At 38.0% G+C, this 109,241-nt stretch overlaps 6 protein-coding genes across 11 annotated transcripts; 4 read left to right on the top strand and 2 right to left on the bottom strand.

Moving 5' to 3' along the window:
• Positions 1-378: 378 nt before the first annotated feature.
• Positions 379-19,861, bottom strand: LOC139940671 (uncharacterized). The gene is made up of 5 exons (XM_071937034.1): positions 19,680-19,861; positions 12,623-12,716; positions 7,182-7,334; positions 6,501-6,699; positions 379-5,725 (listed from the first exon to the last, which is right to left on the bottom strand). Exons 1-5 carry the CDS (start codon positions 19,737-19,739, stop codon positions 5,140-5,142), a joined length of 1,092 nt encoding a protein of 363 aa, XP_071793135.1. The 5' UTR covers positions 19,740-19,861; the 3' UTR covers positions 379-5,139.
• A 4,442-nt stretch (positions 19,862-24,303) lies between these two features.
• Positions 24,304-33,060, top strand: LOC139941208 (serine/arginine-rich splicing factor 10-like). 2 transcript variants are annotated; one of them, XM_071937666.1, is made up of 7 exons: positions 24,304-24,340; positions 24,480-24,644; positions 26,525-27,546; positions 28,738-28,844; positions 29,127-29,313; positions 30,200-30,268; positions 30,810-33,060. In XM_071937666.1, the coding sequence occupies exons 3-7, from the start codon at positions 27,353-27,355 to the stop codon at positions 30,823-30,825; spliced, it is 573 nt and encodes a 190-aa protein (XP_071793767.1). In that variant the 5' UTR covers positions 24,304-24,340; positions 24,480-24,644; positions 26,525-27,352; the 3' UTR covers positions 30,826-33,060. The 2 variants fall into 2 exon arrangements, with proteins under 2 accessions (XP_071793767.1, XP_071793769.1); XM_071937668.1 differs by lacking the exon at positions 26,525-27,546 and adding an exon at positions 26,064-26,170 and having other exon boundaries at positions 24,320-24,340; positions 28,743-28,844.
• Positions 33,061-34,084: 1,024 nt separating this feature from the next.
• Positions 34,085-40,857, top strand: LOC139941210 (serine/arginine-rich splicing factor 10-like). Of its 2 annotated transcripts, XR_011786569.1 has the most exons (7): positions 34,085-34,216; positions 35,061-35,169; positions 36,556-36,655; positions 37,289-37,418; positions 38,316-38,390; positions 39,174-39,815; positions 39,865-40,857. XR_011786569.1 is itself a non-coding variant. In XM_071937670.1 (6 exons), exons 1-6 carry the CDS (start codon positions 34,146-34,148, stop codon positions 39,217-39,219), a joined length of 531 nt encoding a protein of 176 aa, XP_071793771.1. In that variant the 5' UTR covers positions 34,085-34,145; the 3' UTR covers positions 39,220-40,857. The 2 variants fall into 2 exon arrangements, 1 of the variants encoding a protein (XP_071793771.1); XM_071937670.1 differs by having other exon boundaries at positions 39,174-40,857.
• A 72-nt stretch (positions 40,858-40,929) lies between these two features.
• Positions 40,930-59,640, bottom strand: LOC139941204 (bromodomain-containing protein 8-like). The gene is given in 19 exon segments (XM_071937662.1): positions 40,930-42,860; positions 43,389-43,469; positions 44,347-44,593; positions 45,138-45,209; positions 45,575-45,828; positions 46,523-46,723; positions 48,658-49,323; positions 49,833-49,925; positions 50,463-50,638; positions 51,584-51,647; positions 52,238-52,310; positions 52,312-52,352; positions 52,828-52,976; positions 53,371-53,444; positions 53,961-54,164; positions 54,696-54,745; positions 55,257-55,326; positions 55,760-55,897; positions 59,554-59,640. Coding segments are annotated over 18 exon segments (2,685 nt in total). The 5' UTR covers positions 55,849-55,897; positions 59,554-59,640; the 3' UTR covers positions 40,930-42,779.
• On the top strand, positions 56,635-73,991 carry LOC139941207 (clarin-1-like). Of its 2 annotated transcripts, none has more exons than XM_071937665.1 (3): positions 56,635-57,448; positions 70,050-70,229; positions 70,569-73,991. In XM_071937665.1, the coding sequence occupies exons 1-3, from the start codon at positions 57,187-57,189 to the stop codon at positions 70,862-70,864; spliced, it is 738 nt and encodes a 245-aa protein (XP_071793766.1). In that variant the 5' UTR covers positions 56,635-57,186; the 3' UTR covers positions 70,865-73,991. The 2 variants fall into 2 exon arrangements, with proteins under 2 accessions (XP_071793766.1, XP_071793765.1); XM_071937664.1 differs by lacking the exon at positions 56,635-57,448 and adding an exon at positions 64,338-65,243.
• A 1,141-nt stretch (positions 73,992-75,132) lies between these two features.
• On the top strand, positions 75,133-108,128 carry LOC139941220 (uncharacterized). 3 transcript variants are annotated; one of them, XM_071937681.1, is made up of 30 exons: positions 75,133-75,341; positions 76,455-76,601; positions 77,751-77,909; positions 81,244-81,270; positions 81,654-81,776; positions 82,582-82,761; positions 83,244-83,414; positions 83,850-83,996; positions 84,392-84,622; positions 84,953-85,082; positions 85,627-85,836; positions 86,367-86,564; positions 87,125-87,328; positions 87,659-87,844; positions 88,459-88,633; positions 89,523-89,766; positions 90,204-90,408; positions 91,036-91,261; positions 91,435-91,621; positions 94,999-95,098; positions 96,186-96,386; positions 96,755-96,874; positions 97,341-97,490; positions 98,906-98,990; positions 99,373-99,405; positions 100,744-100,864; positions 102,973-103,107; positions 103,974-104,074; positions 105,847-106,036; positions 107,928-108,128. In XM_071937681.1, the coding sequence occupies exons 1-30, from the start codon at positions 75,255-75,257 to the stop codon at positions 108,120-108,122; spliced, it is 4,668 nt and encodes a 1,555-aa protein (XP_071793782.1). In that variant the 5' UTR covers positions 75,133-75,254; the 3' UTR covers positions 108,123-108,128. The 3 variants fall into 3 exon arrangements, with proteins under 3 accessions (XP_071793782.1, XP_071793780.1, XP_071793781.1); XM_071937679.1 differs by having other exon boundaries at positions 98,759-98,990; XM_071937680.1 differs by lacking the exon at positions 81,244-81,270 and having other exon boundaries at positions 98,759-98,990.
• The last annotated feature ends 1,113 nt before the right edge of the window (positions 108,129-109,241 follow it).

Here is a 109,241-nt window from a genome sequence, read left to right as displayed (position 1 = left end):
TCGGACAAGTAACAACCTGTCTTGACAGGTGATTGATGGGCTGGGACATGAATCCTATAGGTTTAGATCAAGGACACTTAAACATCATCCCCTTTCATTTTTTAGAGGCTAGGAGGCTGGGCTGATCAGCTTAAAGTCAATCCCTAACTGCTGGAGTATTTAACATTTTAGAAGCAAAGCTCATTTTTGTGTGTGTAATATTCAATTGATGTCGATGTAGAATATTGTGCATTTTCCCAGATGAATTGAATGGGTGGGGCAAAAAAAAAAATTTGCCCCAAAGATCATAATAATGACATTGAGTCTGTAATTAATAAACAAATAAATATAAAAACGAACAAACAAGTAGACAAATAAATAGACTCACAGAAAGGCAAATTGTCAAGTTGTTATTCTTGTATTAATGTATACTTTCTTTGGCATGACATTATACACGAAAAAATATGTGTTATATTTACAAAGTATGTACACACTAGAATCATAATTCCACCAAAAACCACTTACTAATAATTGTCAACATCTATTACTTATATCCCACCCAGTTTATAGAAGCTCAAATTTTGTGTCCCAAACAAACTCAATATGGTACGTCAGACAGCAGAAGAAACTTAACATTTCTACCCATACCACAAACCTTTTCATTCTGTTTCGAGATCAGGTTCAGAAAGGTCAGGAGAACAAGTTAACCGGAGGTCATTCTAACTCCCTTAGGACAACCCCTTAAACAAATTTACAAAAAAACAAAATATGAGCTTTCACAAAAAGGGCAGACTTCTTTTATGGCTATGCCACCATACCAATCCCAATTGGGTCTTCTTAACTCGCTCCAGTCTGGACTCCAGATTGTATAACAACATTAAGATAGCCATTATACAAACATTATTTTAAAAAACCCAACAACACTCCAATGTGGAGGTTTCTTTTGGTATGAGAACATGCATAACTCTGCTCTACTTACACCCTTATCTCATTTTTAAATTGCTAAGAAGTTGTTCTTTTTTAGTAAAAAAAACGAACACCGACAAAAATCATCGATTGTGCAGCATTAGTATCAGGTCCAAGAGACAATGAGTTCAAAACGACAAGGCTTATAAAGAGAGATAGCCATACATGTCCTCAAAAAATGCCAACAGTGCTAACGAGCTTGGAACTGTCAAAAACAACTGTTTTCTAGATACCATAAACATATTTTGTACACTTTTAAAGACTGAGAGTTAAAGAAATTGTAACCTTATCATGTGTGTGGCCAACCAGTTGGCGCATCACACACAACTCTTATATTTATATATAAAAATAGCACCACTGACCAAAACAAAAACACTGATGCATGTAACCAACAAAAACATGCAATATATAGTTCCCTCTAGAGACATCCCCAGTCTAATTCCTGTCCAATGGAATATCAACGTTAACTACACCTCATGGAACAAATCAAAGAACAGGCTTTACTATCCTTTTCCAAATTAAGCCAAGTAGTGTATTGACAAAATAATGTATGCTTACCCCAATGTCATCTTGCTTTTGCCCCAATTTTAGGAAGGTTTTCCCAGTCATCGAAACTTTTCAAAAAAAGTTAATGGTCTAAAGTTTTGACTCTAGCAGAGTCTTACTCGAAGGTAACATTTTGTAGCGTTCACAGAAAGTACTCCTTCTTTAATTTGTTACGGTACTTGGCCATTATAGAAGTTTAGGTAATACCCTTCCTTGTTCCATGAGACTGGATGCTCTGTCTGTTACATACAAACGCAAAATTTATTTTGACTGTAATAAAAAAATGATTATAGGGAACTATAAAGTATGCAAATTGTTAACCGCTGTAAACCACGAAAAGATAACAAAAATCTCCCTGCACCTTGCGGGACAACTCATCCACCTTGACGAAGGTTTCAACTCAATTGTCCAAACTTGCAAAAATCTTCCTCCAACATCCACTAATAATCAATAAGGTGTGTTTTGACACAGCGCTAATGAGTAACTTGAACTAAATATATTTGTAAATACACAAGTATTCTAAATAAACCTTAAGGTAATAAATTATATAACAACATGACAGAAAAGGAGATTGCTGGGGCATTTATAATGCAAATTTCAAAAGAACATACAAGAAATTAACTTGATCCAAAGAGATTAACGTTATCTTCGGATACCGGTGAGAGATTCGGGAAATTTTACAAAATTGCCTCTGGACTTCATGAATTAATTGAGCGTACTCTAGAAGCGTTTTCGGATAAATGTTAAAATTGAAAGACTAATGCAATCTTTACTTGTTTTCAAAATATTTAAGTAAACAGTTGTTAAGTATACATTTCTACATGTAAATTGTTCATGCATTAACATACGATTTTTCATTGCTACATTTCTCAATCACAAAAGACTGGACAAGTACAATTCAAATTCACATGAATAATGGATAGAGCCTTGATACTTCAATACCTTTTTAAACGCAAAAACTCAAAACTACAATTCTGATAATAGAATGAAAAAGTTGAGAAATGGTCTTTCTTCTAACTAAACATGCAGACAAATATACAATTAACAATTAATTAATTGGCAATAAATGTACTATTGCCCATAGGTGGGTTGATTCGCTGCATATTATGCAACAGTCAGTGTCTCTTTTAATTAAACACGTGTAGATGTAGGCACTAGATCGTTTTAAGGAAGAAAAAATCTTTAGTACAAAAAAATGTTCACTGTATGCTTTAAACACTGTACATTGCACAGTTCCTTGGATACAGTCTTAAAGCTTAACACGACGACAAAAACACTTGAAGTTACTTTTTAAAATACCATCAACCCCTAAAGTCTTTACTCAAATCCCAACAGATTAAATAAATATCTTCGTTGATGGAATCAATTTTAAGCTCTTCTTTTTGTGTCTAAATTTACTGTACTTTTTCTTGCTTTCAACGCTTACAAGTTTAAAGAATAAACTCTAAAATCCAAACCGACTTTTTCTGTAGTATCAGTATTAAGCTATAAAGGAAACTTTCGGACTAAAAACAACATAAGCCATTTGTGTTCTTTAAGAAACAAAGGCAGCACTTAGAATCAATTCTTTAAAACCACTGGCCTCGGCAATCCCAAGAAGTGAATGCCCCATATGCATTGCGATGAACCTAAGCCTAAAGCCCCCTTTCACACAACAGCAATTTAGCAAGGGTCCCTTGATAAATAATAGCATGGTTGTAAAATTCACAATATGTACCTTGAGTGAAAAGGACAACCATTTTTTTTTACCGTCCAAGTTCTCGTGCAAAATCTTGTCAATCATTGCTACATTTTATAACCATGCTAAAATTAAGCAAGGGACCCCAGTTAAATTGCTGTCATGTGAAAAGCTCTTAGTTGCACCCACAGCTATTGACATGTTGCCTTGTGTTTTTGCTCCCTGTTTTTTGCTGTGGCAAAGTTCCAACTTTACACTCTCCTCACAGAGGTGGCTGTTACCCCAGGGTAATTGCTGGGCCCAGCTACACAAGTGAGTTCAAGGCCTGCACCATTCTAAACTTACAGCTATCCATTCGTCCACATGTTTAGCAAGGACTTTTTATGTGACAGGAAGTAAGCACATTTACAAGCATAATTCCCATGCTAAGCCATGCAATACTCCTGGGTTATTTATTACTTTACGCTTTTCAATAAGCTTTCAACTGGCTTAAAATGTCCCCTGCTCCAAAATCTCAACAGGAAACTTTGGCAAGCACAGAGAAAACAGTACTGTGTTATAAAATCCAGTGAAAAACATTGAAACTGGTTACTTTTTTTCCCTCCCCCATTTTAAATCCTTGGTTTCATGCGAGGTCATTTTGGATATATATACAAAAATTGTATTAAGCTTTTTTATATCTTTGAAAAATTAAAGATGATACTCTGAGCAATAGAGTTGTACTTATGAATAAATTTGCATATGTATAAATATGCAAATCACTTTCATTGTCATGAGGGATTGCTGTCCAGCTTAACATGGTTTTTCAGTCAATTTCAAACATGAAAATGAAGAAATAAATTGTTGTAATGCTAGAAAATTCACCACAGGTAATTAAACCAGCATTCAACACAACACTTAATACAACAACAGAATTGTACACAATTTTAATTTTACTCCCAGAATCTCCAAGTACATTTGGGATAGATGTTCCTTCGATCATTCAACTTTTTTTCAGATAAAAGCCCCAGAGTAAAAACACAACAAGACCAATCTTTGAAGAAGAAAAAAAAGAATTGAGAAAATGAAATAAGTCTAAAGATAAATAATCTACAGCTGCCTCAGCTTTGCATTGCTATTTTGCTAGAAACTAAAGAAGTAAACAACATCGATAAGATGTTAAAAAAATACTGAACAAGAGTTTGAAAATGTGAAAACTTGTTCTCAGTTCAAAAAAGAACTTTGCCCCAAGGACTGCCAAAAAAAGTTAAAAAACAAGGCCATCAATCTAGGTCTCAAGCCTTTTTTTTCTCCGCACGTTATTTTTTCTTTTCACATGAGTCGAAGTGACTCATAGGATCATGCACATCTGTAGGCAAGTAACTGTTTTAACTACGTGTAGGATCTGTGGAATCACACGTGGCCATGCATCCAGTGCGTGATGTTTCCTCTTTAAGCCCCAAGTCATGTTAGGGTCAATGAGCTTAGTTTGACCTTACCTAGGGTAATGACAGAAATGCAACTATGGTTTTTTCTAGAATGGGAGGTTGTAAAGAGTTCTTTCGAGTTCCTCAAATCTGCCAAACCAAATAAATAGTATTTCCAGTGAAACAAATCCATACAAACCGGGAATAAGTGCCTGAAAAAATGCGTATCAAAAAAAAACACTGATTAAAAGCAGCTTAAAAAGTCTAAGTAGATGAACATAAATAAAGGATTCTGCCCAATAAAATGCATATTTTGAGACTTATTTTAAAGTTTTCCTTTCCCAAAACGTTTGTACAAATTAATAGTTCTCTAATCAGCTTCGCCCGTCAAACTTGAGATTTTATAACACCTTTGAGGTTAACTATAAACAAGGACACCCCACTAAAGAGAAAGATAATGGGGATTACAGCAGGGGGCGATGAGGCACCAGAATGGCAATACGATGCGTCCAATTATTCGGTAGCGGAAAACAAACATTTACAAAAAAAAACAGCAAGGCTACCTCAAGTCAGCCTTGTCACATAGTTCAGAGAACCTTTATCGTTGATTTGCAAATCCACAATCGTTGATGTTACACCATGGTCCGTCGCCGTGGTATTCCCTGAATTTTGTGCGAGTGTTGGCGTGGCCGAACCACGCCTACTACTGCCACTTTGTTCATTATATTGCCTCAAGGGACTAGCGGAGGGCGACAGGTGCCTTGAAGGACTGCCAGCCGGGGAAAAGGACTTGGGAGATCTAGATACTGCTGGTGTCATCGCTGGCGTCGAACACGGTGTAACTGTAGGTGTTGGTCTAGGTGTGGCAACAGGTGTGGCTAAGGGAGTCGGCCTAGGCGTGGCAGACGGTGTGGCTGCGGGCGTAGGCCTGGGCGTAGAGATAGGAGTTGACAGCCGAGGTGTCGGGCACGGTGACCTGACCGGTGTGGCACAAGGGGTCACCGCAGGGGTGATCGATGGGTTCAATGTCTGTGTAAGTGCCGCAGCCACGGCCTGCATTTCTCGCTCGCGAGATGATTCCATGATCAGTCTGTAGCTTGGTGGAGCCTCGCTGGAGTCCGGTGTTTCTAATCTACTCTCCCCGTCACCCCTGGATAAAAAAATACAAATAAACACTTTTAAAATTACAAAATATTGACAGGTGTTTAAAAAAACAAGTACCCAGTTCTTTCCAATCATAAAAAATGCTCAAAGGTCAAGCTGCTGCGGCTCGATCCTTAAATACTGAATCAACATTGATATGGGGCCGGCATCATTGACCAGTGTTTGTATCATCCAGGTCTTATCGGCCGTTGTGTGATTAGGGACAGGGGACTTTGGAACACAGTTCTAATAATATTGATAAAAATGCTGGTTCCAAAACAACTCGAGCAATATCAGCGCCTGAGTTCTTGCTCGTGTAAGGGCAAAGCTATGAGGACATTTAAATGAGTACTCTTGGGGGGCAATTCATGGGTGACCATGAGAATGACCAGGAGCATGGTAGCAATTGCTTCACTGAGAAACTTTGAAGTATTTGTACAGTTTCTTGTTTTTTAATGTTCTTTTTGTTTTTTAGCTCAATTCTGTCAAAGTAAAAGCTGGCCTGAAAATGAGGTAATGGTGAAGTCAAGAAATGCCAGGTTAGGCCTATACGAAAAAAAAAACATCCATGCTCAAAAGAGAGTACTAGGGCAAATTTTACAAAGAGCTTAGATTGATCGTAACTGCAAATCAACCGTAGTTGCCAAATAAGGTGTGATGTCAAAATACAAATCACTTATAAATGACAAAATACAAATCAATTATGACAATTTGTCTTGCGATGAGTTTTTTTGCCTTGAAATCAACCCTAGGTTCTAGAAAAAAAGGAATGGCCAACATACCCTGTATTTTCTATTGCAGCTTCCGTTAGTCTGTGCGTCAACGGTGGAAGGCCACCGCTGCTGCAGGAGTGACAACCCGTACTGCTCCCAAACCCAGACGTAGCTGCTTGGATATAGTAGTATGTATAGGGCGGGGGAGGCGTGTCATAGCCGACAGTCTCCCCGATTTCAGAGTACGAGGGTAGCTTACAAGGTGGCACTGTAAAGTCAACACAAAGAAATTATGTTACAACATCAAACTATAACTTTTTAAATTTTAAAACACCACAACAAATAAATGACAGGTTTCTTTAAGAGTTTGTTGGAATGAAGTTTAGCTCAACACATCTCGACAAGATATTATTTCAACTTGTAATCAACCGATTCATTTATAAAGTGGTCAACACAGTAAATTAAACATAACTCAACCCACTTCCCATTTTAAGCCAAAAAAAAAATAAAGTTTTAAGTTTTGAAGAAAAGAAAAAAGAAGAAAAGAAAAAAAATATATATCACTTGCAGCTCTGAATCTTCCCGGGACACAGAAAAAAACAAACACACAACAAAGTAATTCAATCAGAACTGGTTAAGATGCATTGTGGATTCCCCAGAAATACCCTTTGAAATGAATCCAATTGATAAATTTGCCTTGCATCACGTTACAAGAAACCCCGTCGATTTATGCGCGGACACTACTCTCACCTGGAGTGATGTTTTCAAAATTGAATCCCCTGAGAAAATCTTGGATGGAGCATGTGCGGTGGTTGGGGTGGCCCCTCATGGGGTGGAAACGCTTCCTCTGCCAGACGCAGAAGCCGATGATAAACACGATGAGAAACCATACCAGCCAAAACCCTGAAATGGAAACAAACAAACAAACATTAAGCAACTCTACTTTGTGTACTACAGGAGGAATGATGGAACTTAATGTCAGAAACAAAGCGATTAACAATTTCATAGAGAGGGACTCCATGGCCCAATTTCAAAGAGCTGCTTTTAAAGCACAAAAATAAGATATAACTTAAGCAAAACAAAAAATGCTTGTTTAACCAGAGTACATTTTCCACAGGCCTCAAATTACACAGAGACCATGGCCTCCGTTGCCCTGGTTTTGGCCTTGGCGCCCCTTCATATTTTTCCTATTGACTGAGAGTAGCCCCTCTTACCTAAATTCCTGAATATCAGTTTTGAATTCAGTTTCAAAATCGTGTATTAAAAAGATGATGCATTTTCAGAATCTGTACACATCACTGTATCTGAATACATAGACTAAAGAGACTTGTTTACGCGCAAAGAATCATTTTTGCAACCTCAGAGGAAGGAAATTCCTTCTCATCATTGAAAGATATCAAGCTCTACTGGAAAGAACTCTCGATGACAAGTCCGATGCTCAAATTTCAGAGAAATTATATTTGGGCTTGAGTTTATGTGGGTGCAAAAAAAAAGTAAAAGAAAAAAAAAAGGACATTCTAAAAACCTAATCCTGTGGCCTTGGGGATGTGTGTAATCTACTCCTGTGACAGGTCAAAGGCCATCAGATTCCCAAATGATACCACAATGCCAGAAAGTAAGTTACACACCAGGGATCAAGAGGTGACATTACAGTGGGCCGGACTACTGGGAAAAACATTCATCTGTACAAATAACACTGTGAGTCAATCCATCCATTCACCCTCTCGTTTGTAGAAACAAAAAACCCACAACGCTGAGAGCCCCGTGTTCATGGTGGTGTGTCTCTGCAGGTGCAGGTATTCCCAATAAAATCCCAACAATGGTGCATCTCATTATAAATACAAACTTAATGTACATGTAGGTTCTAAACAGCTGACCCTCTCAGATGACAAAATGTATTCTCAGAAAAATTCACCCCAATTTGCGAACAATTATGAATGCTAGATTAGGCTAATGAACACAGTCCTTGGAAACCAACAATGGAGTGAACTCATTTTACATACATGTACATGAACAGGCACTTTATTCATTGCGAGAATGAAAACAATACATAGTTACTAAGAACTGAGTTACTCTGATATTCCTTAACATCATCCTACAGAAATAATAGTGCTATTAGCTCTTGGGAATTTCTACAACAAGGTGCAACCAATTATAGGTTGCCATTCCACGTACTGTACTTGATGTATCTTACTCGATGTTTATTATACGTGCGTGCGATTATTTCACCACAAATTCATGCCTTCTAATTTGGGCTGACCACAATCCAATACTAAATGAGTGCCTGGGAATTTGTCTCAGATCCAGGGTGTGAAACAGGAAACTCAACAAAGGATCACAGGCTGTGCGACCTGTGGACCTCTATTGTACCGATCATGGAGGTAGAACTACTGATCATAATTGTCCCATCTGTAGCAAATTGAACAGGGCGGAATCTCAAGGCTCTGCAAAGAATAAGGCCGAAAAGGAATCGCTGCTTACAGAAGCAGGGAACTCTGTGCTATGTAAGCGTATTTGACTGTTTAAGCAGGGAAGTTTTGCTTTATGTAGTGCGAGCTCAACAGTTCTAGGCATTCTTCGCTTACACAGCTTGCTTGAACGGCGCCCTCATTGAGGTCAAAGGAAGACCTATCATTGGCTGAGAGTTGTCCATTGTAATTTGACCTCAGCGTGGGCAGCCAATGCAGTTTATTCTTTGGTTAATTTCTGACTTTCATAAAGGTTTGACTGCCTCTTCAAAATGACCTTTGTTTTGTTTCCCCAACTCCCAGCCTACGGCTACCTTGACCACACCCCTTCACCAACGCAAGAAACTTCAGCCTTCAACACTTCATCACAGGAAACAAGGACAAAGTCACTTGATGATGAAGTCAGGCATCTCAATTTGGGGGGGGGGGGAGGGGGAGGGTGTCGAGGATATTTCCATTAGAAGCAATAGTTCCTTATAATCCGAAGGGAAATTCGACTTAATTTGATTCTAATGTATAAGCTGAGAGGAGAAAGCTTATAATCATCGCCTTACAGTTTTTATTCTTGTACATGATACATCAACCTTGTAGTGTTCAATCTCCTTAAAATATCGATTGGTTGCGACAACCACAAGGTACAATGTACTTAAGATTACAGGGCTCGACGTTGGTTGGAAAAATGCACACATTTTGTAGCTCAAAAAGTTTACTAGACCAACAGTGTTTGCACAAGATCAGAATCAAAATGACAGGATTACTTAGAAACCTTTTTCATGTGACAGCACTGAGAGAAAATGTATCTCATTTGTCAGTTTCAAGCTCTGTTTGATGGTCATTAGAATGTAGTATACAAACTCATGGTTTATTTAAAAATCAATCTTTTCAGTTCAGAATGTAAGTGATCTTTATGATGCTGCAAAGAAGATGTAAAAACAACAAGCAGGGACTGATACTGCATACATTTTTAAAAAGTTGTATAGAAGGCCAAAAAAGGATCAGAAAGTTTAAGACTAATTGGCAGAAAAGGCAGATCATTTGAAAGCTATGTCGGCTACTAAATTTACCCAAACCTTATAGTGTTGTAGTATTGTGTCTGCCATATATATATCTCTAGATGGCTTATGAAAAACAATTTATTTAGAAAGGACTTTTTCTTGAAAACAATTCTGAATTTGAAATCCCTTCTCTTTGCTTTCAGTGTTTCAAATCATTCTATGTGAACCCTTCAACATTTTCTATTCATAATACACATAATTATGTATGCATTTACTGCAATATCCCTGTACACTAGGCAATATACAGCACACTGCTAGAAGTATTCCACAGTGAACTTGTTCATACTTGTTCATGCCGTAAGTAGGACGCACAGCGTGAATCGCATTCAAATAAAATATGAATTGCATCATCTGTTCTCGGAACCTGCCCAAGCAACGACCAAAAACAAGTTCTTGAAAGACGTACACATACTCAAGAGAGCGTTGTCGGCAGCACATGCTGTGTGAAAGTTCAAAGCCAAGATTCCAATGATAATGTTTGTCAATGTCAACTTAGCCATTTCGTCAAGCCTTTCATGGCTTAGACAAAGCTTTATAGCCCAAAAGCGTCTGGAAAGGCAGACCACATCTTGCAAAGCCATAAATTTGTAGTTGAAATTTGCAAAGGGCATCACAGCAAGAGCATGGGGCACCTTGACAATTGCTGTGGGTGCTATAGTAGGATAATTTGAAGCCTGAAATAAGTAATGTAATCACATACACATGTACATAATACGTGTAGTATAGATTATTTTTTAGATACAAGGAACACCACTCCTTCACTTTCAAGTACAAACTTTGAAGCCTGCTTTTCTGGAGCAGAACACAGTAGTCATCAATTTGGAATACAAGTTGATCGATAATACATGCACACAATACTACAGGCCTTTGTTCAATCAGATGTGCGCTTTTATATCTGGTTCAAGGCACAGTTCACTTGGACATTGACCTTAAAGCTAAAAAACATCTGGGATGGATCCTCTCCCACACTGTCAGTTTACAGCACGGCATCAAAACCTCTGCCAAGTTTGATCCTCAAATTTTCAAGTTGGATCTTGATACATCAGAATGAGACCTTGAGATTCCTGCAATTCAAGCAGGCTTTGTTTTTAGGGTCCTTGGCGTTGACAGATGAAGTTATTTTAGAAGGACTGGTTGGGGGTGAACCACTGCACAATTTATCAGGGATAATGAAATGAGTCATTACTTTAACTATTTGTCGCCTTTTTTCAACGCGAAGCCAATAGTTTAAAGACGCGAAATAAATATTTAAAAAAAAATTGCTTAGTTTGTTTCCTTATGCACGAGGGGGGGGGGGGGGCTCTGTTCTAAACCAGAGGGGGTACGCGGGTGAGTTTTAGGAATCTCATTTTTCATCAGGGCTTCCTGTTTAATCTGGTATTTTAATGATAAACTTATTGGAGCCGATAATTTGCACACCTCATTTTGAGTTTTTGACAAACTTTTTTTGTTTTCGGTAGCTTAACCTTTCAAATTAAACTTGAAACAATTCTCTTTGATTTCAATGCTCAATTGAAATGAATCCAAACAAAATTTGAATTTCAGTCATGATTTCGCAAATTCATCCCTTTGCAAAATATTTATTGTAACATCGTCGCCATTGAATAACTCAACCATACGAGGTATGATTTGGTCAGTTAATTCAACCATGAATGAAAACACCAGGTACATCAGTTGATAAATAAAACTGTCTAGATTGGAACAATAGAGGGAGGACAAAGACCCAAGGACACACCAAGAGGCAATGACCACAAGCACTCCAGCAATTACCAACTCCGAGGGCAAGTTCAAGGTTTAAGTCTTTTATCAACCAACACCATCTTGTGTTACATGTACTCCAATTCAAATCCTCGCCACCATGACTTAACTTTAAATTTGCATTCATAAATACCTCATACAGTTTTGCTATTCCTATTGGTGGAGAGCGCGTCACGTGGGTGTGTACAAACTTTTGTTTATGACCAGTAAAAAGTGTTGAAACATGGGCGTGACACGCGAGCTTGCACCTGTAATTATAAGACAGTTTCTTCATTCCTATTGGTCGAGAGCAACGGTCGGGACAGTTGTGCCACATCATGCGATATGCGCGACGCGCACAGCATTCCCTTATAAGGAGTTGTTTACAAGAGGGCGGCGGAGGGCCTTACCATTTCATAGCTGGAGGGGTGTTGTGTTGAAAGAAATCATTGAACAATTATAATTTTTGCATTTATTTTACTTTTTGACCAAAAGTGTTGATGTTTTTTGACTGAAAAGGTATTTATGAATGGGAATCAAAGTGTGTTGAATCGTTTTCAACTAGTGGTTTAAACCCGCCGAGGCCTTGTTCTTTTATAATTTACCTTGTCTTTGTCTCGCTAAAATTATCAAGAACCAGGCCTCGTTGGGATTAAACAACCTAGTTGAAAACCTCTTAACCACACTTTGATTCCCTTGTTTATAAAGCGCTTCAACACTGTTTCAAAGCGCTGTTCAGTAAATAAAAAAAATGCAGGATAAAAACATCAGCAGAAATAGCTATAGGTCAGTCTCTAGTTGGAAATCGAAATCAGTTTTCAATACTGCCAGTGGTCGATTTCACAAAGAGTAACTTGTCAAAATAAGACTAAAGTCTTAACTCTTTGTGAAATCCACCCCCGGGGGAACGCAACATGATTAATATACTTACACCAGAGTTCATAGTAATATGTGCAGCATTCTCCACTTCCACAGCAATGTCCTGTGTCACACCAATAGCCTCCTACTTGGCAAAACTCCCTTGCCTGTAAAATAAAATAAAACAATTGGAATATCAATTCACACTAAATAAAATTCATGTTGTGTCCGACTCCCAGAATACCACTGATTGTGATCAAATCTGCTTATTAGATATAACAGAGAACCAGACTACATTTGAATTGTTTATTTTGTGGAGGGCTTCCATGTTTCAAAACTCTGCCTTGCTTCTCAACTTTGTTTACCGCACCAAATTATTCATTGCTTAGAGGGATAAAACTTGTCTAATGAGGAATTAAATTAGTTGTCTTGATGGTGCATGCAGCATGACGCGCTTTATATTCCCCATGAACTAGCGTACAGAGTGTCATCGATAACTAGATGATTACTTAAGTGGAAAGATGGTTGAAAGGTCTCGTTCAACTAACGACAAGCCAGTAGGTTTAGAACTTGTGCCCAATCACACAGGCTTAGAAACTGCACTACACGATTGCTTTCCCATCTGCCTGATGATGACGTTAATGCTTGCAGAAAAAACCCGAAAGTGTCCAAACCAGGAACTTGGGACTACCTTCGTTCATTGATTGACAAGTCTGTGACAACTTAACACCTTGAGAGAATTGTTGTCAATGTTAATTCTCATCACCTTTCAATCCTACCTACCTCCATGATCCTACTTAGTTAGAATTCTTTAAGTATGCTGGTATCGCTCAGGTCAAAAAACATTTTATCAAATTTTTACCAACACAGGAAATTTCTGTCAAAAGAAATCCACCGTCATATTTCAGTGATCATTTCAAACCTAAACATACAATCCTGAGTACACAGTGCTTATAAACACATCAGTGCACTTTTGGGGGCAAAAAACAAACAGTATTCTTTATATCCCCTAACTAAGCAAAATTTCATCAAACATTTTTGGGTAAATTTTTCAACAATGCTCCCAAACGTAAGTACACTAATGGTGAAGCTGTGATACAAAGACCACAAAATTTAACAAAGATAAAGGAATCCTTTAAGATGAAAACATAAACGCAATTTGTGAGCTCACTTACAGTTTGCAAGCTGCCTAGGGGAATAAATGTCTTGAACAAATAAACACAAATGTTTGTGGGTTTGTGGTTAACCAAGACACACTTACAAATGTCAACCACAACTCTTATCTTCAAGTGGTAAATAAAAGAAATCCACAAAATTACTGATGACAAGCGACCACAACTGTCTGTGCTATCCATAACTGTTCTTTTTCAAACAGAATCTCTGTATTTCAAAATCTGAACATATTCATTTGAAAATTGTGTACTAATCATTTGAAAATTGTGTACACAAAATGGGGAAAAAAGTTTTCAAATATTTGGTGGCTGTGAACAAATTTTTATGATTTGAAATCTAAATTTTCAAGATAATAATTATGCCAGTTTTAAAAGTCATGTTTACAAACTGACACAATAAAACTACAGCTTGGGCTTGGGCTCCAGCTTAGGCCCTGTCCACCTAGTTTCAAAATATCCAATACCAAACAGCCACACTTTCAAAGTATGGTTCTGAAAAGCGCCTTTATAATGAATCATCATACACTTGTACATGTATGAACAGGTATGGTCACAGTTTTTATTCATATCCAGGGGCCACTCACAACAAGCCTTGTATTATGTAATCTGTTATTTGTCCACTGGACTTCAAGCCCTGGACAAGTCTGCAGGGTTGCAGTTAAGGCCATGGAAGCATGGCAGCTCAGCAGTTGATTATAATTAAAAGAAATTAAAATGATTTGTACTTCTTAACAAATAACAAAATATGTCCAACTGCAAGATACAGCTTATAGCCCCTTGCTGAAAACTCGAATCAGAATGATAGACCAACAAAATATTGTTTTTAAAGGGCATGATTATTTTGATCCTGAAGGCTTGTTGATCAAGTGGCCTTGGGTTGCCAGCAAGTGGTATTATATAATAACCTAAGGGTTGGTAGGTCTGGTTAAATTTCATTCTTCAGGTCTCCAGGTCTGCTTATTTATGCTACCCTGGAGGAGCTGCTTCAGATTTTGGTGACACAGAGATGCAATATTGTAGCTTATACACTTCAGTCCGTCCATGGGTTCTCTGCATACAGTGCTATGATGAAGTGAGTTTATCATTGACAAAACATATCCCGATAGATGTTTGAGATGTAGCAATACAGCAAGAAATACAGCTTTTAAAGTCAAGTATGCTTACAAGGTTTACCATGTTCAATAGTTTTATCAGGATAAACTACACTTTCTTGTGAATGTTCACTGACCTTCTTGATTGAATGAAAGATGGTTTAAAGAAGATTCCATCTCTTTGTTCTATAGATGTATTGTGATCAAACAAGTTTTAAAAATTTCCTGGAGAAATGACTTCCCTCTTAACAATTCCACATTCCCTTAACACGAGATAAATGTGCTATAAATTAGAACTTGCTTTCTTTTAATATGGGAAGACAGAAGAAGAATAAGTCCGCCTTTTCGTTTGTGTCTGAAATGTTTCAAAGTATGAGTGCGACATTTAATGTCTTAATCATTGGTGTCCGCCTATGAATATGTGTTTGTAAGAGAAAGTCGATCAACAACAAATTGATCAATAATCTAGCATGTTCTGTAAATCAAACTGTTCCTCATTGTATTTCAATTGAATTCCAATCCATGATCATCCCTGCTGAGTACTACTATCTACCTAGACCTTTCAAAAAAAACACATTCAGTTATTTATTTAACCCCCTAAAACTACAGCAAAACAGGCCAATAACAAAAAATTGGGTTAGAGCCTATCTGCAGGACCATACACTTGTCAATCCGATTTCGGCAGCTTAGCTGAATGGGACCTTCGTTATTATTGCAATCAAGCCTTTGTGTCAGCAATAACAACTGACTTGTGCTGGTTGCGACCATTGTGAGGCCAACTTCCCTGTTCCTGTTTATAATTGGACAAAGTCTTGGTCCACTTCTTCTTCTACCATACCCTGATGCCTAGTCCTATTCACAACCTGGCCCCAGTTACACAAGTCCTACCGCACTATATTAGATAGGGACACCTACAAATAAACATCAAACATGCATGAAATACACTGCATACTGTACACACAGGGCAATTGCTGGAGGCAGGCCCAGTTCTGATTGGGTAGTCAAACTCATTAGCATATCGCCCCATCAACTGGCAGCGCTGGTGCTATTTATAGCTGGCGTGAGGTCAGAGGTTGGGAAACACTACTTGTGGTTTCGCCAATCAGCTGGGCTCTTACTAATAGACAGCTGTAGCCCTTAGTAACCAACCATTAGATTGAGTGTGAGCCCAGGGAACATGGCAGGAACTGTGACACTGTGCTGGTAACTGGGGTTTAATAAATAAATCTCACAGATTTTGATCATAATATTTTATCATTTGGTTTATAAGTAAAGTGAGTGTTCAACATCGAGAAGAGGAGTTGAAAGCATTTCAGGCCATGTTTTTAAAGGAAGAAATGTCAGACTGTTTCCTTCCTCTGTTTTGGACAACAATGCGAAAGGGATGCATTCGGTTTTCCTGCTGGTCTTTAAACTTTGAATTGACCTGCATTCAGAAATGAAACCTGATAATTTCAATTTAAATGAATTCATACCACAATATGGTTGATGATCAAAAATTTACCTGCCCCAGTTTACGACTCATTAAAAAAGTACTTTCATACCGCATCTGCTTATAAAAGCTCATTTCTTTAACTAACCGTATTCAAGCACATGCCTAGATGAAATCCAACATCCACCATTTCCAATCCCTTGAAAATATAACACACCATAAATCAAGCTAGACTGTTTACAATGTTCCTGCTTTTACTACAAAGTTAAGATTTACAACTCTGTGAAGTGAAGTTGTAAACACCATGAAAGGTCCACAAAGTTGTAAACACATGAAAGGCCCACTGCCTACAAATTCCAGTCAATCTGTTTACCCCTTGTATTGCACCAGATCAGAGGCCAGTGAAATACAATGAACACTAAACTAAACAGCAATAGAAACAAATCCATGTAGGTTAGTGACCTGACCCCATCTCCCCAAAGCCAAGCCCTCCGAATCTCAAAACCTCCCTGCAGGATATCTGGAGAGCTAAACTTAGCAGTTCCCTTCCCAGATACAAGGGTCTGATGCTGTTCTAGATGCTTGTGCAGCCTACCGTTACAGTTGAGCCATAACACTGCACAAACAGTGACCTGGACAGGCTCTCACATCACACCACAACACAAACTGCCCTAGTGCACTCCAGTGTCAGAAGTGTATGCACAGAGCTTTGCTTGTGATTGTATGCTAATCACTCAGGTCAGGGCCCAAACTCATTCATATTATAACAACAAATTCAAACTGATGTAAGCAACCCGATCAGTTTGAAATCTGTGTTGTTGATGTGGAAGGTGTAAACGTGCATTTCACAGGCACCATGTGAGGGTTGTGGAATATGCTATTTACAAAATTTGATTAGGGTTTAAAAGGGCAAGGATGGTTGTTCGGAAAGATAACAAATATTATTCAGTGACCTTAACTAAATCAAACAATTGAAAGTAAGTTTGCTTGACTGTTTTGCATTAAAATCTAAGTATAAAACCCATTATTTTAGTGTTAAACTGTAATTTTGAGAGCAATGTTTGAATGTTTAAAGTAAACCCACATCTAAATTGAACTATCATCATTTTATAGATTTGTCATCGATTAAAATGACTTATTACAAGCCCTCAAAGGGATAACATCCTACATAAAGATCCTTGATCCACATTACAGTATTGATAATGAAATATAAAAGAAAAAATCTACAGATTGTATTATCAACAAATTTTTAACTAAAAAGTTTTTTATAAGAACACTGGACTCTCACTCCAAACCTAAACAAAGAAATAATCTAAACTTGAAGACAAAAGTTTCACATATTTAAAAGTTCTTTTTTCTCATCCAAGTTTTTTTCCCGATTTTCTCCTGACCTCTTGGATTGCCCAGTCTTTGAACAGAAAAAGCATCCAGCATGTTCAAATTCACACAAGGTTTAACCTCTTACTTACAACTGTCCATGCAACTATGCTGCAACCAATTCAAACTGTCAATCTTTGGCCTTGCTCATTTTGGTGACCTGAGTGGACAACATAAAAGCCTGACTAGGTGGTGATGAGTAAACAGAGGCCAGGGTTTGAATTAAGGAGATAAAGAATCAATGTTTTATCCTTCTCCAAGGTTGAATAAGAGAAAGGGTCTTCATTTACTATGTTGCAGCACGGTTGCAGCTACGTGAGCTTCCTTCAACCAAGGACAGGCAAACATTACCCTCACATCACATCAAGTCAACATTACTGCTATCACACAAAGCAATATTTTACCTGCTTACCTAATCTAAGTATGTAAGCATGTCCCATAACACACAATGTTTACAATTTTGAATTGAACAAACATTGATGAAATCAAAAGTTCACCAAAATTAATGAGTGCAAACAAATAGTTAAAGAAGGCCTAACGTTTCAACCCTAGTCTTCGAGAGAGACTCTGAGGATAGAATCAAAACATCATGCCAATAACACTATTTTGAATTTATGTATTAAATTGTGTTCTGTTTTTGTTGTTAAGGTTTGTGAATGAATTGCTATAAAACATCTCGAGAGACAACGCTGTATACTTTTGCTGTGATTCTGAAATAAGCTTGGAATTGCGAACAACAAATGAAAATGGTCCATCATGACATGATTGCACAATGAGCTGTAAGGCATCACTTTCTGTGAGATGCTTTGTCCCAAAGTTTCAGTTGTTTGTCCAGCGAGTCCACTGGACAACCAACAAATGCTGCAGAATTTATTATTACATGAACGGTAGGCCTATCACACTTTTTCTGAAATTATTATAAGAACTAACAAAGAAGTTTTCATTCAAGAAACCATTTGAACAGTGACTCATTTGAACTCTCAAGCAGACACCATTTCTTTCATTTATATTAATTAACACTGATCCCATCCAACTAAATTCTTATTTTTGCGATTAAAGTTACTACTTCTCATTAATTTTAAGTCAAGTCTCTTCTAAAGTGAAGCATGTAGATTTTAGTAGAAGTACTAGGAAAACAGAATAAAGAAATTGTCCTCCTGTCTCAAAGAAGTTTGTGATACTGAGTGAGTGGTACATTTTATTACTTCAGTACAGCTTAAGTAGTGTGTAATTTCCTCCGGGCTCCTTTTTTGAAAAACAATACTTTTTCAGATAATATTAACTTTATCTTCAATGCAATTGCAAGCGTACAGACCACAGCCATGACAGCTGCCCCCATACAAAAGTTTCACAATGCATGGCACTAAAACAATGAACAGCTCATCATTATATTATTAGTCATTCTTTGTTTCACATTGTTACTAATGAAATGTTAGCTAGGGAGGCCTATTCTTCCTCCATGGTTTATGTTGTTTAATTTTCAGCAGCAAAAAGGAAAAAACAAAAGCTAACTATCGTTTATAATATTTTAAATTTAAGTGACATCGGCCATGTCAGCAGTCCGGATGAGATTTTTTCAACTTCATGCACAACATTACCGTCAGTTGAACATGTATTAAATTTACAGGAAAAAATGCTTTGTTATCAGTTTATTCTTTCGAGGACAATCAATAGGGAACATTGCCAGCTGATCAGCTGGTGTGTTGCAATCGTCGGACATGTTCGATTTTACTCAAACTCCTTAGTGAATTTTTTTCGATCAACCGATATGAAATCATGTAGCAGACTGAAATTTGGATTGCAAGAAAAAATAACAGTTCTGTAAAATGTTATCTATGAACGGTAAACCGTTATATACTCAACAAACATTTCAGTATAACCATGAAAAACAACTGTCATCAGCTGTGTAGTCAGAGTACATGAACACGAACAATGAATTTAAATGACCAACGCAGAAGACCCCCAGCAAGGAAAAGTATTGCAACACCTCGGACCAAAATTTCCTCACTTCGCCTGTTAAAATGCAGCTGGAAAAATTAAATGAACATTAATTCTTACCTCAGATAGGCTTGGTAGATTAAATAAAGCAAGGCAGAATGTGATTCCAAGAGCGTCCATCTTAAACACATCGCAAAACACAATCCAAACTGATGCAAAGCTCGCCAGCTAGCTAGCTCTCTTCTCGACGACAAGCGACCCAGCAGTCAGGATATTTCGAAATTCAAACGCCCTCCCCTTGATTTCGCATGCAAAAGAAGAGAGGCAATCCCCGTATGATGATGATGACCTGATTTTGTTACGTTTGGACCGTACCATTTGTAAAAGTGAAGCTTGCGCTTTTTTTTACAACCTAGTTTACACAATGGAAGTAATATCGTACATTTTTTTCGCTTAAATTACATGTTAAACTCAAAGTACGTACAATAAATATCAAATTTGTAATAAATGAGAATAAACTTATTTATTTTTTACTAAACCATGTTTTGATAAACATTGACCCCCCCTACAGTCAAGTCGAGTGCTCCAAACCTTCCGATATCTGACGTCATATGTTTGTCGCAAACTCGAAACCACCTCATGAATATGTTAATTTTTGACGCTTTGTGGCCCCGTAACGTGGTTTAAAATATAAACAGCTGTATGCTGTATTGTTTGGTTCGTGGTGTGGTGGTGTGTTGTGCGTGTTGTTGCATCATACCCGTCATGTACAAAATACAGGTACACACTATCTAAAACACGTTATGTTGTGACTGATTGCTTATTACCATAATAGTTCAAGAGAGAGTTTGTAAACAACTTTTTGACCGTTATGCTGTTTGCAATGACAGCTTACTACAGGTCCTTGCTCTGTACGGTTACAGCAAGTTTCTACATGTTTGCTTCGTGAAAAGCGTTCTCGACTAGTTTGGTCATGGTTTGGTCTATGAGCAAAACCGGGAATCACCTTTTTGTTTGCAAATTTCCCAATAATTTTATTACGTTTCCTGATTTTCAGGTTTTTTTGTTTGCAAATTTCCCAATAATTTTATTACGTTTCCTGATTTTCAGGTTGCACTCTTTGTGTAATTCAATTTTTTTTTCCAAAGTTAATATTAACATGGAAATTCTGATAAATTACTAGTTCTAAAGTTTATTGATATTTAACTTCAGATCACAATCAGTCATTGCGTTGGAATGTTTTAATGTTTACCTCCATGGTCATTACAACTCACCTGTTTCTCTAAACAGATAAGTTGTAATGACCATGGAGGTAAACACTAAAAACGTACTTTCAATGGGTAGGCCTCTGCTATTTTCCTGATTTTTGTCTAGTTGCTTATTAATTTCCATTTTAATTTAATAGGCCTATTGACTATGCTGTAATATTACAGAATGTTTCAAAACATGTTTGAAGCGTGACAAACGTCCTAGTTTGGTCTATGAGCAAAATATGGGAATCACCTTTTGGGAATTGCAATATTTCCTAACTTTCAGATTGCACCCTGTGTATTTCAATTTGTATTCAATGTTTGTTTAAAGGTAATATTTAACATAATGGTTGAAAGGTAAATTCAGAACAACACTTCGGAACTATGAGATTCCGAGGTCTAAGTTCTTGCATGTCTGATGGCACAATACTGGTCACTAACGGGATTTTTACAATAAATAACTAATTCCATAATTCAAGAGTTGTCAAAGTTGAAATAAACAGCTGAACAAGTTTTGAGATGCAACCCTCACCCATCCCCTTTCCAAAGTTGGTAGTAATCAGAAGACAGCTCCAAATAAGATTTAAAGTTTTACTCGAAATGAGCTGTTACAAAGATTGCTCTATATGATACAAAAATGTGCCTGCATCCACAGGCGCATGCAGGCCCCGTATAAGATGTTAGGGCCTATACGTGAAGTCACAGGTTACAATGGTCTTTGTGCATGGAATTGGAGATTCCCATTTTTATCTCAGTCTTACGAATCATATTCAGTATCACCACAGTGCAACCCATAAACCAAGTGCCTGAGAAATGTGTTCTTAAAGGCAGTGGACACTATTGGTAATTACTCAAAATAATTATTAGCATAAAACCTTACTTGGTAACGAGTAATAGGGAGAGGTTGGTTAGTATAAAACATTGTGAGAAACGGCTCCCAAGTTTAGAATTTGAGGTCTCGAAATCAAGCATTATGAAAGCACATAACTTCGTGTGACAAGGGTGTTTTTTTTTCTTTCATAGTTATCTCGCAACTCCGACGACCAATCGAGCTCAAATTTTCACAGGTTTGTTATTTTATGCATAGGTTGAGATACAGCAAGTGAGAAGACTGGTCTTTGACAATTACCAAAAGTGTCCACTGGCTTTAAATGGAGAACACCGAGTTAGAATACATGTGTCCATTATGAGGATGACCCAGGCTAGGTCATTCCTCTTTGTTCTGACGATCTATATACAGCCTCCAACTACCAGGGCATCCAAGATAAAAAACCTTGGCAACTAATGGAACCATGGAGGTCGTATATAAAACAAAGGAAGTTCAAATGATAACTGCCATACCAAAAGTTCAAGGTGCCACACTCGTTGACGTATCGTGGATTATAGTTTATGGTTTTATATACCAATTAACTGATCGAGGGCGTGCAGGTCACCTTATTCTTATTCTTATTCTTTATTTGGCCAATAAACAATTACAAATACAAGCAGACAGTATGTCAAATAGATAATTATAAGTACATGTTCAAAAGTAAATACAAAGCAAGAAAAACAATAAGGGCACAGGAAATTATAAAACAACCCTAACCTGCAGGAGTTTGATATACAAATGATACGGTAGATAACTTTCCTTCATAATAAAAATACAACGGTGTGACCATGGAGGAAGGATATGACCTCCCTGTGTAAAGATCAGGTGCGAGTTGACAACACATTGTTTATAAATAAATAAATAAATAAATAAATAAATAATAAGGCATTTTATTTTGTAAAGCGCCTAATGCATAAAAGCCTCTAAGCGCATAAAGAGAAACAATAAAATAAACAATGAGAGAAAGATACAAGATACAAATAAGCAACATTACAAAAATGCAGCTTTAAACAGATGAGTTTTCAACAGGGACTTAAAAAACATTCTAAAGAATTAGCTTGGCGAATATGCACAGGAAGACTATTCCAAAGAAACGGTGCGGCGTAAGAAAAACGATCTGTGGCCATAAATGGAAGAAGCTGTTTAAAGATTCCCCTATAGTACCCATGTGCCATCCATATAATTATTTTGCAGTTTTATCAGAGAATTTTTTTTCTTAATACAACTTTATTTTGACTCGCCATACCTGTTTTTATTATTCTCCTTTTTTTCCTTTTTTTCTTTTTCTTTTTTTAGGCCCCCTTTACAATAATTTCTGTATAAAGGTGTACATGTGTTCACAGTCTGTTGCATGACCGTGTTGGAGATTTGCGTGTTTATTATGGATAACTCAAAAAGTAAATCTTGTGACATTCCTCATTCCTCATTTCGATGCAGGTCACATTTGGAGTAGATTAAGTGTACGTCTTTAAAAAAATACTTAATGGGAAATCCGTTATTTCATGTGCTTTCATAATGGTGATCACAGTAAATTGAATTAAATTGAATAAAATTAATGGATGCCTGTGATCAAGCGGCCTGACGCCTACAACAAATCGGGATGGAGCTCTCTTTCTTCCTACAGGATTACCAACCAAATTCCATTTGATGCATATTGCTTCGGTTACTGGTATTAAGCTGAATCACGTGGAAAGTTCTGTTTTTATATCAAGGAAGAAATTTCATGCTAAGCAAATGTGCTTAGCAGCTCATGAAATTGGGCTCTGGCTGTTTATTATACTCCCTCTATTGAAATTTCGATCCCTAATGATATGCTTTTTGTTGAACGTGGTAGAAACTGTTGGAAAAAATATGGCTTTTTCCATCATGTGGACTGTCCCGTCGCCTGTATTTACAATAATTTTCCACTCCCACGAGTCACGAGAATAGTATTCCTTCGCCTGTATGTTTCAAAATCATGTTAACGGCGGGGGATCCCCCCTTTTTTTTGGGGGGGGGGGTAAGACTTTAATGCAGATGAACACATCTCGGTGCAATGACAGCACTCGGTTTACCGTGTGAGGAAAATAATGCAAGCACTGACGTTATTTTGTATAGATCACGGTCTCTTCACTAACAATTATGAATTGCACAAATCAAGAAGTATGATTTATTATTGGTCATTGTGAAATCACCGGTGGTTGCTGTGGGGGAGTCTAACCCAGAACCTTGGTAACTTGTCGCCCATCAACGGACCAGATCTAACGTCAAGTGTGGCCCCACGCGCGCGCGAGAGAGAGTTTTTCCCCACCTAGCCTTGAGTTGTTTCTTCATGATCGTTTCAGCCTTCGAGACAGACACCACACCTACAACTTATATACCCTGTGAGGAGACAGATGATACAGAAGACTAAGTCGAAACGTCAAGCGACTTTGGTATGTTTATCATGGTACGTGAATTATCGTAAATAGAGGGCGCTGTTTAGTATTAGCAGTGATAGAGTCACAATTAATTTATCATTACATGCTGTTTGTGGAGTGGCGGGGTGGGGGGGGGGGGGGGGTCACAGGAGCTAAGACAGCTTACCAAGCAAGGTATAGCTAGCTGCATGCCAGGAGGAGGCATTAGCCAAGGGGGGCCAGCTTGGTTTGTAAAAAAAGCCAACAGCTAATTCTAATTATCTGGTTTGTAAAAATTGATATTAAAACCATCAACAGCAATACCAGTGGGTGGGGCTTAGAAGGGGGGAAATTAACAAGACGTACTGCGCGCGGTCACACACCATCACTGGTACCCAGCTATTTTGCTTTAAAATTACCACAGAAATGTAAACCAGTGATGACGTCATGATATAGCGCGCATCGTACACGCTATTTTTGGAGTAAAGTAAAAGAAAGACATATTGAGCGAAAACACAACAATGTCAAGACGTGGAAGTAGACCTCCAAATACTTCGCTTTATGTGCGAAATATTCCAGACAATGCGAGGTAGGTATATAAATGTTAATTTATAGTACATAATGAACCTGTTTTTAAATTCAATAATGACAATGATTCAGGGAAAAGTGGATACAAAACTTCGAAATTGCTTGTGTCGGAAATACACGGAACTCAGTCAATCGAATGCTTAGAGTTATATATAAGAACTAGAGGGCGCACTGGTGATGCTTCTTGCACAAACACATACGAGTTATATATAAGAACTAGAGGGCGCACGAGTGATGCTTCGTGCACAAAAGCCACAGGACCGCAAGATGTCAAGCGCGTCATTCTGTACACGCGTCGAATATGAAATACATGTTTGAGGTTTTTTTTATTGAACGCTCACGCAATGCTGTTTGTTCAACTTACAAAATGGTCGCACAAACACACGCTGTGACTGTGAGATGGCTCTTTTGTCAACTTAGAAAATGGCCGCCTGCGCGCATACCGGGGCGCGTATATAGGCCAGTGCGCCCTCTAGTTCTTATAACTCTATGATCGAATGTCGGTCACTTCGTACCCAAGTCACTTCGTACCACCATAGAGTACCATGGCTCCATGAGAAAATTGTGTCGAACTTTGACTCAAAGTGAAGAACATTAATTCACCAATAATAATAATTATTAATTAAAGGTTAGTGACGAACATTTTATTACCATGAAGTATAATCAGTGGGGGTGTCGATGTCCACATAAAAGAAAACAATGAAGGCCGGCCACTTCTGCCAGAGTCAGACAATTGTAATACGAAGTGGCTCGGGTATGAAATGACTTGGGTACGAAGTGACTTGGATACAACAATTTGGGTTATAAGTGACTTGGTTACGAAGTGACCGACATCGAGTCAATCAATGGCATAGTTACCCTCCTCCCGACGGCCGCCACGCTGGAGGGTTAATACGAGATTCCCGAGATTCTCTCGAGTGGCAAAATGACAATCTGGTCCAACACGTATAATTTCGACAGCTAGTCACCAGATTTGCCCCATTTTCACCACTTGCAAAAATCATGACCCAAATTAAAAAAAATCTAAGGTCATTGTAATGGAAGAACTTCACGAAAAGTGTGATTTTCAGGCGTAAAAACCCTGTTTGGACCAGTCCATTATGATGTGGGGAGATTTAGCGATTACCAACAACAGAGGGCGGGCGCATGTGAAGACCTTCACTGTAGTGTGCATAGTTGGAGGTCTTTACATGACGCCCTCTCCTCAGATTCCGACTCTCTTTTCATTTTCATCATAATGCCTCGTATTCATATGTTTTCATTGTGGAGAAAATATTGACACTGTAGCAGTATTCCATTGCCACCGCCACATTTTGTTCAAAATATGTAATCTGTAAAAGTAAAATAATAATGGAAGTTGACAGCTTATGCTAAAATTGTACATCCTAACAACCTTTGTATTTGATGTGTACTTCTACAGGCCAGATGACGTTCGCCAACTTTTTTCAAAGTATGGTCCCGTAACCGACGTATATGTTCCACTGGATCACTACACACGAGAGCCAAGGGGCTTTTGTTATGTACAATATCCTTACATGCATTTTCATTTTACACCACATCATGACCGGAGCGTCTAATTTAATTTTCAGGAGAAAGAATTTCTGGAGAATCCTATTACCTACAGAGAAGGGCAAATGAAATTAAATTGACATCTTGAAGAGAGGATATAGTATACCTTTGATGATTACCTAAAAAAGTAATTACCACTGTTTCCCTCAGAAGTTCTGAAAGGAAAACCTGTAAAATTGTAATTTTCTTGTTTTTGCAGCAATTCTTTCTCCCCAAAAAATTCTTGAGATGCTTGATGGTTACTGTTAATCTTATCTTGGTCTATTGTTAATATATTTTGTTGTTTCTTTTGTCTTGCTCACATACCTATAGAGCAACAAGCAAAGACAAGAACAAGGGTTCAAGTGGTCAAGTTACATGATAATCTACGCTTGCGCCAGTCTCCGTATGAATGTGTTGGCTTTATGACGCTACAGCACATTTCACAGGAATGACGTACAGCATCGCGTGATGAAATAATATGTGGAATGGGGTCAGTTGAAAGACCATTGAAAAAAATTCGGGGCAAAAATTTAACTAATTTATTTTTACTTTTTAGTTGGAAAATGTATTATTCAGGTTTTTGGGTTTAACTCAAAGATTTTGTTGAACTTAAAATCTTTGATAATCTGGTAAAGTCACAACTTTGTTCGTGCACTCCATTCCACATATTGTCGAAAAAGATCAAGATTCAAGCTCTGGGTATCAAGTTGAGATATCAAGCATCGGCTCAAGAAATCAAGAATCAAGCCAAGAAAGAATCTTTACAAGATACTTGCAAGATTGGAGCGGTTAAAGATTTTCTAGCCCCAAGAATCACACGCAAGTTCGGCATCGGATCAAGTAGCAAGCAAGTCGATTGATGTGTCGGAGGTTGTTACAAATTCACGAGATTGCCTATTGCTCAAGTCAAGAAAATCAAGCAAGACCAAAAAGAAATCTAAGATGAGCTTTCGGGCATTGAGGATTCAAGATCAAGATCAAGACCATTAGGAGTTTACAAGATTCTTGTTCCTGATACAATTAGCAGTAGGCAAGAGCGTCCAAGGTATCCGAGATGGTGAAATTTGGGGTTTAAATGTTCTCATTGGAAGAGTTGTCGCAAGAAAGTAGAAACTGAAATTTAATGAAATCCAAGAGTTGTTGGACACTCAAGACGACATGGTCATGATATCTCGCTTCCTACCAAGTCGGGCAAATTTATACAAGTTGAGTCGATGTTGGCTTTCAAGAATAGTTCAAGACGGGACCGTTCAAGACAAAGTCAAGACAAAAAAGAAATTGTTACGACCAAGCTCAAATTCATTCAAGAAATCATTCAAGTCAAGTCAAGTCAAGTCAAGCTCAAGATTGAGGTAATTGTAGTATCCTGGCGCTTTCTTTCCTCTTGTCTTTTTTGTTCCTTTTTCGGTTTTTGTTTGGAAAGCTAATACAATAATGAATAGGGTAGCCCAGTTATGTATACCATCAGCTTATCTTTACAACCTGCTATCACAATTTTACAATGACTTCAATATATCGTAGTCTTAAGTTGTTTAACATAAACAATCAGAAAATTGCATTTGAATGTCTTCTGTCGGGTTAAAGTTTCAAAAGTCAATTAAAGGGAAGGTGTAATCACTCTAAAAATTAATAGCAATAGAAACTTGTGGTTACTTTGCCTACAGCAGCTTTCAGTAGTAAAAAGCATTTTGAAGAAAAAAATCACCTCAAAGTAATGTGGTTATGTAAGAAGATAATAATTTTTATGTCCCAAAATTTGAATCTGAACAGCTTCCAAAACCAAATGCCTAAAACCCATTGATAGGTGAATTTGAGATTTCCAAAAGTAATAGTTGTGGTCAGAGGGTCTAAGTATTTACTAACAGTTTAACCAGAATTTAATCAAAATGGTTACATCAGCCAAGTTAATCTTTACCACTGAGGTTGATTGGTCTGTTCTCTTCAATTGTTCTTTCTCTTATTGTTGTTTTGAAATATTTAAGTTGCTTGCTCTGTTTTACTGCTTGTCTGACCTTCTTTAGTATGTTTTTACTGTCGTCATTTGTCGTCTTGTACCCTTTTATGATGCCTGTCTGCTTGTCAAGTCAAATTGCCTGGAAATAAGCTAATCTTGTTACGCTTTTCTACTTCACATTGGCTGTTGTAGTTTGATTTATCTGACCTTTGACCAAAATTTTACAAAATTTCAAGTATTGCAAATGCATGTGCACTTAATTGAAGGTTGCTTTCCTGACTTTTTTATTAAGTTGAGACATTTCATTTTGCATTATCTTTGTTCAATCGAAAAGAAAAGTCTACTCAAACAAATTAGTTTACAATGGAACAAGGTTTGGTGGTTGTCAACAAAATCCATTAAGCAAATTTGGATGATAGTTTTTTGTTCTTGCTTAATGCTCTGCAAGATGTATGCATGAATATGTCTCACTACCCGTCTTTGTTAAAAGCAGTTCTGTCTATTCTAAGCTGCAAAGATTTGTGTCTGGTAGTGGCCATGGTTTGTCTGTGTGTGTATATCTTGCTTTATTTCCCTTAACACAAAGTAGCACATTTGAATATGTACGTGATGCAGAGGATGCTATGTATGCCTTGGATCGTTATCGATTCCTCAACCGAGAGCTGGACATCCAGTTTGCAGAGGGAGACCGAAAAAGTAAGCTTCCTTTCAAATTTTGTTTTCTACTCTTGTGAATATTGTTAAATAATAAAAGAGAAAATAGAAGAGTTGCGTCTAAGAGTTTGTCTTAATTTATAAAATGGAAAAAGTAATGGCCTGATGTTTCAACCCTACACTGCATGATCAAAACGTCAGGCCATTAACTATTTTTTGCATTTATACCATATGTCCACAGTCCTTTGCAACTAATTCTATTTTCTCAACCTTAAAAATGGTAACTGAACTAAAACAACAATTTGTTTTTCCATTTTTTTCTAGCACCAAACCAAATGAGGGGAAGGGATATGAGGCGTGGTGGTCGCCGTCGCTCCCGTAGCCGTAGTCCTTACGATCGACGTTCACGCAGTCGTAGTCCGTATAATAGACGGCGATCAAGAAGTCGAAGTCCGTACCGTAGCCGACGATCCTTCAGTAGGAGTCACTCTCGTAGTCGCACCCCGGAAAAGTAAGTAAACTAAAACAAGTGAAAATACCGTTTGATTCAGCCTTAACTTACAGACTAGGCAGTTTGGACAGCGTGTGGCCTAAAATCCGGTTCATACTTCCTGCGAATGCGATCCAAATATCAATGTCGCATGGCTGTTTTTGCAGCCAATGTTTTGAAGGAGTTGCTGCAACTAATTATTGGTTGCGAATTTGTGACGACAAAATTTGTATCGCATTCACAGAAAGTGTGAACCGGGCCTTTTTCCTCCAAATCCTCCTCTCCTTTGTCACTCCACACCAACATGATTGTATCTACAATCTGGATAAGGTTGGTTTCCCCGACCCTCTTGATGAACATTATTTAGGAATACTGGCCCAAGTCCTCCTGAATTCTACCCTTTGGAAATTTGGCAGGACAGAAGGATTTGCGACTGCTAAGCCCCTTTCATACTTCCTACAAATGCTAAGAAAATTTTGTTGTCACATGGCTGTTTTCAAAGAAGTTGAACACAGCTCAACTGTTGCGTCAAAATTTGTGTCGCATTCGCAGAAAGTGTGAACCAGGCTTTGGTTAAATGATGTGCACTATTAGGCAAACTAGAAATGATGGTTATCACCAAACTAGGATTGATGGTTTTCACCAGGGCCCAATTTAATAAAGCCTGTAAGCACAATAACTTGCTAAGCACAGGAAAATCCTGCAGTGCTTGGCAAAAACAGATTACCAGCCAACATTCCGTTGAGTTTCAATTGTTGTTTTCACTGAAATTTAACCACCGAATTTGATGAAATCTTTATAATAATTGTTATAAAGTTGTATGGATTGGAATTAGTTTGCACTTCTAAAAAACGATGATTTACTTAAAGTTAAATGGTGTCTTTTTGATTTTTAAAAATTTCTCAAGGAGGAGGAAGAGACGCTCTTACACTAGGTCCCATTCTCGATCCCGTTCTCGTTCACGATCACGATCCAGGTTAGTCAGAATAAAAGTCTTTGTTTTAAATAACAGTCATGATATTTTTCCTACTTTAGTATGATTTCCTGAAAAATCTGAAGAAAAAACCCCTGATTAATATGGTCTGTAAAGTCTATTTAACTCTACACCATTTGAACAAGTAGGTCGGCCTTTGTACTTTAATGACTACCCTACTTTTTTTCCTAAGGACCAAATATCATGCATGAAAGAAACCTTAACAGGTTTGCCCATAACTTTTTTGCGACTTGCCAGCAGGACCAGTTAGCTTGACATTTCAGTGGTCTGTTAATTTTTTTACTGGTCCATATTTTCTGTGGAATAGTTGTGACGTGTGTGTAGCGTTGAATGCAGTTTGGTTGAGTGTATGGGTCCTATCTATGGTATTATATTTCTATAGAGGTTGACCAACTCGACAAGAGTGTCTTGCACCAAGACTAGCATGTGTAACCAACATTGTCCAATGGTCGATTGCAACTTTTGAGAATTTGTTGTCTTATTTTAGCAATTTTAACTAACCCTTGACTTTTTTATGTTACAGAAGCAGAACCCGCTGAGCTATTCATGGACTTTCCTGAGAGTGAATGCATTTCTCAACAAAAACCACGTTTGTAAAAATATAACCAAGATGCTGTTGTTTGCTTAATTATTGAAGCGGATTTGTGTTCACCCTTGTTTTTTGTTGTTGTATTTTTAAGTTAAAAACCTTGCATTGCAGATTCATACTGAACAGAAAATTGCAGCTATGTTTAATTTTTGTTAATCCTTTTAGAGTTTTAAATAAGACAAAATTATCTACCTGCAACTTTTGCTTTTCAGGCAATCAGCTGTGTTCCTTATTTTCTTTTCAAGACAGTGCCATAGAAAATTGAAAAACACTTAACAAACGAAAAGTGTGATCGGTCATTTCCTCTTTTTTTGCGATGAGAAAGTTGAATGTCTGGAGTAAGTATCTGGTGAAATACAATCCAACCCCGGTTCATACTTCCTGCAAACGTGATACAAATGTTGACATCACAAATTTGCAACGAATAATTCGCAGGGGTTGAAGTCTGCTCAACTCACTTGTTGTGAATATCGCTGCGAAAGGAGAGTTGTGACGTCAAATTCGCTTCGCATTCGCATGAAGTATGAACCTGTCTTAGAGTATAAAACGCAAAGTTGTTGACTTTGAGCTTGATGGCCACAACATGTTTTTATATTTGCAAATCAGAACAGAAATAAGTTAGGTGATGCTAGGTAGATCCCAATTTGCTTTAGTGTATTTTTTTGTCTAAACATATATAATGTTGATGTTTTTTTATACTGTAGTGTGCATATCATTGTTTCTGTTTTGTGCGGTTAGAGTTTTTGTTTTCACATGTTCAGTTTGTCAGTGATAAAGTACTTTGAGGTTTGTTGATGCCTAATAATTCCTGGGCCCGATTTCACAATGAGCTAAGAATGATCTTCACTGCAAATAGTCGTACATGTGTGTAGTTGCTAGGTGAAGTGTGATTTCACAATACAAATCACTATGGTATTAATTGTCATGCGATTAATTGTATTGCTTTGTGAAATCGGCCCCTGGTGAATTGGTTGGAGTGAAGGGTTTGAATCAGGGTATTGTTGCTATGGAAGAGTCGAGCTTTGAAAGTGTTCCCTAGAAATAATATTCTACAGATTAGTATCATAACGTAGGTACAATATCTATGTTTGGTTCCCTTGTTTAACATACATGTAATCGGAAAACTTAAAAAGCCCTACACCAAAACACCAGCCTATTTTTGTCACGTTTTTGTATTTATTCTAATTCAAACCTTGATACATTTGTGATACATTATTGTGTTCATTAAAACAATATTTAAACCAGGGGCGTTTTCAAACTTCGGCTTGGGCTCCATCTCCAGCTTAGGCTCTGCACGCTGCGCACGCTGCGCACGCAGTGGAGCGCTGTACGAACCCAGTCTATACATTTGCAGGGTGTATCAGGCATGCAACTTTTCCTCAGATCAGCAGATTTCCTCTTTTTTATTCTCAGTTTTACCATTCAAAACTGAAGAATACTAAGCAAAATCATTGAAATTTTGTGAGTTCCTCCTGTTTGGTGAAGTAACAGTTGCATGCCTGGTGTATTTTGCCCGCGATGTTGGTTCGAACAGCCAGAGCCCAAGCCGTGGTTTGAGGAATGCCCCAGTAGAGTTCCAGAAGATATACATGAGTATGGTACCAAAACAATAAACTCATACCATATTGGTTTTGGATAACCTTGGAGCAATGTGCCATACATACAATCACAACACTGCTGCTATAAAGAAGAAGCCTGGGCTGGTAGTGTGGAATTCCCATTTATTTGAGGTGTGACTATAGGAGTAGTAAATTTTACTAGGCGTCCAGGCTTAATAAAGAGGTTCTGCTTATGAAGAGCAATCTTAAGTTCCAAATATCATTTTCTACACTGTTTTTTTGTTTTGCTGCCCTCTTATATAAGGTTCATGTTATACATTATTACTTGTAAGGTAATTGGGCTAGTCATTGCGACCTTTTTGTAACGGGAGTCAACTGTAATTTACATAAGAAACCACAATGGATGTTGTACATTAAACTCTACATTGGCTTTTAGAAAACTTTCAGAGTTTAAAAAAAAATCATTTAAGTTTTCATAGCTGGATACATGGTTTTGATAAGGGAAAAGACACAACTGTTTTGAGAGATGTCGCTTGGGTTCTGTAAAGAGAAAGTTAAATTAAAATGTTGAGCTTGGTACTCATTGAACATACACTAAATAAACATTGTTGTGTGAATGAATATTATTTTTGTTGTGTGAATGTATATTATTTTGTGATTAAATCTCTCTTGTTATTAAAGGAACACGTTGCCTTGGATCGGACGAGTTGGTATATAAAAAGCGTTTGTAACCCTTTTTTATAAAATGCATATGGTTTGAAAGATGTTTTAAAAGTAGAATACAATGATCCACGCAAGTTTGCCTCGAAATTGCGTGGTTTTCCTTTTACTGTGCGAACTAACACGGTCGGCCATTTATGGCAATTTGACTCCCATAAATGGTCGACCGTGTTAGTCGACGAGGTAAAAGGAAAACCGTACAATTTCGAGGCATGTTTGTGTGGATCATTGTATTCTACTTTTACAACATCTTTCTACCCATATGCATTTAATAAAAAACGGTTACAAACGCTTTTCAAAGACCAACTCGACCAATCCAAGGCAACGTGTTCCTTTAAATCATTTCTCATCCCAATGGTAATTCTTTTGGGCAATGTTTAGGGTTTAGGTTCTTTGGGGGCGGGGGGGGGGGGGGGGGTTAGGTAATAATAAAAACTCCAGGGCACAAACTTCAACGCGCTATTCTATTCTTTCAAATGAAAACTGGGGAATACAATTGTATGGTTCTATTTAGTAAATAAATCATTATGCTAATCATACCAGAAATAGGCTACCAATGTTCATGTGTATATTATTTTTTGACTGGCATCCTGATCATTTTTTTTTTGCTCTTTATTAAAGCAGAACATGTGTATGGTTCTGCCTGGTAGAGTCTCAACCTAGCGGAAACCATAAATAATTTTTGTTTGAGAGGAAGAAACACTCACTTTTTTGACAATATTTACTCTTTTTCAGCGAATGGAAGAGTCAAAGAAGGGTGGGGGTGACTTTGAATATGTCTTATCTTACTAATAAGATAAGAAATAAACACGTTCTTTGGAGGAGAGGATAATATAAATTAATTGTTTATAATTGGTTTTTACATTTTTAGCTGTACCCTCGGGCGTGTTTTTCTTTGTTTGCGCCCTCAAGCGGCAGATTACAGTTAGAGTATAGCGCGCTTCAACTTTTCGAGAGAGCCCTGTGTTTGTAACTAAAGTTGTGCATCAAAATGTCTCGCAGGCGACTCAGTAGAGCTCCGAATTCTTCACTTTTCGTACGGAATGTTCACCCAGATACCAGGTACGTCACTAAGGGGCATTAAAGATGCAAAGTGCATTTAATTTGGTTTTAATTACATTTTTTTGTGGCCGAAGTCAGATATATGTCGGAAATGGACGGAATAAGGTTAGAGCAGCTGCCACAGTGTTGTCCATGACCATGCCATGTCGTCACTGACACTTGTCAGTGTTTTTGAATTCGGTATGAAAAAAATAGGCCTATGGAAATTTGGAAACATTATTTACTGCATGTGCCTGGGTGAATAAGGTCAGGTCAGGTGCTTGCACAGTTTCTTTTTTGTTAAGTGGGCCAATATTTTATACAATGTGTAAAAAACAATAAAAACAATCCCTTGTTTGTTCGTCTGCTTGTGACTTTTTTGTGTTGTTTCCTTTTTTTTCTGTTCGGTGTTGTGTCTTTTGACTCGTTTTTTGTTTTTCTTGCTTGTTGTTTATGTCTCAAAACTGTCACGTAACTTCGTCAGATTAGATAAGATAGGCCGTTCAAGAACCACCTGAGCTTTTTTATTGTCCTATTTTTACTCCTAGTCCTAATCTTATTTATGTCAAAAAAGCCAACCTGAGTTGAGAGGAGAATTTCAAGCCTGCAGAACGTCGTCGAAGCACAATGGAGGGCGTTGTCTGCAAACAAACCCGATCTGTCAAAAATGGGAAGAAAAACTAAACGTGAAGTTGGCATTGCATGTAGCTTCACAAAGTGCATGTTCAATGGCTGAGCTGAGCATCGCAGGTTATCGCGCGACATCATCTTTATATATTTATAATTACATGGCAGATCAAGCTGGGCAGCCTGACTTCTCAGGACACTTCGCCTTTAATTTGTTATTATTTTGTTTTCTTCATAGGGAAGATGATCTGCGTAAGATCTTTGGAAAATATGGAGAGATCTCTGATGTGTACATTCCTCTGGACTACTACACTAAAGAGCCTCGAGGATTCTCCTACATTCAATATCCTTTAAAGACCTGGTTGAACAAAAACGTCAAGTCGTGAACTTGCTGAATTTAATTTAAAATGTTTTCAATCTACAAGGAAGTCGAGTCATATATAAACAGAGTTTAATTGTGTAAATACCCTTATCACGCGCTTTTCTGAAAGATTCGCGAAAGGCTCTGTTATGTAATCTAATCACTCATGTTACGTCATAGTTGGGAGCTCCAATTTGTTTAGCCACTTTGGTGCAGCGTGGAGGTACACCCATAAGCATGACACCAAAGCATTGTCATTTTGACACGCGCTGTCACCGGCAGAAGTGTTTCAAGTTTTTCCAAACCTTGAGGCATGGGCCTGATTTTTTAATTGATAATTACCAAAAATTCAGAAGTGTGCACATTTCAAAATTACATAATGGTTAAAATAGCATTTCCATTAAAAACATTCCGCTCAAGTAGCTGTTTAAACACATTCAACTGTTTTTTAAAAATATTTAAAGGAACATTACAGAACTAGTGAGAAAAAACTTGTCTAACGTCACAGATTTACATATAACTTACATGGTCTAATGATAATGATAGTAGAAAACATCCTTTGAAATATTTCTGTCTGAAATTTCATATTTGATGAGGAATAAATAAGACTAATTTCCGTTTGGAGTTTATCGCTCAGTGAGCATTTTATTCACTTTTCTTTTGAGGCGATATCATGCCAAATGTTCAATCGGTTGTCACTATTTTCTCCTAACCCAGATGGCCGATCGATCTCAAACTTCTACAGGTGAGTTGGTGCTGATACTGCCAGCAATTGTTTTGTTAGCAAAAACCAATTCGTTAATGTTCCATCTAAATGACGATGTCTCTTTCAAAGAAGTTGGGGTTTGATTTTTTTTTGTAAATGCATTTTTTTACCTTGACATGACTCCCTATACACATCTTCATTCACAATGTGAATGAAATAAAGATGTATGTAATATTATTTACCTGTTGAAGTTTCAGCCTCATTAGTTGTCAAGATTTTGGAAATCATAGAGCAAAGTTTTTAGGAGTCGCATAAATCTGTTGTACATGCTAAAATAATTGTTCTCTAACTGAGACCCAAAATTATTTTTGTGACATTGTTTTACTCATTCTCAAAAACTACACATTTCAGCAAGTGATATTTTAAGGGAAGCTTTCTATAATCATCGTTATTGTCAAATTTTGTAAGTTTAATCTTGTAAGTAATTTTGTGGACATTGTGTTTTGTGTCTAACAAAAAATACCCAAACCCTTTCTTCTTTTTTAGAAGTTCTATTCTTAAGTGCACAGACTGTATTGTATGCAACACAGTTTCTTGGTTGTTTGTCCATGGGAGTGTTTGTCTTTCTGTACCTCATTTGCTTTCTTAACTCTCGGTATCACATATGAAGATGAACGAGACGCAGAAGATGCTCTGTATTATTCAGACGGAGTGAGACTGCTTGGACGAGAACTTGAGGTCAAGTACTCCGAGGGAGACAGAAAAAGTAAGTTTGAACATCTACTGTGGGATGAGCTGAGCTGGGCCCAATTTCATGGAGCTGCTTATTGCAGAAAAAACTGCTTAAAATTTCCCTGCTTAGCAACAGGCTTGGGTGTCTAGTGAAACTTACTACTCGACTAGTCCCGCCTCAAATACCCCAGCTTCGATAGTAAAAAAAATAAAAACTTTGGTTTTAGCATAATTTTGTCTTCTTTTTTGGGTGCTTAAGCTGCTCTGTGAAATTGAGACAAGGTGTAGAAGTGATTTCATTGATTTTCTTAGGGTTCCAATGCAATAATTGTATAGTGCAAAGAACCTTGACCTTATTTCCCTGGTCTTTGCCATTAAAGCTTTTGAGAGTTTTGTATAAATGCTTCGAAAGATATTTTTCACCCACCATCGGAAGAATAAAAAATCTCTATGGATTATTCCCAAAATCCTCTCCGTTGTAGTAGAATATAAAGCAAGACAAGTAGATACACACATGGTGTTACCGCAAACCAAATATATATTGATACCTCAATAATAATAATAACTATAATGAATTTGTTTTTTATAGCCGGAATTACTATGAAGTCCTCATCATGTAATGCCTCAAGTCCCAGATTAATGCATCTTATTAATTTTGTTTGTACAGCTCCAGACCAACTTAGGAGGCAGGCATACAGAGGGCGTGATAGAGGTCGGCGCCGTTCAAGAAGTAGGAGTCCTTACCGACGTCATTCAGCTAGGAGCAGGAGTAGATCTAGAAGTTGCTCACCGCAAATGTAAGCCGTCATGGTTCTTCATCAATTTTAAATTAAGCGAAATTTGATTTATACTTTGGTTCATTCATCCCATGATCAGGGCTCAATTTCATAGAGCTGCTAAGCAGTAGCACAAAAATTTCCTTAGCATGAAATTTTTGCCTTGATAAAAACAGAATTAAAAACCAAATTTCCATTTGTTGCATATTGTCTGTTACTGGTATTCAGCTGTTTTTTTGCTCATTCTGAAAATCACGTGGAAACTTGGTTGGTAATCCTGTTTTAATCAAGGCAAAAATTTCATTCTAAGCAAATTTTTGTGCTTTACAGCAGCTCTATGAAATTGGGCCCTGGTGCTGGTGAATGAATCACCTTAGCTCTCTGTCCTGCCATCGGACCTTAGGGCGACACTAACTCCAGCCCTAAGCTTTGACGATTTCAGTTCCGTAACCATAGATGTTATGACCCATTGAACCCATCTTAAGTTTGGTGAAAGTTTAATCCTAATCTAAGACGGATGCCCAGATATGATGATGTAACACAGAGTGTTTTTGCACGCCATATGACTTGGTTGCAAAATCAACGTTTGACCTTGTTGCTCAAGCACAATGATTTGTTCTTTTGAAATCATAGTTAAAAACCCATTTGTGTACTTCACCCAGTTAATTGTTTATAATCTGCTTGTTTATTTCCTTTTCTCTGCATTTTTTGTATTACTTGTGCAGCAGAGTATATTCATACAGACAGTTGCTTTAAACGTAGTTAACACAAACATGATCAAACACATTGTTTGAATTATCTTTTCTGTTTCACACTATAAACGTCTGTTATTATTAAGATCATTCCTTTTGTCTGAGAAGATAATTTGAATTTGGATTAATAATGTATTAAGTAATATCCAATTTGTTTTATTTATAGCCATAACAGACGACATCACTCCAGGAGTCGTCCAACACGAAGCAAAAGCCGTTCACGTAGTAGTTCTCCAGATAGGTAGGTTGCACTTTTTGTTTTGGAAAACATTTTCATAAACCCATACTATCCTCTGGAACCTTTCAAACGTTGATGGAACTTGCTTACTAAAAGGTTACCATTAGCTGAGAGTTGTGCACTGCGCATATCACATGTGTTTCTCTGTCATTTGTCATCAAAGATGGCAGTCAATGACGTCATGTGCAATCTGCCGATTACAAAGTTGAGCTTTTTTCTAATATGCATTGTTTTTCGGATAACAAATTTGTATTTGTATACTGCATTCTTTCATGGCAATATTTTGTATAAACTGTATGTGTGTTTGTATGTATGCATGTTTATGTGGATGTTTTTTCCCCTTGGGGGATATCTAAACTTTTCTTGGATTGTTTATTTTGTGTATTTTTATGTAAACATTTGGCTTTCTTAGATTGTTTATATATTTTAATAATGTAGTTAGTGGCATTAGACTTTTAAAGGTTTCTGAGTCAAAGATATTTAGTTGAATTGTTCAATTCAGGCTTGTGCCATTGCTCATTGTCCTCCCTGTTTTGTTATGTTATTCATGTATTTTGTTTTGTTCTTTTTGTTAGGTTGGTCTAGATTTTGCTTGTCTCTTGTAGAATGTAGACATTTTGTGAACGTGTCATTCTAGTTTTATTTGCCGACAATGTATTGTGTTTTTAACCAAAATAAAAAAATAAAGAAACAAATAAATAAATAAATAACTTACTAAATTATGCCAAGTAAATAATAATAATATCATATTTTTATGCTCCATTTTTGGTTTTCTTTCCATCTCAGCCGTCGTCGATCCCGCAGTAGGTCTAGGAGTCAAACACGGCGCTGAACACGTCAAGTCATTCAGAGGAAAAACATAAGGTAATACCGGCGACACGAGGAACCCCCGATTAACTTAGACACTTTTCACAACTTTCTTAAACGAGAACAAAAAAGGGAATCGGATTCCAAGTAGAAACCAAGATGCTATTTTGTAGGGAATTAGTTTTTAGTCTTGGATTGACGAACTCTTGTGCTCCGGTTAGTCGTATTGACTCTTCAAGATTACAAGACTGAGTGAGGATTTTTTAAACCTTAATGAGATGCGATGCTTGGCCTTTGAGGATCTCGTCACTTCATTCGGAAGGCAGGAACTTGACTTTGTCTTCATTTATCTTGACACTCAAGTTGGTTTTGTTTTAGTTAACCAGCGTCTTTAATCATGCATACAGAAGTTGCTTCAAAAAGAAGCATTGTGAAGGAGAGCTGATGATCTTAAGGACGTCTTGTACCAGTAGCTTCCACTGCCATTGGACTTTGACTTTGTCTTCAATTATCTTGACACTTAAAAGTGGAAGTCACTTTTGCCTACTTCACATTTTTCAAACACCACTGTCTGCGTGGATTGGTTATGTTTTAGTTAACCAGTGGTTTAACTCATGTTAGGCGTTACTCATGTTAAGCTGAACTCATGTTAGACTTAACTCATGTTTAGGCTTTACTCATGTTAGGCTTAACTCATGTGTGGCATGCATACAGCAGTTGCTTGAAACAGAAACACTGTGAAGGAGAGCTGATGATCTTAAGGACGTCTTGTACCAATAGCTTCCACTGGCAACATACTTTGTCTTCACTTTTCTTCAATTATCTTGACACTCCAAAATGGAAGTCACTTTGGCCTACATCAAGTTTTTCAAACACCACTGCCTGCAAGGATTGGCTATGTTTATGTTTAAGCAGCGACTTAACTCGTGTTAGGCATGCATACTGAAGTTGCTTCAAGCAATGTAAAGGAGAGGTGAAGATCTTAAGGACGTCTTGTACCAGTAGCTTCCATTCCCAAGGGATGTTTTAGGAATTTGATGTGTATTGGGAATCTATGGATGTTTTGAAGGAATTTCTACCAGTATGCAATGATGTGACAACTGAAACTGTGTCCCGTAGAATTCTTCTGTCGCTCTGGGATGTCTCACATCATGCAGATTCAACCAAACTGCAGAACTCTGTTTATCGTCCATTACGTTCAGGAATGATAAAATTTTGTTGCAGTGACTAGATTAATCTTAAAGCTTTCACTTTTATAAAGTGCAAAAAATAATTTATGGCTCAGCCGTTCAACCCAAGCGGAGTCTTTTTGCAGGCGACACAAAGGCAAAAGTTTTATATTGTGTTAGTTTGATTTAATTTTTTGTTTATTGACCGTCGTCATAGGAAATGTTGGCTTCCAGAATTGTTAATCCACATGTTCTTATTTTTTATTTTATAGTGTTTAAATATTGCATTTGTATTTTGTTTGCAGTCATGACATGTAGATAAATTATTTGTAATTTAAAGTGTTTAATGTTTTCAGATTGTAGAATGTTGGCTTTTTTGTTAGGGATTCCTTGGTAGTTTTTTGCAAAAAAACTAAAATCTTTCAGAGTTAACAAACTTTACTCACAACATGTTGGACAATAAATAACTAAGTTGGATTGATACAAAAATAAAAGCTAACATCGAAAACATGTTTTTTCCCTTCTTCAATTGCATATTTATTTAATATTATTGTTTTAATGTTTATTTTGTAAGCACAATACACAAATGGAACTTGGATATACAATTCAAAAGGGTTGTTAAAAAAAAAAAAAAAATCCAACAGCTATTTTTTTAAATTCAGAAGTATGAGTGCATGCGCGGAATGTCCCAAGCCTTCTGGAAATAAAAACCCATAACACATCAGTTAGACTAGAGCAGATGTAGCAGACATAGTTTTAGAGGGTGATTCATAAATACCTCACACTTTCGCTATTCCTATTGGTGGAGATCGCGTCACGTGGGTGTGTATAAACCTTTGTTTATGACCAGTAAAAAGTGCTGAAACATGGGCGTGACATGCGAGCTTGCACCTGTGCTTATAAGACAGTTTCTTCATTCCTATTGGTCAAGAGCAACGGCCGGGACAGTAGTGCCACATCACGCAATACGCGCGACGCGCACAGCATTCCCTTATAAGGAGTTGTTTACCCGAGGGCCTTACCATTTCATAGTTGGAGGGGGTGTACTGTTGTGTTGAAAGAAATCATTGAACAATTATAATTTGTGCATTTATTTTAATTTTTGACCAAAAAGTGTTGATGTTTTTTGACCGAAAAGGTATTTATGAATGGGAATCAAAGTGTGTTGAATTGGTTTTCATACCCTCCCTTTAATAGGCCATATGGGGCCCCAATGAACATTGTCTTCGCACAATGGATTATCAAAGGCAAGGCAACACCAGTAACCATCATGGCGCACTGATATTGAAGCAATGCGGTAAACAACTATAAAATCTGCCATATTTACCTGACTTAAGTAGCGATAACAGATTTCTCACACAAACATATACATAACGGTTCAACCATGATTTCTTTCTCCACTTGATTGTGCGACAGGTCAAAATGAGACGAGAATAAAAAAAAAATTTGATCCCTCTCATGCAAAAAAAAATAAAATAGTACTATTAACATTACATGGTACTCTGTGGTAACATGACGAAGATGGCGGAAGTGTGATACAGGCTCAAAGGGAAGATACACTATTGGTAATTATCAAAGACCAGTTTTTTTTTTTTTTTTTTTAATTTTTTTTGTATGCAAGTTGCCTGACACACAAGGCCTGAAGGCCACTTCAAGGTGTGGGCTACAACTATTTTTTTCCAGAGGCCACTGCCACCTACTCCTAGGGCTGAAACAGGGTTACCCCTTTCACAGTCCATACGAATGTAGGCTTGGGTATCTTCAATTCAAAGCCTAGCCGGTAGAGCAGAAAGCACTACCTCCCCAACTGGTGTATCTCAACATATATGCATAAAATAACAAACCGGTAAAAATTTGAGCACAAAAGGTCATCGGAGTTGTGAGAAAATGATGAAAGAAAAAACACCCTTGTTAGACGAATTTGTGTGCTTTCAGATAGAAATAAAAGACTTCTAGCTAGAAGTCTTTTTTATATTTTAGTGAGAAATTACCTCTTTTTCAAAAACTACGTTACTTCAGAGGGAGTCGTTTCCCACAATGTTTTATACTATCAACAGCTCTCCAATGCTAGTTACCAAGTCAGTTTTTAAGTTAATATTTGTTTTGAGTAATTACCAAATGTGTACCTTCCCTTTAAACATTGTTTGATCTGTTACATAAAAACAAACTGATCATATATTCTTCAGTCATTAACAACGATTCAACAATTCTGCTTTCTCCACATTCCACATTTCTCCATGTATTCTTTCACATGAAAGAAACTATCAGTATTCAAGATATACATCAATTAATCCAAAGGCTTACTTATGGCATTTCTAAAACTGTTGTCGTTGGGTTAATGCCCTTGTCACAAATCGTTGTGATCTGATCCCGAATTTAAGATAGTTCTTGGCCAAAATTCCCATAGAGTTCCTCTTTAATTCTCATCGGATCTTGTGCGTCTCTTCTTCCCTGACGTATCTGTGTCGGTGGAACTTCGACGTGAACGGTCCTCTTCCTGTAAACAGAGAATCAAAGAATGGCTGTCATTTTGTCATATTTAAAAAGACCCTTGCAGTAAAAAAAGAAGCTGAATTATGGTCTCTAATGTTCAAAAGCTAGTTAATTCGATAAAAAGGCCATTAAAATTCAAAAACCCCAAGATAAAAGTGCAAATGACCCAGAATTTCATAAAACGACAAATGTGTCAAACTACTGTCCCTAACCAGATCAGAAAAACATTGCACAGCGATAATGCGTTAAAATGGTTGAAAAACAAGGACAGCAAAACAAGCTATTTATCTGTTGATAAGATTAACCAGGGATAAAATTGTAACGGTTAATAAGTCATTTGATAGTAGACAACTGGTCAGAATTTCTTGGTTACTTTTTATGAGGAAGCCAACCACAATAATGAATTCCTGAAATTAAGGCTGAGCTTTTCCAGCCCGGCAGTGACAGATGGAATTTGAAGTGTAAATGATTCATATTGATGCTTGTCTTTTGATATTTTGTAGTCGGGTTTGATTTTGAAAAGATGACTTACCACCTGTCCCTGCTTGCCTCTACCCCGCAGCATTTTGGTAGAGTCCGGTTGTTGTACAAGTGCCTGCGTTGACACAAACTCCTGTTTGGATAAAGAAATATAAGAATAGTCATTTTCCCTCAGGTCAAGTTAAGTCAAGTCACAAGTCAGTGAAATTGGCAACTCGAGTCTGACTCGAGTTAAAGCCATTATACACTTTCGGAACAGAAACAAAAAAAAAGTTCACAGATTTACAAATAACTTACAGGGTTTACAGAAGGTAATGGTAAAAGACTTCTCTTGAAATATTATTCCATGAAATGCTTTACTTTTTGAGAATTCATTATAACAATTGTCAATTCTCAACATCGAGAATTACGGATTTATGTAAACACATGTCATGACACGGCGGAACATGCGGAAACAAGGGTGGGTTTTCCCGTTATTTTCTCCCGACTCCAATGACCGATTGAGCCTAAATTTTCCCAGGTATGTTATTTTATATAGAAGTTGTGATACACAAAGTGTGGGCCTTTGGACAATACTGTTTACCGAAAGTGTCCAATGGCTTTAAGTCAACACCATAGTTTCTCTGTCACGCTGAGTCATGACATCATAATTCTTACAGGTGTTGGGTGAGATGGAAGATGCACAGGTAGGAATGGGGATTGTGGATATTAAAGAATCTGTCTTCGGTTAGATCAAGGGGGAGGGTATGTGTGGGGGAAGTATGGTAGTATGCATGGAGGGGGGGAGGCAGGGTTCGAAAGCAGGTTGGTTACCTGTTACGTCTGTTCAAATTTAACTGCAGCTTTAAGTATGATGTACGATGTTGCGTTGTTCATAATTTTAAATGTGGAATTAATTGTCAAATTTTGTAGACTCTGATGGTTTGTATGAAGATAAGTACGGAAATTGGAAGGTAGTATGCGTGGAGGGGTGGGGCTAGTTGTGAAAATGAGAGGTATTAACACGTTACCTCTATCTGTTTCTCGACGTCACTCTGCATAATGGTAGCGATGTGATGGACATGCTGATCGATATTATTATACATGATGGCATTCTGAAACATCAGCATCATATCCCGGTGGAATTGATCGATCGTTCGGATGCAACCGCTTTCGATATTCTTCTTGATGGTCATCAGATTGATCGGTCTTAGGACGATGCTCTTATATCCTGGAGCGATGTCGTCAGTCACTGGATGGAGGAATATGTTGGCATACCTGGACGAGGAGAATATATTTATTTGATATAATAATTGTTGCAGGGATAAAGAGGCATTGGTGGTCAGTGGTAGAATTCTCGCCTGCCACACAGGAGACCGGGTTCAATTCCCAGCTGATGCAATACTTTCTGCATCTTGAACACCCAGCAGGGTGGATAAGTGCGCATTACAAGTCTGTGTTATTATTGGAAAAGAGTTAAGCCTGGTTTTTACTGATGTGTGAAAAGCACTGTATTTGTGGCATTTCGTGGCCAATTGGGTCTAGTTCACTGGACCCAAGCCCTGGTGTTGTCAGCAGCAGAGTGTTTTAACCAATCACAAGTCTGGAAATACCTCATTGAGTTGGTAATGGTTCTCACTGCATGCACCACACACCGGCATGCTGCGATACTGGATGATGTTGCAGTGAGTTGCACATGAAGTAAAAGTTTGAAGACCTTACTCACTGTTTTTCTTTATTTCATCTTTTTATCCTCAAATTGAATGTGTATCTCGGATGAGTGAACCTTGGTTTACGACGGGTGAAACAACTTTATACTTACTTGTGGCTTGCAACAGCTCTCCAAACCAGCATGATCGCTTTGCGCCAAATCTTATAAGCGTGATCCTCCTCACTGTACAAAGAAAGTCAAGACAAAATCGGTTTTTACTTTAAAGATGATAGTTCGAGGCCAGTTCATATACCATCGGGCCAGTAAAATATTGACCGGACAAGCTCGGTGGTCTTGTGTTTTACAACTGACTAATAACAATAATACCTCATTGTGTAGTGTCTCTGTGGAAAATGTTGACTACTAATCAAATATGTCTTTCAGTTCTGTTGAGAATCAAAGTAGCATGACTTGTTTCTCTGAATGCTATTTAAACTCGTTTTGAATCTGGCCTTGTAAAATAAATTCTGATCCAGTAAAGACTCCACATTTGAGTCCTGCGTTGTACAAAAAGTACCCAAACTGTTACAGCGGTAACCAAAACTGACCTGTGTGAGACAGATGCAGGGCTGTTGGGTAGTGACTCCAGGAAGTATGGAGATTGCAGGGTACCAGCCGAGGCAGACAGATCGTCACTCTCCGAGGGTTTGTCCATCCCATCGGACTCCTCACCCTCGCTGTGCGTGTCGTCCTTGGAATCTTCGCTGATCAGAGACGCAATGGCGCTAGCTGCTCCATCCTTACCGGCTGTTCTCCTGCCAGTGGGTGGAGTATCCGTGTGACTGAACTCATCCTCCTCCCCCTGATTATGGAATGGTGATGATAGAATTAGAGAAGTGCATCCAACAGGTTTAGAGACTTGACAACATTCAAGAATCCATTCACAAGAAACTCATTGTCTGATCTGTCATTGTAGTTTGCATGGAATAACACAATAACATAACCACCCAAACCCATCAAAATCCAAGTGCACGTTAATTTGATTTTGTTGGACTGAGGACTGCACTAGTAATCTGATCATGCTTTCTAGGAATCAGGCTTACCACCACAGTCAGAGTCCAACATTTTGGATGTCGAGTTACTGAATGGTGTTGGACTGAAGACTGCACTAGTAAACTAATCATGCTTTAAGTACATGTCATCAGGTATACTGCTACATTCAGAGTCCAAGTTAGGTGTTGAGTTATGAATGGTATTTGACCAAGGACTGTACTAGTTAACTGATCATGCTTTACATGTGATCAGGTCTACCACCATAATCAGGCTATATTCAGAGTCCAACAGTTAAGGTGTTTAGTTATGAATGGTGTTGGACCGAGAACTGCAATAGTAAACTGATTATGCTTTACATGCGATCAGGTATACATGTACCGCAAAAATCAGAATCCAACAGTAATGGTGTCGAGTTCATAATGATTGGTGTTGGACTGAGGACTGCACTAGTAAACAGACCATGCTTTACAGGCCAGCCTATTTCCCGATGATGGTATATTTACCGTAGGTGCTTGAATCCTTCTTGCACTCTTACGCTGACTATTAGGAGGTCTTCCTCTCGTTGCTTTCTTCTTGACCTTAATCTCTGTGTCGTCTCGAGACGATGTATCATCCGGAGAGGACGGGTCTGTGTGACGGAAGTCCTCTTTATCGATAACTCCTCTTGAATGAACTGCTGCCGTCAAATCGAGGTTGTTATCAGCCTTGAGAGTAGCAAGAGAAAACAAATTGTGATTAATTTGATTTCTTTTTATTCATGCTGATGAAGGCAAATCTGTTCTACAGGAATGCAACTTTTCAGCTGATCTACTGATTTCCATTTTTTCCTTTCATTTCAAAGAAGTGCCATAGAAAACTAAAAAAAAAAATGTACAAAAGTTAAGTGTCATCAGCCATTCTCCCTTTTTTTCAATTAGAAAGTTGCATGTTTTAGGGCGAGTGTAGAGTGAAATTTATTTGAATTGGATGTGATTGAACTTTTAACAGAACTGAAGAGAACTGTAAGCAAAATAACCTGCAGAAAAAACCCTGACTGGGTTAATTTTTGGGTCGAACAAAGAAAAATAGAGCGAGGTTTGAACCTGTGACCTCCCAATTAACATGTCAGCACTCTACCAACTGAGCTATGTGACTATGATCTCCTCCAAGGAGAAACAAACATAAGGGCTTAATGCCTCAGTTGGTTGAGCACCGTCATTTTAACCCAGAGGTCATGTGTTCAAATAACACGCCAGTGAATTTTTCTTTGTTCAACCAAAAATAAAAATAAAACATGAATGAAACACTGATTTCCAAGCGCCAAAGAAATAATAATGAAACATCATCTGAAAGTAAAAAGTAAAAGTTAAGACGAATGATAGATAAACTATTCCAGCCAATTTTGATAAACCATGTGATGATCTACACAACAGGTGTGTAGGTGATGGAGTCAGTTGCAAGAAGAGGTCTACCGACAAATATAAATGAATGATGGTTTATTGGCAAAATGGATGGCTGAAGAAATGGGTTATTGTTGTTGACTAGTATTAATTGTTATTAAAGCAAAAATGAGAATTGGAAATAAAAATTACTAATCATTAGTTTGCTTTTGGGACCAGGGAGAAGACGAGTTTAGTATTAGGGTGTTGAGGAAAGGCCACACAAGCCGCTTGTGTTAGGGCTGAAATCTGAACATCGTTGGACAACTCTAGGTGATTGAGGTTGGGGATTAACTTCTATGGGGCACACTGTGTAGACTGGGCCAACCATTTTTTGTATTCTTTAATTATGAGCCAGTGTCTCAACTGTGGCTGTGGCTGTCAGCCTTAGGCTTTTTTTGAGAAATGAGCAAGTTCGAGTGCGGTAGTCAGCTAAAGGTTGACTATTCTGACTCAACTCAGGCTTGGGGACCATTGGTTGACTACTGTGGTCGACCATTTGGAACCAGCCTCAGGACCATGGTTCCTTCTGTGGTCCCGATAGCCTGTTCCTTGCTAATAATGTGTAAAGCGCAGCAGGGAACCAGTGATACTAAAGCGAAAAGGCAGAATGCAATGGAGTGTTGAATATCACGGTACCGATGGTTGACTAGACTTCCAAATGAGTAATTCTAGTGAGTGCATCGTCTGATGTGGGCACTCGAACTTGCTCTTGGCGGGCTTGCCCCAGTCAGAACCCTAGTTTCAAACTACAGGAGAGTTTGAAACAAAGAGGGAGCATCAGATCATTGATGAGCTGTTAATCTTTGTATAAAAAAGAGGTGGGGACCCGACAGGAGGCTTGATAAAAAGTACCCGATTACCCGGTGGTTAATTTGAACAGACAAAAACGTGACAAATTAATGAGATTAATTGAACATTCATTTGCCAGCAATCCCATGGTAATAATTAAACATAGAAGAAGTCGTATCCCTTGTAATCATTGACTGCTTAGCATTGGTTTGTTAAAAATTTCTTGAAAAACTACATCTTGCAGGAAACTCCTTGTCAGACTTCTGAATGGAAAACAAGAGGATACACTGTCTTGTAGAATGTCACTCAAAATACTTTCTTTGAGACTTTCATTTCTAACCCATTAATTAAACAGGTGTTTTGATGAACAAAATAACAACAGGTGCAATGTGCAAATAGCAAGAGCTGATACTCAACAAATGCTGTACCTCAACCCTTCTGGGGCTTTTCTTTGTTGGTGAGGCTTTCTTTAGTTCAGGTTTGTTCCTTTCGCTGTCAGTTTTGGGTTGATTGTTTGAGAGTTGGAGACCATTCTGTTTGGCATCAGTCGTGGTTTGATCCGGTGGTTTACAAGTCTTTGGATCGGGTGAGTGGATTTGCTGATCGGCTCCGGTCATCGTTGGCATTTCTGTGTCGGCCACATCGGGCTTTACCGATGATTTCTCATTTGGTTGATTCGTCAGGTTTGATCTGCTTAACTGGTCCATCTTCATAGTGTCGTCTAAGGATTTAGATTTCTTACGATCCTGTATTGCTCGAAGCCAACGTACGGGAGACGAACTCTGTGTAGCACCAAGCTCTTGACTCTTATAAAGAGCAGCGTCAAGCTTCTGGGTGATCAGTTTCTGTTGTTCAGGACTCAAGCTTTTCCTTCTTGGAGATCTTTGCATCGAGGAAGGAGAGGGAATATGGTCATCCGTTTCTTGAGATGCTGTGAGTTTTGATTTTGATGTCTTCACAGGACTCTTAAGGTTGGTGGCTTCTACAGAGTGCTCCTGAACTTTAGCATTACTTTGTCGAACAGCATTAGCCGCAACAGGGGCAAGTGGGCTGAGTGATATCTCATTATCAATTTCTTGATTGACACTGGCCCCCTAGTTATGCATGGAATAATCCAATCAGGAAGTTCATCAAGTGATCTATGTAGCAGGGCTGTACTGGATGGTGAACTGATTTGACAACATTTTCCTTCGCCAAAAAAAAAAACCATAACAAAAACCACAGGCATACAGCATGTGTACTTGGGTGAGAATCCAACCAACAACCCTCATATTTAGAGCAAATGATACCATGATCAAAAGCTATTTTGTTTATTGTTGTAGCCATAGCAACAGCCGCCAATTCTAAAGCAGCCTGCCAAATGCACAGCATTTAGCAACCAGTAACTTCAACTTCTGCACAATCCTCATGAAAAAGGCAAAAATAAATATGGTAAATCTAAGACATGTTATGTTCTACGGTTTGCATTTATGTGAAAGCAAACATTAGTCAAAGAAATTTGACATCCTGAAGTTAAAATAATTAGTGGATATTATGATGTCTATCTCTACTGACAGGAAAAGACAAAAAATGGACGACGGAAAAAAACAAAAACAAAGGGTACCTGAGGGTCTGTTGGTTGTTGTTCAATTACTGGATCTTCGACGTTTACCATCTCACTCTCATCGGACTTGGTTTCTTGAGGTTCTACTTTAGTCTTTGATATAATATTTCAGAATAAATTGAAGAGAAATGGGCAAAGGAATGGCAAGGAAACACAAATTGGCACACAATGTTTTTGTTTTTTAGATGGAATCCCTGTATGGATAAAGGCAGAAATGCTTTCAGAACTTGAAACAAAAAATACAGAAATGTGCTCTGTTGAAAGAAAACAATGCTTATGTTTGGTTTGTGGTAACTCCATGTGTGTATCAGGTAGATTTTGTTCTTTAGAGAACTGTCTTGCTATAAACTCTACCACCACAGAGTAGATTTTTGGAATTCAGGAGGCTTCTCAGTTCTGAAAAAAACTATCCTGCTTTTAACTACTACCTGGGCGGTAGGTAGACAATTGGCTGAGACTACTGCTGTAGCTTAGTGGATCGTTATGAACTTCACTACCGCAGAGTAAGTTCTTAATTGGTCTCAGCTTTTCGACCAGCTTGCTCTAGTCATCGTCGGGAGACTGTTACCATAGTAGGAGTTATTCTTCAAACAATTTCACATAAACAATATAAGTTTCTTTGAGACCTACCTCTTTGGATTTAAGGATTCCTTTCTCTATCTTTAAGATGAGAGGTTCTTTAACTCTTGGAACTGGGGTAGAAGTCGGTGTATCTTGGGAAGGTAGAGAACTCTCGTCAAGACTCTGGGAAGATGGAGAGTCTACTGGGTATGGACTCAGTAACTCCACCAAGTCACTTGCAGTAGCTTCAAAGTAACCGAGAAATTACAGAAAATAAATGTAGTGAAATTCCAATAACAGCTGCCAACATGCCTTTAAATATTAAAGGCAGTGGACACTATTGATAATTACTCAAAATAATTATTAGCATAAATTCTTACTTGTTGACGAGTAATGGGGAGAGGTTGATAGTATAAAACTAAGTGACATAGTTTTTGAGAAAGAAGTAATTTTCCATGAATTTGATTTCGAGACCTCAGATTTAGAATTTGAGGTCTCGAAATCAAGCATCTGAAAGCACACAACTTCGTGTGACAAAGGTGTTTTTTCTTTCGGTATTATCTCGCAACTTCAACGACCAACTGAGCTCAAACTTTCACAGTTTTGTTATTTTGCGCATATGTTGAGCTAGATACACCAAATGAGAAGACAGGTCTTTGACAATTACCAATAGTGCCCAGTGTCTTCAAGAGACTGTTGCCATTCCCCTTTGTGTAACTGTTATAGACACAATAGACTTTCTACCTTAGCTAGGGAGTCAAAACACAAAGGTAAATGTAAGGGAGTTTTATAGTTAACTGTTTTGTGCATCACCCAGAGCAGACCTCAATCCTTTGACATTAGTCTTTAATATTCCCTTTACTTGCCAAGCAGAAGCTTAAGGCCTATTCACACTATCGACTTTCAATCCGTGTCGAAACTTATCTGGAAAAGGTTCGTATTGCCTTGGTAAAATTTCAACACATATACAAACTTCTTTGTCTTCACACTAGCTTTGAGCCAAATCAGTTTGTGGGTTTTGTTGCCACAATCAATACCTATGGAAAAAATCCAGGTTGGAATTTACAATCTCTTTAGGTCTTCATCATGGAAATTGTCTGTCTGTGTTCCTTATTTCTTGATGGGGGAAAGAGTCTGAATTTGATGGGGGGGGGGGGGGGGGGAGGGCAAAGTGCGTTAAGATTATTTACCTGCAAGTAATCTTTCTGCTGCCTCATCGTTATCCGTGTCGATGGGGACATCTGCCTCAAGAATCTATAAAATTTAGAAACAAACATCTTAATGGACTGCTCTTATAATAATAATCTAGGCATTAATAAAGCTTTCTCACACAGAAAAGGTACCACAACGCTTTACAACAATATTACTAATAAAAGCAATCAACAACTAACATTACATAGGAATGAAAATGAAATGAATAGTCTAGTATTAAGCCAAATAAGTACGGAACTATTGAGTTATTATTAATATTATTTTTTTTTTCATTCACACATTTATATGTGTTGGTTAACAGTTTGAAGATGATAGACTCGTGAATAGGAAGCCAGTGAAGTTTAGTATGTCGAAGAGTAGAAATGCACCAGTGTGTTTGCGCTATGTACAGCTCCAGGCCAAGCGAGGGAGCTGCTTGAAATAGCGATGTCACATGCAAGGGATAAAATGCAAAAACCTTTGATCAGTGTGTGGTTTTAATCAATTGGTAAAGATTCTCAGAACACAATATGAGAGATAAATAAATAAATACACAAGTATTCTTATGTATAACAATAAGCTCTTTCTTTGCAAACTCTAAACAAAATTACACCCACAAGAGAAAACCTAAAACTGATGTGCCCACTACTTACAGCCAAGGCGTCTTGTTCCTGTTCTTTGGCTGCAGCGAGTGAGGTCAGAATGGCAGAGGCTGATTTATCGTGCTACTGATGTATCAGAGGGAACGGCACCAGATTCATCAGTTGTCTGCAGTTGCAGAGAAATAAAATCATGAATATTTATAAAGCGCCTAAATCAAAGGTTTGCTCAAAGGTGCTGAAGCACAGAAGAAATAAATTAGTCATTGATGGTAGGCTTCATGAAACAAGTGGGCTTTCAGAAGTGACTTGAACATGTTGAAGGATGTTGTGTCCCTGATGTGATTTGGAAGTTTTTATTCCAGAGTATGGGTCCATAGACTGAGAAGCTCCATCAGAAAAAAAGTGATGGGACTTGTTCTTAGCACTACAAAGTATGGAGCTATTTGGTCTAAGGTGTCTCCGTTTAGTACCAACTTGGAGATTTGCTATTTAGGTAGGAGACCATGGTGTCTTTCCTTTTAAAAATTTATAATAGAAAGCAGTGCTGGGCATTGACCAGAGTTTACCCTCATTAAAGATGACGTCAATAAATAATAAAATAAACAAGGAGACGAGGACTCGTGACAGGTGTTCTATCATACCTTGACTGGTGTCTGCGTTGTGTCTTCATCCACCTCGACACTATCGCCCTGTGATGTTTCAGACTGGGAACGGGATACCAGGCGAGGGGCTCTGGTTGGTGGTCGACGTTTATGAGGAGAGTGGAAGGCTAACTTGCTGGGTGGTTTGACTGCAAAGGGTACACATGTAAAGATATCATCAAAACTTGACTTATGTCACAGGTTTTCAAGGACTAATTCAGTTGTGTAAGTTTTCTTTTGTTTTGTTGTATGGTTTTACTGCGCCTTGAACACCCATCAGGGTGGATATGTATGCATTACAAGTCTTTACTACTATTATTAGTTCTTACTCAGGATTCTCCTTGTTTTTCCCCCAAATTGTTGGGTTTTCTGGACCAAAGTTTTGCCAAAATACACTGAATTGAAACAATGTCTTTGGAATGTTTTCTACGTATTCTTATCCTTTACACCGTGCAAAGCTTCAAACATCACTTATGGAAATAAGCTTTGAGATCAACAAACAAAGGTAGTAGATAACGATAACAACTCTTGTGTGATACATACCAGCAGCGGCTGCTTTAGCCAACTCAGCCGCAGCCTTCCTCGCTTCCATTGCCTCTTCGGCTGCTCTCTTCTGTCTGGAAAAATCAAACAATGAAAGGATTTAAAACACAAGGGACTTTGCAGAGACAAGGAGGAAAACTTGTGATGATAGTAGTAGGGGTAATTGATAATATCCAACTCAGATTCCTAGCTCGGGTTCCCCAAAGCTTAGTGTCAAAATCTGCGCAAGTAGAGTGAAGTTCGCTGGGCACTGCTATCGCCACCCTGAGCTTCCAGCCAGCAAGCTTGTGCTCTGGGAGCCCAAGCAAGGTCAAGCCCAAAGAGGTCGAGGTCACCCGACTGATGTAGACATACCAAGACGGGACACATGGTTTGTTGCAGCTGGGGAGATATCTACATGCATGAGGGACAGGAAGATCTGGGGACAACACTGTCGTAACATCATTGACCAAAGACACCACTTGAAATAGAAGAATTAAAATGTACCAGATTCTAGCACCTTTTAATGAACCAATTCCAGGGGTTATGAGCCAGCAGGGCATGCTGAGATCGAACACCCCTGAGAACAAGGTTGGGGTCTGGACACTTACTCCTGAATCTCATCCCACATTGACTGTAATTTATCATCGATTTGACCGCTTTGTATCTGCTCGATCTCTTTTTGAAGCTGTTGATACTGGGCCTTATCCTCTTCTAGCTTGGTCTTGAGCTCGGCGATACGTTCCTTGGTCATCTTGCGAACGATCAGATCTCCTGGAGTGTCCACTACTTCACCTCGTTCACTTCTTTTACGTCTAGATCGAGTAAATAATATAACACAACATTTATTAAGCGCTTAATACAGTTGTTTCTACGCTGCAAGGAACTGGGGGACTACGTTTGAATTATGAGACCTACTCCTTTTTACCACCATGTAAGGTGTTTTTGCGCAATATGCTGCCAATCAAACCAGGAACACCGGGCAAACCCCTTCTCTTTTCAATAAGTGCACTGGTTTCTTTAACGTGCAATACACAACACACAGGACCAACAGCTTCATGTCTCGTCCAGAAGACTAAGCATTGGTTATGTGTATTGCTTAAGGACACAGGTGTCACGACTAGGCTCGAACCCACACTCTTGCTGAAAATAGTGTTGCAACATACATCTTAATAGATAATAAGTTTTGCAAAGACAATAAAATTTATTTTTCACCCTTACACTGATGTGTAATGAGCACTGAACACCCTTTCTGCATAAATTCCCCCATCCATCTTGAAAAAATGGAACCCATAAACACAACAGCGTCAAGCTACCAAGTACATATAGAACATGAAGGACCTTACTTTGGTGTGTCCACAGTCTCAAGCAGTGCAGAGTACTGGCAAGCACAATTCTGTAAGAAAAAAACAGCAACAGAAATACAGTATGGGCAGCGAATTAAGATAATTGCTAAAACATTAACCAGTTGATGCTGGATGTCGAGTTAGCACACCAATGTTTCTCCAGATTTGATTCTCAGTTGTTCACAAAAGTTAAAGGCAGTGGACACTATTGGCAATTACTGAAAAATTATTGTTAGAATAAAAAATTACTTGGTAACAACCAATGGAGAGCTGTTGACAGAATAAAACATTGTGAGAAACGGCTCCCTCTGAAGTAATGTAGTTTTCAAAATGTAGGTCCCGAAACCAAGCATCTGAAAGCACACAACTTCGTGTGACAAGGTTTTTTTCCCCCATTATTATCTCACAATTTCGACGACCAATCGAGTTCAAATTTTCACAGGTTTGTTATTTTATGCATCTGTTGAGATACACAAAGTGAGAAGACTGGTCTTTGACAATCACCCAAGGTGTCTAAGTGTCTTTAAGCAATGGTTTTACTGTGGAGTTTTAAAAACTAACCTTCTGTGAGAACCAGTCAGAGGGTCTCGCTGGATCGCCGAATGGCTTGATAGCACGGCTCACTGATACCCTGGTCCAAAACAAACAACACCAATTTGATTTTAGTTTGTTTCATACTAAAAATAACAAAGACATTGATAAAGCGCAAAAAGAATATTCATCCAAGAGGTGCTCAGGTCACAAAAAGAAGAAAAGTTGTTACAAAATGGCATGTCATAACGTGTGTTTTCAATTTGGTATTGAAAGTATCAACAATCCAGCATGTCACTGAGTTTTGGGGAACTTCGTTCCACAAGTGAGGGAGGGGCAGGGGAAGCAACTGCTTGATCACCCAATGATCTTTATCGATTTCGGGGCAGCTGGAGATAGATCACTAGAAGAAACGGAGACCTGAGTGAGATGGCTTAATATGGATTGAAATGAGAGAATGTACTGCCATTAATTAAGGTGAGATTACCAAACGAAAACCTGCCCTTTAAAATGGTTAAAATGTTTCTGCTTACCAGTTTTGATCCCCACTCCTTATGACGGACGACGCTAAGCAAAGTTTTTCCCGGATACTCCATTGGTCAGTTGAGATCACACCTGCCATGGCCAACGGTGGTGTTTAGTACAATACAGTCAACAATTATCAGCTAAACCTGTAAAGGAATAATAGAGGAAATCGTAAAAAACAGCTTCTTATAGTTCCCAGGCAAAAGTTAGAACTGAGTATAAAGTAGTCCCAGCCAATTTTCACTTTCAGTCCAGGTAGCAGTTAGAAAGCAGGACAGTTCTTTTCAGAACTAAGAAGTCTCAAAAATCTACTCCGCTGTAGTAGAGAAGTCTCCCGAATTCCGAAATATCTACTCCGCAGAAGTAGAATATGGAGCAAGACAAGTTCTCAAAAGAACATAATCTACCCAGTATATATTAGGTACATGGTGTTACCACAAACCAAATATACATTTAGAGAAGTCACAAAACAGTATCAACAAAGTAAAAATCCACAAACTGTTACCTTATTTTAACCATAACCCAATTGCTCATTACAAACATACACAAGGATTTAGTGCTCAACTAATCAGTATTTACCCAAAGGATCGTTCAGTACCTCAATACAGTTGACTACATTTAGTAAAATACTACGTCTGAACTACACAACACAGGTTAACTTAATGCGCATGGCATGTTTTATGATAAAAATATCTCCCACTCCAAGTCTGACTATAATTTAATGTGTTAGCGTGCAGACTTCACAGCAGTGCAAACTGCAGTCTAATAATATAGTAACCATCAAATGCAATGTGTTTACACAGCAAGGCGAGTTAGGTTCAAAGTCTAACTTGCCAAGCTTTGTTTTCTATTGTTGTATTTTTCCCCCCCTCCATACATGTAGATGAGGACTGATTATGCAAATACTGCCGATACTCCATTTTGCATTCATGAACAAACCAAACCCAACTACCGGATGCTTATATTGTGGTTTATCGCCTGGTACCGGTATACAGCAAAGGGTGAGAACCACGCCTGCCTAAATCGATTGACATTTTGGTCATTGCCTCATTGGATATTGTTGGTACAAGTTTATCAAAACCTACTTGGAAACTCCGGGTAGATTTACTGTTATCAGCAAGTTACGTGTACCGGTAAATGTAAATGCACCACCGAGGAGTTGTAATCACCACATGCGTCTAGACTGTTACATCAAGATTGCACTGCCTGCTTTATTCACAATACTCTGTCTTGACAAACAAAATACTGAGTGTCAAAAAAATTGATTCCATATTTTCAGGCACTCATTCAGCACAGAGTGTATTTAAGGAACCATTCCATTACCAGTTTCTTGTGGTGTGGTTTTATAGACTTGGACCGGCATACTGAAGTAAGTGACAACCACGCCTTATTGAACCACACTTGGAACTTTCTGACGACGTTCAAATCAAACATCATGCTGTCTCGACGCAACCAGGTGCCTTTTGGCATCGTGCTGTTATTATCTCTCTGTTCTTTTGGCGCTTTGATCGCTGGGTGTGCCACGCCGAACTGGATTGATGCCATAGCAACCAGAGAAAACGCGACAAATAGCTCGGCTATAACAAATCCGAACAGTGTCCCACCCCCTTTTACAGGACTCATTCACTTCGGGTTGTTCAACGGAGTCAAGCAATTTAATTATGGATTCAGCTCGCGACCGCCACAGTCTTTCTCAAGTAAGTGCTATACAGAATTCATTACTTTCAATAACCTCTCTTTCCTGATAAATGTTTAGTACTAAGCGCCTTGAGTACCTTGTTGGTAGAGACATGTGCTATCTAAGACTTTGACATTATTATTATTATTATTATTATACATAAACCTAGAGGCATCAGATGCCTTTGGCAGTTGTCAAAGACCAGTATTCTCACTTAAAATCTCATGCATATCATGCATGGTGTATCTCATGCATAAAATAACAAATCTGTGAAAATGGTAATGATGGTAATCGCAGTTGCAAGAGAATAATGAAAGAAAAAAAACCTTCGAAGCGCAGAATAATGTTTGCGCTTTCAGATGCCAGAGAAAAAGACTTCAGGGTTGAAGCCTTTTGATATTTGAGTAAGAAATTACATCTTTCTAAAAAACTACGTTACTTCAGAGGGAGCCGTTTCTCACAATGTTTTATACTATCAACAGCTCTCTGTTGCTGGTGACCAAGTAAGTTTTTATGCTGAGTAATTACCAATAGTGTCCACTGCCTTCACATGGAACTGAAGGGTATATGATGCTTGGTAGTCACTCTACAAATTAATGACAATAACAAACCTTTGGTTTTAGAAGCCAAAGCTGCTCAGCTTTGTTTAGTATAAATATCATTATCCGCTCTTGACTTTTCAACAATATCGAACCCTTCCAAAAACCAATTTAAGGTATACTTTTCCTTTAAACGCATTACATTTGACTTAAAATCTTCCCATTTCTTTTCTACTTTGGTCTGGAAAAGAACTTGAGGTAAACTTGTTTAATTAAACTAGTTTAGATTACAGTCACTGACCAATTCAAATCACCTCTTTGATGGATGAATATTGAAATTGGACTATTATTTCCCGTAAAAAAAACCCACCTCAAGCTACTGTACTGGTAGTGGTAGTAAGTAAACATAATATTCAACTGGCTGCTCACCATTCTTTCTAACAAACAAATAAGGTAACACTATTGATAACGAAGTTCTGGAGCGAGGTCAAATGGTCAGATAATGGTCGGATAAGTATATCATGTTAATAAAAGTTCGCAAAAATTAACTTGCAATTTTTTTATTTATCCCAAAGCATGATAATCATCTATGTAAAAGAACCAAATTGATGGTATCATTATTTGTGGTAATCTTCCTCTGAATTGAGCTGCTGTCCCAATAATAATATTAATAATAATACTAATATAAAGACTTGTAATGCGTACATATCCACTCTGCTGGGTGTTCAAGGCGCAGAATGGCACACCGAGTGAAACTATAGTGACTTTGTTCATGATGATCATTCGTAACTTTATATATGACTATGCTGGTACTCATAGGACTAGAGCTCGGTAAAGTTCACTCCAAGTTCTGGATGTAAATAAAGCTGTGACTGTGAGTGAGATGCAGACTAGATCGGGATGAAGAAGATGAAAAGTTTGACTGTGTTCAAAAGTCAGACTGCTGAGGAATGCGTTGTGAGGCACTCTCTGATTCTGAGACCGTCAGAAGTATCCAGAAGGACGTACGACGACAACCTCAACAGGTGTTTGTACGGAGACCAATACAGATACAGATAACACATCTGATCTATTGCAACTAACTACGATAAAAGTCACAGAAATAATAAAATTGAGGATGGTCAGAGTCTGAGTGACCCTGGTCTGGATTTTGGAAATTGTATGACTCTCTGAGTGCTGACTGTCAGTGTCAGTGACTGGTGAGTCTAGACTAGTCGTCTTCATCAATCAATCAAATCAAGCAAGTCGACACAGAGACAGTGAGAATTATTTGGAAACCCAATTATTTAACTCTCCGAGATGCCCAGCCATGTCTCCAAAGTATCAGCCTCAGCCATTTTACAACGGCTGATCATTATGTGATCACTAAATTACAGAGTGAGTGATTGTATTACTATTCATCATCCAAAAGTAACTGGTGAAGGTCGACTTGTCTATCCTACACGACTCTCTACGTTGATGTCTTTTATGATTGGTTCCCCCGTTTCTCGTCAAAAACAAGTTTAGATTGTACTTAAAAAGTGCGATCACAAACATAATATAAATATGATATAACATTGATTGTGAACTTTGCCGTTTGACTTACATTTCTGGCCGCAGAGACTAAAATCGTAGCTTCACTTTCAGTTCACACACGGCGATCAAGTTGTAGACGCCGCCATTACTTTCGCTGTTCAATGGCTCCCTGTAAATCTCAATGCTTATTAAAGCAAGTAGTCATGGTTTATTCAGCATGTAGGTCGTACACCAGCGAAATCCAATGCGGACTTCGTTCGTTTAGGATCGTCATCGCAAATGAATTTTCCTTCTCGAGCAATGCCTTTTGTTGTGCGAAATTTCCCCAGCTGTTTTGGTATTATTAGTTTGTTTTGGTGATTAAAAAGTTTAGGTCCAAACGACAAAATATGACTTATTAAAACGGAAAAGAAAAGTTATTCACGTGCCGTACCCGTCAGTCAGCAAGGTGGAGAAAGATTTTATGAATCGGACTTTTCTTTTGTATTCGCCGATTTCGCTGATTTAATTTAAACTATGACATTGTTTGCATGTAATTTGTGAGTAATGCTTACCACTAATTACGTCAGAATTTTTAAAATCCTATTCTGTGATCTTCAACATCTAGGTACATACATTATCCTTTACCAATAATTTGTTTGCTTGCTTAGTTACAGCATGGAGGAATAAATTAGCAGAGAAGTGGTACAGGAGCATTTACTAAAAACGGTCCTAAGCTAGATAGAAATAATTGCAAATTTCAGTCCTGAACTGAAATTGGCAATTATTATTTGGCAGCCATACCCTTGCAAACCTAAAATATATTAAAGAAGTTACCCTCATATTATTATTACCCCTAAATGCCCGGGCCCCCAAACATTCAAAATTTTCAGAAATCCAACAAACCATACAGCAAGCAACAACCAGCAAATTTGCTCCATGCACTGTGCGTGTAACGTAAGCAAATGCCCATAAACGAGGTTCAACACCAAACTAGCACCACAGTCGAGCTACCGCTAAATAGCGTGGAAAGCAACGGGGAAATTTGACGTGCACCTTTCACGTTTATGGCATCACTGAACCTCTGATATGGGTGTTTTACGTTGCACGGTCGTGTTTATGGCGTCACTGTTGTTGCGTTGCGTTGGAGTGTGTCACTTGTGAGATTTGAACCCAAGATATAGCTGAGATTTATATTAATGGCATCTGCTCATAAACCAAAATTATACAACGGTATCTAATAGGAAACTGCTGGCGCGCCCAACGCATTAGGGAACCAGAGATTTGACTGTATTTCTGTGGTGAAGAGTGTCGCTTATTAGCGAGGCTTTTTCTGTGTAAGAAAATGCCCAATATACAGGTTTAACATCCGTGAGCATTTAGACGTTGCAAAACCGCCTTTTAACACGGAAAGCAATGGGAAATCTGGCGAGGTTGCTCCTACACAGGCGCAGCAACATTTCACCCCAGTAATGGATGTTTTCGTAGCAATCGCCACATACACAAAAAATGGTGCTATAGGCTATCTAAATTTATTTGTGGGTTGCAAAATCCCAGCTACGGAAGACGGACAAAGTCGCACCATAGATGGATTTCTTCTTCCAACACTTATTCGTGTTGAACTAGAGATTTGATTGTATTTCTATGATGATGGCTGTCGCTTACTAGCGAGGCTTTCATTCGCACAAGAAAAATGTTCTTTATACAGGTTAAACATTCGAGAATGCCACACTTTGCAAAACCCGCTTTTAACACGGAAAGCAATGGGAATTTTGGTGAGTCATGGGGGTCAATCAGCCAGCATCACTCACCTACGTCGGGTGATCCAAATGAATTTGTGGGTTGCCATATCCCAACTGCGAAAGCCGCAGCTATTCTTTGAACAAGAGAATTTGACAGTATTTCTATGCTGATGGCTGGCACTTACTAGCGAGGCTTTTCCGTTTAAGAAAATGCCTATTATTAAGGTTCAACATTTGAGACTACACGACAAATCAAAACCCGCCTTTTAACACTGAAAGCAATGGGGAATTTAGCTATGTTGCTCCTGTATAGGCGCAGCAACATTTCACCCCAGTTATGGATGTTTTCATAGTAATCACAGCATACACAAAGAGATGGTGCCATGCGATCTAAATTTGTGTAGGTTACCAGATCCGAACTACGAAAGCCCGGACAAAGTCGCACCGTACGTTTTACGTTAGTTTCGTAGACTGGGTGTCGGGGCTTATTGTACCATAGATATGGGAATATTTTTGTGATAATATTGCCCGTACAATGTACGATATGACTCTTCTAGCAATTCCGTTATATCTTCGGTGCAATCATAATCCACATTGTGAGCACATTGGAGTCTCCCAACGTGACAAACCAATGGGAGGCGTTCTTGCTCATGTTCGCAAATGAACCTGAGTTATGAACTTTTGTTTTACGCGCAGCCTCACATTCATTTAAAGGAACACGTTGCCTTGGATCGGACGAGTTGGTCAAAACAAAAGCGTTTGTAACCGTTTTTTATAAAATGCATATGGTTGGAAAGATGTTTTAAAAGTAGAATACAATGATCCACACAAGTTTGCCTCGAAATTGCGTGGTTTTCCTTCTACTGTGCGAACTAACATGGTCGGCCATTTATGGGAGTCAAAATTTTGACCCCCATAAATGGCCGACGTGTTAGTCGACGAGGTAAAAGGAAAACCACGCAATTTCGAGGCATGTTTGTGTGGATCATTGTATTCTACTTTTACAACATCTTTCTACCCATATGCATTTTATAAAAAACGGTTACAAACGCTTTTCAAAGACCAACTCGACCGATCCAAGGCAACGTGTTCCTTTAACGTGTGCTGTCCCGTCATAAAATTAAGCCATTTAAGTGGTCCATTCGCTCGAAATGAGAAATTACCACTGCCGTGACTTTATTGCGGGGTGAATTCAAAACGTGTAAATGAGGGGATTGTGATTTTGACCACGATATCGGCAAATTTTAAAGTGTGATGTCGCGAGTTCGTGTTTTTTTTATGTTTTTTATGTTGGGCTTTTTGATTGTGTCTAATTTTCACCACCCCCTCTCTCTTCTAAGTTCTTGGTTTCGTTGTTTCACCAAATTTAGCTTTTATCAATTTTGAGAGGACGCACAAACTACCCCGTCAATTAAAAACTTCACTAAAATCGAAAATCAGCGGCGCAGCAAGGGTAATTGAAGGGTCCAATGTGTGCATTATTTTTTCCTAGTTGGGGGGGGGGGGGGGCACCAAGTTTATGGCAAGCTAAAATAGTTACAAAACATACCATCGAAATTATCACATTAAACATTTCACTCTGAAAATATCTATTCCCTATAAGCCTAAAAGTATAAGATTTCAAATGGGGGCACAGTTCGCCACTGAATCTTTCTATTATAAACTCACTAGTAGGCCCAATTGACAATTTACGTAAGTTTATTTTGTTCTCTATTTGACATTTTAGTTGGCCTATTTGTTTAAGGTACTGACACTTTTGGTAATAATTGTCAATGAGCAGTGCAGTATTCTCACGTATCCAAAAATTAGCATAAAATAACAAGCCTGTGAAAATTTGAGCTCAGTAATATTATTGGTCATCGAAGTTACTAGAACACGATAAAAACACCCTTGTTGGACGAGTTGGTGTGCTTTCAGATAGGATTTAAGCCTTCTGGCTATAGAAGTCTTTTAATATTTTAGTGAGAAATTACCTCTTTCTCAAAATACTATGCTACTTCAGGTAGAGGGAGTCGTTTCCCACAATGTGTTATACTATCAACAGCTCCAAGTGCTCGTTACCAAGTCAGTTTTTAAGTTAACATTTGTTTTGAGGTGTACCTTCCCTTTTAGTAATGTGTTTGATGTAAGTTCAAGGGAACAGCTCATTTGTAAGAGTGTTTTGAGTCAATAAAGTTTCAGTTGGAAAGTAAAAGTTGTTTATATCATGGAGGTAATAGACTTGAAACCTCACTAAAGTAGTTAACTGTAAAGTTTTGATTTGTTATGGTTTCCTGGTAAACGTGAAGAGGCAGGGCTACAATAACATAAACCCAAAATAGTTCCACTTTGAATAGGCAACTAACTACATAAGGCAAGCAAACCCAAAATTACAAGGGCGTGTTCATCAGAGCGTCACAGGACTAGCACTTCATGTCAAACTTGTTTTTACACGGCTTTCACTTATGGCGTGTCAAACGTTGCATTATTCGATAATGTACAATATATGTGCGATGTTTCTCATATATATGCGATAATTGTCACATATGTGCGATATTCATTTGATGTATGCAATAAATGTAATATATATGCAATAAATGTAATATATATGCAATAAATATAATATATATGCAATAAATTGTAATATATGTGCGATAAATTGTAATATATGTGCGATAAATTGTAATATATGTGCGATAAATTGTAATATATGTGCGATAAATTGTAATATATGTGCGATAAATTGTAATATATGTGCGATAAATTGTAATATATGTGCGATAAATTGTAATATATGTGCGATAAATTGTAATATGTGTGCGATAAATTGTAATATATGTGCGATAAATTGTAATATATGTGCGATAAATTGTAATATATGTGCAATAATTTGCAATATATGTGCGATAATTTGCAATAGAGATGCGATAAGTTTTAATATATGTTTGATAATTTTGTAGTATATTATATGCGATCATTTGTATGCGATGTTTTGTGACGGTATACATATGCGATAATTTAATATACATGTGCGATGTTCATTCTTATATAAATATGAGAAACATCGCACATATATTGTACATTATCGAATAATGCAACGTTTGACACGCCATATTCACTTGCCATTGTATTTTGGTGTACCAGGGCAAAACGAGCCCCAAACCATAGTGCGTCATCGAAAATTTCCCACGGTCTGACTGTAGAGATTTGCACTCAAAGTTTGCTCAGTTATTGATCTTCTATGAAGAGTACTTGCTCAGATTATGTTCAGACAAATCTGGAGACTGTATCAATCAAGTTGGAAGAACAAGAGACGACAAAATTGAGTTTTCGAGGTGTGTGAAGATCAGAGGAAGCCCAGTGAAGTTACATTCCCTTTCCTTGCAAAGCAAGTTTCGGTTTTATAAACTTCCGTGTTGTGCGTGGGTGTGTGGCGTTGTACCTGGCCATGTTCTATTGAGATACGAGCTTCGTTCGTTCTGTGATGAGAGCCACAGTTTTCCTCCATTCCTTGGTCTGAGATTTCATTTGATGCCTTAGGAGATCACTTTGCTTGATTCGACGTCACTTCCAAACTTTAAGACATGGACATGTTTATTGAGTTGCTACTGGATGTGGACTTCAACTAACCAGAATAGCGTTTGTGGTTAATGGAAAGTGTTGCAAAAAAACTTGGATTTGTTAATTTTAATCAGCGTCAAAACAAGTTTGTAGTGAAAGAGTTTCTTGATCTCGGCTAAGTCAACCCTTGATTCAAAAAGTGCCGTCATGTTTGTCAAGAGAAGGACCACCTTCTTCTTTCTTGCCTCCCTGTGTGCTTTCGTTGCCCTGATTATCTCCGGGATTGCGGTCGGAACGAGCTACTGGATAGAGGCCGGGCTTGAGAGAGATCTATCGGGTCTGGTCAACACGACCCTCCCACTGAAGGAGTTTTACGGGACGAACCCCATCGACACTGACGACCCGGGTGCCTTCCGGGGGCGTTGTAATTTTGGCTTGTTACAGGGATGCAAGAAGTTTAACTGGGGCCTCGGAGGACGAGCCTGGACCTGTTTCAAAGGTTTGATAAAACTATGATATTGAAAACATAAACAAAAATTGAAAATGCTAGACCAAGTAACATAAAAAAATTGACATTTTGCATTTTCACTCAAATACGAAAATGCAAATGTCGTTATTTTTGAAATGAGTAAAGAGTCCCAGTTACTGGGTTTGAATTAGACCCATGCAGATAATCCTTTCTTCGAATTTCGAAAAAATGAGAACAGCGCGCCAGATGGGTCTAGATCTGAAAATGCTGTGACTGGTGTTTGCTGACTTGGCCTATATTTATTAAGTAATATATCTTATCAAATACATATATTTACCGCTCAAAAGTAAGACTAGTTTGTCGAGAAATATTTATTTTGTGTTTTTCTCCAAGTAGTTTATCAACATCCAGAGAGGAAAACTTTCCGTTTCCTGCCACAACTTTGTACTTACAATAGGTAAATTAGATGCTTTATTTTATAGAAAATGCAACACCATTCAAAACCCGGGAATCAACCATAAAGCACAGTTATAACACCATTCAAAACACAACTTCAAAAGTCAATGGATTTGAATGGTGAATCATCTTGTTCGAAAAGGCACCAATAGTAGAATTGTTTCAATTTAAAAGTTCAAGTTATATCCTAACACTCTTTAAAAAAAGTTGGTGAAAGTTACCAAATCTTTACCACATGAAGGTTGAATTGTCAATAACCCTAACAAATAATTGTGCTTTTCTGGTTGTGTTGGCAAGTTATATTTACAACATTTGGAAATTGTTTTGCACATTATAAAATTAATCATTTATACCAATCTTTTGGGCAAACAAGTTTAACTAATTATTTGAGAAATATAGCTCAGCAATTGCGGATACTCGATTTCCTACAAGGTTCTTCAAAAGACTTAACTTTTATTTTTTTGAAGAGTGCGAAATAACCTGAATTATGTAACTAGTCAATACTATCAATAAGAATAAAATAAGTTCCAACAGAATCAAACTTAAAAGAAAACCCAGAAATTCTCCAGTGCATTATTAAAGGTCAGGGGCAGACAATATCCAATGAAATTTAGTTTTTCCATTGCGAGTGTATTTCATATTCACACACACAATGATGTGAAAAGCAGACATAGTTTGGCATTGTAGGGTGAGTTGCTGGGATATTACATGAGGCTTTTGAAGTTTTTGTGAAGCTTGTATGTAGTCATGCGAAACCATCTATTGTATGCTGCGGAAAGTGAGACACGCAAACTTGAAGGCCACCCGGAACCATGGCATGTGATATGATTAAGTAGCAGCCATTTTGTTTGATTCAAACTCTATCTCTCATTGAGCAAAATGTATTATACATCAAATAATAAACTTTTCTATAATATAAAGGTGTACCTTTTCAGAGAGCGATTTAGAAACAAGACGGCGACTGTGATGCTATTTGCTGTTGATAGCAGATGAAACTAACGAGTTCAAACTGTGGGAATTAGCTTTGCAATGGAATTCTTTCAGATTAAAAAAAAAATCAACTTTAACAACCGTAAAACTTTGGGCTTTTGGGCAGGGCTTTGTGTTATACTTTGCTTGTTTCTTGCTCTACTTTCGGAACTGAAAAAAAAGTTCACATATTTACAAATAACTTACAGTGTTTACAGAAGGTAATGGTAAAAGACTTCTCTTGAAATATTATTCCATGAAATGCTTTGGTTTTTGAGAAAACTTTAAAACATTATCAATTCTCGACATCGAGAATTACGGATTTATAGTAAACACATGTCAACTCCGATGACCGATTTTCACAGGTTTGTTTTTTAATATTGTTGTGAAACTCGATGTGTGGGCCTTTGGACAATACTGTTTGCCAAAAGTGTCCACTGGCTTTAAACAATCTAGATATATGAGCCGACTTAAATTTACTTGTATTTGTGAGCAGTATTGGTCATGTGATTTCAAATTAACCAAACATCATCTATAGATACACTGTTTTCCTTTTAGAATGGAATACATTGGAATTTATAAATTAGGGCATTTCTGCTAGAAGTTGAATTCAACAGTGATCATGAAATGATATCTAAAACTGTTGGTTTATACTCAGTAAAGACAGATGAAACAAGTAGACATTGGTATTGAATAGCGAAAACAGAGTAATAGTGGCCAGTATTGTATTCTGGGTTTATATTAAATAGTCACGCATGGTCCCAATACACAATAGGTTTCCAGAACTGTGTTTATTCAGGAGTGGGCAAGAATGTAGAGGTTTAATCATTCAGCGATTGTGGGTCTGTTTGTGGTGTTTATTCTACAAGCAAAAGTAAACGAAATATAAAAACATGTAATAGACTCTAAGCCATTGGCATTGATCTAATATCAATAAACTTGTAACAATAGAAAGTCATATAAGATTTCTGGGTCGTATAAATAAGCACAAAAACCAACAGAACAGTCGGAGTACCTGCTAAGTGGTAATGAGATCTTGATGTTATGCTGTGAAGTCGTTTATATTAAACTGGTTTTGGAATGTGATACAGACATCGACCTCCTTGTGCCTTTTTCTGACAAGTTGATTCACCATTCAAAACCATTTACTTTTGTTGTTTAATGGTGTAATATATGTGCATAGTTATGGTTGACTCACCAAATGGTTTTGAATGGTCTATCAGGTAGGGGGGTCTTGATTAGAAGTGACATTCTTTCAGATTCCAGAGAGGCCAAGGTTTTAAAAATGGGATTCCAACCCCACTTCTGCATCATTTTGATCCATTTCTTGCTCATTTTGACACAGATTTCGGGTCATGTTGACCTAGAAATTGGTCAGGCTCAGAAAAAGAGACTTGGACCGGGTCAAGTTGGACCCGGAAGTTTTAGAGTGAACATAACTTTGAATATTATTAAACTTTGAATATTTTTACAAGATTTTTCAAGGGACACTATTACAGTTTAGATGTACTTTCACACGTCGTACATTTTGTAAAATTTCAACCATCATGCTTCCAAATTTTTTTTTAATGTAGTTATACAAAAATATTCTTTGTCCATTTTTGATGCAAAAAATAAAATAAATTAATAAATATTTCAACATTTGTTGAATTTTTAAGTTGTTGCTGGGTATTAATTGGTGTTCATATACAAAGTGTGGATGTCTGGAACGATGTGTGATAATTTCTCATGGTTGAGAAATCTTCTGTTCTACATTATTGTTTGCGACATTTAGAATGTGAAAGGACTGGTTCCTGTCTCTATTGTGGTATATCTTTAGTCCCATTAGTGCCGCCAAAGTGCCCCACAAATCCCCTGGATGAAATTTGTATTAAGTCCTCCACCGATCTTGCGAGCAATCTGCCTACATAAAAAGGGCTTATGGGGGAGGGGGTATATATTGGACTTAAACCTTTTGAGTTGGACTACTAATCTTTAATACCTGTGTCCTTCTTGGAAATAACAAACTTTAGATTTTAGTTAGATAGTTTTAGGGATTGGATGCATTGCATGATGAGGTATCAATATTGGTTTAGAGTAACACTGTGTTTTTACACGGCAATATACACATGGACATGGTGTTACCGCAAACCTAAGACGTATACCATTTTTTAAATAAACTTATTGGTGAGAAGGACTGCAGCTTTTAAAAAGGCCTATTATCTAAATGGGAAGGAACTCACAAGTTAATCAAAAGGATTGTTATCAGATACCAATCCATTTTTAGATTAAAAAAATAAAAATAATAAGCATTTAAAATTCAAATCTAAAAGATGTCATTTTAAAATCTTAAAATGGATTGGTCCCATAATGACAATCATTTCGATTTACAACCATTTAAAATTAAAGTTGTATGGTTAGGATAATTTGTATCCCCAAACTTTTGAATGCGAATGCTGCTGCAAGAGGTGCAGTTGGTACCCGCTGTATTCTTGGTGAAAGGCACTGTACACGTTTGGTAATTACTCAAAATATATTAGCATATAACCTTACTTGGTTATGAGTACCGGTAATGGCGAGCTGTTGATAGTATAAAACATTGTGAGAAACGGCTCCCTCTGAAGTAACATAGTCTTTGAGAAAGAGACAATTTCTCACTAAAATAATAAAAGACTTCTGGCCAGAAGCATTTTATTATATCTTGTACAACAAGGGTGTTTTTCTTTCATAATTTTCTTGCAACTTCAATGTCCACATTTTCACAGGCTTGTTGTTTTTTGCACATGTTGGGATACACCAAGTGAGACAACACTGACCAAACGTGTTCAATGTCTTTAAAGACGGACACTATTGGTAATTGTCAAAGACTAGCCTTCACAGTTGGTGTATCTCAACATAAGCATAAAATAACAAACCTGTGAAAATTTGAGCTCAATCAGTCATCGAACTTGCGAGATAATAATGAAAGAAAAGTTATCCTTGTCACACGAAGTTGTGTGCGTTTAGATGGTTGATTTCGAGACCTCAAGTTCTAAATCTGAGGTCTCGAAATCAAATTCGTGGAAAATTACTCAAAAACTATGGCACTTCAGAAGGAGCCGTTTCTCATAATGTCTTATACCATAACCTCTCCCCATTACTTGTCACCAAGAAAGGTTTTATGCTAATAATTGTTTTGAGTAATTACCAATAGTGTCCACTGCCTTTAAAAGTACACGGACTTGACGTTCTTGTAAATATACCCTGCTGTTTTTCTGTTTTATCGGCACTTAGGCACTGCAGTACTCATCAACTGCAAATGTGACTTCATTGTATCTGTCTTTATAACTTGTCAAATGAATCGTTGCCAAAAACCAATGTATTACCCTTAAAGGCATAATATGATTGAATGATGGTGCAATTTGTAAACAATGTGTTTTTGTGTCCCTTTAGTTTTCAGTGAGCATAAAGATGTGTACAGCGTTGGATACCCCATCGCCTGTTTCATCTTCTTAATCATCGCCATCATCTTTGCTCTGGTCTCTACCATCTTCGGATTAGTCAATACGCTTACGGTTCCCATAGAAACCATCCATGGAGTGATGGGACTGTACCTTTGGAACGCCGTTGGAGGTGAGTGAGCTTTAAATTATTGTTCGTCTCCCAAGATTTACATTCTTTTTGTGACAATGTTTTACTAATATTTCTTAGAAACCTCAGCACTTCAGCAAGTAACATTTTAAGGAAACCTTTCTTCTTCATTATCTTTAAACTTTGAAAATTTAATGTAAGTCTGTGGACTACGTTTTGTTCCTTCAAAAAGTACCCAAATCCTTTTAGGATTATGAACTATCAACTTCTGATTGTGCTGTTGTTTGAGGTTGCTTTTGAAAGTGCCCCTGTTGTCACACTGCAATCCAAAAGCTGAAATTTGGTTTGATATATTTTTCTGTTTTTGTTTTGTTTTCACAGCCGCCGCATGCCTGATTGCTTGGGTCGTTTACCTGATCCTCTATTTATCACATCTGACGCGAAACGTCCTTAATCAAGAAGACATGGGTTACCCAAATAATTTCAGGACGACCTCCGTGAACTTTGGGTTCTCCTTCTGGCTCGTCGTGGTCAGTTTCTTCCTCTTCTTGCTCAACATCCTCTTTGTGTTCTTGGCGCATCTCCTGCAGGATCCCAACTTCTTACGGAAAAAGAAGAAGGAATCGGAGATGGCCAAGGGCTCTGGTAATACTGTCGGTCTTGGCTTAATGTATTAGGGAATATTTGTAATACTTGGTAGCAGCCGTCGATTTCACCAAACTCTGCCTAATTTAGGATTAATCTTATGACTTATAGGACGAGTTAAGTTCCGTATCTATACCCATCCCTAACTCGATATAGGATTAATCCTAGCGTGTCGTGAAATCGGCTGCTTGCCTACTGTATAGAGGATACCATCTTGATTTAGCCGTATTCAACTCAATTATGAGGCTTAATGAGGAAAATAAATCCTTCTCACGGACGTCACAATACTGAGCAATACGGGAGGTCTGCCATTTTGGATTACATGCAGTGAAGAATGCATTGTATTTCTCAACGCATGTTTGTGACATGTGAGTATCCCAACAAGGGGATTTAAACAATAGTGACGTCATCTTGAGAATGGTTTATGCTCTGTTTTAATGATAATTAATATTTTCAGTACATGAAGGGAATATGATAAGTGCCTCATAAAAAAGGTCCATAGATACCATTGCATATTACGTCACAAACCCAAAACAGTCCCCTCACACTGAGGTCAACGGACAGCTATCATTGGCTGAGAGTTGTGCCGTATACGTACCCAAGTTTTCATTGTTTGACATCAAAGATGGCTGCCTATCATGTGTCTCTGCATTTATCTCTATTTTTAGAGATTTTCTCTACTTTTTAAAGATTTTAATCTTTATAATGGGTCTATTGATGGATTGCACATGACCTCATTGACTGCCATCTTTAAACAACAAAAAGTGCACTTGGGTACGCGCTGCGCACGCACGACTCGCTCGACCAATAGTAGCCTTTCAACGTTTTGGCCAATGGCAGCCAATACAAGGAAGGAGTCTATAGGCCCAGATATAATTATTGGTGTGAAAGTATTGTAGGAAATGTCAGTCTTATCTGAGCTTGTTGGGTAGGATGCTTAGGCCAGGCCTAGGTCAGATATTTAAACATGGACAACAAAAATGTATGTAAACAAAATAAATAGTCCTGCATGTACTGGCAAAAAGTTTGAGTCATTTTATTGTAGAGATTAATGGAGTTTCTTATTAAAGAATAGTAAAACCATTGAGAAGATTGAACTAGCTGTCTCAAAAGATATGCACAGAAAACTACGTGAACAGTTATATTATTCCGAAAGCAAAAACCCCATTACAAAAGTATTCATGTAGGTTTAATAATGTTCTGAAATAATAGTCGATAGCCGTAATTCATGGCAAAGGTACAGTCATTGTTGCCCCTATGGGCAGTGTGCCATATTCCCCTCAACTGTCGACTTATGAGAAACAGATAAAAACTACTTTTCTTCTCCAAAATGGCGTGTCGGGCATTGAGCGACTCTTCACTATCAAGAAGTTGGGTAAAGTAGTTTTCGTTCCAGGAAGTTTTGTGCCGAGAGTTTGCGCATTTATTTTTTTGAGTCACTGCCATAGGCCTACTGCATGATAGGAACTTTCAAACTTAATAATATTTTAACAGGAGAAGGTTGTATTAAAAAAAAAAGAAGTTTGGGTTAAGATTTATGTGCGGGAGACCAATGTAGATTACGTTCAGCTTATACCATATACAACACAAATTTATAATTCAGCATTGGTCACATCGGACAGTTAACTGTCAAATTTCAATGTTTTACTAACTTTTAATTAATTGTAAATTATTTTTTGCTGAAATCATAATGTTCAACATTTGAGAACGATCGCCTAAATCTTGTTAGCTGCATTTATGAATGCAATGATTTAATTAGTTGTATACAGACCAGTCTGCCCACTTGGTCTATCTCAACATATGTATAAAATAACAAATCTGAGAAAATTTCAGCTCAATTGGTCGTCGGAGTTGCGAGATAACTATGAAAGAACAAAACACCCTTGTCACACGAAGTTGTGTGCTTTCAGATGCCTGATTTCACTTCAGAGGGAGCCGTTTCTCACAATGTTTTATACTATCAACCTCTCCCCGTTACTCGTTACCAAGTAAGGTTTTATGCTAATAATTATTTTGAGTATTTACCAACAGTGTCCACTGCCTTTAAGCACAAAAAGTAGCCAAGCATAACAAAATAATGCTCACCGGAATAAATGTTTACCATGTCACATGTACAATTGTGACTGGTGTTCTGCTCATTTTTGCTTAGTAGAAAATTTCTAAGCTTTCACAGGTGTATTATTTTATGCATATGTTGAGATACACCAAGTGAGAAGACTGGATTTTGACAATTACCAATAGTGTCCACTGTCTTTAAATTAATACCATAGGTATTGTCACATAAGATTACCAAGAAAAGATTGACCCTAGCCTAGGCTAGAGTCAAGTTGTATCAAGCCGTATGAGACAAACAATACGTAACACAAACGAGAGCAAACCATCATGTGCATGCTCAGAGATTCGCAGTTGTTGTATTCTTAAATAGTGTTTCATGTGCCTTGAGTGAAGGCTGGGAAGGGGGGGGGGTCTTACGACCCCATCCATGTTTATATTAAGAGTGGATTTAAAAGGACAGTACTAATATTTAAATTAATACGTTTGCACACAATTATGCAGAGTTTTAATGGGATTAAATACAAACTATATACTTTATCGACAAACTACATCTTTTCACAAATAATCATGATTTCAATCACTCAGAAGACTTCCACTTTCAAATTAAACTCATTGGAAAGAAATTGCAAACTCATTTGAATTTAACGAATAAAGGTTGACCCAAAAGATACAGACACCCACTGTTGATCTTTTATTAGATAAATAGTGGGTGTCTGTATATTTTGGGGCCAAACATTAAAATGTGTCATGAATTTTAAACAGTAATTTAGGAAACGTTTTTTTCAGCTGATTTTTGTATTTCTTAAAAAAATGGAATAAGGCAGACATCACATAACGGTGGTATTACTTTGCTAAACCATGGAGGTAGAAACCTCCATGGCTAAACTATCCAATTACATTGCCATTATGTTGTATCTTGACTGATATCTCACATTAAAATATCGGTTAAGGGGTCAATAACGAAATGAGTCGTAGCCTAAATAGACTATATCTACAATACATGTGTTAATTTATGTTTTTTGTTTTAATTATGCGCACTTTATTGCTACAAATTGTACTTAGCAGCTTTCAAAATCTTATACTGGTATTTTGTTTGGTAGAAAATAAAAGTGAAGATTAAAATTGATGAATGTATTTGTCTTGCTTCTTGGAATCAACCTTTAATGTCTGGCATGATTTATCCCGAAGGACGTTGGCTCAAAGTTTGACACAGAACTGAGAATTAAAGAGGATGGTCATCTTGATCCAAACCATGGGGTTTGCGTTTTTTCTCTACATAATATCCAGATTGAACATTTTCAGTTGTGAAGAGTAGAGGGCGTGCGGGGGGGGGGGGGGTTATAAGGCGTCTGTTGAAGGTTCATTTAACTACACGACCCGCTGTTTCAGTGTTTAGGCAACATTATATAGCCAATCGAACTGCTACTTGTTCACCCACTAACATTAACAAGCTGCCATAAAGAAGATTACAGGAAGGGCCCCCCTCCCCACGAAACAAGAAGGAAAACATGGGGAAATAAGAAATACGTCAAAAATAGAACTTGAAATGAAAATGAATACGCTAATACAAGAATACCATTGCCAATTAAATTACCATAGGCCTAGCCCTCCTTGTTGAGCTGTAAATGTCTCTATTTTAACATCATCGGTCTCATCACAGCATTTCTGCTCATAGGCGGCATATTGTGTTTGCTTGCGCAGCAGCCGCGGCTGGGTCCTGATTGCTGGAAATGTTACAAAAATGCTAATTTCCAGCACCGTGCATTGAAAATGCCACTTTTCAATTCCCCTCGTCGTCAATATTATCTTATGGGGGGATGTCAACACCCCGTGTGCAAGCATCATCATTAGAATCAAAGATGGCATCCGTTTGTCATTTTTTTATGAGGCCTAATTTCAAGTTTTCGGAGCGTTCCAGATTTAGACAAGATTTTAATTGTTATGTTAATTTTAGCAACTTCTTCTCCTAAGGCACTTGCTTATATTGATCCAGGGGAAATTGTAAAAGCTGTCAAAAAATGATACATTTCTGTGCAACACCCCCTTTTGGTGGGCGTGGTTTATTTGAATGAGTTTGGTCAAGTCGTGTAACCATTTGGCGTCCACGCAGTTCATACGGGAATCTAGACTGGGCTCCGACTCTCGATCGCCGTTGGTATGGCGTCTGAATAACGGATCGTAGCAACCGTAGAAAACTGAAGTTGTTTATAAAGAGACCAGACTAAAAGGGAAAACAAGTTGTCTATCTAAAATGTTTGTGGGAATCGTCATCAACAAGAAATCAATTTACAATGGTTTGATTTGTTTCAACTCACAATTGTTGTTGTAAGAAACTAAATGTAAACGAAGAGAGCACAGTTTGACGAAATGGAGGGTGGTGCAGCCACAAATAGTGTGGCTTCAATGGTACAGACGCGCTCGATCGAGAGAGTTTTGGCTCCAATTGCAGCACAGGTATTTTTTTAATTTTAAATATCATAGGCCTAAAATGTTTTCAAAATCAAAATAATAATTCATCAATCAAGAAAGACGTTGTTATGTTTAGTTAGAATTAGACCATCATTATTAGACCACATGGAGGAGCTTCCTCCGTGATTAGACAAAGTATTTATTTAATACAAATAAACTAAACTATAATAATTCGTTCACATTTTTAATTGCAAAGCTTTACACTAAACAAAACACTGTCATGAAATGTGACAACCATAAAAACAGATTCATGCATCATCTTTTATTTTTAAGGAAAAATTTATTTTTCCTTACTGTATTTTTCCTACTGCCATTATATAACAACAAATTAAACCTAAAACTAAAAGCAATTAATATTTTTATAAATAAATTACTTGATGTAGTTTTTTATTTCCTTCATTCCCCTTCGGATAGGGCGTAAAGCTGTCAGTCCCGTTTACAACAAATGCACGTAAAAGACACCTTCTCTAAGAAATATGGAGGTTTGTACCGCTATCGTCTTAATGAACGATAGCGGCATGAACATTAATATAGTTCTAGCAGAACCAAGAGAAGGGGTTCGCACCCTGTATGTCTGGCAGTGTGTTTTTATTCAATCATTTGAAGATATTTTTGCATTCTCCTGAAGACGAGCAGAGTATATTGTTCAAAACGTCGAGACCCAACCGGCTCTTTTCAGAGCAGAGCCAACACTCACCCTAAGAGATTTACACATGTATGGTTGTACCCGCCAGTTTACTATTTATTTATAGTTTCTTCTTATTATATGTTTGCATGGATGTTACTCGGCAAAAGGGCCTTACAATTACAATGTTAGAAATGTCAAAAACATTGTAAAAGGAAAGTACCAGAATTTCTAAAAAAGAATACAGTGCCCCAGTTATTGAACTGTCGATCAGAATTTGTCTTCTAATAACAATTTTGTTTTATTGCTTTCTATGTGATTGTATTGTAACACTTCATCTTCTTTCATCTTTCATTTAGGCTTAGCACTTTCTCACATTGTTTGATTTTTTTAAAGATCTTATTTTGAATTTCAAATAACATGCCAAGAAAACCTTGCAAAATTTTTGTATTTTTTATTTTATTTACTTGCAGGTATCGCAGCTGATTATATTGAATGACTCTGCCCAGAGGGAGGGGGGCAAGCTGCCCAATCTTGTCCCCTTTGCCCAGCAGGTCTTAAGGGCCACTGAAGATTTGGGTCAGGTTGGGCAGACTCTTGTTCAACAGTCCAGAGATGAGGTACAGTATTCGCCTGTGGTAATGCCCCCAGAAAGTCCACAAAACACAGAGTAAAGCCCGGTTAATAGTTCCTGCGAATGCGAATGCCATACAAATATTTTGGAAGAGTTGAGCAATTGCATAACTCCTGCGAAACATTCGGCAGGCCTGTATGCTTTGTTTTTGAAAGGGCAAGAGCACCAAGGCAATTTCTTCTAAAGGGCCCCCTAGGAGGAAATTGTTAGTTTCTACTGGAGCATTTCAAGGGCACCAAGGCAATTACCAGGGGGCACATCGAGGCAGTCGCCTTCATTGCCTCCGTGAAGTATCTGGTCTACTTCGCATTCACAGAAATTAAGTACCACCTTTAATATACAATAAGAACTGGAAGGAGCACTCACTATGTCACACTTGGAACTCTGCTGACCCACTATAGGCAAAAATCCCAGTAAATAGGAAACAAATATCAGCAATCTCTCTTAACATCAGGGCCCAATTTCATGGCTCTGCTAACTGTAACTAAACACAGATTTGGTGCTTACGCAAGCAGGGAATTCTGTGCTTTCGCTCATATGCTTCGGAGCATATTACACGAGTAAGCGGCAAGGTTTGGCTTCTGTTCTTGCATACTTAACGTTACTAGGCTTTCTCTGCTTACAAGGCTAGCGCAGAAATTTGGCGCTTGCGTGAAAGCAGGGAATCCTGACGGTAAGCGCACAATCCGGCAGTAAGCAGAGTCATGAAATTGGGCCCTTGTCTGTTGGCCATATGCCAGCTAAAACACCCAAGGACTAGTAAAAACTCACTCCTAAGTGGTTCGATGGGCAAGTTCATTGTTGAAAAGTATCCTTATTTAAAATGAAATATTGACTAGTGCATGCCTGTATGATTCGTTTTTTAATGCCCATTGGCACCAAGGCATTTTCTCCTTGGCAAAGGGCACCCTAACGAGGACATTTTAAACTTCTATTTGAGCATTTCAAGGGTACCGAGGCAAAATAACCAGTTGGCATGGAGGCAATCAACTTCTGCCTCCTCCTGGAAGTATCAGGCCTGCTAGTGATAAACGGACCAATAAAATGACAACTGCTTGGCCTCAGGTTAATTTCAAGCCCTGCTACTCCCTGTTTGTTACTCGTAACCCTGTATTTAAAAAAATGTTATTTGCAGGTGTTGTGTTCTGAAATGCCCAAGGCGTGTGACCGGATGAAGTCTACAGGACGCAATGTTCTGATGGCCGTTCAAAGACTACAAGCTGAACCACATTCTGAAGAAGCAAAGGAGAATATGGTAACTGCTGCACGGAGACTACTACAAGCAACTGTAAAGGTATTTTTTTTTATATTCTCAAATCCTTGTGCGTTGTTTTCTTGTGCTATATTTGTATCTGCCTTTTGCGACTTTTTGATATTTTAAAAACTTTTAACCTTGTGTAAGCAGTGTAATAATCTCTTCTTTTTGGAGAGTAACAAAGTTTCTTATGTCTTTTATGTCTTATGCAATTAAACACAGGCTTGAGCTCAATTTCATAAAGGAGATAAGCAGAAAATACTGCTTAGCTAATGAATTGGCTAAGCAAAACAATTAGTAGGGCACCATCTGTAGCAATGTAAACTATTTGGAATTGTGGCTGGTAACCAGTTTCTGATACCCCAAGCAAGATTTTCATGATTGTACAAAGTTTTTATGCTTTGGGGCCGATTTCACAAAGAGCTTTAATTGATCTTAAAGGGAAGGTACACCTTGTCAAAGACCAGTCTTCTCACTTAGTGTATTCCAACATAAGCATAAAATAACAAGCCTGAGAAAATTTGGGCTCAATCGGTCATCAAAGTTGCCAGAAAATGATGAAACAAAAAACACTCTTGTTAGACGAATTTGTGTGCTTTCAGATAGGAATAAAAGATTTCTGGCTAGAAGTCTTTTATTATTTTAATGAGAAAATACCTCTTTCTCAAAAACTACGTTAATTTAGAGGGCGTTGTTTTCCACAATGTTTTTATACAGTCAACTGCTCCCCAATGCTTGTTACCAAGTTAGTTTTTAAGTTAATATTTGTTTTGAGTAATTACCAAACGTGTACCTTCCCTTTAACCGCAAATCAATTGTAGCTGCTTAGTAAGGTGTGATGTCACAATACAAATCACTATGGTATTGCTTTGTGAAATCGAGCCCTGGTGTGATTATTGATGTATGCATATTTTGAGAACCCCCCCCCACTCCAATTAAAGATGTTTTGTTACCACCCTGTTTAGAGAATAGAATAACTGGATAACTAGCATTCATCATGTTAATAGATCCATATGTTAATCCGGGAGAACCGATTGTGTTCCATGAAACTACAGCTGTTGTTGAATGTATAATGAGATTGATGTCAAGTTGGACTAGTTAGTTTACAATGTTATGGATAATGAGTACACACAGGCATTTTGTTAAAGGAACACGTTGCCTTGGATCGGTCGAGTTCGTCTTTGAAAAGCGTATGTAACCGTTTGTTATACAATGTACATGGTTAGAAAGATGTTTAAAAAGTAGAATACAATGATCCACACACATTTGCCTCGAAATTGCGTGGCTTTCCTTTTACTTTGCGAACTAACACGGTCGGCCATTTATGGGAGTCAAAAATCTGACTCCTATAAATGGCAGACCGTGTTAGTCGACGAGGTAAAAGGAAAACCACGCAATTTCGAGTATTACTTGTGTGGATCATTATATTCTACTTTTAAAATATCTTTCTAATCAAAAGCATTCTATAACAAACGGTTACATACGCTTTTCAAAGACCAACTCGACCGATCCAAGGCAACGTGTTCCCTTAAGGGGCCATGGCTGTTGTGTTGAATATGCTATTTTAAAGCCATTAGACACTTTCTGAACAGAACAAAAATTAAAAGTTCACAGATTTACAAATAACTTATAGGGTTTACACAAGGTTATGGTGAAAGACTTCCCTTTAAATATTATTCCATGAAATGCTTTACTTTTTGAGAAAACATTAAAACAATTATCAATTCTCAATATCGAGAATAATAGATTTATTTTAAACACATGTCATGACACGGCAAAACGTGCGGAAACAAGGGTGGGTTTTCCCGTTATTTTCTCCCAGCTCCGATGACCGATTGAGCCTAAATTTTCACAGGTTTTTTATTTTGTATATAAGTTGTGATACATGAAGTGTGGGCCTTTGGACAATACTGTTTACCGATGTTGTGTGATTGCTTTAATGATATACAGCTGTAAATGTAAATATAATTTTTTGTATATTATAAATTTAAATAGGTGAATTTTTTTGTACAGTGTAATTGTGCACCTGTTAGCCATTTATTTATCTGAATATCAGGCATGAGAATCTTCCGGTTTAAACCGGAATTCCGTTTTTTTCCCTTTCAAAATTGTGGTCTCCGAGTTCGATGTGAATTTGCTATAAAATTCGGGGGGTAGGTTTTTAGGGGTATACATTTGGATTTCTCTAATCCCTCTTCTCTAGTCAGACAATGTCAGTTTACCTTTGTAATTGTTATTATCGCGGATCCACACGTACGGTGTTCATGAAAAAACGGCACCTAACTAAACAATAAATTGCCGTCCAGCAACTGGCCCAGTTTACGGCTTGTGGTCTTCCTGGCATCGCGCATGCATGCAGCAGCAGAGACGGATGTATAAACTTGCCTCATTCCTTGCTTCGTTTATAGTGGTACGGTTCAATAATGTTTGCGTGTAATGCGCTTGCTGCTGCAGCAAAGATAACACGTGTGGAGACTTTTGAAAGTCTACTGAAAAAACAATGCACGTGTTTGCACCATGTGTACTGTGTACTGTGTACGTCCGTGCAGGTTTGTACACGAACCAATAAGCGGCGCGGCACGAATCTGAGATCGCCGGCAGGCCATGGAAAACTGGTACCTGTTATTGCCTCACAACCAGCGAAAGATATATTGGGAACCAGCGAACACACTGTACGTCCGGACGACGTGCTTTCTTCATTGGTTCTATTTCTATGTTGGGGTCTAATCTCAACCTCGTTCCAGTTATACCCTATGCTGAATAACAACCTCTTTCTCAAAAACACATCGCTCTCGCCAAATATGTAGGCCTATTATTTTAAAATGTGCGTCGCCGACAGATCGTTAAAATCACAAACATTTAATTGCAAAAGAATTTCTTTTACACAACCGAATTTCAAATCAAGAACCTATAAAAATGGTTGTTAATGAGAAAAAAAGCATTTTCAAGGGCAGAAATAAGGGATAAGATCGTCAAAAAAATAAAAATATTATTACTATTGGTTTTTTTTTTTTTTTTCCTTTCTTTCTCCGGAATTGTAAAAAAATCGCAGGCGAACCCAAAAATGTTTGAATTGTTTGAGCTTTACATTCCTTATTTTCTTTTAAACCTATTATTAAAAAAAAAAGAAGGAAAAATCACACAAAGGTAGGTCACTTCTACCTGGAAAAATAGGTGTCAGAAATGCATCAGAGACCACCACAGAGCTTCTAAATACCCAGAGCTCCCAGGGCCCTTAAGCGGGCCCTGAACCCCGGCCGTAAGGGACTTCACGCTGCGCGCGAAAATGATGGAATATTGACATTTCCAATCAACTGAATTTTTTCCTGTTTTTTTATCATCACCCATTCTCATGCCTGGAATATGATGGCAGGTTCTCTTGGTGTCTGATGGTGCAGAGGTACGTTGAATCATCTAAGCAGTTATGACATCTTACCACCTGAATCTCAGCGGAATACACAACTAATGTCTTTCACGAGACGTGAGACCTACCGATTTTGATATATAGAATCACCCACACGCAACTGATGATTGCCAAGTAGGCATGAAAACATTTTATTGCTGTAACAAAGGGATCTGAACAAAAATCCTTGCAGGCTCCCCCCAACAAAAAATTCCCCTGACACATTTGTCTACTGGTTTTTCTGGTCCTCTTTATGTTCGCCAAACACTCCAGTCAACCTGACAAAATACGAACATAATACCCGGAAGCTGACCACACCCCTGAAACATTTAAAAGTGACCATCATTTTTTAATGTATATGTATCTGAATATGATGGCAGGTTCTCTTGGTGTCTGATGGTGCAGAGGTTCGGCGTATCATCCAAGCAGCTCACTACGTCCTGGACAGACTCGGACTGGTGAAATCTGTGGACTCCATGAAAGCTCTGGTCACTTCATTCAAGGTAGAATACTTTTTACTGTTTTTTTATTTATTTATTAGTGGTTTATGAAAGGCACTGGACGCCTTTGGTAATTGTCAAAGACCAGTATGCTCACTTGGTGTATCCCAAAATATGCAACCAACTGCAGTGCATGCTTCAGGGACTGCTGGGGTAGCACATGAGTAATGTTTTAAACAGTGTCTTAATTACGATCCCCAAGAAAAACATGTGTACATTCAAGTGTTAATGCATATCTTCTTGGAGATTGCCTGGAACTGGTTGCCTGTGAATTGCCTCGTGTGATATGGGCCTTAGGGCCTTGTCACATGAGGAAACTTTCACAGGCAACTTGAGGCAACAAACAGCAGTGCATGCTGTAGGACTGCTTTGGTAGCACATTTGTAATTTTTTAAGCAATGTCTTAGGATCCCCAAGGAAAACATGTGTACATTCAAATATGAATGCATGTCTTCGTGGAGATTGCCTGGAACGTGTTGCCTGTAAATTTCCTCACGTTACATGGGTATGAAGCCTGGTTCTTACTTCCTGCGAATGCGATACAAATTTTGACGTCACAAATTCGCAACAAATAAATCGCAACAGTTGAACTCCTGGGAAACATTCGCTGTGAAAACAGCCCTGTGACGTCAGTATTCAATTCGCAATATTGTTCCACAACTGTTGCGATTTATTCGTTGCGAATTTGTGACGTCAAAATTCGCCTCGCATTCGCATGAAGTATGAACCAGACTCTACTGGTAGAAAAAAAGAGAGCACTTATAATGTTGGTGTAATTTTTGACAACAGGATTGTGTTTGTTGTGTAGGCATTTACTGAATCTGTAATGATGTTGAGCAGTTTGTGTGACAGACGTCAGCAAGATCTCACCCAACCCCTGAGCAAGGAGCAGATACTTGTCGCTATGGACTCACTCAGGAAGTCTGTACCTACTCTCAGTGCTGCTATGCAGACGTCTGTGAAGTATCTCAACAATCCACAAGCCAAGGTTAGTTAGGGAGAAATGCAGAATTAAAGGCACTGGACACTAGGCGCGGGCAACTATTGTGACTAGTGTCGTAGTCGCTCAGACGATTGATTGCCTAGTCGAATCGTGAATTTTCGTATTGGGAGACGAAAATATTTTAAGCATTTACAAGGTATTTACTAGTGCTGGGTTTAATCACCATTACTAGTAAATAAGTTGTGCATGCTAAAATAATTTTCATCTCCTCGAGGAAACTTTTTTTTGTGACATTGTTTTACTAATTTTTCAAAAACTACAGCGTCTCAGCAAGTAATATAAGGGGAATCTTTCTACCAACATTTTTTTCAAGTCTGTGGACATTGTGTTTTGTGTCACAAAAAGTACCAAAACTCTTTAGAAAAAGTCCAATGGAACTCGGCTTTATATGGCTGTTTTGCCATGGAAGGGCAGAGATGGGGCCGAGATGGGCCTTTTATTTAATCAATGACTTGTTGTTTTTGTAGGCAAGTCGAGACTACGTGATAAACCAGGTTTCGTCTACCGTCTCAGATCTTATCTCCTTGATGGAGAGGCAACTAGAAGATGGTTTATCTGCATCCAGAGATAAAGAGAAGGATGAGGACGAGGGAGATTGTAAGGAAGAGGCGGGACATTTTGCGTCCAATCTTGACAAGGTAGGATTCTTATGACTCATTGTACAAAAAGGTTATAGCAGGCAACAAGTGGACAAAAGATACAAATTTTAACACGGACATGACAAAATACATATTTTGTTTTCGATTTAATAGTTTTGTTGGTCTTTCGAGTTGACTTGTCTGCTCACGCCAAAGGACCTTTCCTAGCTGGAGCAAGGCAATGTTTTTGCAGATAGTATTTTTGTGTGAGACACAACAAGATGTAATTTTTTGCACGAACATGACAATTTACTGTTGAATTTTTTCCTTTTCCCCCTAATTGATACGGCTCTTGCCAAAGCATCGTTCCTCGATGGAGCCAGAAAATGTTTTTGCGTAGAGTATTTTTGTGTGACACACAACAGTTGCAGAATCGAGGTACAATTTTTTGTACGGACATGTCAATTTACTGTTTCATTTTTTATTTTGTTCTAGTTGATACGTCTGCTCTCGCCAAAGCACCGTTCCTCCCTAGACCCAGACTTCTACGGCAACCTGGAGGATGTGGTCAGACACAGTATGGCTGTCGGATCACTGTCCAGAGAGAACCTACAAGAGCAAATCATCTCATCCTGCAAACAGGTTAGTTTGTTTACCTGAGTAAACAAGTGTTTACCTGTGTAAACAAGTGTTTACTTGAGTAAACAAGTATTCAATGTTACAATCATATATAAATGTAGATGTACATGTATACAATAAAAGTTAACATTTCATTTCAAAAAGTGGTCTTGTTATTGAGACATCGCTAACAATCGGGAGTAAATATGTTCATGCAGGAAGAATAATAGGAATACACAATCTCTCTTCCAAATTTGAATTTAAAGGTTGATAGTGTGTATGAAAAAGCCTTCAAAAGAGCCACAGCAGCTCAGGCCTGTATACTCCACAAGAGAAGAGAAAGATTAAAGGAATATATAATTTTTATTATATTATTACGTTGTTTACCGCCCTCATCTTCAGCATTGTTTTCACAACAGATCTTGAAGCAGCGCAGCGTCATTCATGACCAATCGGAAGGCATCAGTGACAACCCGGACTTCAAGCAGCTACGTAGCGACTACGACCGAACCTGCGAGTGTCTGGCCAAAGAGCTGTTGGTTCTTGAGAAGCTTGTTAAGTACGCTGTCCTGGGACTGACTGTTGACGCCTTCGTTGAGACATCAGAGCCACTGGATAGGATGATCAAAGCCGCTACACTCACACTCAAGGTTTGTTTATTTATTTGTTTAAATGATCTTCCCATCAAGGGAACTCAGCACACTCCTACAAGGGGATATAAACGCCAAGCTTGTAACAGCCAATCTCTCTCAAACAAACATTGGTTAAACGTCTATAATTATGAATGGCACAAATAAAGAACTTCAAAAGTCTCCCGAATTCAAAAAATCTACACTGCGATTGTAGAATATAAAGCAAGAGAAGTTCTCAAAAGAGCAATGTCTACCTGGCAATTAGAAACACACACGGTGTTACCACAAACCAAATATTTAACAATAATAATTGAAATCTGTGTGCTCACCTCTTCACAAATATTTCAGGAGAAGGGACCGTTGCGAGAGAAGGACTGCAATAGAATTTTACAGCCTTTGGAGGAGACGTTCCATGAGCATGCAGATAGAATGTGTCAACTTGGCAGTTTCATTGCAGCGAGTTGCACTGATGTTTCCCGTGAGTCTTTGAGATTCTTTTGGGGGGGTTTTCTCGGCCAATGTCAGCAAAAACTTGCTCAATTTCAGTTGCACGTATTTCCCCCTAATCCACTCAAACAAGGGTTTTGTATTAACTAATAAATAAAAAGCCTTAACTCTGAGGCCTGGGGTGGATTTCACAAAGAGTTAGGACTAGTCTTATCTCAAGTTAGGACCAGTTACTCGTCCTAACTTAGGACTATCCATGCAATTTGTGTATCTCCTAGGACTAGTCCTAAGTTAGGACTAGTCCTAACTCTTTGTGAAATCGACCCCTGCACTGGTTACTTGAAAGCAAATAAAATATTTCTAAAATGAAAAGATTACAGAAGACAAAACTAAAAATATACATACATAAAAATACACTAAAATACAACAATAAAAAATGTTTAAATAATATACCCCTTTCTGAAAAAAGAGAGAAATAAAAAAGTAGATCAAGGAAAGAGTGATTGTTTTTCATTTTTGTATTAATGAGACAATGATCCAAGCAGTTGACAGTAGTGATTGTTTTTACGTCTTAGAAGCTAATGCCCTCCTGCACATTGTGAGATCCCTTGAGAGGCTCGACCCCGAGGTGCTCCCAGCATGCCTTGCTGTCCGCCAGGACATTCTCGACAAAGGAGCCGTTCAACACTTGAAGCTGATTCGTCGAGAGTGGCAAAATGAGGTACACCGATTGGTGGAGGCTGTGAATGACCACATCGACGCTAATAGATTCATGGAAATTTCAGGTATGTGACGCGTATACGGCGTGTCTGAATTAGCCGATACAGCTACGGCTATGGCTAGAATTCCGCGTCATCGTGCATTGAGGTATAGACTGTCCTTAACAACACACTTAGTAACAGCTGTAGCTGTAGCCAAACCTGCCAATTCAGACACGGCCTAACTCATTTTGCATCTTTTTAACAAAGTGTTCCTAATCGTTGACACATTATTTGATGCAGTGTCTCAGATCCCATTTAGAAGTGTCAAAAATATTAAATTATTTGGGTTTTAACAAAGACATTTTTACTGGAGTTGGAGTTGAAGCAAGGACCTCCAACTATTTGCGATAAGGTCTATGTCCACATGGTTACTTAGTGTGTCTGCTGCCCCCTAGTGTGTTCCAATCTCTCGTCAGTCAATGGCAAACTGTCTGTGTTATTAGTTTTAGCCTCTGCTAGGGTCGAAACGTCGGGCCATTAACTATTTTTTGCATTTGTACCATTTTGGTTTGTCAGCACTTTGCAACAACTTATTAGATTTTCTAATTAAACAGAATCTTACATCGAGGATGACCTTAAAGAATGCCAACAAGCTGAGGTCATAACTGATCATGACCTCTTAGCGGAAGCAGCCAATAATGTTTTAGGTCGTGCTAAGAGGGTCCTCCAGGTGGCATACAACCAGGTGGAGGCATCTGACGAGCCGATATTCAGGAATGGATTGAAGGTTCATATCAGCCAGTTAGAGCAAGGTACTTAAAAAGATTGTGTCTTAAATAGTGTCTTATCTTGAGTTAGGATGAGTTACTCCTAACTCCTTACGCCCTAACTTTGGACTAGTCCTAAGTTAGGTTATGACTAGTCCTAACTCTTTGAGAAATCAACCCTAAGAAACTGTTTGGTAATTACTCATAATAATTGTTAGTATAAAAACTTACTTGGTTCAAGCAATGGAGAGCTGTTGATAGTATAAAACATTGTGAGAAACGGCTCCCCGTGAAGTAAAATAGTTTTTGAGAAAGAGTGATTTCTCACTCAAATATTAAAAGATTTCAGACCTGAAGCCTTTTATGAGGCATCTGAAAGCACATAAATTTGTGCAACACAGGAGTTTTTTCTTCCAATATTCTCTTGCAACTTTGATGACCAATTAATTCAAATTTTTTACAGATTTGTTATTTTATGCAAATTATGTTGGGATACACCAAGTGAGAATACTGGTCTTTATCGAGTGTGATAAAGCGATATGAAAGAACTCAGTAATATTGTTAGCCATTATGTATCAAAGACAAATGATATCGTCTCTTCACAGCAAACAGTCTGATAAAGAACGCTGCGCAGAAGGCCCTGTCCCACTTCCAGCACAAGAGGGCACACCAGCAGCTGACAGAACGAGGCTTGCACCTGTTGGAGTGTGTACACAAAGTGGGCCAAGCAATTATTGGACGGGACCATCCGGACATCTTGAACCCGCTCAGGGAAAGTGTGAGAAGTGGACGCACACCAAAGGCTGAGGGTTAGTAGATTCAGTTTTGTTGCTGTTTCCTTTATTCAGCCTGGAAAGAGCCTGTTTGGTCGCGACGTTTTAAACAGTTTCGAAGATGAGCAGAGTAAATTGGAGACAAGCAGAGCATACTGTTCGAAACAATTACACCAACCTAGCCCTTTTCAGAGTCAACACTCCCTCAAAACAGAATTATTATTAGGTTGTACTTGCAAGTTTACTTCTATTTATAGTTTATTCTTATCCTTCACACCATGCAAAGCTTCAAACATCACTTATTTTAAAGCATAATTTCTCTGTGATGGGGAAAAAAAAAACCAACATATTCTATCCTTCTTTTAGATTTCCCAACTTATGATGATGAAGGTCGTACATCTCCAAGACGTCTTCGCTTCTCCAAGGAGTCCTTCTTGAGTAAACCTCTTCCTGCATCAGCGGGAGTCTTAGACTCCGATCCAAACCTAACCCTGGAAGATGAAATGTCAACTCTTCATTTGTCCAAGCATTCACCAGCAACCAAGAAAAAAGGTATTTTAAAATATTTTTCATATCATTGTCAGTTAATGTTTTAAAACACCTTTGGTAATGACTCTGAAAATAAACGGCAAACCAGGGGTCAATTTCACAAAGAGTTAGGACTATTCCTAAGTTAGGACTAACTTATTACTTAGGAGATATAAAAAACGCATATCTAGTCCTAAGTTATCGAGATAAGACTAGTCGTAACTCTTTGTGAAATCCACCACAGCTACACTTCTTCTTTCAAAGGTTTTAATGCAGCTGCTCCAAACCCTTGGAACAATCTTCCTTATCAAGTACGTCATGCTATTTCACTTACTGAGTTCAAAACATATCTTAAAACTCACCTTTTCCAGACTTATTTTGCTTACTCTATAGGCTATTTATTTCATTCTCATTTCTTTGTATTGTTAATTGTTGATTGCTTGTTTATTTTTGTTGTAAAGCGCTGTGGTACCTTTTCTGTATAAATGCTCAAATTGTTATTATTATTATTATTGAGTAGAGACTTTGAAGCATATGGTAGGATCTCTGACGAAAAATCCAGGAGTTTGGCGTTTTTTTTAAAAAGATTTTGAATTGAACTCTAGCCAACTGAATAAATAATCCTTGTATCTCTACAGTAAAACCTTTAAAGTTGTCGTACCCCATGGCTGGACTAGTGAGGGCGCTGTTCACACCCGACCAGGACCCAAGGAGGGTCGGAATGCTCTGCGTAGAGGCAGAGAACAAGAGCTCATTCTTGGCTAGCCTGGCTGCTAAGGCGTCGGACTTTGCAGGAGACACGCAATTGAAAGGGTAGGTGTAACGCACGTAAAAGAACCCAGTTCACTTATCAAAAAGAGAAGAAGTTCACCTCGGTGTTCATGGTTTAACTGGCTGCATATCGCACCACAGCACCTTGTACATCATTACATGGTGCTTATGTAAAGGAATAGGTCTCATAATCCAAACGTAGTCCCACATACTTAGCAGGAATTACTGGATGTTAAAGCGCCTTGAGCGTCACTGAGTGATAGATATGCACGCTATTTATAAGTTGAGTTGAGCGAGAGGATGTCTTCAGCCGATGACTTCTCGGGAAACTCTGATGGTCGTCTTCCACGCATCCCGGTCCAGCATCAGCGTCCTAAGCTCAGATGTTTCCTGTTGTGTAAGACTCCGCTATTATTAAGAATCCGCTATTATTATTATGTTATGTGAGGGGTGTTTATGTTGGGGAGGTTTTTTTGGAAACAATAGCGTTCTGTTTGGAAAGTTATCTTTATAGTAACGTCCTAGAGATAATCTGTTCTCTTGAATGTTTCTTTGTCTTGGAAAAGACATAAAATTAGAAAAGACATAGATTCAAAAAGACATGGGCCTAGTGGGAAAGACATATTATTGGGAAAGACATAGAGTTGGAAGAAACAGAAGTGGAAAGGGAGTAGTATTGGAAAAGAAGGAGAATTGGAAAAGAAAAATTATTAGAAAAGATGGAAAATTGGAAGAGATGGTAGAAATGGAAACAACATAGAATTGGAAAGGCATAGAATTGGATAAAAGACATAAAATTTGAAGAAAAGAAAAAAGAAAGAAAATGACATAGAATTGGAAAAGATGTACAATAGATCCGGAAACAAATTTATCAATATAGCAAGGAACAACTTTTATTATCGTAAGAAACTTATTTTTTTTTCCTTCACAGGAAAATTGATACCCAAGTATTACAACTCATTTCTCATACCTCAACTCTGACGGAGCAGTCCAAGTTGGCAGTAGGGGGCACAGATTCCGCAAAGATGGACGTCAACCTCCTGGCCGAAGCTTGGACCTCATTGGTCATTGATATAGGCTCCGCCCTGAAGGAGATGATTGGCTGTTGGGGGCAACCGGGCAACAGGTTGATGGAGGCGTCTTTGGGCGGGGCCACTGAGAGTCTACCAAGAGAGGTCGGTTGTTGCAGGTTTTTTTCCAAAATATTTTACAAGATGTTATGTTTGCATCGGGTTTCGGATAGTTTTAATAATTTGTTTTTACCCTTAAACCGATGTGTAATTAAGAACTGTATATACTCGTTCATTCCTGAAGTCTATGAAAAAAATACACGGGCAGATAACATCTATTAAATCGTTGCCTCAGAGCCACCGGATTAGCTCGGTCGAGAACCCCATGGAGAGAAGACAAGGAAGGAAGTTTTAGTTTTAGATGTGGGAGGAAAACCCCACAGAGTTATTCTAGAAAAAACCACGCAGTCAAGCAAGGACTGAAAACCTTAATCACATAGTGCCCTTGATGGGATTTGAACCAGGGTCCCATAGATGGGAGGCTGTACCACTACACCAGCCAGGCAGCCTAAATATGTTTTGTTTTATTTCGTTTGTGACAGATTGATGCACTGAACTTGCATGTGCAAAAGGTGTGTCATTTGGTACAAGGCATTACCGAGGCGACTCAAGCTGGCTTCAATCTCAACCAATCCAAGATGGCCGCCTCATCCACACAAATCCAGCTGCTGCACAAGGAGGCTTCTGATTGGACGAAATTAACGCACAGCCTGATCAGTGCAGCCAATGAAACAGTTATCAACCCAGGTTTGTTTTTTAATTTAAAAATGGGACTAGTACAAAATATAATCATTAAAGGCAGTGGACACTATTGGTAATTACTCAAAAAAATTATTCGCGTAAAACCTTACTTGGTAATGAGTAATGGGAAGCTGTTGATAGTATAAAACAATGTGAGAAACAGCTCCGTCTGAAGTAACGTAGATTTCGAGAAAGAAGTAATTTTCTACGAATTTGATTTCGAGACCTCAGATTTAGAATTTGAGGTCCCGAAATCAAGCATCTGAAAGTACACAACTTTGTGTGACAAGGGTGTTTTTTATTTCATTGATATCTCGCAACTTCGACGACCAATTGAGCTCAAATTTTCACAGGTTTGTTATTTTATGCATATGTTGAGATACACCGAGTGAGAAGACTGGTCTTTGACAATTACCAATAGTGTCCACTGCCTTTAAGGGGAAACTGACTGAGTAAATTTTGTATTAATTTTGGGTTGTTCAAAGAAAATTGACTAGAGTGGGATGTGAACCCTGGATCTCTTGATTACTGTGCCAGCGCTCTACTTAGTGCTTCGATACACCCCTAGGGGTGTAATTAAGGGCTATATAAGAGCCCAGTATTATTAAACTTTTCACTCTTTTTTATTTCCAGGTGAGCCGGTGCTGGAGGATTTGATAGCAAGACGTTGGCTGGACTGGTCGGTCAAACAGTGGCAACTCATCTCAATCATTGATGACTTCAGTATAGAAATGAGTCATGTGACTAGCTCCTTAGAAACCGTTGCTATGGAGGGCAGCCATGATGAGGTCACTGAGCATGTGCAGAGAGTGAAAGATTACGCTCTAAAGATCGGTCACATGGTTAATACCATAGCGAGGTTTGTTGAATATCTTTGATTGCATTTTCAATGTGTTAACTTTGGATCAGTTTACTGACGAAACTATGCTGCCAAATAAAACAATAAACTGTCTATTAAAACTTTGTTCTAATATTAAGAATTCATTCCACTGGTTGGAAAATTTAACGTTCTTCAACCTTTGACCTTTGCAGCTGTACATCAGACTTGGCCTGCCATGATTCCCTGCAAGAAGGCAGTGAGTCTGTGACCAGACTCACTAATCTCCTATCAGAGGCTGTAGTCAGCTGCTCTCGGGTACAGACTGATGAGCCATCATCGGAACGGAAGAACAGGAGCTTGCAGAGAGTTGCCCTGCTGCGGAGAGAATGGTCTGCAAAGGTTAGAATAAAATACCTTCAGAATAGACCCAATCATATGATGTAAATTGCACTTACATTTTGGTTGGCAAAATGAGGGAAAATTGTATGCGGTTTATTGCTGCGTGAGGCAGACACAATTGTGCACATCCATATGGTGTTTGCCAACCAATAGGGTCTGTACGCATGCGTGAATGCGTGAAAAATGTTAAAAGGCTTCAAGACTGGAGTCTGAGTGAGAAATTACCTCTCTCCAAAACTATATTGTAAAGCGCTCCGATCTTTGTGGGGCGCTATATAAATGCTTATATTATTATTATTATTATTATTATTATTATATGTTTCTTCAAAGAGAGCTGTTTCTCACAATGTTTTATACTATCAACAGCTTTCCATTGCTTGTTACCAAGTAATTTTTATGCCAACAGGTATTTTTACTTCCTTTGAAACTTTTCAGACATCTCTTGATTCTTGTCTCAGTGTTATTGCCAATGAGAAAAAGCTGTGTTATATAATGGGAGATTTTAACCTGAATCTTATCAATTGTTCCATTCATCAGCCAACAGAGGACTTTGTAAATATGATTTCTGCGTATGGTTTTTGCCCACTGATAAACAAGCCTACTCGCATTACCTCTCGCACAGCCACGCTAATTGATAATATTCTTACAAACAATGATACACATCAAATATCTGCCGGTATCCTTTATACCGATATCTCTGACCATCTTCCTCTTTTTCAAACTACTCCTTTTTGTTTTCATCAAGAGCAGTCACCTGATAAAACATACACTACTAGGCCAATAAATAGCTTCACGCTAAATGCGTTTCGGTCAGACCTTGAATGTACTGATTGGACTGGTGTTTTCCACTCGTCTGCTGTGGATCTTGCCTACAATTCCTTTCTTTCTACTTTTACAGATCTCTACAATCACCACTTTCCTCTAGTTTTGAAATCTGCAGTCAAAGTTAAACAAAAACAGCCCTGGATTTCTCAAGCTATTATTACTTCTATCAACCACAAAAATAAACTCTACAAGCGGTTCTTACGCAATCCATCTACAACCAATGAGCATAACTTCAAATGCTTCAGAAATCGACTTACGACAATTATCCGAGTAGCAAAAAGAACGCATTATGCTCGCAAATTGGATGCCAATAAAAACAACATTAAAAACACCTGGCGTGAAATCAGTGACATTCTTGGCAAAAATAGAAAGGTTGATATCCCAGAGGAAGTTACTGACGGACAGCAGACTTTTTCCGGCCCCTGTGATGTTGCTAACTCTTTCAACACTTACTTCACCAACATTGGCTCTTCACTTTCCAGCAAAATCTCACCTACACAGGCATTGTTCTCTGATTACCTGCCAACCTCAAACAACCATTCTTTCTTTCTTGTACCAACGAATCGCTTTGAAATCAATGAGGTGTGCAAACAACTCAACAATGGTGTAAGCTGTGGCTTTGATGGAATTAGTTCAACTGTGGTGAAATCTGTAATTTCTTTTATCTCTTGGCCTCTTGCCCATATTTTCAATCTGTCCTTTCTGTGTGGCTCGGTGCCTTCTCAGCTCAAAATTGCTAGAGTCACTCCTATCTTTAAAAGTGGTGATCGCCATGACTTGCGGAACTACCGCCCTATTTCAGTTCTTCCTTGTTTCTCTAAAATTCTTGAAAAACTTGTCTACAAACGACTCTTTAAATTCCTTTCTGACTTTCATCTTCTTTATGATCTTCAATTTGGTTTTCGTAGCAAATTCTCGACAGATATGGCGCTAATTAAACTTGTTGATCATCTGAACAACTCTTTCACTGAGAAAATGTCTACTATTGGTGTCTTTATAGACCTTTCCAAAGCTTTTGACACCATTGACCATAGCATTCTTCTCTCCAAATTAGATCACTATGGAGTGCGTGGTGTGGCTAACCAATGGTTCGCTAATTATCTGTCTGACAGGAAACAATATACAGTTTTCAAAAACTGTGATTCCCCTCTAAAGACAATTGACTGCGGTGTTCCACAAGGCTCCATTCTTGGACCGTTACTGTTCCTTTTGTATGTAAATGATCTTTATCATTGCTCATCCGTCTTGTCTTTTATTCTATTTGCTGATGATACCACTATCCTTTTTTCTCACTCTAATATATCTTCTTTAAGCAATATCATCAACAGGGAACTAAGTCTGGCCTCGTCTTGGTTTAAATCTAATAAGCTGTCACTCAATTCGAGCAAGACCAAATACATGTTTTTCAGCAGGACTCGCAACGCTAACGACAACTTCACCATCAGTATTAATGAAACTCCAATCGAACAGGTTCACTCGACAAAGTTTTTAGGAGTTTTAATTGATGATAAGCTGACCTGGAAAGATCACATATCCTCTGTTTCGAAAATTGTTTCTCGCAACACAGGCGTTTTGTCTAAGCTTCGTTACTTTCTTCCCACACACACATTACTTTCTCTCTACAACACTCTTATTCTTCCCTATCTTAACTATTGCAATATTGTTTGGGCTCATTCAAGCACTAGCAAACTTCATTCTCTGTTCTTAATCCAAAAAAGGGCTATCCGTATCGCTTCTATGTCTCATCGTCGTGACCATACCGCGCCCTTGTTTGCTAACTTGAACACACTCACACTCACGGATATCAACAAACTTCAAACAGCCATTTTCATGTTCAAATACACAAAAAATCTTCTGCCCCACACTTTCTCCAATTACTTTTCTTCTGTCAGCAACACGCACCTTTATAACACACGCTCCTGTAACAATCTCTATATCCCTTTTGCACGTACTTCTTACACAATGAACACTCTTCGCTATCATGGGCCCCGCCTCTGGAATTCAATTGATAGGCGAATCCGCTCGCAGTCCTCTGTTGGTCGATTCAAAGAATCCTTCAAAAAACACATTGTCTCCCATTATGTAACATAGTTGTGATTCTGTCATTATTTTGGTTTAGTTCTATCGTCGTGGCCGTCTTATGGTAATTGTATTGTTTGTTTGTTTGTTTGGTTTTGTTTGAGGTGTTAGTTTGAGGTGTTTGTTTGTCTTGTTGGGTGTTTTGTTTTTGCGTTTCGTTTATCCGTCTCGTTTTGATGTCATTGTTTTTACTATACGCATTGTTTTATAATTTAAATGATCTTATTACCTTCCTTTGTTTTGTAAAGGCATCCCAGCTTACAAGCTTTGCTTTAATGGGCCGTGCCTCCATACAGTTTTCAGTCTTGTAACATCCTATTGTTTGTATTTGTATATTGTGTTTGTATGGAAATAAATGTTGATTGATTGATTGAGTAACTACCAATAGTGTTAAGTGCCTTTAAGTTTTATATTATTCCTGCTCTAGTAAATTTATCTTTGTTCAACCCCAAATGATTGATTTTTTTAAACAGGCACAGCTGCAGCTTATTCTGATTGACCAGATTGTAGGAGAGATGACTATACCCCTGGACAGACTGAGTGGAGCAGCAATGGCAGTCAGCCAAGCCTCAGGTGAACAAACGTTCTCATGTTTAAAAAAAAGAAAATTCTCCCGAAGACGAGCAGAGTATATTGTTTAAAACGTCAAGACCAAATCGGCTCTTTTCAGAGCCAAGACTCCACATGGTTGGCCATGCAAGTTTACTATTATTTATAGTTTATTCTTATTCTCACATCCTATTCAATCAATCTTTATTTAGCAAAATCATTACGAACATAATGAAAAAAATGAAGATTGTACGCAGCAGCCCAGGGCCCAATTTCATGGCTCTGATTACTGCCAAATTCTGAGTGTACAAAAACCATTCTTTGCTTACCGAGCAAGCGCCAAATTTCTTCATAAAATAATCCATACACTGAAGAACAAAGTAATGCCTTAAATAAACCAGATATTTTAAGTGAAATGTCGCCAATATCAGTTTGTTTTCAAAAGGCTTTTCTAGTATTAGAGGCAAATAAAGTTTCACTCAAACACTCAAAAATAAATTACCACACTTTAAAAATTGTAATATTCACATCTGAATGGAACATATTATATGAACATTTTAAACAAGTAGGTTGCACAGTTTGTTAGTTTCCTACAGGGCAAGTTGAGAGGTAGTCTTTACTAGCTAGTAGCAGTTTTTACTAGACCATGTTTGCGGGGCTAGTATTAAAGGCAGTGGACACTATTGGTAATTACTCAAAACAATTATTAGCATAAAACCTGACTTGGTAACGAGTAATGGGGAGAGGTTGATAGTATAAAACATTGTGAGGAACGGATCCCTCTGAAGTAACGTAGTTTTCGAGAAAGAACTCATTTTCCAAGAGTTTGATTTTCGAGACCTCAGAATTAGAATTTGAGGTCTCGAAATCAAGCATCTGAAAGCACACAACTTTGTGTGTCAAGGGTGTTTTTTTCTTTCATAGTTATCTCGCAACTCCGACGACCAATTGAGCTAATATTTTCACAGGTTTGTTATTTTATGCATATATGTTGAGATACACCAAGTGAGAAGACTGGTCTTTGACAATTACCAATAGTGTCCAGTGTCTTTAAGGGCAAACCCTGCTGTTGATTATTCTGAATTATCTTCTGTTTTCTTTGTACATGTAGGTCCCTCCAGACTGGAGCTCCTGGATGAGTTTCAGACACAGTCCGACTTCTTGACGTCTACAGTTTCAGGCATCCGTCAGGCCTGTGCTGTGGCTCTGAAATCAGCCCAAGCAGGACCCTTTAAGACCGCTGTGTTTGCTGCCGTTGATGCTTTGTGTAGACTAACTCCGATAGCTGTTACCCAAGCAAGGAATCTTGCAGGTATATAATAGAAATAACTTCTATTTGTATGAAATAAAATTAAAAATAATAATAATTACAGCAAGCTCGTATATATGCAGTTCCAAAAATGATCATTGCACAAACAAACAAAAACAACATCAGCAGTATGCACACACTAGAATAAATAAGTTTGAAAGCATCAACTGCATCAACTGCACAATCAACATAATGCGCAAATTATATTGTTATTATTATTATGTACAATTTGTGGCTGGTATCCTGCTCATTTCTGCTTAGCAGAAAACTGTTGAGCAATATTTTCTGCTGAAGCACCTCTATGAAATTGGGTCCTGTTCCAAAACCAAACCTAAATCATTTTTGAGAATGTGTGATTTGATTCCTTTCAGATAATGTTGTGATGTCCAGAGCAGACATTGGCAGTGTGAAGAGAGAATGGGCGTGTAATGCCAGGGCAGTCGTAGCGGGATTGAACAGTATTCCTGATGCTCTGTCATCGGCCGTCAAAGGTAATCAGTCACTTTTATGCAGAGAAGAAATTCATCCATATTTAGTTGTAACTGCAAATTGATACCAAGAAACAGTTTGATATGATTTTTAAAGATGTCAATCTAAACAGCTTGGGTAAGTTTAAACAAAAAATTTTAAATGTTTGTTGTTGTTCAGAAACACATTTAAAGAAAACTATGAACTATTTTTTCTTGTTGCGAAAGCCATTAAAAGAAGACACTAAAGTCCAAACTTGAATAAAAACACACCTTTTCAAGCTGTTCTTAAAAACACATCTGTTCAATCAAACTTTGCAATTTGTATTTGATTCTGCTGTAATGCATGTATTTTTATGCTCTTATATTGGATTCTCAATTAGGTTTTTGGTTGCTTTCTCCCCTAGTGCTTTGTATCCTATAGAAAATGCGCTTTATAAATACAATTATTATTTGTTCACCATTCTATTAATTCCACACCTATCATCAGATGTAACTACTGCTCTGAGATGCAGCAAGCAGATGCCCGCATCCATCTTCCACTCAGCAGGGTCTGCCTACGAGGAGAGCTCGAGGCCCCTCGACACGACTGGTCTGTCTCCACTACAGCTCAACCTCCTTCAGACTTTGCCTAAGCAAGGTATGTCCAGTCCTAAGTCTCTAGATATTATAATAATAATAATAATAATATATTGAACTTATATTGCGCTCTCTCCAGGACCAGCCTATTCGAGAATGCATAACAAAACACAATACCAGTAAAAAAGATTAAAATTATGAAAATTAATCCATCCGAAAGCAATCAAATGCATAATTACATCAAAAATCCATTAAAAAGTTACAGCAAATAACAAAAGTCCGGTAAAAAGTTACAGCAAATAACAACCAGTAAAAGTTGCAACAAACAATTACAAAACAGACTTAAAAACACACAGAAGCAAATTGCACAAAGATCATAAAAGCTGTCACCCACACAATTGCAATAAAAGTGTAATTACAGATCGTAAAAAGCCTCCCTAAATAAGTGAGTCTTTAGTTTGGCCTTGAAGGACCCCAGCTAAATACCTCCCCATAAACAAGTCGGTAGTGCATTCCACAACTTTGGAGCAGCCAACACAAAGCATTATTGCAAGCATTGAAGGCACTGGACACCTTTGTGGCCCCTATTATGTTATCCCAGTTTCAGTGCTGCACCACACATGGAGTCATATCTTCAGGCCTGATGCTTCACTGAGGCAACAACAGCGAATTGCCTCCATGCCCCCTGGCCATTGCCTTGGTGCCCTTGAAATGCTCCGGTAGAAATTTACAATTTCCTTTAAGAAGGGTGCCCTCTACCAAGGAGAACATGCCTTGGTGCACTTGCCCTTTAAAAAATGAAACATACGGGCCCGCTTTCTAGATACCAGCGCTATACAAATCTTATATTATCATTTTTAAAATGGCGCTTGTGATTGGCCTATTGTATCTATGCGCATATTTCAAAAATGACCATACATATGTGATGTTTGAAGCTTTGCATGGTGTGAAGGATAAGAATAAACTATGAATAACAGTACACTCTGCTCATCTTAAGGCTTTCTCCTGAAGGAAGTCAGAGTATACTGTTTGAAACATCAAGACCAAACGGGCTCTTTTCAGAGCCACTACTCGCATTGTTGTACCCGCAAGTTTACTAATATTCATAGTTTATTCTCGGCCTTACATGATTGTGAAATAACCTCACACAATGCACCACCCCAAGCTTATAACCTTCCATTTTAATCCATGGCGTGATGTAACACTTATAACAATCACCAATTTGCTGTGCTTTCCCACCCTAATACTCCTTCCTTATCCCTCAACCCCCGACCCCCTCCTTTAACCCCTGACCCCTGACCCTATCCTCACTCCACTGTCACCATGAAGGCACCACACCAGGCTTTGCACCCCGTCACCATTCCACTCCCACTGCACTGACGAGTGGTCTCCGTTCATCGCCTGCCTCACCCTCCCGCCTACCCCAGTGGCGTGCCTCGTTGCGTGCCTCATCTTCTAGTCGTCATTCTTCTCCAGGAGGACATCCAAGAGAGACGGAGGAAGATGAGCAAGATGGAACCAAGAAAACATGGACCCCAAAAGAGGTGGAAGACCAAAGAAGGTAAAAAGGACTTATAGAAATTCACCACCAGCGTTCATTGGCTACCTGTTAAAGAACAAATCCATTTTAGGATTGCTCTTCTAGTTTTTATGGTAATTAATTTGTGAAGTATTTACCAAAAGTACAGCCTACCTTTTAAAAGCTGAAGTGAAAACATTTACAATTTTGTTTCAAACATCCAAAAACTAACACACAAAATGTGTTTATAACCTTACATTAAGTGTGCAGGATGACAGTTTTTCTTCTTCAAATCTCGTAAAATGCTTCTGGTCTAAAACATTGGCGACTCTTAATAACAAGATTTTCATGCCACTTAAAAAGATCGAGTGTCCATGTTTTACATTAACCAAATGTAAAAATTCCCTTTGTGTTTTTTCTACAGTATGTATCGAACCCGATCACTGGGACTGCAAGAGTAAGTTCACAATTTCTTAATAATTTTGTTTTTGACAATTGTGTCAAAATTGTCTGTATTTTTAATGGTTTTAATTAAACAGCGATTTGTGATGTCTGTGACATGGAAGCAATTTTTAAAATAATGAATATTATTATTATTATTTTTATTATTATTGTTACCCATACATTGATACTCGGAACTTTCCTGAGTTCTTTGAAAAAAAAATCACAGGCATATTACGTAGAGTGTCGCGGCCGAGTGGTTAAGAGCATCAAATTCAAGTTCTGGTGCTAATTCACCGGAGTGTGGGTTCGAATCCCGGTCATAACACTTGTGTCCTTGAGCAAGATACTTTACTATAATTGCTTCTCTTCACCCAGGGGTATAAATGGGTACCTGCGAGGGTAGAGGTTGATATTGTGAATGAAAAGCTTTCGGAGCACCACGGCAGCTCGGGGCTGTATACTCCCTAATGGGAGCTGAGAAAGATTAAAGGGATGTTTATTGGCCCAATGACCAGGGGACAAATGTAAAGCGCATTGATACGGTTTACTGCGAAATGCGCTATATAAGAACTTGTTATTATTGTTATTATTACTATTATTACTCGGTTGGGATTCGAACCCACAACCTTTGCAATTCTTAGAGCAGTGTCTTACCAACTAGACTGCCGAGATTGCTCGATAGCTAGAGGCAGTTTTTTGTTCCCACTTCATTAACCCAATACACAAAGACTCTGATTACATTAAGCACTGCTGTTACCTTATTTTAAACTATATGAATGAATAAAATATAATTGGAATTCTATAAACTGCAATTCTTGGGAGGGATTGGCCTTGAAGGCAGTGGACACTATTGAAATTACTAAAACCTTACTTGGTAACAAGTAATGGGGAAAGGTTGATAGTATAAAACATTGTGAGAAACGTCTCCCTCTGAAGTAACTTAGTTTTTGAGAAAGAAGTAACTTTACCGTGATTTGATTTCGAGACCTTAGATTTAGGTTTTGAGGTCTCGAAATCAAGCATCTGAAAGCATACAACTTCGTATATGGGGTGGTTTTTTTTCTTCATTATTATGTCGCAACTTCGACGACCAGTTGAGTAAACATATGTTGAGATACACTAAGTAAGAAGACTGGTCTTTGACAATTACCAATAGTGTCCAGGTCTTTAATCTTATGAAAAAGAGTTCCATGTACTGCCACAGGCCTGCTTGGATCATGATAATGCATGGTCCACCTTCAATTTGTAAGCCCTGGTAAGTATTGTCCTACAATAATAACATAGTTTTTGTTTTGTTTTTCACAAAATTAATTTTAAAGTATTAATTGACCTGTTTCATTCTGAAACTCAGGTTGCAGAAGACACCAGTACAGCGTTCAGCAACCAGTACCCCTACATTTTCAACTCCGAAGATGGAGAATGAAGCAAGCTTCTTGAATCACACTTACAGCAAGTGCAGCACCTCCATTGCTGTGAGTCAATTTAGAGTCTGTGTTTTAACCTAAAATTCCCAGCTTTTGAGGTTTTTGTAAATTCTGTATCTGAAAAAAAAAAAATTTTGCTCACCAAACAAAAATTATCTTGCTGATTTGTATTGCCTTGGTACATCCAAAAGTCATTAAAATTTCTTGGGTGATAATGCCCTCTTGTGTACATGTGTAATTTGTGACCGCTTTTTGATTACATTAAACAGATTGTACATGTACGATAATGAAACTGAAAGAGTGAAAGGAAAGTCACAAAGAAGTGTGTTCATAATTTATGTATGAAATATTTTGTTTAATGTTATTGCAAAAAAAAAAAAATAATGTTATGAATCCTCCACACAAAGTGACATACTTTGTTATGGGTAGACGTAACTCTTTTCTTTAAAGGGAAGGTACACGTTTGGTAATTACTTAAAACAAATATTAACTTAAAAACTTACTTGGTAACGAGCATTAGAGAACTGTTGATAGTATAAAACATTGTGGGAAACGTCTCCCTCTGAAGTAACATAGTTTTTTAGAGGTAATTTCTCACTAAAATAATAAAAGACTTCTAGCTAGAAGTCTTTTATTCCTATCTATAAGCACACAAATTTGTCCAACAAGGTTGTTTTTTCTTTCATAATTTTCTCGCAACTTCGATGACTGATTGAGCCCAAATTTTCACAGGCTTGTTATTTTATGCTTTTAAATGATGGGATACACCAGGTGAGAACACTGGTTTTGGACAATTACCAAACGTGTACAGTGCCTTTAAAGGCAGCATGTAAATTACCCCCAAATTGAACTTTTTTGTATTACCATGGAGCTGAATAGTTTCTCTATTCGTTCATACTGGGGCATGGTAACATGCAGAGTTTACGCTCCACTAATCATAGCCTGTTCAGTAGACCATCTGCTCCCCTGGGTTGCAATGTACACAATTAAATTCACTTGGATACATGTAAATAAACAACTTTTCTCTTCTGCTTTTAGCAAAAAGTTTGGGGGAAAAAGGTTTTAAAAGCCTGGGGGATTTTTAAGCTGCTGAATGGATTGCACAATGAATGGGAAGTTCCCTTAAGTTTGAGGGTTTGAGGCGTAACATTGTGTGTTTTTAGAGTATCAAAGGTGTTTTTCCACAAATGAGGATTATTTGAAATAAATATTATTAAAATTATCACTATTAAATCTTTCTGGTAATGCAGCCAATGAACACTCAATAGTGACTAGCACTCTGAACTATTGAGGGCTTATGATAGCTGTATGTAGAAGACCAAGAAGAAATGTTCAGTTTTAGATATGAGGGAAAAGACCAATCCGACGAAACAAAATTGATAGCGCCCTCTGTTGAAAATTACCAACTGCGGTGTTTTTTTGTGCACAATCTAAGCATTGAAGACACCGCAGCAAATGGCGCGCGGTGCTCAACACTTGCGCGCTCGGTGCGTGTCTGAATGGTCTATACCACCCAAAATAAAAAAAAACCTGTGCCATCAGGTAGGGACTGAAAATGCTATGCTCTGGTGTGGGATTCGAGTTGGGGTCAACAGAGGTGACCCAGGTCAAAATTCCAGTTGAACCTAGTTAACTGGGGTCAACTGGTTCAACTGGAAAGTGACCAAACTCGTCCATTTTCCATATTAACCAACTGGTTTGAACTAGGTTTAACTGTGTTCAGCTAGGTTGAAATTATAAACCAGTTGGTTTCTGTCCATTTTCCATATTAAACCAACCGGTTTTAACTGTGTTTAACTAGTGTATCAACTGGTTTCAACTAGTTCCAGTTAAACCCAGTATAACTAGGTTGAACTGGAATTTCGACCTGGGGAAAGGCAGTGACAGCACACCCTAAATTGTGTTACCTTGGGGAAAGATTGGGTTCAGCTTAAAGACATTGGAATTGTCAAAGACCAGTATTCTCTCTTGGTATATACCAACATATATGCATAAAATAACAAAACGTGTAACAATTTTGGATCAATTGGTCTTTAAAAACCCAAGAGAATAATGCAAAAAAAATATAATTTGTGTGCTTTCTGATGCATAATAAAAGGTTTTTGTATATTTATCAAACGAGTGACGTAATGATTGTTCTTCCTTTAATCATGTAGGCAGCTGCGTTGGTTCTTCAACGAGAAGTGGAGAAATGGGAAGATGAGACGAATTCCATCGTCAGGGTTGCCAAGACGATTTCGGCTCAGATGTACGACATGGCAAGATTTTCTCGTAGAGTCAATGATCAGGCTGTGAGTAAATTATTAATTGTCTGTGATTGAATAGGGAGAATGGATTGTTGAAATAATTATTACTGGTTTATTGTAAAAAAACACATCTGTTTGTCGCAGTCCAAAGACTGAATTAAAATAGAGATTTACATTTTTATATAAACATTTTAAGAAGCGCAGGAAATGAACAAGAATGTAACTTGCTAGCGGGGCCAATTTCATAGCGCTGCTTAATGGTAAGCTAATTTTTGTGCTTACTGTAGCAGGAAAATTTGCTTTTGCATATGGCTGTTTCACAGGTTGGCAAGAAAATTAGGCGGGCATCTTACGCATTCAGCATGAATTTACATTGTTTAGTCATTCATTTGCATACAGTATTTACTAAAAGGTTAAAGGAACGTTACAGAATTGGTAAGAAACAAAAATCGTGAAGATCACAGATTTACATAAAACATACACGGTCTAATGATGATGATAGTTGAAAACATCCCTCAAAATATTTCTGTCTGAAATGTCATATTTGGTGAGAAATCAAGAATCTAACTTCGCGTTTGGAGTTTATCGCTCAGTGAGTGTTTTATTCATTTTTATTCTGGCATCGATGCAATGCAAAATTTGTAATCGGTTTTTCACTATTCTCTCATGACCAAGATGGCCAATCGATCTCAAACTTCGACAGGTTTGTCAGTTTATGTATGGTGGATGACATTTAAAGTGCACTGTCAGCAACTGTTTTGTTAGCAAAAACCAATTCTGTAATGTTCCTTTAACATGCCTTTTTGTGTTGCGTGAATCGAAATTGCACAGTAAGCACAAAATCAGTTGTTAGGCAACTTTAAAACATTTGTTGCCGTTAGTTATTTTGCTTTCTTTTTTTATTGCACCAGGCTAAAGATGAGATGATCAACACATCCAAAGCTATCGCTGCTAACGGTCGAGTCATCTTCAGATTCGCTGAAATCATCTCCAAATACTGCCTGAATGAAAGGTGAGAAAAGGTGTCATAATGGGTGTCATGGCCGAGTGGTTTAGAATTTTGAATTCAAGTTCTATTGGTTAAGTCAACGGAATGTGGGTTTGAATCCCGGTCGTGACAGTTGTGTCCTTGAGCAAGCTACTTTACTACAATTTTTTTTTTCAGACAGTGGTAAAACTGGGTACCTTCAAGGGTGTGTATTGAAAAGTCTTTAGAGCGTGACGGAAGCCCAGGGCTGTATACTTGACACCCAGAGAGCTGAGAAAGATTTCAGGAATGTTATTGGCCCAACGACTAGGGCGCTAGTTTAAAGCTCATTGATACCTTATTGTAAAATTCACTAACAAGAACTACAAGCAGTTATTAATATTCTTATAACTATTAGGGTGATTCGTTTGCTCGTATCATGTCTTTTCAGAGACCCCTTTCAAATCTCAACACTCTTTTTTTTTCCTGTTCTCCCCCCCCCCAGCCCTTTAAAAAAAAGTCTGCATGTTTTGGGGTTTTCTTTTTTTCTTGTAAGTTTGTATATAACTATATAAATATATTTTGTCCTATAAGAATTGTTGACATTTGTAAATCTGCCTGCATGGCCGCCAGTGCAGTAAATAAATAAACCAGAATATAAGAATATTGGGGTACCACAGAGACACTATTAGATACAGTTTTGGTGGATAACTGGAGTAGACTAGACTTAACCATGGCCAATCTTAATGTCATGGGAAGGCTGTGTGTTTGTCCAGTCTTGTCCAGTTCTGCTAGTACAACTGGACAAGAGACAAAAGGTCCCCAACCAAGTATTTACTAGGGTCAATGATGCTTGACTTCCTGAGTAACACTGCTGCTGTGTACATTATAATACAATTCTGGACAATGAAGTGGCCCTGACCACTGCCCAAATCCAGTGTCCTAAACACAATCAGATCAATGATACACCATAATAGAGAGCCAGGTTATTGAGGTTGACAAAACATTTCATTGCACAGGCCTTTCCCTTTTAATAAAGATCATGCATATGGGACTGAAGGCAGTGGAGTAGTATCTGTTCCTATGACTAGAGCAAGCCTGTTAAAATGTTAAGACCAATGAAGAACTCCACTGAAGTGAGGTTAATAAATAGAAGTCCCCTTGCCACAAAGGCCTGGCAGATTTCCTACCTTCCGTCCGCTCAGGTAGTAGTTAAAAAGGAGGACAGTTCTTTTTAGGACTGAGAAGAAGTCTTCCGAATTCAAAAACTTACTCTGCGGCAGTAGAGAAATCTTCTGAATTCAGCCAAATCTACCTTGTAAAACATTCTGTTTACTGATTTATGTCGTCAATACAAAAATTCTTCCTTGTCTACAAACTCAAAGGGAGTCACCTTTGAAAATAACAGGGAAAATCATGGCTAGCAAGGTTGCAAGAAAGTTTGACTTCTTTTATGTAGATTTCAATTCCATGTTGAGTTAAAAACAAAATGAACAAGTTTTTTTGCCATCCCCATAAAGTGTAAGATTTTGTGCTTTCTGCTTCGTACATTTAATCCAAATGCATGTGCCATTGTGAAATTGAAATAACAGATTTCTAATGGCAGATTGCCTGATTTTCTGAAGCCTTTGGCTCCGTTTTATTCTTTAATCTCTGTGCATTGTTTATTGTGCCATTTTTGTATCTGCCTGTTGTAACTTTTGATGTTTGTGGTGTTTTTTTTTTAACTTTAGCGTGCAATGCAATTTCTTCTTTTTAGAGATCATTAAAGTTTTCTTATGTCTTCATTGATGATCAGTGTTTTGAATTGTTTTCAGAGTTGGCAGTGATCTCCGCTACTGCGCTGAGAACATTCCATCCCTCTGCACACAGCTCAGTATCATTGCCAGCGTGAAGACAGCCACACCCAACGATGACACCACAGATATCATCTTAATGAAGAATGCAGATAACTTGATGCAGGCTGTGTTGAATACTCTGAAAGCTACGGAGGCGGCTTGTGTCAAGGTAAAAGTCATGTCCTAGGAATGTTAGTCTTTAGAATATCCCATGATTATAGATAGATTAATTATTCGTAATATTTCCGATGTACACAAGTTCAAAGTTTCTCTGAAAACTCACAAAACTATAAATTAAAGAAATACATCTTGAAAAGGTGACACCTTTTCAAAATGTATTTCTTTAATTTATAGTTTTGTTGCTTTCCATTGAAAAATACTGTATGTTTTCCCGTATTGTTATTTTGCTTTCTTTTTACTAAATATGTGATTGATTTTGGCTCATTGATTTTGTTGATATAGCTGCTATATAAATGTTTTCTGATTGATTGATTGATTGATTGATTGATTGACTGACTGATTGATTGATATGTACATGTATTGTTTTGTTTGCGTTGTCTCTGCGCCTTGAATATCTCTTAAGATTGATACGGCTCATTATAAAAGCCTGTTACTATGTGGTATGCAAGCCTAATACTTTACAGAGGCAACTAAGGCAATCCTCCATGCCCCATGTGTCTTGGTGCCCTTGAAATGCTCCAGTAGAAATTTACAATTTCTTCAAAGGGTGCCCTACCTAGGAGAAAATACCTTGGTGTCCTTGCCCTTTCAAAAACGAAGCATGTAGACATGACATGGTTGTACACATTGTGTAAGGTTCTTTTTACTTGCCCCCCCCCAAAAAAAAAACGAAAAAAAAACACCCCAAAACAAAAGAAAAACTCAACACTAATTCTGTGGGACAAATAGTTATATTATTCTTCTGCCGTAAAACCTGATCAAAATGAAATAGATTCGCTTTGTGTTAACTTTGTGTTATCTTTTGTAATTCTTTCTAAATTCATCGATCTCATAATTTTCTCCATTGTCATTCTATTGCTTGTCTAAACTGTCTTAATATGTTGTTGTTTATTGTATTGTGTTGTGTTTGTTGTATGTAGCTGAGGTCCTTCCTAATCTTTGATGTACCCTAGGGATCCATGCTCGACAACCCGTGCTTGTTAATGGACCCTCTCCTCTCCCATGCATTGTTGTAATTTTTTTTTTTTTTTTCACTGCATTTTTAAATGTATTTATTTCTATACTCTGTGTGTGGATAAGAAGTTTGGTCATGATATTTTTGTCCTTGGAAAGACACTTAACTGTAATTGCTTCTCTTCACCCAGGGATAATTGGGTGACCATTAGGCATGTTAGGTGGAGACGGTTTTTTCGTTTTAACGCGTTACGCTACATAATTGGCAGCACAGGCTGCGTAGTCCCCAGGAAGCAAAGATGGTTTTATTAGGAATAAAAAGGCCCAGTGATCAGGGGGTTAACAATGTTCATTTACTAGGAGCATCATAATTGATTTTTACTGGCGCTAAATAATTCAGGTTATTGTTAATGAACTTCTCCCCAAGTGATATCCTGTGCCATAATGTTCAATGTATTTCAACTTACGCAACTTTCTTCAAACATATATCCTTGCTTATTGAATTCAAAACATATCTTGAAATTCATCTGTACCAGACTTATTTTGCTTACTAGGCTAATGATTTCATCATCATTCCTTTGTATTGTCAATTGTGGATTGCTTAATTTTAATATTGTAAAGCGTTGTGGTACCTTTTATGTGTAACATCACAATATAAATGCTTAGATTATTATATTATGTTAGTTTTACAAACAATGTTAACAAACGCATGTCCAATTGGGTTTTTTCCCGATTAGTTTCAAACCATCTTTGAGTACAGATCAGATAGGTTTATTTAACCCTTATCTAATTTGTTTGTTTTCCTGTAGCTAAACTTTTGTTTGCAAGTATTTTTTCTGTTCTTTGTGAAATGGCAGAATAAAATATAATAATAATAACACAAGGGAATGATTGGTTGATTCAAAATTTTATCTTTTCTCATTCAGGGGTTGAGACCGGCTCCAGGCGGAAATAGAGACGAGGAGGAAGCCACTGCATTGGCCATGCAGTGGAGGCTGAAACTAGACCACCATCGCCAGCAGGAGGCTTCTTCATACGGTGAGGTGGACGCCCTCGGATTGAGGAGGTTATCAAGAAACTCATCCGCACCAGCTCTAAGTCAAATACTGATTCCCCGTTGATATCGAGATTATCTCAGTCTGTATTTCATGTTTGAAATGACATTTTCATTCAAACAAATACATATATTCAAACAGATACATAAAGTGGAGGCTCCACACGCCCAGTTTACAATACAACCTAAAATGTTGCATGGTATAAGAGAATCACCTGAAGGGGATGTGACTTTTTCTTTATAAATATCAAGTCATAAATCACAAGGGAAACTGACGGGGGTAATTTTAAATCAATTGTGGGTTGAACAGTAGAAAATTACCTTGACTAAAGACAAAAACAAACATGACAAAACAACAAGGTCGTTTCTGACTTCTGCATTTTTTATTGACTATACTCCCACAATACCTAGCTATGTTACAGGCACAATCAGTAAAGTCACTTGTTATTAGAATATATATTTTTGGTCAATCAATCAACTTGTTGTGTGTCTGAAGTTGTTAATGTTTAATGAACACATTACTCATCATTAAAGGCAAAGTAAACCTCATGTTTATGGAACCGTTCCATTGTGTTAAAGACACTGGACACTATTGGTAATTGTCAAAGACCAGTCTTCTCACTTGGTGTTTCTCAACATATGCCTAAAATAACAAACCTGTGAAAATTTGAGCTCGATTGGTCGTCGAAGTTGCGAGATAACTATGAAAGAAAAAACACCATTGTCACACGAAGTTGTGTGCTTTCAGATGCTTGATTTTGAGACCTCAAATTCTAAACTTGAGGTCAAATTCCTGGAAAATTACTTCTTTCTCAAAAACTACGTCACTTCAGAGGGAGCCGTTTCTCACAATGTTTTATACCATCAACCTCTCCCCATTAACTCATTACCAAGTGAGGTTTTATGCTAATAATTATTTTGATTAACTACCAATAGTGTCCACTGCCTTTAAATATATGTAAATGTTGAATACAACAAAACTAACATGTGAAAATTTCATTTGGGTTTTTGAGATATCGCCGAAAATCCAGAGCAAAGCATAATGTCCCTTATAGGAATACACAGTCTGAGAAGCGATACTGCAGTAACACTTCTCAAATTTAATTTTCAGGGTATAAAAACTGATACCTTTTTACAAAATGCTTTATACTATCCAAAACTGCTGTAGGCTTTTAACCAAGAGTTT

This window comes from Asterias amurensis, chromosome 8 (genome assembly GCF_032118995.1).
Source record: "Asterias amurensis chromosome 8, ASM3211899v1".
In the NCBI taxonomy this organism is placed as follows: Eukaryota; Metazoa; Echinodermata; class Asteroidea; order Forcipulatida; family Asteriidae; genus Asterias; species Asterias amurensis.
This window is presented reverse-complemented; position numbering and strand designations above follow the sequence as displayed.

Bases quoted from the DNA above. Each gene is read 5' to 3' on its own strand.
- LOC139940671 (XM_071937034.1), bottom strand. From the start codon at position 19,739: ATGGACGCTCTTGGAATCACATTCTGCCTTGCTTTATTTAATCTACCA. The intron at 7,335-12,622 runs GTAAGTATATTA...TTTCCATTTCAG, and splicing joins ATATTACTATGAACTCTGGT to GGTTTTGGCTGGTATGGTTT. The intron at 6,700-7,181 runs GTGAGAGTAGTG...TTGACTTTACAG, and splicing joins TTTTGAAAACATCACTCCAG to TGCCACCTTGTAAGCTACCC.
- LOC139941208 (XM_071937666.1), top strand. From the start codon at position 27,353: ATGGTCATGATATCTCGCTTCCTACCAAGTCGGGCAAATTTATACAAG. The intron at 27,547-28,737 runs GTAATTGTAGTA...AACACAAAGTAG, and splicing joins AAGTCAAGCTCAAGATTGAG to CACATTTGAATATGTACGTG. The intron at 28,845-29,126 runs GTAAGCTTCCTT...ATTTTTTTCTAG, and splicing joins TGCAGAGGGAGACCGAAAAA to CACCAAACCAAATGAGGGGA.
- LOC139941210 (XM_071937670.1), top strand. From the start codon at position 34,146: ATGTCTCGCAGGCGACTCAGTAGAGCTCCGAATTCTTCACTTTTCGTA. The intron at 35,170-36,555 runs CCTTTAAAGACC...GGTATCACATAT, and splicing joins GATTCTCCTACATTCAATAT to GAAGATGAACGAGACGCAGA. The intron at 36,656-37,288 runs GTAAGTTTGAAC...TTGTTTGTACAG, and splicing joins CTCCGAGGGAGACAGAAAAA to CTCCAGACCAACTTAGGAGG.
- LOC139941207 (XM_071937664.1), top strand. From the start codon at position 64,952: ATGTTTGTCAAGAGAAGGACCACCTTCTTCTTTCTTGCCTCCCTGTGT. The intron at 65,244-70,049 runs GTTTGATAAAAC...GTGTCCCTTTAG, and splicing joins AGCCTGGACCTGTTTCAAAG to TTTTCAGTGAGCATAAAGAT. The intron at 70,230-70,568 runs GTGAGTGAGCTT...TTGTTTTCACAG, and splicing joins CCTTTGGAACGCCGTTGGAG to CCGCCGCATGCCTGATTGCT.
- LOC139941220 (XM_071937679.1), top strand. From the start codon at position 75,255: ATGGAGGGTGGTGCAGCCACAAATAGTGTGGCTTCAATGGTACAGACG. The intron at 77,910-81,243 runs GTATTTTTTTTT...ATATGATGGCAG, and splicing joins TACTACAAGCAACTGTAAAG to GTTCTCTTGGTGTCTGATGG. The intron at 86,565-87,124 runs GTACTTAAAAAG...GTCTCTTCACAG, and splicing joins TATCAGCCAGTTAGAGCAAG to CAAACAGTCTGATAAAGAAC.